Source organism: Bidens hawaiensis, unplaced genomic scaffold (genome assembly GCF_021521415.1).
Source record: "Bidens hawaiensis isolate Kalapana, Puna unplaced genomic scaffold, B.hawaiensis_p1.1 tig00001511_1, whole genome shotgun sequence".
NCBI lineage: Eukaryota > Viridiplantae > Streptophyta > Magnoliopsida > Asterales > Asteraceae > Bidens > Bidens hawaiensis.
The window spans coordinates 1,225,021-1,337,018 of record NW_027491085.1 but is presented as its reverse complement, the minus strand read 5'-3'; the positions used below and the strand labels follow the sequence as shown (position 1 = coordinate 1,337,018).

General features: G+C 36.0%; 2 protein-coding genes, 2 non-coding genes and 2 pseudogenes across 11 annotated transcripts; 4 read left to right on the top strand and 2 right to left on the bottom strand.

The window, feature by feature from the left end:
• Window positions 1-26,696: 26,696 nt before the first annotated feature.
• LOC143582633 (E3 ubiquitin-protein ligase WAV3-like) lies at window positions 26,697-43,809 on the top strand. Of its 2 annotated transcripts, XM_077065160.1 has the most exons (3): window positions 26,697-27,316; window positions 28,240-29,096; window positions 43,008-43,809. In XM_077065160.1, the coding sequence occupies exons 1-3, from the start codon at window positions 27,101-27,103 to the stop codon at window positions 43,663-43,665; spliced, it is 1,731 nt and encodes a 576-aa protein (XP_076921275.1). In that variant the 5' UTR covers window positions 26,697-27,100; the 3' UTR covers window positions 43,666-43,809. The 2 variants fall into 2 exon arrangements, with proteins under 2 accessions (XP_076921275.1, XP_076921268.1); XM_077065153.1 differs by lacking the exon at window positions 43,008-43,809 and having other exon boundaries at window positions 26,709-27,316; window positions 28,240-31,582.
• Window positions 37,291-42,944, top strand: LOC143580420 (E3 ubiquitin-protein ligase WAV3-like; annotated as a pseudogene). Its single transcript, XR_013143653.1, has 4 exons — window positions 37,291-37,538; window positions 37,588-39,185; window positions 42,199-42,719; window positions 42,767-42,944. The product of XR_013143653.1 is annotated as an E3 ubiquitin-protein ligase WAV3-like (transcript).
• A 27,586-nt stretch (window positions 43,810-71,395) lies between the features above and the next one.
• LOC143580714 (E3 ubiquitin-protein ligase WAV3-like) lies at window positions 71,396-74,596 on the top strand (annotated as a pseudogene). The gene is made up of 2 exons (XR_013143707.1): window positions 71,396-71,572; window positions 72,735-74,596. The product of XR_013143707.1 is annotated as an E3 ubiquitin-protein ligase WAV3-like (transcript).
• A 3,985-nt stretch (window positions 74,597-78,581) lies between these two features.
• On the top strand, window positions 78,582-85,251 carry LOC143582602 (protein ENHANCED DISEASE RESISTANCE 2-like). 5 transcript variants are annotated; one of them, XM_077065131.1, is made up of 19 exons: window positions 78,582-78,840; window positions 79,168-79,242; window positions 79,585-79,638; window positions 79,756-79,838; window positions 79,915-80,006; window positions 80,104-80,150; window positions 80,232-80,329; window positions 80,794-80,889; window positions 80,961-81,025; window positions 81,099-81,170; window positions 81,248-81,394; window positions 82,156-82,421; window positions 82,500-82,745; window positions 82,816-82,917; window positions 83,013-83,063; window positions 83,887-84,030; window positions 84,106-84,201; window positions 84,406-84,507; window positions 85,082-85,251. In XM_077065131.1, the coding sequence occupies exons 1-19, from the start codon at window positions 78,688-78,690 to the stop codon at window positions 85,181-85,183; spliced, it is 2,091 nt and encodes a 696-aa protein (XP_076921246.1). In that variant the 5' UTR covers window positions 78,582-78,687; the 3' UTR covers window positions 85,184-85,251. The 5 variants fall into 5 exon arrangements, with proteins under 5 accessions (XP_076921246.1, XP_076921238.1, XP_076921250.1 ...); XM_077065123.1 differs by having other exon boundaries at window positions 78,585-78,840; window positions 80,229-80,329; XM_077065135.1 differs by lacking the exon at window positions 78,582-78,840 and having other exon boundaries at window positions 79,756-79,834; window positions 80,229-80,329.
• Window positions 85,252-85,812: 561 nt separating this feature from the next.
• Window positions 85,813-85,965, bottom strand: LOC143583601 (U4 spliceosomal RNA). Its single transcript, XR_013144210.1, has one exon. It is a non-coding gene; the product is annotated as a U4 spliceosomal RNA (small nuclear RNA).
• A 650-nt stretch (window positions 85,966-86,615) lies between these two features.
• On the bottom strand, window positions 86,616-86,768 carry LOC143583606 (U4 spliceosomal RNA). Its single transcript, XR_013144213.1, has one exon. It is a non-coding gene; the product is annotated as a U4 spliceosomal RNA (small nuclear RNA).
• Window positions 86,769-111,998: the final 25,230 nt, after the last annotated feature.

Below are 111,998 nucleotides of genomic sequence, written 5' to 3'. Positions count from 1 at the left end.
TTTGTTAAAATTATATAGTAGAATCAAAACTTTTGTTCTTTTATTTCTACAGTACTTTTTTATATTGACAGTACAAAAAGGACTTTCATATACATTAATTTGTGGATATAATATTGCATCACTATATATACATATGGTGCGTAAATTATGTTTATTATATTGTAGAAGGATGAATACATGTTGACTATACTATTATTATTGTTGGGTAACCATATGAACACATATTACTTCCCCTAAAATATGTGTGACGTATACTCGTGCTTCACACACTTAACATGAAAAAAACAATGTGTGCGTGTGTAAAGACATGTCCATGCAAGAATCATGCGGGTGAATATAATAATTAAACGGAGAATCATAATCATAACCATACCTTCTTGTTAATTTAGTTGTTCTTAGTTTCGTGAAAAAACATTTTTAAAAGTTTCATTTGCATAAAATAATAAATGAAAAGAATCAAAGACCATCTATTTAAACATTCGTCTCCCATAAACACTCTTGAATCCTTGATTCATGTAGTAAACCAAAACCGAACGAAAAGAAAAACATGAAGGCGTAAAGTTCGTCGTGGGACAAGGAAAGGGAAAATGGATGTTGTGGTGGTTGGTGAGATAGAGAGTTGGCCTACGAAATCACATCACCTACTCTTCAAAGTGTTTCAATCTATATCTATAATAAACATTATTATCATGTCTTCCTCTCCTATCATTTTCCCACCAAACTTTAATTAGGTGACAATAGGGTTTTAGGAGTTGGTGAGACGCGGAAGAGACTCTTTATACAAGATAATATAATTCTTTGATTTTGTCATAGATCTTTTTTTTTATCAAATTAACATATCTTTACAAGATAATAATGTATTATCTTTGATTTGGTCGTAGATTCTTATAGCAAACATGCCTTTAGGCCTGAGCTTTAGTTATACAAATAATTTTCTTACAAGATAGTACTCTTACGGGAATCATTTCCATAAGAAAAATGTACTAACTTTAGGCTAGACGAACCATGGGTATTAAACATGCTCTCCTAGATCTTGTGGTAGACAAATTGGGCACCCTATTGGAGTTTAGGTTGTTTGATTGCCCTGTCGGCGACATGGGTGAATGCACAATGCTAACACCGGTCCGTGACAATGACATTCATGTGTGTTACCATATAAATATGTACAATAACACTATGGATTTTGTATAATGATACAGTAAACCAATAAGAAAGAGGATTTTGAAATTGTTTAGGATCTTCACATGAATTAACATGGGATTATGCTTATGTGATTATCTTGTGTATTTCTATATTCTAAAGTGTACATTATAAATTTAGTTATCTATGATAACTGATAACCTAAACTGAACAAATAAAAAAGTTCTCAAATTAACAGACAACTATAAAATCAAAGTAAGATGACATCAGTAAAAAAAATTTCTTGATTCGTTACGATTTTTAGGGTTCATGAAGTAAATTTTGCTTTTAATTATAATATTTTGTTTTGAGTGGATTTTTTCTCTAAGTTATATAAATTTATTGTATTAAATATTTTTTTTTCTCAACTTTGAATGTGTAACTTTGTAGGTGCTTCCTAAATTTAGAAATTTTTACCAAAGATTTTTAAAAGAAAAGGACAAGGTGATTGGTTCATTTTGCCATTTTGGGTGTTTTAAAGTCGTAGGGTTAAGCACCGAACATTTAGGTGGTGGTGCTTCCCAACTTATTATTGGCTCGGATCTTGTCCGTTCTCGAGTTTATAGTATCGGTTGGACAAAATGGCAAAACTCGTCCTTTACGTTTGCACGTTTTTTCAATTGTTGTCTTTTACAAAGATAAATGTCAGTAAACATCCTTTACGTTTAAAAACCTTATCACGTCATGTCCTTTGACCCTAACCCTGTTAAAATTCTCCGTTAAATTTGATCATGTGCAAGACACATGAGGGTATTTTTGTAACCTTACACGTTATTTAAAAATTAAAACAAAATGAACATTTAAATTTAATGAAAATAAAATATCTCTCTTCTCACTCCAAATCACCATCTTGAGCAAACCATCACCCCCACAGTCGCCAACCAAACAAACACCGACTGCCACCCACCATCTACCGCCGCCTCCACCAATAGCCACCATTACTAGTCACCGTCGACCGTCTCCACCCACAGCCACCATTACTAGTCATCGCCGGAACCCCGTTCCACCACCATCAATCCACCATATACCCTAAAAGCCACAAACCACCACCACCATTCCACCGCACCCTTCTGTTTCATCTCGTCGGAACCCCATACATGGTCGGAATCACCTAATCCAACAAGAACCCTAATTTTGATTCCCCAATTACTCAACGATTTTGCCTCTGTCAGTTTAAATTGACAGGGGCTTTTTGCTCTCTAGATGATTGCGACCTAAAACACACAGCCACCATTACTTGATTGTCTTGACGGGGTTTCGGAGTTGACGTGAGTTCCAGATTCGTTCGATTGAGTTCTGGTTTTATAAAACAAGGTAAATCCTAACCCTAACGGGTCGGAATTGTGTCCAACTAAAACCGAGGTGATTGTGATTGTGTTGTGGTGGGGTTTTGTTTTGGAAAAAGAGTGCGGCGAGTGAGGGAAGTTTGGGGCAAGGTTTTTTCGACGAGGTGGCCTGTAGTGGTGGATTTTAATGATGGTGGTGGTGGTGGCGGTGGTGGTGAGCTTGAACTGGACGGGATGATGATGGTGTTGTTGTGGGGGTGAGCCTGAACAAGAGAAAGAGTATACAGAGAGAGAGAGAGAGAGAGAGAGAGAGAAAGAACACAGATGAAACAAAGAGAATGATTTATTTTAATATCATTTAGTTTTCTTTAGTATAAGTAAAATGACTAGACTACCCTCATGTGCCTTGCACATGCCTAGATTTAACGAGAAAAGTTAACTGGGTTATGGTCGAAGGATATAATGTGATAGTTTTAAAGCATAAAGGATGTTTTTTGTCTTTAAGTTTGCTAAAGGACAACAATTGAAAAAACGTGCAAACATAAAGGACTAGTTTTGCCATTTTGTCTATCGATTGCAATCAAATTTAACTATGAGGTGTAAATTGGGCACTCTACATGAGCTTAGGTCGTTTGGTTACTCTTTTGATGACATTGACATTGAACAATTATAATAACGATGTCATGTGACAACGATAAAAAGTACATCCACCTTAATTTGTTCTATCATTCAATTGACACTTAATATTTCCATACAATAACACCTTAGATTTCGTATAATGACGGATTAATCTAAGTTCATATCATGACATAACAAACCGAAAAAAAGAGTCACATGAGGATTTTAACATTAACATGAATTGAATCGAGATTTTGCTTGTGTGAATATCATTGTGTGATTTCTTTGATTTTAAAGTGTACATTATCATAAATTTTGACTAACTACAATTACTCGCACCTAGACAGATAAAAATTGGTATATGCCACCATTGAGCGTTTCCTATTGACCGCTCTCACATCAAATATGAGGGATTGGTCAATAAAAAAGCTCTCAACTTAATAGATATACATAAATCAAAATAAGCTATATGTAATAATAAGGGCAAATACCTTAAAAAAACTAACGCACTCTGTGTTTTTTTTTCTCACAAAAGTCACTTAACGATTTTATACATAAAAAAATCCCAATACATGTTAAATTTTAACACAATAATGAAAAGAACCAACAAACATATTGAATATTGATTGATGGCAAATTCTAAAATCAGAATACCTGTTATAGAAACATATTCCTTCAACTCCAGTGTTTCACAAAGTTATAAAAAGAGATTAATTATGTATGATTAAACATCATTCTAAAATATAAAATGTAACTAAAATTAAAATGAATCAAATAAGTAACAAATAAAAAGAATATATGAAGCAAACATGTGTTCTTATCCAAGCACTATTTGTTAGTAGGAACAAAGTACGCTACAGAAATTGATTTTGAGATGTGTTAATATGAACACATATTAATCATACCACATAAGCTAATTTTGAAATTATACAGTATAATACACTATTAATTAAGAGATGTTATATGCCCGCTTTTATATTTATTTATAATTAGTGAAACATTAGAGTTAAAAATATGGTTCTATAGCAGGTTATTCGATTTCTAAATTTGCCGATCAATGAATATTCAATATGTCAGTTGGTTATTAAACTACTTCTCTAAAGTTTTGTTTAAGTTTATAATGTATATTTTTCATGATTGTGTTTAAAACTAGCATGTTCAGGGACTTTTATGTGAAAAATTGTTAATAGACTTTTATATGTAAAAATCTACTCTAACTATTCCAATAAAATAAAATAATCTGGACACATGTCACCTCTAGAATTCTTCTCCCGCTAAACACATATTATTACCACTCGGATCTAATACCCGCTTAATATAACCCGACTAAAATCTATAACCCTAATTGGAAATCTTCAGTCAAGATAGATTTGTACATCGCCGTTAGCTCTTCTTCATACACTAATTTGAATAGCAAACCAACTCTTCAAAATTGAACCCACAAAATTTCGAGCACTTTGTTGTCGATTGAATGTTAGGGTTCTTGCTGTCAATTTGATTATTAAGGAATTTCAGATGGAGTCAAAAGATAGAAACTTTACTAATTCGTCCATTCAATGAACGCCATCAGGTAATTAATTTAGATGGATAATTAGTGTAATTGTGAAGTGAAATTGGATGTGTAATTGCTTTAGAGAGTGAATTATTTTTGTTCACGAATGTTTGCTCGGAGCTAATGATCTTGCATTTTTGTGGGGTAATTGAGAATTGACGAATGAATCATGGTTCTTGCAAATGTTAATTCTATTCTCACCAATATAATCAAATTAGTGAGGATGATCATGGTTCTAATTAACATTGCTTGTGCTGCTTCTGCAAGTGAGAGAAATGCAGAAAAGCTTTGAACGTGCTTCAACTTTTATGTTAAGATTCTTTTATTTGATTTCTATTTCATATATACACATCTAATTTGTCTCACATCACAAGCATTGGCTCACTAGAGGTGGCAAAGTGGGCAGATTGATTGGGTTAGGTAGTGGGTCAAAACGGGCTCGGGTTAAGTAATTCTATGTGCGGATTAAACCGGGTTTGGTCTGACTGATCCACCAACACTTTTAATATCCTTTTAATATTTCTTAATGATTAATGTATCAAATATGATTATGAAAACCAGTAGTAAATAATAAATACAATTTCTTCCAACAATGAGATTATCCAAAATGTCATTGCAGTAATTAATTCCAATGCACTCATAAACTACTATTGAAATGCAAATAATTTATGCTCCTTTTCTAAAATGATGGTGAATATTAATAGAGTTGACGGGCCAGGCGAGTTGACCCACATATTCTGTGTTCCTTATTTTTTTCTTTTTTTAACTTCTTATTACTAAAAGATTCTTTATTAGATGACAGATTTCTATTCAATAAATATGTGTTTTTACAATTGGACAACGTTTCAAATTCAGCAGCCATGACAACGGATCCTTGTACTTGATTGTTTTTTGCCTTCTTGCATATTTCCAATGGTATAATTGTCATTTTACAAGTATTGAGATAATGAGTATCACTAGCAGGTATGGTTTTATAGATTAAAACTACTTACGTTATTAAAAAATTGTTTATGACATGTTTACATTATGCACTACATTTGATTTTATGCGGTTATTTAGAGGTGAAAATTATGACATGTTTACTTATGAATGAGTCTAATTAAATGATATTCACCCCTAATGTGTCATAAAAAATAGCTAGAGTTGGGTTGAAATGTTTATTTTTCATCCAAGTTGTTTGAAATTGCCCCCTGCACACACGCCCATTGCTCATCACTAGAGGTGGCAAAATGGAGAAGTTGGATAGCATGTCAAAAGGGGTTTCGTAAACAAAGGTTTTGCTGGGTTGACCCAATACTCTTTTTTGGTCGCAAATAATTTTAACTTGATTAAAAAAAACTTTTCAATAATGATTTTGTTCCGAATAAAGCTATTTTTAGTAGTATGCATGCCTTGACATTACAATTTAGATAACTCCCATCATGTTTAACCCGTTTGACATGTTTCCTTTTAGTTTCTTTTTTTTTTCTTTTTTCTTTTTTTTTTTTTTGCTTTACATGTTTAACCATTAGTGATCAAAATTAATCCAAATTAACCCATACATGTATAAACGGGCTGGAATTACCAGATCTAACTATGATCTTTTTCTTTATTTGATTAGCAATCACTTGCAGAAACAATTGAAACACATTATTACCATTTTTACTTTAGTTTGGATGACATTTTACAATCAAACCATGGGTAGACCAAAAAAAGGCAGAGGATGCTATTTTATAATCAAACCATGGGTAGACAAAAAAAAAGGGCTGATTCATGGATTAGGATACTATTCTGGTAATAAACAAGAAGATATCGAGCGCAACAGTCATACACTATGATGGAGTTATAAACCATGGTTAGGTATTGGTATTGAGAAATACAAAACAAACTAGAGGAAGACATTTTTTTCCATATTATTATGGTAAAATACCCGACACCAGGCTTACTTATTTTAAGTGTGGAATTTGAATTTGTAAGGCAAAAGCAGGACTGATTAGTTACTACGGAACTAAACTCTATTGCTCTTCATATTTTTGTATTAATGAAATTGTATGCTATTTTATGTTCTTGAAATGGCATATTAAAGTTGACATTAAACTGTATTGACATTATTTTGTTATTTGTAATCGATAATTTTTTTTACTCATAAGTTAAACGGGTTGTACTTTGCAAATAGATTTTTTTCAAATTTGTAAATTGTAAATCCAAATCATCTTTGTACACATAGTATAGAACTATACATAGAAGTAAAAAAAACACATCGTTTGCAATTTGTGAATTGTGATTTATTATTCCCAATTTTTAATACTTAGATTTTATGTGAATTGTTTGCTACCGATATTAGAATTTTTATGAATCTGTTTGCAAATTTTGTATTTTAAGGTAAAATAGAACTTGAAAATATGAATAAGGTTATTTTAAGAGATTAAACAAACAAAAACGAGAAGCTAAAATTGAATCACTAAAAGAATCTTTTTGAAAATATGTAATAAACTTAATAGATACGGTAACTTAATATGTTTATTTTAACTCCGCCAATTATAAAATTTTCAATTTACCATTGTCGGTCTCAAGCTGGGGTAAATGAGGAGGGTTTATATAAAGTAGTTTTTGAAAAAGGCTCCGGTGTTTTAGTTGGCTTTAGGCCGTTGAGTCAGACATGTTTCCACGCACATTATGTAATTATTGCTAAAATTCATTTGTGTTTTTATCGTTTTCATCATCCCGTGCATTACACTGGTTCTAAAGCTAGTTTGTTAATATTCAATGTTGTTTTTTTATGATATTTCCCACTCATTTTATTTTTGGGCTGCTTCTTGTTTTTTCTTAGGTTGGTCCAAGCCTATGTCACGTGGGAATGTTTATGGACCGAAAATAAAAGGAGAAGTAGGGATTGAGGTTTGGTTAATTGAAAGAGTGGTGGTGTGGGTGTGTCTGGACAAACCGGTAGGAAAATAAGGGCTTTCAGTTAGGGTGGGCAATATTTGTTAGGACTTGTAATAATAATAATAATAATAATAATAATAATAATAATAATAATAATAATAATAATAATATACTTATGGTGTTACGTAAATAATTTATGTTGAACTATCTTTATAATTTTTTCTACAGTTTTGGATCTTCTTCCTTTTTTAATTTTTCTTTTTACGTAACCAAATTCGTGTTTTTAGATTGATAATATTCAACAATTATTTGAGCATAAATTTACGATTAAACATCAGAGCGCTGTGAGCCTATGATTACGGATTACCTATGAATCAAGCTCAGGCCCATACAGATCTAGCCCACAAAATCTAAACCAGCCCACTGTCTCGACTATACAAAAAGCCATCTACAAAGTTAATGAACTCCTCTCTCAAGTCTCAACTACATTTCATTTTATTCTCATCTCCACATGACACGCATACGTGTGACACAGTAAGTTAATTTCTATATATTCTGAATATATAGCTTTCCCATTTAGATCATGTGCAGTGATTTTAACTTTTAACTAAATAATCTACATTTCATATATTAAATTAAAGTTTACTGATATGTGGGGATATACATTATTCAAGTGTGCTGGAGTTGGGTATATTTTTAGTTGCTACAACATGTTATTGGTTCAAATTGATTTCTCATAATTTCTTTTGCTTCCTGATTAACACGTGGCCTTTGCTTTCGACGTCATTAACCTACTTTACCGTTTGTTATCTAATTTTAACTACAAATATCAAGCCACGTCACCAAGTTTAGCGTTTGACTCTCCTTCACAAGGTCTAGTCTTATTAAGCTCGGCTCGGCCTCATTAATTAAATCAACTTGCATTTTGATTCAACAAGATTCAAGCTTTTAGTTAGCTGATTTTGAGTAGCTTATGAGCTACTCGACTTGTTAACATCCATTCATGGTAAGTTATTTGTTAGGGCAGTGGTGGATCTAGACTCGAAAACGAGCCGGAGCGCTCAAAAAAATTTTTTTATCCATATTTAATACAATGTTAACGAAACAAATATAAAGAACACGGCAACAAATAAATTTAAACTAACAGGGTTAACGAACCAACAATGGCGGATCTAGGTTGGGCTGTAAATATCTCCTCTCTGGTTTTTGATAGCTTGAAACCGGGCCATTACTGTAACATTTCGATTTTTCGCATTTTATTTTAATAAATTGTATTCACATTCGAATCCATATCCGTATTTATAAACCCGACTAAGCGATTTTAGCATTTCATTTGGTTAATAAATAGTTATATCGTATTGATCGATAAGCGTGAAGTTCGTTAGTTTGTCTTCTAGAGGATCGTTAATAAACCGTAAGGATTGGAATGGTCATTTTTGTTAAGAGTTCATATATTCCATTCAAATTTTAAACTATTAATAAAGGGGGTCCTTTAGGTAAATTCGCTAATATATATATAAACCTAAACCAACCCTAGCACCCATCTCTTTCTCTTATTTTCCGGTGCCGTTTTCCGGCGAACGGTCGCATCTCCGGCGAGTCCCAAAGCACCACCACCGACCTCTGATACCACCACTCTCCTTCTCTGGTAACCCCATCACCTCCGGCACCCTCTCATTTCCTTTCCCTCGTTTTTCCGGCAACAGTTTCGGTGGCTGCAGGCTACAGTGCTGGTTCAGGGCGGTAACTCTCAGCGACGCGGTCGTGTGGATATATTATTTGCTTGATTTCGAGTTCGTATGACCAAGTTATGAGCAAAACAAGAAAGGGTTCGTATTCCGGCTGTCGGGTCAGTTTTCCTGCTGACTGTTTGGTTTTCCGGCGACGGTGAAGGTGTTTTCCAGTGACGAAAACAGGTACAGATAGTGGAGTTCAATGAGACGGTCGCGTGGATATCTTATTTGCCTAAATCAGAGTTCGTTTGTTATGGTTTCGAGCTATTCGACTATTTCTTTTTGTAAGTATTTTAAAGGTTATAAAACTTATAAAAATTAATATTAAATATAAATAAACTTTTTCGTTTTAAAACCGAACACCGTTATAACCTGTTTTCTCGGCTCGACTCGTTAAACTAATTTAATCTATATATATATATATATGTATGTATGTATGTATATATCGTAAATATATAAATAACGAACATAACTTATTTAAACACCCGACACCATCTTTTGGGTAAAGTTGTTTACATAAAAGATGTACATTTTTCACATGATAAACGTAAGCCTTAAATCAAAATCTGTTAATTTGGAGCTTTCGGTGGTCAAATCGATCCCGGCCCGTAAGGGGCATTTTAGTCAATTTTGGAATAATTCGAATACTCTATCTTCTGGTTAGAACTAGCTTTCGGACCAGAATACTTTTATGTTCGTCATAATATCCTGAGTGTAGTGGTCAGAACCCGACTCCAGACTCGCAGTTCGGATTCTGAACAGTACCAGCTCGCTTAAATATTGTTTATTTCATAACTCAAGTTCTAGACATCCGTTAGACCTGTTTCCAGTGGCTACGTTCTCGTTTTTATTTGTATATTATTCCCTCAAAGTTTCAGGTTTATTTATTTTCTGACCAGTCAGCTCGCTTAACCACATCCTTAAATTTCTCGTTAACTTTATTATTTCAAGGTGAGTACTTTCATACCCCTTTTTTCATCTTCCGTTTTGGGGTGACATTTCATACTTATCAAACTAAATGCTTTATTACTTGAACCTTAAACCCACAAACATGATTGTATACTTTACTTGAATAAATGCTTGATTTGGTGTTCTATGCTTACATGATTATGTGCTTATGTGTTTATCGCTTTTGGATGGTGGAACTATAAATCCTATACCATTTGGCAACCCCTCATGGCAAGGTGTCCTTAACGTAATGCAATTAACGATAACTATAAAATCCTAAACTATTTGGCATCCCCTTATAGTTGGGTATCGCTAACTTGTTTAGCGATAACTATTTTATCCAAGTTTATAGCTTTTATTTATTGTTTTGTATACAAGTTTTGTGGCTTTTTATTACTATATATTTATATGCTCAAACTTATGAATTGCTCACCAACCTTTGTGTTGACAAACTTTATTTTATGAAATGTTACAGGTTTGACTTTTGTTGACTCGAGGACTTGACGAAAACGTTACCAAGACTATTAGGTTATTAGTAAAAAGGAACAGTATAGTTGCTACTTGTATTCAGTTTGTTTGTGTGAACGGGATGTGTTGTTTATTCATTTGTTGAAATAAAATGAGTTGAATAAATATTGTCACTTTAAATAGTGTCTTGTGTATTTGTTCAATCACGTTGCACCCCGGCATGTTCCGCCGCCTTTGGTCGGGGTGTGACAACTACATCTTCTTCATTTACTTTATCAAACGTTTCTCTTTCGACCGCACAAACTAAAGCATTGTTCAAATACTCATTACCCATTCGATTGCACAAATCCGTCTTGATAAGCTTCATTTTAGAGAACCATCTTTCAACGGTTGCAGTTGCAACCAGTAAAACCAATGCTAGCTTCAATATCCGATAAACCAAAGGAAAAGTTGTGTGTTTTCCGGTTTCCGCCATTACACGAGCAAGATCACCCATTCCACCAAGTTTTGCAAATTTATCATCTTCCTTTAAAGTGTAATAAAAGGTCGTAAGATCACTCGGAATACACCCTCTTTCTTTGTTAGTAAAATCATTCAGATACATCTCTGAAAAAGCCACTATCTTAAATATGTCAAACTTGGAAAACGCATCACAAGGATTTAAACCCAATATATTTTCTAACAAAGTAGTTGAGACATCACTAAATCTATTTCCAAGTTCTTGAATTTGCATATCCAAGACCGTGTTAAAAACTTCAACCTCAAAATGACGTCGATTGGTAATGACATACTTCCGGTTTTTTTGATTACCATAACTTTCCTCCATATCTAACATCTAAATCTTGTTTTTCTCACAAAAATATGTAACTTTTGCCAACATCTTGTCAAATCCGGTCTGTCTTAGATTATTCAATGCTCGATTTGTCCCGCTTATCAACTTAGACGCTTCCAACAAATCTTCACTCTTTTTTTGAAGATGTTTTGATAAAGCATCTGTGAGGCCTAAAATTTCGTCCAACAAGTGTATATAAAACACAAATTCAAGAGTCTTAAAATATGATAGAATACCTTTCGCATTGTATCTTTGTTGCACACCATCTCCATCTAATTTAATAAATTGAAGCACCTCAACAACTTCCGGGAATAATTTTAACAAACTTGTGATTGTTCTATGATGAAAACCCCATCGCGTGTCTCCGGCTCGTGCAACGGAAACCTCTTGATTTAATCATTTTCCTGTTTTAATCTCACCAAGAAGAATTTCGATTTTCACCTTCTCACTTTTTAACTCCAACATCATATATTTTCTTTTGCAAGAAGCACCAACCGTATTAACAACCATGCCAAGAGACTCATAAAATTCTTTAACAACGGTATGCCAAGAGATTTTTTTCTGTTGTGAAAGGTGGGTTAATGGGTTTTTTGTTTTGGCTTTATCTTTTGATTGAGTTTAAAACATATATTAGTTGGGCTTAAAATCTTAGCCGGAACATTATTTTTTTCCAGCCGTAACAAAACACGAAAATCGACCAAATTTTTTTTTTACACTACCCGTAAAATTTTGAGCCATAGCGGAGGCTACGGCTGGCTACGGCTCGGCATAAGGTACTGTATATCACCGGGGTTTTCAATACCGAAAAAGCCGAAACTATTTCAAAACTAGCTAGATGTGTAAACAAAGTTTATCAAATGAAAGCTAACAATTGTTATAGCCATAATTGGCCGCGCATATTAAGCGGCTTCATTTGTCATCAGATGACAAGAAAAAGACCTTACGGGAGGCGATCTCGACGAATTTGAATTTGTTTATTTTGGTTGGTGAGGCTTTAAAGGTCTCGCGTAGGTGGATGTGTGGAGCATGTATGGATTCACATCCTCTCCGTTGGGGGTTCCATCATGATGACGGGTCGGTCTGGTACAAGTGTGTCACTGGAGATGTGGAGGAGTTTATAGTGGGGATTGTGAAGCCACATGTTGGGAGAGAAGTTGTCACGGTGGGAAGGGTGGAGGTGGATGTAGCTCTCCTTGAGCGTGTCTTCACTCTTCCTACTACGACTGTTAAAAACATTCCTTATAGTTGTCTTATGGCTTTTTTCCAAGCCTTAGTGGGTGCTCTGGGTAAGGTGGTGGCTATGTCAGAGTCTGTTGAGGCGTGGGTGAAACTTTTGTTGTTACCACGTTGCACATTGCGAGTTTTCAGACCTTCTAATCGTCAGCAACGCAGGTCTGGCAATAGAAAGTCTGAGCAATGTCGAATTATTCAACGGTCGTTATCCGCTTTGGGTGACGGTGACAGTTTCTTTGAGCTCCTTATAGTGCTTTTTGACCAACCCCTAGGAGATGCCCCGGGTGGTGATGCGTTTGTCCCCGAGACTGATAACGCCGGGTTGGGCGCCAATGTTAAACAATGTCTGCGGAAAGTTACGGATGGGTATTTCACTGCTGCGGTCAAAGTATTATGCTCTTCAGGGGTTGCACCTTTCGGTAAGGATACTTTGAACGCTTTGTTGTCTAAGCATCCCATCTTGGCACCTCCGATTATGCCTGCTTCCTTGCTTTCTGAGTCTCCCCTTATCGTGGACGTTGATAGTGTGCTTGGGTGCATTAAATCTTTCCCTAAAGGGACTTCGTGTGGGCGGGACGTTTTGCGAGCCCAACACATTTTAGATGCGTTGTGCGGAGAGGGGTCTCCGATTGCGGATGGTTTGCTCAAGGCTATCTCTGCGGTGGTTAATTTATTTTTTTGGGGGGAAGGTGTCCTAAGGTGTTGGCAGAGTATGTTGCGTCTGCCCCACTTACGTCGTTGCTTAAACCGGACAATGGGATTAGACCTATTACCGTTGGGGCTGTTTGGAGACGGTTGGTCTCTAAGGTGGTTATGAGGGGTGTCGGGAAGGAGATGGCTAAATACCTCGGTGACTTTAAATTTGGGTTGGGAGTCCCTAGTGGGGCAGAGGCCGTGCTCCATAGCGCGAACAGGTTTCTAAATCAGTTTCATTCGGATGGGTCATTGGCTATGCTTACTGTTGATTTCTCCAATGCCTTCAACTTAGTCGATAGGACGACCCTTCTACATGAGGTCCGGAGTCGATGTACTTCCATTTCTCTTTGGGTGGATTTTTTATATGGACAGCCGGCTATGTTATATGTGGGTGATACTTACATTAAATCCACCACTGGGGTTCAAGGGGGGGGGGGGGCTCTTGGGCCTCTCCTTTTTGCCTTAGTTTTGCACCCACTTAATCAGAGATCGATGCAAGCTTCTCTTTCATGCTTGGTACTTGGATGATGGCACGATTATGGGGGATACTAGCGAGGTGGCCAAAGCATTAGATATTATCAGGTCTGAGGGGCCTCGTTCGAGTCTTGAATTAAACGTTATGAAAACAGAGTTATTTTGGCCAACATGCAATGGGGTGAAGGTACAGGAGGGGTTGTTCCCTTGCGGGATTGGAAGGCCGGTGCTTGGCGTGAAACTCCCTGGTGGTGCTGTAAGCCGGGATGCGGGGTTTATCAGCAATTTGGCTATGAAAAGGGCATCTAGCGCTGTGGAACTGATGAGCTGTCTCCCAAGACTTCTGGATCCTCAATGCGAGCTTCTTTTGCTTCGCTCATGTATGGGAGTCGCCAAGCTTTTGTTCGGTTTGAGAACGTGCCAACCTATGTATGTGGGGGAAGCTGTTTATATATTTGACAATGGCCTTCGAAGGGCGATTGAGGACATCGTGGTTTGTGGAGGTCCGTTCTTTGGGTATGGGATCTCCAATGGAGGTTGGCATCACTTCCGACACGTTATGGGGGGGGTCGCTGTTCGGGCGAGGATGTATCTACATATGCTTTTGTGGCTTCGAGAGCACAATCGTGGTGTTTGCAAAACCATATTCTTCGAGGTTGTGATATTTATGGGTTGGACTCTGATTATGGGTGTGCGATGGATCATTTACTTACTTCACTTCCAGATTTTGATCTTAGCGGGTTCTCTAATAAGGACACCGCCCCCTAAAGCCCAACATGTTGTGGCGAGTGCCTTATTTAGTGGAATCGTCAAGAGTTTAGAAGTGAAGTTTGATCTATCCCCTCGCCAAAAGGCGGTGTTTGAATGCCTCCGGGCTCCTCAGGCTCAGGATTTTCTAACGACCATCCCCATTGAAGGATTAGGCCAACGTATGTCGGGTTTGGAGTATCGGGCTATCCTTAAGTACCGGTTAATGATCCATATGTTCCCGACTTATGAGCCTTGCCCAATTTGTCGCAAGGTCTGTTTGGATTCTTTTGGTGACCATACAGTGCATTGCAAAGAATTGTCTGGCTTTAAATACATACATGATTTGGTTAGGGATGTTCTATGTGATGTTCTTAAAAGGGCAGGGATTTATGCTAAAAAGGAGGCCCCTGTTAACTTTCTCACGGATCCTCTTGAATGGAGGTCTACTTTACGACCAGCTGATATTCTTGTGTTCGGGTGGGCAGGAGGGAAACACGCTTGTGTGGATCTTACAGGAGTGTCTCCTCTTGTTGAGCTCAGGGACCATAGGTTTGTTGTGGGTCAGGCTGCGTTTAAGGCTGAATCGGGCAAAGTTGTTAAACATGAGAAAGCTTGTTTAGATAATCAACATGTCTTTCTACCATTTGCCTTTGATACATTTGGTTTTCTGACCCCAGAGGCTGTGAAATTTTTGAGTAGGGTTCAGCGTGTCGTACATGGAACCTCTTCAGCTTCTAGGTCCCAAAGTTTCGTTTTTAGCAGGATTGGTTTTGCTATTCAAAGGGGGTTGCGGCACAGCTTGTTGCCCGTTTGCCTGCCACTTTATTGTAATCGGTTTATAGTAAATTATATTATATAAAACATTAATATAAGAAGGAAAGGAATCATGTTTGGTAATATGGTAGATATACTTTGTTACCGATCCAACACATACGGATACACAACTGACTATGATAATTTGTTGTCAAAAAAAGTTGATAATTTGGTCCGTTTCATACATTATAAAAGGTATCTCACAAGCATGTTTGATGACGCCTCACAAAGAAAATATGTTGTGTGTGACATATGTTATGTGTGATAGAAATGATTACCACTATATGCTTTGTATCTAATTAAATATGCTTATCAAGAGGTCCCGAAGAGATTGATCAGTACATTAAAACAATCACGTTGAAAAATATGATGAGAGAACAAACAAAAAATAAAATACTTCTCCTATGTAATTGATATTCATAATTTCATAGACTAAACCTTGGCCTTGGGGAAATAATGAAGATGGTGACATCATGGCTAAAAGTCAATCTAGGTAACGGTTGTGGCAAATGAATATCGTAACTGAAGAAACACTAAATGACCCGGTACAGATTATAGATAATCTGGGGGTTAAGTAATGTTTCCCACGAGAATGAGGTCCAACAGAGACAGTTGTTCTTCAGGGGACTTGCAAAACAAACACCGTAAGCTCGTCACTGAGAAGGGGGGGGGTTCCTCCTTGTGACCACCCTCCGGCGTGAGAATCAGACTAGATTGCTCTGAATATAAGTGTATATTAAGAGATTGCTAGATAACAGGATAGCAGATGATCTTACCATTCCAAGATGTTGGAGTATTTATAGCCGAAGGTAGGTTTCCTAGAAGGTACAGCCGGCTGAATAGTATTCCTGTTCTACCAACAGTGGACTATGCACAGGCCATACTGGTTGGTGGGTAGGTTACGGCCAACAGTAACAAAGTCGGCTGCACTATTCCACCAACTGTAGATTATGCACGTCCCACCTACTGTGGATTGTACGCAGGCCATGCTGGTTGGTGAATAGGTTACGGCCAACAGTAACACTATTCCACCAACTGTAGGCTGCGCATGCCCCACAGTAAGGGTTGGTGAGTAGGCAGCGGCTAATAGTGACAAACAGTACTAGAGGGTGCTCCTCCTCGCACTGTTGTCGGTGAGCTGTCACCCTGTGATTGGCTCATGGGCTGTTCTGGTCAGATCTTCTGTCCTATCCATACCTTGGTAGGTATAGTACAAAAGATCTTTCAGAATCATACAGACTGGCTCATTTAGGCGGGATTGTTCCCGCCTTGCTCATTCCTTCATGTGACTACTGAAGTGTCTAGTGTCTTGTGCGTGTAGCCCTGCTGTCTGCGGGTAGCCTTCCCTGATGGCTTGTATCCGCAACTGCGGGAACAGGCGGGGTACTTCACCATTGGGAGGCTTTCCCTGCGTGTACAGCTTGCGTACTGCGCGTAAGGTTCTCTGAGCATGGTGGGTCCTGCGGGAGCAGATGGCCTTTGCGCAGACGTCCCTGTTCAAGGTGAGTCCTGCGGGACCAACTGGGCTCTGCTGGGACCTACCTCTTCATGGCGCCATCCGTGGGACCACCTTTAGAGAAAAATCTATATACAGTATATGACTAAAAGCTTTGAACGTTCTACTAAAGAGAACAAACGGCGAGTCCATATATTTGTAAATATTTAATTTATTTTAATGGTTTCTTGAAAGTGTTTTTTATTTTATTTTTTAAAATATTACTTATGACTTCTATACAACAGAATTTTGTTTATCATGTTAGAACAAAAGAAAAATCATTTTTTGTATTTAGCTATACGAAAGAACATAAACAAAAGTTTAGTTCGTTAATAAGTTGTTTTCAAACTTAATCACAAACATCAAACATGCCCGAATTCATTTGAATCTTTTTACATGTGTTTGTTTAATATTTTTGTTATTTGTTATGTGTATGTCAGTAAGTGTGTTTATCATGTGATATGTGTATGTGTGTTGTGGATGTGATATTTGTATATGTGTGTGGATATGATGTGTAGGCAGTGACAGATTAAAAAGAAACGTTGAGAAGTAATGAGGGCTATTTTTTTCTTTTGGAGTAGCCTATACATAAAACGAATAAAAAAACATGTAAAAAAATGTACTTCGCCAAAAAAATATTAGAGGTAAGGGTTACCCCTCAACCCATGCTATATTTGTTACCAATGTATGTTTATTATTGTTAGTTTATGTGTGTTAGTCTTAAGAGTGTGTATGTGTGTCTAAACTGTGTCTTAGTATGCATTGGCGGACATAGACATTGAATTGAGTAGGGGGTCGGCTGATCCTTGTTAAAAAATAGTAGTTTATATTATATATGTATTATAATCCTAATCGATCTCTGCAAAAATTTAACACCGATAATGTGGAATTTCGAGAATGACACATGTGGAATTTAAAAAAAATGTATATATTTTAAATCTTTGTTTTAAGTAAATCTTTACATATGGTCTATTCAAGCATGCATACTGTTATTAGTTTCCTGGCGGAGTGGCGGGTATTCTTGATTTCTAGAAGCCCACATCGTGGTTGATTTTATCAACAAAAATAGTGTTAATATTTATCTATAATATTAAATAATAAAATTTAAGAAAAGTCATATGTTTATGACCAAGGATCGTTGTCATGTCTAATGTCGGCCATGGACAAATTAGATATAATTAATTAATTATCGTAGTATATTAAGATCAATTTTTCGAGCCCAAGGATCCGTACTAGAGAATTAAGATGATCGGGCGGGCTAGTAGTTTATATGTGATTCAAACTGATGTTGAAAAACGGTAATCAAAGTTACTTAAAATTGAAGAGAAGTTAAAGGACACGTTTAAGTGAATACATGGTTTGTAATATATACATCACAACATTCTTTTTTTATATAATAATAAATATAAAAATAGATGAAACACATACTAGTTACAATAATCACATATGTATGGTTTTTCTTATGGTGTCATAAACAAATCGTGTAAATATAATATAAAAATGGTCTATAAATGTCAAATGAAAGATTCATGATCAACGCTACGACTTGATCATTGATTAATTTCCCTAAGGCGGACATCAAAATAAAAGATTCATACTACAAAAGAATCAGGGTAGATATACGTTCAACCGTGAGATCGTTTGTAAGAATTCTAAAGATTTTAATTATCGACAAACTGTTAAGAATCAAGAATGACAAAATATGAAGTTGTGAAATACAATATCAACGAATGAGATATGATATTTTTAAATATTGCATACAAGTTTATATAAAGTCAAAGGGAAATTTTTGAAGCAAGTATTCGCAAAGCACATTTTAAAGTGAGAATATATTTATTGATTTTTTTTAAGTAAAACTATGACTCCAAATACTTTTACAAAGTAAACAAAATATTGTAACCTTCTTGGTCAAAGATTGCTAGGAATGTTCGGCGACTTATAATCTGTTAACCACCCACATATGCACATCAAAAAATTTGAACCCATAAACTATTAGTTAGAGCACCCGCAACCCAGTGTGGGGTCGACATCCAATATGGCGTAGCTGACGAACAGACGAAGGGAAGGAGGCGAGTGGTGTTGTGGGGAGAAGTTCCATGTGCCAGGTTTGTAAAGCTATACGTAGTGGAGGGGCTACAAATTGGGGCGTTTTGCGCCGTGTGGCGCCCAGTCAGCAAGGGGTGAGAATTTGTTTTTGTGGTGTAATGGTGTAGGGGCTACAAATACAATATCTATAATATATATAAACGAAAACCCAAAAATCCTACGTGTCGCAATGTAGTCGCTCCCATTTTTTTTAAGTCACCAGATTTGCTTGATTTTCAAATGGAGGCTCCTCATGCATTTGACCTGAATTCACGGGTATGGATCTTATCAAACCCATATATTTCTTAAACGGGTTATAACATCTCATTAAATTAAAAACTAATTTCACCAAATATTTGATATAATAATCCTATAAAGTAGAGATATAACAAAAATTAATATCTGATTTATTTAAAAAAAGATATATATTATTTATAATTAAAAAACTAATTTGTAGTAAAAATATAAACGGGTCTTTAGTCTCATCAAGCCCATATAACTTTTAAACCGGATTATAACATCTCATTTATTTGTGAAACAATTTATTCAAAATATAAAAATTAAAAGATAAATAAATATTAGAAACATATAATACAAAACAACTCCGTAATACGGGGGATAAAAATTATTATTATTATATATATATATAGAGAGAGAGAGAGAAAATGTTCAAATAAAAAGAAAGAGTTTCCTAAATATGGTAAGAACCAATAGATTTTTGACAAATGGCATCACAACATATGGTGAAAGAACAATTATAAGAAACTATGTCGGTTATAATTGTGAAAGAGTAATTATAGGAAATATGTCGGTTTTTGGTAATTTTAAATATTAACCATTGATTAACATGATCCAATGACTATTATTTATTTATAATCTTCATAGGAAACTATTTCTTTTTAGTATAACATTCCCCAATATATATATATAATATAATATTAACTAAAACATACGTGTCATGATGTGGTCGCTCCCCATTTTTTTGGAGTCACCAGATTTGCTTGATTTTTAAATGGAAGTTTCTCATGTATTTGACCCGAATTTACGGGTATGGGTCTCATCAAACCCAGATATTTCTTAAACGGGTTATAACATCTCATTTATTTGTGAAATAATTTATCATCAAACCATAAATATATAATTAACTTTCATACAATAAAAAAATAAAAATTCAAAAAATAAATAAATAGTAAAAATAAATAATATAAAACAACCCCGTAACCCAAATTTTGAATTCCTTCATATGTTAACAATTCAATTTAGGGTTTCAAAATTTGAATCACCAGATGTAGGTGCTGTTTGTTTTTGCAGACATAAACTGTCTGCAAGCTGATTTCATCTGTTTTCATGTCTGCAACTGAAGATGTGGTCTGAAGATCTGCAAGCTGAAAATATAAGACTGTTTGTTTTTATAAGCTGATACTGTCTGCATAACTGTCAAACTTATCTCACAAGATAGAAGTCATTTATTCAAGTTACATAGAAAATATAATAATAAAATTGTGGCGGCGGACGGTGGGTAGTGGCGATGGATGGTGGTGGTGGACAGTGGGTGGTGGTAATGGACGGTTTTGGTGGGTGGTGGACGGTGGTAGTTGACGGTGATGGCGTCCGACAGTGGGTGGTGGTGGTGATGAACGGTTGTGGTGGGTGGTGGACGGTGGTGATTGGTGGTGGCTGTGATGGATGGTGGTGGTGGTGGTGGTGGCGGACGATGGGTAGTGGTGGTGGATGCTGGTAGTGGCGGCGGACGGTGGGTAGTGGCGGTGGATGGTGGTGGACGGTGGCAGTGGGGGATGGTGGTGGTGGCGTACGGTGGGTGGTGGTGGCGGACGGTGGTGGGAGGAGTGGATGAGAGGGTGACTTCAAAGGGATAAGAGTATGATTTTTTTGCGAAGATGTTTTAAGCAAGATTTCTTTGCTTTTCTTTTAAGATGAAAGAAGATAACTTAAGATCTGTTTTAAGAAAAAAAACAAACAGTCTTCAAGGGTAATGTCTGCGCGCGTGCAGACATTAGCTCACTTCAAGATGTTTAAAGAAAAAACAAACACTCCCGTAGCCTATTCAGTTGCTTTTCTTTTTCCTCTTATTCCCATCACCTTCAACCATGATTTTTGATATCTCCTACAGAAGAGAGAAGCGGAGGATGAGCGTCCGTCTCCGCTATGTGGGAAGGCCGCTGACTAATTTTATAGTTTTGTGTTCTACGGTTTTGAATAGGATAGTTTCGAATTTTTATGTTAGGGCTTCTGGGTTTCATGGTTTAATTGTTTGATAATATTTAGGTTTTTTGATTTCATACTTTGATTTGCAGGCTTTTTGTCTAGGTTCTATGCGTGTGGCTGATTTATTTTTTGTAAATTTGGCTTTTATTTGTGGGTTTGAGTAATCTAGGGAACATTATAACTTCACTAATTGTACTAAAAGATCTATACAATTCAGGTTTATGCCTTCACGAAGGAAAACGATACATCACACAGAGACCAAACTAGAAAAGTTATGGCATAAGGTAAAGTAAATAATATTGTATTTGCTATATGCATTTTTCTTAATATATAGAAACATAATATATTCATGCTCCTTTTTGGCATGAAAGATATTTTAACGTGCTGTTATCGTTAGATTTACAAGATTGTTGAGGGTTAGGCGTACTCAAAGAGGTTAAACGAATGCCAGATCACACTCATTAAGCGCGCTTGGATATTTTATAAACGCATTTTTGGTAAACAGGTCTCATGTTTCTCATTGTTACTCCACACTTACGAGGTTGCTTCCTGATTCATTTGGAGGTGAGATTCAACACCATTGACTTTGACTTTATTTGAAATATGTTTGTCTTTATTATCATGTTGAAAACATCATTTGCAGGTACTGCAAGAACTTCTGTTGTTATAATCATTGGTCCGTCTCCTTGTCTTAGAGGAGATGCGTCAAGTACTATAATGATTGGGCAAAGACTCAAAGAGTAAGATTAAACTTATTACTACATATTCAGTAATGAGTCTTACTTATTATTTTTCGTATAATATTTTTCATATGTTTTTCAGTTTCTATTACTTGTAAAACTGAAACTGAACTTAAAATTTCTCTTTTTATGGAAATATAAAACCAAATTATCCGTTTTTGTTTGGGTTCGGTTAATTTGCTTAAATGTTTTTTGGTTTTTCCGGTTTCATGCACGCCACTATAGTATGTTTCATAAAATTATATAAAGTAAGTGATGTATGCTATTAATTGACTAATACACAATAAACGAGCCGAGCTTGAGCTTCACTTTTTGAGTTTAAGTTGGCTCGCAAGCCTAAACGGGCGTTATTAAATATGTATATTAGGGGTAAAATAGATCTTGGGTTTTACAGCCACTTTATATAGAGCAGATAGATCAGGGGTAAAAATGAAAAGTTTTTTTAACAGACTGCATATCGGTTCAATTTTTTTTATTAACAGACTGCAAGCGGGCCGAAGTCTTCTGGAGGCTTAACCATGACAAAAGGTACGGCACGCCCAAGTATCTTAAAATAGTTGATGTCATACAGCCCCTGCATGCAAAAGAATTCTTAAAATAGTTAAAAGTCTGAAAAAGAGGCCTTCGTTTAAAAAAATACATTTAACAATGATTAATAAAGGGCTATCTCTTCAGGTAAGTTTAAGCTTTGGTTTAATGTAATGTGAATCGTGGTAAATTTGAATAACCAAAATGCCCTTGTTTTTGTTAAAATATCGGCATGTTTCAGATAATAAATTTTGATCGGTTGGATATGATTAAAAACCGGATAATTCCCATCCATATAAACAAAGCTGTTTAGATGGTTATTAAATGTCCACCCATATAAACAAAGTTATTGTTTTTCAACTTCATGGTAGGGGTGTTATTCAGGTATTTCGGGTTCGGGGCTCCTTTGATTGGGTTCTTAAGATGTTGGCTTGGTGAAAATATATTCGAAACCGACCCAATATAATATATATCAGGGTCGTCTCCGAGATTTCGGATGCCTCATTTTTTACGATGATTTGTCTATTACGTAACTTGTAGATACCTCAACTCGATTTTGAGATTCCTCAATGGTCACATCCTTGTCAGGTTGACTACTTTGACCTTTTTAGTTATGTTTCAAAAGTCAGTTTTCTTGACTTTGCTAACATGGCATATTTATTTTTCATGTCTGAGCTGCAGATGTACAAGCACTTCAAGAAGAAAGAAAGGTTTGTCGGTTAATCTTATATAGGCATGTAAACGAACTGAACAAACACAAACCGTGGCGTTTGTGTTTGTTCATGTCTGTTCAGATTTTGAAATGGAGCTCAAAACATCTGAAAATCTACGAACACAAATCGTATGTAGAGTTTCATGTATCTGAATTTTATTTTTTTCTTTGGTATATGTACTGTTAATAGAGCAACCCTTGGCTGTATCATCAATGTTATTGAAGAGCCTATTGAAGTATTGACCACAAATGTGAGATTAGTAAGTATTCTATTATTCATTACATAACATCCTTTTTTTCATTATCTTGGAATTTGCATCTTAACATTTTTGTTTCTTTTTAACAGAAACTGGCCACTATTTACCATTTTTGGAGCACCGTGTTGTAACGCGGATAACATCGATTCTTATTCGTTGCTGATTCAGTATGACATATTTTTTATAAGGTTTTTTAATTTATTAACGCCTGTTAAGTCCACCATTTACTGTAAGTGTCTCCATTTTTTTTGCTAATAATTTTACACATCAGTTTGTTATAACTAATATAAATCAATATTCTGATTCAGAAATCTAAACTTGAACTACTAATTTCAAACATTAAATTGAACAGTCAACGTTTGACTTCAATAAATAATTGAAGTCCACTGTTGCAAACGAGTCACACTGTTGATTATGGGCCAGTTTGCTGTCAAGTTCATAGATCAAAATGGTAGTTAAGAGATTTTCTTTAATTATAGGGATGAGCACGGTACCGAAAATACCGATCCCGAAAATCGAAAATTATTGGTACCGGTACCGAAATATTCGGTTCGGTACCGGGATAGTACCGGTACCGAAGGTAAAAATTCGGGAAATACCGGTACCGTACCGATCCCGAAACTCAAAACTTTGGTACCGATTCGGTACCGACGGTACCGATTTTGCTCATCCCTAGCGGGTCATATGGATCGGTATGAACACATTTAAGGTTCTAAATAGTCTGTTGGGTTCTTTCTGAATAGTCTAAATGAGACTTTTATATAATAATAATTACCACAATAGTAGTTTTGATTTTTGATAATTATATTTAAGGCCTATTAGCACTAGGCCTTAAACGTGTTTGTTTGTTGCTACCGCATCAAGTGTGTTAAGGGGAAGTTTGGGCATTTTATTTCTTTTTAATGCTTTTGGCATATTGGCATTTGTTGGGTGTTGCTGGTATGGAGAAGAACGGAGAAGATCATGCATTTTATAACCACGTTTGTGACATCAATCATATATCAAGTATGTCTCTATTTTTACCCAATGTGTATTTTAATGCTCAAAGCCTCCTAAACCACTTAGTTTTAAATATTCTAATTTATATAAATGGGTCAATTTGGCTCGTTACTGAGGTCAATTGACCGATCGAAGAAGATGACCAAATACTGATTCAAAAGCAAACTCTAAAAATCAGTTGTTTGAGTTTACCAAAGTCGAACCTCTAGACTTCAACATATTTTATGTCAAAGCCTTCAATGTTTGACATGTACTTTTTTTCAGCCCGTAACCAAATCCTTGCAAGCCGCAATACTTTTTTGTAAACAAAACTATTGACAACTTGAACATGTCACAAACTCGAAACAAATCTACATGCCTGCAACCACATTTACCAAACTGCATGTAAACTGAATGTACAAAGAAGTCAATGGTCAGATTTAGCTGAACTCACAGGCTGCCAGAGGCTGTAAAAGAATGTTCGGCGGGAAGTTCGTTTATGTGCGTTTGTGTTGGCAAGAATAGGTACGCATATCTTTTTAAATTGTTTTATTTAGTTGTCTAGATTGTAATTGTAATCATATTGTTTGCACATATATGGGAAGTAATTGTGAGAATAGGATAAATGGCATGAAATATGCGGTCAAAGTTGTTGGTATGAAAATGAGGCTGCTATAGTGCTACTTGCCGGATCATTGTTTTTGTTTTGAGTATTATGTTGTTTTTTACTATTGTATTAGCCATGTGATGTTGTAGTTTCATTTAATTCGAGTTGTGTACAACCAAAAAAATTGGTAAACGGTGTCTTTTTGGATTGTTGTATCAGCTTATCATGCACCGAGTGACCGTGTCTTTATCGGTACTATAATGAATCGAACAATACAGATGTACTAAACAATATATAACCAAAATATTTGGTAAACTAGAAGAAAACAAGTATTATGTTGCGAATTGCGGCCCCCGCCGCATCGCGCGGGTACCTACTAGTATATATATATAACACATTGAAAATAATAATAATATTCCTTCCCTCTTTTCGGCCATAATATCCCTCCGCACCCGCCTCTTTTCGCCCCAATATCGCAGACGGGGCGGTGTTCCTCCACTTTGTCGTCCCTATTCGCCCTTTTAATCGCCTCAGTATGCTCAGCCTAAGAGAGGACTAGTACTAACCGAGGCTTTCATCTTGTGAACGCCCCAAGTACCCTAAGGCTATCTCCAATTAGGGGTATTCAACGAATCGAATTTCGAATATTCGAATTTTTACAAATCGAATTATTCGAATTTTTACAAATCGAATTATTCGAATTTTGAAATTTTGAAGTTGAATTCGAATTCGATTCGAAATAGATTCGTCGAATTCGATTCGAATTCGAAATTCGATTCGATTCGAAAATGATGTGCGAATCGAATTCGAATCGATTCGAATTCAGTTAAAATATATATTTTAATTTCAATACCATTATAAATTTGAGTTTTTTAACAACAAAAAGTACAAGTCTATAAAATAAATAAATCATTTGAAGTTATAACATCCTAAATATTCAAAATGGTAATGTCTAGTTACTTTAATAATTAACCAAAATGTTGAACTTTCTATTTTCACTCTCTATAATTCAAGAGATCTATGTAGTTTATTTTTTCACAAGTACGTATATATATGATAAAAATAAAATGTATAATGTGAATTCGAATTTCGAATCGAATACGAATTTATGATTATAAATTCGTATTCGATTCGAAATTCGATTACTAAAATCGAGTTCGAACCGAATTGAATTCGAATGACTGAAAATCGAATTCGAATGCGAGTCGAATCGAATTTCGAGTTATTCGAGTCCGATTCGAATACTGAACACCCCTATCTCCAATACAAGAGAAGAATGGAGGCCCTTGATGATGTGGCTATATGATATGGAAGAGAGAGAGTAGAGAAAGGCTTAAGGTAAGAGCTAAGAAAAAGAAGAAAAAATGGTTTTTGTGAGGAGGAGAGTGGGGTCCATAGGCTTGCAGAGGAGAAGGGGAAGGGCTGGGCAGGTGACATGGCAATGGGCAGAAGGAGCAGTGTGGGTAGTCTAACATATTGAATGTAAACAAAGATAGTCAAAAATTAACACAATAGCAAGCTTTTAATTTCTCATACATTCACCAAATTCAATTATGTATCTATTCCAAATAAACTAACAGTCAAATATATCCACACCCAAAAATAACAATTTTCTCTTATAAAAACACTATAACAAAGTCAACAAAACCACCCCACACCCTTAAAAGGAAAAACTAGCTAGGAGATGTTTTCGTCTACGGCTTCTCTATAATATAATATATGATAAAACATATATATTTATTATTTGTTATTATATATTACATGGTATATATAAATATATATGTAACAAGTTTCAATAAATGCCCGCCAAGACGTACAAACTAGAAACAAACCCATCACCGTATAAATATAAACCACCATTTAATGCCAATGATTGATTTTCGTGCATATCACCTACTTTCACCATATTAATTGAACACCTTCAATTTCAGCTGAATTCATATTACTCACCACCCACTTCAATATATAACTTGTTTTATTTCTAACAATTAATTTCTTGTTTTTTTTATTTATTTTGTTGAAAAAATGGGGAGTAGTAAATGGAAGAAAGTTAAGATGGCTTTGGGCTCTAATTTCTGTATATATGTGCCTACCACCGCCTCACCGCCGCAATCAGCCGCCATGCTGTTGTCTTCTGCGGCGGAGCGGCGGACCGCCGGAGGCTCTCCGGCGACTGCTCGTCGGCCGTGGTCTCCGGTGTTACGGTTGTCCAGAAGTTTAAGCAGGTCTTCTAGTTCTAAGGTTTGTTTTGTCATCAATATTACAACAGTTATTTATAATCTTAATTGATATTGAATTTTTTTAGCCTGTTTTTAATCTCTTACAAAAGTTTATAAACAAGCTATTCTTTGTATGAGTTTGCCTCTAATGAAAACATAAGTTATAAAATTTGTTAATCATGAAAATATAACTTATTTTTTCTAAAAATGTTTCAATTTCTTTACGATGTAGATTTTAATAATTCAAACTGGATTTTAATAATTCCAATTAGATGACATGTTTATGTATTTAGTTTGTAATCATCGTTGTAAGTGAAATCTACGTAAATCAAACAGTATTCTACAGTATGTTAATAACTCACGTATGATTGAAAGTTATGAATATCATTCATCAGATTATTTCTTTTTTTTTATTTCAATCCTAATAATTATCGAGTAAAATCAAATGTTATTCTTTGTTTCGTTCTTAATCGTTGTTTACCAGTGAAATCGAGTAAAATCAATTGTAATTCTGTAATTGATGCAAGGACGATTGAAAGCTATAGAGTTTTTTTTAACTATTTGGATTATCGACCGACTACTTTAATTTAAATATATTTAACTCAATTTATTATAAATAAGCTATAATAACAAATAAAATATATCATATCAATGGCCCTACTATTCAAACTCACCTAACAATCAACTAGAAGATTTAGACAACAAAATTCTAAAACAGCTGCCAAACCAAACCCTATGTTTGATGTATGATTTTATTCTCCACTTTAATTGTTTTATAATTTTCTTCTACTTTTCATAATACCTTGTAGTAGCCAAATCTTTCTTGTGTACTTATTAAACTAATTCAACCAAACAAAAGTCTTTTTGTAAATTAAATTATATAACCTATACAAAGACTATTATTCCCTGTTTCCTATTAACTTAATTCTACTTTTGACCTTTCAGAAATGCACAATATGTTTAACATCAATGAAACAAGGTGATGGTGAAGCCATCTTCACATCAGAGTGTGCACATTCATTCCATTTCAAATGCATTGCTTCAAATGTCAAGCATGGGAACCGAATATGCCCGATTTGTCGCGCAAAATGGAAAGAAATCCCGGTACAAGCTTCAACCGGTCTTGATCCAGCGATGACACTAGTCCGCCGGCCTCCGCCAAGACAAAACTCAAACCGCCACATTTTCCCTGCGAACGAGCCCGCTGTGTTCAATGATGATGAAGCCTTGGATATACAAACTCCAAACAACAACAATAACAACAACAACAACAACAATAATAATAATAATAATAATATTAATGATGATAATACATCAGACGAGTCATCTTTGAAGAGGGTGTTAATGAGAACATACACTGAGGTTCCTGCTGTGCCTCGGTTTAGTATCGTTGATGATTTCGCGGTTTTGATCCACCTGAAAGCCCCGGTTTCAACTTCTTCACGGGCTGCAGTGGATCTTGTGACTGTTCTTGATATTAGTGGTAGCATGGCGGGTACAAAGATGGCATTACTTAAACGAGCAATGTGTTTTGTGATACAGAATCTTGGACCGGCTGGTCGGTTGTCGGTGATCGTGTTTTCTTCCACTGCACGCCGCTTGTTTCCGCTAAGGAAAATGTCGGATACTGGGAAGCAAAACGCGCTCCAAGCTGTTAATTCGTTGGTGGCAAACGGCGGGACGAATATAGCCGAAGGGTTGATAAAGGCCAAGAAAGTTATGAGTGACCGTAGGGAGAAAAACTCCGTGGCGAGTATGATTTTGTTATCGGACGGGCAGGATACTTATCAGGTAAGTGGTGGGTGGGATTCGGGTCAAAACTGGTCAAACCAAGGGTTACTTGTTCCGCAAGGTATTGATGTTCCGGTCCATGCTTTTGGGTTTGGGACGGATCATGATGCTTCGTTGATGCACTCGATTTCTGAAGTATCGGGTGGGACGTTTTCGTTTATTGAAAACGAAAGTGTAATCCAAGATGCGTTTGCTCAGTGTATCGGTGGACTCTTGAGTGTAGTGGTCAAAGGTATGCGAGTGATAATCGAGAGTGTGAGCCCGAGCATCGGGATTCAATCTCTAAAAACCGGTAGTTATACGAGTCATTCGACCGACGATAGGAAGTCGGGGCGCATAGAGGTCGGGGATTTGTATGCTGATGAAGAACGGGATTTTCTCGTCTCGGTCAACATCCCCAAGGAAATGGAGTTGACTTCTTGCAATGAAACCTTGTTATTAAAGGTACATTGTTCGTATACCGATCCGATGACTAATGAGACGGTGAGTTTAGTGACCGAGAGTGTTAGGGTCGAAAGACCGAAAAGTGTTGGTAACAAAAATGTTGTTTCGGTTGAAGTTGACAGACAAAGAAACCGGTTACAGTCAGCAGAAGCCATGGTGCAAGCAAGAACCGCAGCCGAAGCGGGTGATCTAGCACGCGCTGTTAATATACTTGAGAACTTTAGGAAGGTTCTGTTGAAAACCGTAGCAGCTAGATCAGGAGATCGTTTGTGTATAGCACTAGACGCCGAGCTCAAGGAAATGCAAGAGAGAATGGCGAGTAGGCATGTGTATGAGCATTCGGGAAGAGCTTATGTGTTATCGGGTCTGAGCTCACACACATGGCAAAGAGCCACGGCTCGTGGGGACTCGACTGACAGTTTTAGCACGGTTCAAGCTTATCGAACCCCTTCGATGACCGAGATGCTAACTCGGTCCCAAGCTAATATGCTTCAACCCACTCGGTCATCACGGTGAAGGTTATCGAGTTCGCAATCGGCTCCATGATTTTTTTATGTCAAAATAAAATTTTGGGAACTAGGGTTATTGATTTTAAATGATAGGTTCACATCTTTATTTGGGTGATCCACTTTATGTACATAACCAACTGGAATGGTATATTATATAATTGTTACTCATGATTATGAATACCTTTTGTTTTGTTAAATAACTAGATGGGTTTGGCCTACATAATTCAAGAAAATTTGACGGGAATGCATGCTTCGACATGTAATAAGGTGATTCCCACCAAAAGCATTACTAAAAGAAAAAGCCCAATGTTTAAGGCACTTATTAGAAGTAGCCCATAAATGCAAAGAAACCTATAATCAACCAACTAGAACACAACATAAGCAATTAAACCATAAAGAAAACTCACAAAATTGAATTTGCGCAACTTCTTTCACTCTAAGCTCGATATTTAGTTTCCATGTTTGAACCATAAGAACGAAGTAGTTTTGATGTCATTAACCAAATTGTCCAACGATACATGTGTTTACCCTCGAGTTAGCAGCTTGGCGGATAGGCCTCTGGGTTTGGATCAATGAACGTTAAGGAATAAAAACCAACAACTTATATGCTTCTCACTGGGCTAGCAACCACAACGTGAACATCCATGGGTGAGGTATATATAATTACATGCTAATGCTCAAATTATTTATCCATCTGTGATGTCAGGTTTTAACATTTACAAGTTTTTGGGTTATACTGGTAGAACAATCTTTTCGATCTCATCTTTACTTTGACATACCTGAAACAAACTAGGTGGATTTGCGATTTTAGGTGTGGGACCTTTATATTAGATGTTAACTTGAACTTAAAAGTTAAACATTATTAGGGGTCTGATTTGTTGGCGGTTGGGTTTAAGTGGATAACAATAATAGCAATCGCGGTTTTTGTGTTATCTATCATTAATTAAAATAACCTAAGTGTTTTGTAAAGACAGTTTCTGGTTCTGATTCCATTGTAAATCTTTTTTTGGACGAAAAGGATAGGTGTGGGGATGTGATTTGTGGGTAAAAGAACGTGTTTCAAGTGTGTAATATCGTGTGTTTTGGTTGTTTTTATCTATCGAACACGAATACTTTGAGTGATTTTATGCTTATAGTTGCTCAGAGCTTAAAGGAACTAATTTGAAGCACTTAGGATGACAAAGAAATTGAGTTATGAGCAAAAAGGAAGCAATCAGGGGAGTTCGAAAGTTATTCGTGCGCATTTAAAGGGAAACGATCATATTCGGGGTTAGAAAATGAGTTACGAAACCCATAATATATGAATTTTGGGATTCTCTACGAGATGAGTATGCAAATGGAATAAAAGTCACTGTAAGGCAAAAGCTTCCAACCATAGGCTACGGTCCCACCGTAAACTACGGTGACCATGCCATAGCTTACGGCCTAGTCTGACGAAAAATCGGATTTTTCTTGCTTTTCTTTCATATTTAAGCCGGGAAAAACCCTAAACCGATTATCCTTCATACCCTAGTCACCAAAGATGATTTTGGGGCAATTCTCCACCATCATAACACTTTCCAATCATTATAGCAATTTATGTATCATCATTGCAACAATCAATGAAGATAATCAAGATCAAGATGCAAGGCTAAACTGTTCGTAACCATCTTCCGGGAGTAGGGTTGTTTTTGTAACAAGACTTTTTGGTATTTTGAATCTTTACATTGGAACTAGAGTTGATTAGCATTCGGTTAATTGATATTCTATGTTTGTTTATGCATTCAACAATTTTTCGTAATTAAATGTTTTGTGCTTTTATCAGTTTATTGATTTGTGGTTATCAACGTTTAGAATTAAGTTCTTAGAGTCATTGATCTGTTTATCTTTAGCCATTAAATCACTTATATTTATCAAACCCTAAAACTGATAATCAATTAGGTTATTATTCATCCAAGCCAATTGTTTAGTTAAATTATGTCAATAAGTAATGTCAAATATCTTGTCATTTGATTACAGGTGTAATCAAACAAGTTTTCCAAAAATGTTACTCAATTGGTCTAGTTTCTTCACAACTTGAAACCTAGGGTTTGGTTACTTTTCTCAAACTGTTTTATAACCAAATCATTTTCAAACCGTTTGGCATCGTCTGTCCATCCTATATAATTAATCAATAAAACATGACCATGACTTGCACTTTTCACTGATTTCATGTGGATTCGACACCTTACTTGCTCTTGATAGTAAATGTAATTTTATAAATGTTTTTATTGACCTTTCGACATCGATCATTACACTCAAATTCAAAATTGATCAATTGAAGATCCATTTGATGATTAATTGGATCAATTTCAAATTTTAATTTATCAATTGCTAAAAGCAAACATGCGAACTACATATTGGCGTTTTTCCGGCGAGTTGCAAGACCTCGCAGTCAACGTCGGTAATGGTGAAGGAGGAGTGTTTGATGCCACCGATTGGTGCATCTGTGGTAGTTGATTTGGCTTGACGGAGTGGTGGATCGATGGCGGTGGAGATCGATGGAGCATATTTGTGATAAATCAAGGGGTGTGGAAGTCGCGTACGCTATCGTATGATAATGATTATTGTAAATAATCTTTCATTTGTATATGTAAAATAATAGTAGCAAAAATAACGACAATAATATTAAGAAAGAGAAAAATAGTAAAAAAAAGAAAGAATAATTATATCAATAGTACATATAACACGTTCTAAACTGAAGGGGTAGGCTATCTAAATTAGGGGTGTTCTTCGGGTTATTTATTCGGGTTTTGAGTTATTTGGGTCAGGTTTTTCGGGTTTAAGCTCAAAGCAAATTGACCCAAGAGCCGACCCAAATAAGTTCGGTTTGTTCGGGTTTCGGGTTGAATGGGTCGAGTTAATTCAGGTCGGGTTTCGGGTTTAACAAGTTAAAAAAAATTCACCTTTAACAAGATCATAAATAAAACCATAATTTAAACCTTCATAAAACCATAATCAAGTCAATTCAACATACAACCATAATTAACTATAACAAAATCCAAAAACTTCATAATTCCAAAACTTAATAGAAATATAATGTTTGAAACACAAAATTAACAATAAAAAAGATGATAAAATAAACTTCTAAACGGTCTTCACTCTTCACGGTTGTAAAAAGACTTTCAAGTTTGGATAAAATTCGGGTCAACCCGATTTTTGAGTTATTCAGGTTATTCACGGTTGATAAAATAAACATCAAAACTAACTATTTGAGTTATTCGGGTCAACCCGATTTTGGATATTTTAACCCGAATGTTTATTCTCGGGTTCAGGTTAGAAGTTTAATCGATTCGGGTACATTCGGGTCGGGTTATTTGGGTCTCAGTTTGCTTCGGGACGGGTTTCTTATTCGGGTATGGATAAAAAACATACCCCTAATCTAAATGACTTAAAAAAACATCCTAAACAATATATGAATATTAGAAATTCATATATTGGGTGTGTTTGGGATTGCTCATTTTCTCTTACTAAAACTTATTACTTATATAAGTCATAAAGAAGTAAAATAAGGAATCCCAAACATCCTCATTGTTTAGTGTGCTTTTTTAAGTCATTTAGATGGTCTAAACATTGAGTTTAGGATGTGTAATGCATATTATGAAACTCACATTAGGCGAGACAGAACGTTGTATCTCCCGTTGTACAATACACACGTTCAAATTTCATTAGTCAAGTTACTAATTTTGAGTTGCAAATGGTTATATATATATAATTTTTAAGTACAATTTAAATTCGAAGAAAATGTAGAAGTCTTCATAGTTTAATTATGTTTGATGTCAAAACTAGACAACCTAATAACAATTTTCATGCCACGAAATAATGTATCAAACCAATATAAGAACATATAGAAGTAAGTTTGAAAGTGAATGAGAATCAAACGACGATGTCAAAACCGGGTCTTACCTTTGTCATGACAACAATGTCTTCCGAGGAGAGAGGTACAAGTAGTTGTAAGAGTTGTTAGACCTCCATTGGTGTTCTGTTTCGGATTTGGAAGGAAATCTTCTCTAAACACCAGTCCCTTAAAACTCGAATCTCTAAATAGCAAGCCCCATAGGCAATTTGAAAGAGTGTAAGAGTGTCACAATTACCCAATAGATGTGCCTTGAAATCATTTTCATACAACATTTCATCTCCATCAACAACATGATCATCAATATTGGTTTGTTGGTAGCAAAAAGTCCTGATATCTCGATAATCACATCATTCACCGGCACATCGATTTCCGAAGGGACGTTTCGGTGATTAATCAGCGCCCGAACCCTTTGTGAGTGCTCTCCAATGACCTGAATTGCAAATTTTGTACATCCTCTGGTAATAGAAATCAACGACATTGTTACAAGAAACATAATAATTAGAATAATATAACACACATATGACATGATGATGATTATGATTATAATTATCAAACTAAGAAAAATACACATACATACACATACCTAGTTTCCTGAATTTCATCCTTGCTCGTTCAATGTCTTTCTTGAATTTTTTACGCTTCATTATTTTTAGATATTTAGGCTATCTTCTTGTCCTCTCAAATGTTTTTTTCTTTCCTGAAATTGATGTAGAAGGAGGAGGAGGAGGTTGAGGAGGAGGAGGAGTAGGGGCTTCTGCCCAAAACCCTATTGCTTAGGTCTCGTTAACAATGGTGATTATGATTACCATATTTCTTTTTTGACTAAAACCAAACAAGGTCTTCTCTATTGAAGATGATGATAATCGAAGGCTCTAATCAAGTTTTCCACCTATGAAACGACACCAAAACTCGATTTTCTTGTTGTCCCATTTCTTAAAATCAAAAGTTGGAACTATAGAAAACCTCGGAGAAGAATATACGAATGAGGTGGTTAATGACTAAACTTGTTTTTTTTAGGGTAAACTTTACATTTGGTTAAATACTACTTGTTCTCCTCCACTTCTTATTTGCATTATTACCCTGCATACTTTATATACATAAACAGTTGCACAAAACGATACTTTTTAATCTTTTTACAAAATTTCATAAAAATTGAGATATGGAGAAGCAAATCCCAAAAAAAAAAATTAGAGATGTGTAAATACTTCCTTGAAGATGAAGGAGAAATCAACATCATCTTGTCTTCTCTGTCTTGCATTAGATCTGCAAAACATGAACCATCCTAAGGAAGAACCACCCTCTGATTCTCAAGTGCATCGTCAAGTCGAACTATTTTAGACACGCATATGAGAGTAGTAGGATCTAGAATTAAGCATTGTGAAGAACAATAACATGCCTATATGTTGAGAAGGAGGATTATATTTATAGGAGTTTGATGGGTTTAACCCTAATGGGTTTATCTTCAACTTGGGCCTGCCAACATTCACTTTGATATATATATTTGAGAGGATATCTCTACAGTAGGGGTGTTTTTCGGGTTTGTTTTACGGGTATCGATCAATCGGGTTTTTTGTTATTCAAAGTTTTAATTTCAGACCCAAAACCCAACCTAAATCTCTCAAGGTTTTTTCGGGTCGGTTTTTTCAAGATGGATTAATTGGGTTTCAGATATCTAAGAAAACAAAATGAAGTAAAATATATTTAAAAAAAAACTAAAACACTAAAATAAAGTAATATAACACGGTAAAGCAACATGTTCTTCGACTACAGTTGTAATTAGGCATAAACAGAAAAGATATGTAATTATAAATAGTCGATCATACATAACAGGTAGGATGAGAACATATAAAATGTGTAGAGTGTTTCAGTGTACCTAATAGTTTATTCGGGTTATCCGAAACCTAGAAATCAAACTCAACTACCCAAGAATCAACCCGAATTACTTTGGCCTGGGTTCGGGTTGACTTTTTCTCGGGTTCTGATTTTTCGGGTTAGGTTAGTTTAGGTTCGGGTTCGAGTTTTCTCATACCAGGATTTAGGTCAAAAGTGGCAACTCTACTTTACATGTTACAATGATTATTATTATGATTACAATAGTATTGAAAATATATAAAATTAAAATATATAATGTTTTACCCACTATGGATTTTCTTATAAAAATTTCTATCGTTATCAAATATTATATTAGATTAAAAATTCAAACTTTGTAATCTCTAGCAAACAGAACTCCTAAAAATCATAATCTTAAAATCTTTTATAAGAAGTTGAAGATATCATTTACGAGTTTAAAAGGTTAAAAGATCTTTATCTTATATTCTACCTATGATGATTTCCTTTTTATATAAAACTTATTCCCCGTAACAAATTTAGAAAAGATTTCCACACGGTTTCTACCCTTTATTATTAAACCATGACCGACCTAATTTTACCATCATATATATCCTCTTTTTAACCGTCCAACCCACCATTTACTTAAACCCCATTATCGATCGGCTTTCTTGCAATCACATACGTTTTGCCGTCATGGACTCCGGTGCCTCTAGCGGATCTTCAAGTTCTCAGGTTTGTTTTTCTCAAAACTCTAGTTACTTTTAATTTTGTTTGATTTGTTTTTTATATTTTTATTCTTGTCAAAAATTTCTATCTAAACACACGAATTTAACATGAAAGTCGTACGTTTCGGCCTTTTCTAAACATGTACGTTCAGGCCAGTTTTGGTTGTGTCGAACCCGTTAGCGTAACCTTTACGCTTATTTTTTTGTTTTGAGTGTAATGTTTGATGAAACTGTTATGGACATCCATCATACATGATTTTTACCATCCATAGTCATGCATATGTACCTTATTCATGCTTTAGACGTGATGTTATGTACACAGCTTGCTTAAATCAAATATTAATAATTAAACTTATATATTTATTTTTCTTTTCGGTTATTTTATATTTTAGGATTGGTGGTACCTCGGTTATCGGTCCTCGTGTGAAATATTGGTCAAAATATCGATAATATCTGTGATATTGACCGGTGTTTCACCGATATTCTTGATATCAGTGTTTTAAGTCTTAATTTTCAACTTTTAATGTTTAATGTTAATCAGTTTTTACTTGCTACAATTGTTAGTTTTAAAGTGCTATATATATAAGTTTTACATGATATTAAAATTTCCGATATCTCATTGCAATAACTGATATCTCAAATATCGGTCTTTCCGCATCTTCTTATTCTCGTTGCGAAGCACGAGCTAGATTCGCTTGTTTTATATTAGCATGCAAAAAGGTTTGTAACCACGTGATACTGAAATACGCATATTCATGTAACACAAGTTCACAACCGGCAATTGTTTTTGTGTTTTGACTTTCTTAACTTATATTACAAAGACTTTTGTGCTGACTTAATTCTAATATTGACTATGCAGATATGTGCAATATGTTTAGCCTCAATGAAAGCTGGTGAAGCCATATTCACATCAGAATGTGCACATTCATTCCATTTTCAGTGCATTGCTTCAAATGTCAATCATGGAAACCGAATCTGTCCGACTTGTCGAGCAAATTGGCAACAAGTTCCACAACAAGCTGTTTTGCATCCGGTAAACAACCCGTTTTCGCAACAACAGAACTCCTTGTTATCCCGCCCCAAATCTAACGCTTCCGCAACCGCAGAACCCCTTCAGCCCTTTCCCCAACCGAAATTTACCGCTTCCGCAACAGCAGAACCTCTTCAGCCCCTTCCCCGTCCCATATTTTCCGTTTCCGCAACCACAAAACGTCTTCCGCAATTCACCAGTCAATGAGCCTGCTATGTTCAATGATGATGAGGCATTGGATATACAATCTTCAAACAATAACAATAACAATAATAATAATAATGCATCGGGCGGGTCATCTTTGCAAAGGCTGTTAATGAAAACATACACCGATGTGCCTGCTGTGCCTCGGTCTAGCACCGTGGATAATTTCGCGATTTTGATCAACTTAAAAGCTCCGGTTTTGGCTTCTGGACGGGCCTCGGTGGATCTTGTGACTGTTCTTGATATTAGTGGTAGTATGACGGGCAACAAGCTGTCATTGCTTAAACGGGCCATGGGTTTTGTGATACAAAATCTTGGACCGGGCGACAGGCTTTCGGTGGTTGTGTTCTCAACAACCGCTGAACGCCTGTTTTCGCTCAGGAAGATGTCGGATGCTGGGAAGCAACACGCGCTCCAAGCTGTCAATTCGTTGGTGGCAAATGGCGGGACGAATATAGCCGAAGGGTTGAGAACGGGCGCGAAAGTTTTGAATGACCGTCGGGACAAAAACCCCGTGGCGAGTATGATTTTGTTATCGGACGGACAGGATAGTTATTGTGGGACAGTGAGTGGGTGGGCTTCGTATTCGGGTGGAGGTCAAAATCGGTCAAACTTACAGTCACTTGTTCCACAAGGTATCGACGCCCCGGTGCATGCTTTTGGGTTTGGGACCGATCATGATGCTTTGTTAATGCACTCGATTTCTGAAACGACGGGTGGGACGTTTTCGTTTATTGAGACCGAAAGTGTAATCCAGGATGCGTTTGCTCAGTGTATCGGTCTTGAGTGTAGTTGTCAAAGGTTTGCAAGTGATGGTTGAAAGTGCAAACCCGAGCATTGGGATTCAATCTCTAAAAACCGGTAGTTATACAAGTCATTTGACAGCCGATATGAAATCGGGGCGTATAGAGGTTGGGGATTTGTATGCTGATGAAGAACGGGATTTTCTTGTCTCGGTCAACGTCCCGAGGGAGATGGAGATGACTTATACCTTGTTATTAAAGGTAGATTGTTGTTATACCGATCCGATGACTAATGAGACGGTGAATTTAGTGAGCGGAAATGTTACAATCGAAAGACCGGGAAGTGTTGGTAATGAAAATGTTGTTTCAATTGAAGTTGACCGACAAAGAAACCGGTTACGGTCAGCAGAAGCCATGGCACAAGCAAGAGCTGCAGCGGAAGAAGGTGATCTGACACGTGCGGCTAGCATACTCGAGAACTTAAGGAATGTTCTCGCTGGAACTGTATCGGGTAGATCCGGAGATAGTCTATGTGTGGCACTAGATGCCAAGCTCAAGGAAATGCAAGAGAGAATGGCGAGTAGGCACGCGTATGAAAGTAATGGAAGAGGTTTCATGTTGTCGGGTCTAAGCGCACACGCCTCGCAAAGAGCCACTGCTCGTGAGACCTTGGCTTTTGGTGGCGCGCGTGGTTGTGCCATGCCTCAAGTTTATCAAACCCCAGCGATGGCAGCGAAGGTAAATCGGTCTGCTGGGTCATCCAAGAAATAAAGTTACGGGAATCAGAGTCGTTGATTTTCTTGTTTTCATTTATTTTTCTTTTCTCCGTTTATGTTAAGACTATAGTTTTTGCACCTTATGTTATATGCTTTATTTATTTACTTACTTTTTTTTCTTTTTATTTATTTAGTTACCAGCTATGTAATAGATATGTTTGTTTGCTTGGTTGATTTTGATTGTTGGGTTCTTGTCTTTATTAAGTTGATGACTTGACGTTGATAAACAAATGGCTAATTTGGGGTAATATTACACACGTTTGATCATGTGCATTGAGAAATTAAAATTTTAATACCAAATCAACTGGAAATAAATTAGTTGAGAAATTGATTGTTTAGTTATAGTTTTACAATAACCAAAATTTGTATTTTTTATGATTATACATGTAAAATCACAAAAATAGTTTTTGAAACAAACCTTCTATAGTCCTATATATTTTTCATTTTTATAAAAAATAATATTTAAAAAAAGTTTTATCACACTTCTGGGAATAATGTTACTTGTGTCGTTATTCTTTAACATGCTTATTTTTTATTTTACTGATTTTCTCAAATCAAAGGTAGTTATTAAACGAGATAGGATAAAGTTGACCCAATATTGCATTTGGCTTTGCCTAAATCGAAAAAACTAATGTTTTCAACTTATGAACAAACTGTACGGATACATCATGTTTCTTCATGACCAAAAGTTAATCTTGATGACTAAAAGTTCCTTGATAAATCACAATGAAAAGTTGGTTGCTTATAGAATTAAAGATGAGAATGAGTGAGCCATCAATTTAGTCAACCCCATGGCACAAGGCACCCATCATCAACAACATGGTAATGGGTTCATGGCCTATTTTTTTCTATCTACTTGGTATGAAACGTTTTAGTCAAGCCCATATTTTCAAAGCGTATAATCAACCCAAAATAATATGTCTCTCCCATTGCCTATCAATGTTCTATCATGCCTTTCATAAGTTTCGGCAGATGGACATTTTGGTTGACATTATACACATTATATTTGAAAAAATTATATACTCACACCGATAAAATAAACTAGTAACAAGGGTTAAAAGAAAATTCAAGTGTCCAACAGAAGGTCAGGTAATCTCTAAAGACCATTAGTTTTGTTTTGGGATTTTATATTTTTTTTTTATAATTTATTATCATATGCACTTTGGTATTTTGTTATATTTAACAAAAGTTCGCGTTAATACTCAAACTTATGCGCAACAAGGGATGAATATCAAACCAAATTAACTGAACCGATTCATATTAAAATTAGAAATCGGAACTATAGAAAACCTTGGAGAAGAATATATGAATGTGGTAGATGGGACTATACTTACTTTTTCAGGGTAAAACTTTAGAGTTTGGTTTAATTGCTACTTATTCTACTCCACTTCTTATTTAGATTATTACCCTGGATACTTTATGATTACACAAATAGTCGCACAAATCAACTCTTTTAATCTTTTTACAAAAATTTCATACAATTTAGGATATGAAGGAGCAAATCCAAAAAAAAAATTAAAAAATTGGAGACTTGTGTTAAGTTTCCTTAAAGATGAAGGAGAAATCAAGTATAATATAGGATAAGGGTATAAAAGTAATTGCACATTTGTTGACTCATTATCTTCACATGGAAAGCACGTATCAATTCTCACATGAATTTAAAACGTCAATAATTTTTTATACGATACTTAAAAAATTTCACCATAATACGAGTGTTTTTTTATCTTTAATATGAATATCATATTGTTATATAAAAATTAAAAAAAATGTGAGTTTTTTATACATTGTGTTATAGGGTATGATCATTGTGTTTTACAAACCGAGTTTCACTAAATTATGCATTACCATATTGTGTTCTACGAATATGTTTTGAGTTCACTTTATTTACCAATACAACACATTGAAGAGTTATTTTATTGATCATAACTTTTAAAAACCAAATTGTGCCATTGTGGCTTTATACTAGATTGTGCTTTTTCCACAAACACAAATTGTTCTATGTGTAAACAAAAACAAAATAATGAATTAAATAGTTTCAACTTGCAATTATTGTTTAAGAAAAAAAAAACAATGAGTTCACGTGAAACCCCCACCTAAAAGGCTAAAACACAATTGTGTATGAGGTTAACAAATGTACAATCCATAAGGTGTGTTTTGATGAATGACGACCCCCAATTCAGTTTGTGTTCTTATATACCATTTGAAGTTGTGGCTATAGTGGTTGTGGTGGCGGCGAGCAGATCTTAAAAGATTCCGGCAACCACGGGTTATGAAAGTAGGTTTTTAAGATTTAGGTAATGGAACAAAACACCCCTTCCTATAAACAAAAAAGTGATATTCCTTATTTCAACAATCTCAACTCTATTAAACAAACTCCTAAGAATCTTATAATCTCTTATAAAATATTATAATCTTTTTTTATTAAATCTTATTCTACCTAATATATGCCTATGGTAATTTCCTTTTTTTATAAAACTTTTTACAAATATAGAAGAGGTTTCTTTTTTATAAAACTTTTAACCTAGATCGACCTTCTACCATTATATATATTGTCTTCATCATCGTCCAAAATCCATAACCCATTATCAGCTTTCTTTCTTGCAATCACATACCTTTTGCTGTCATGAGTTTCCGCCGACCTTTTACCTCTAGCAAATCTTCAAGTTCTAAGGTTTTTTTTTTCTCAAAACTCAAGTTATTTTAATTTGGTTGACTTTTTTTTATATTTTTGAGTCTAATGCTTGATGAGTTGTCATGGACATTCATGATATATACATCTTCACCATCCATAGTCATGCATATATAACCTATTCATACTTTAGGCATAGCTTGGTTAAATTGAAATTTTAATATCTTAAAACCACAAATACACTTCACAACCGGCCAAAGGCTTTGTGTTTTGACTTTTTTAACTTATGTTACAAAACTGTATACACAGACTATGTGTTGACTTAATTCTAATTTTGACTACGCAGATATGTGCAATATGTTTAGCCTCAATGAAAGCTGGTGAAGCCGTATTCAAATCAGAGTGTGCGCATTCCTTCCATTTTGAATGCATTGTTTCAAATGTAAATCATGGAAACCGAACATGTCCGATTTGTCGAGCAAATTGGAAACAAGTTCCACAACAAGCTGGTTTTCATCCTGCAAACAACCCGCTTCCGCTTCCACAACAGCGGAACTTCTCCCGCCTCTTTCCCGCACCAAATTTACCGGTCAGCCATCCTGATGTGTTCAATGATGATGAGGCCTTGGATCTACAAGCTTCAAACACTAACCATAATAATATTAATAATGCATCGGGCTGGTCATCTTTGCAAAGGGTGTTAATGAAAACATACACCGAGGTGCCTGCTGTGCCTCGGTCCAGTACCGTGGATGATTTCACGGTCTTGATCAACTTAAAAGCTCCGGTTTTGGCCTCTGCAAGGGCCCCATTGGATCTTGTGACTGTTCTAGATATTAGTGGTAGTATGGCGGGTACAAAGATGGCGTTGCTTAAACGAGCAATGGGTTTTGTGATACAAAATCTTGAACCAGGCGACAGGTTGTCGGTGGTTGTGTTCTCAAACACCGCGCGCTGCCTGTTCTCACTGAAGAAAATGTCGGATTCTGGGAAGCAACGCACGCTCCAAGTTGTCAATTCGTTGGTGGCAAATGGCGGGACGAATATAGCCGAAGGGTTGATAAAGGCCAAGAAAGTTATGAGTGCCCGTAGAAAGAAAAACCCCGTGGCGAGTATGATTTTGTTATCGGACAGGCAGGATACCTATCGTATGAGTGGTGGTTATGATTCGGGTTTGGGTGGTGGTCAGAATCGGTCAAACCAAGGGTTACTTGCTCAACAAGGTATTGATGTTCCGGTGCACGCTTTTGGACTTGGGACGAATCATGTTGCTTTTTTAATGCACTTGATTTCTGAGTTGTCGGGTGGAACGCTTTCGTTTATTGAGGCCGAAAGTGAAACCCAAGATGCGTTTGCTCAGTGTATTGGTGGACTCATGAGTGTAGTGGTCAAAGGCTTGCAAGTGATGGTTGAAAGTGCGAACCCGAGCATCGGGATTCAATCTCTAAAAACCGGTAGTTATACGAGTCATTTTACCGACGATAGGAAGTCGAGGCGCATAGAGGTCGGGGATTTATATGCTGACGAAGAACGAGATCTTCTTGTCTCGGTCAACATTCCTAAGGGGACGGAGTTGACATTTTGCGACAAGACATTGTTATTAAAGGTAAATTGTTGTTATACCGATCCGATGACTAATGAGATGGTGAATTTAGTGAACGAAAATGTTACAATCGAAAGACCGGAAAGTGTTGGTAACAAAAATGTTGTTTCGGTTGAAGTTGACAGACAAAGAAACCAGTTACAGTCAGCGGAAGCCATGGCACAAGCAAGAGCCGCAGCGGAAGAAGGTGATCTGACACGTGTGCAGTGACAGCCCAAGGTTTTAGGAAGCCTCAAGCTAACTAGCAAGTTTGGGGCATTTTCAAAAAAATGTTTTAATGTATAAACTCTCATCCTTTACTTGGTTTAGCGAATGACAACTATAAGCTAACACAGTTGACGGATGTGGACTTTTTTTTTTTTTACAAAACTTGGACCTTTTTGAGGCTTTTGATCACATGAAGGGTTTAGCTTTCTTATATCACAAGAGGGTTTGTCGACATTAGTAGTGGCGATTAAGTGAGCAAATATGTGTGTAAGAACGATGGCAACCCCTCTTGGGGCTATTACCGACTACTAATGTCGACAACCTCTCTTGTGATTAAAAAGAAAACTAAAGCCCCATATGATCAAACGTCCAGAAGGCCCTAGTTTTAAAAAATTATATTCTTTGTGTGTGAACGATGTTTACACAAAAAATATTTTTTTAGCTTTCGATTTGGCATTTAAATGTTTGTAATAATATTTAAGTATTCAACTAAGATGTGTATGACTAAGATTTTAAGAAACAAATAACAGGCTAAAATATTATAATTTGGGTAGTAATTACTAATTAGGGTAAGTTTTGATGTTAAAATTGCCAACTCAAAAGTCAAATACAATTGAATCTGAGACCATCTCTAACGCGTCTGTACTTCTTTCGCCCGAGCTGATGTGGAAAACGTCCATACTTTCAGGCGCATTAAATCTCATCCGAAGGAAAGAGATTAACAAGTGTCATCCGTCTGCAAGGGCGCCATTATTAGGGTTCTTGTGCCAACTTTTGAGCTATTTTCTATTTTTTTAGCGAGAATTTAAAAGCTTCAGTGTTGGATTTTTTGAATACCTTCATGAAGCTTTAATGGAATTAGGAATGTCTTGTGGAGAAGATGAAACGATGGAGGTAGATAGATCTTTTGTTTTATTCATAAAAGTTTAATATTTGCCCCTTTATTTATAAAGTAAACTACATACATAGGTTTGATCTGAATTTAAAAATCCAATTTGAAAAACAAAACAGTTTTAGTATGTTCCTTTGAAAAAGAAAATCCAATTTAAAAAAAATCCAATTTATGTTGTATAATAAAATTGATAAGTTGAAAAACGTAAAAATTTTTATATTGTTGGATGTGAAATTAGGAGTTTTTAATGATTTATTAATAATGATGTGGCAACTGACTAGGCAGTTAAGGGCATTTAAGGGCGCCTTTAGCATTGGAGATAGTTTGATGGTTTTAAGGATTTGTAAAGGATATGATGTGGCGATGATATGGCACCTAAAGACACCCATAGCATTGTGGATAGTCTGAGTAATTGAGTCCACTTCCCGCCCTTCGTGGCTGATTGAAAAACCTATATTAAACTTTGATTTATATAAAAACGGGAGGCCTCTATATTTATGGGGCCTCAAGCCCTTGCTTGGCCCATCAATACACTTGGGCTGGCCCTACGTGCGGCTAGCATACTCGAGAACTTCCGGAATGAATTCGCTGGAACCATATCGGCTAGATCCGGAGATAGTCTTTGTATGGCATTAGATGCCGAGCTCAAGGAAATGCAAGAAAGAATGTCGACTGGGCAAGAGTATGGGAATAATGGAAGAGCTTATATGTTATCGGGTCTAAGCTCACTCGCCTCACAAAGAGCCTCGACTCGTAGGCGTAGGGCGTCTACTCTCGGTTCTAGCATGGGTCAAGTTTATCAAACCCCCTCGATGGTGGTGATGCTAAATCGGTCCGCTCATCGGTCATCAAGGTGAAGCTTATGGAGCTGCTAAGCTAACACTATAGTTTTCGCACCATCTTTATGTTACTATTCTTACCGGTACTTTTTATATTATGGTTGCTATTTTCCTATACACAATATGTACGTGTTTGTTTGCTTGCTTGATTTTGAATGTTGGGCATATGTTTGATGGTGATGAACAAAAATGGCTTATTCAATGTTATTTACACAAGTTTGATCTATAAATCCTACTATACTATTAAAACAAATTAGTTTGTCTCCACATGCCTCTTTTCTATTGGATGATTTTCTCTCTTTCCAAATATATCTTGCACTTCTCTATTTTTCTTACCAATTAAATAAATCAAAAATAAAATCAATCTATTCAATTGACTTTCTTACCAACTCATCCTCTAACCTATATTTAAACAATAACATTTCTTAATTTTTTACCCTAATCATGTTTTTCTTTCTTTCTCTAATAGCCGGATCTTCTTTCATCCTCTCCCATATCCCAGCCAATCCAAATCTATATCTTTATTAATTATTTTCCGGTAAGTTTCTATTATATATTAAATTCCGATTGTTGATATATGTATTTCCGGCAATATTATATTTCTTTCGGTTATTGTTTCCTCTAATCTTTTTATGTTTCTTTTAATTGTTAACTAATTTTATTAAAATCAGTTTAGGTTTTTAATAAAGAAAGGCGATGTCTACAATTTTTGGACGTGTTTACGTTTTTCCGGTAAGTATTGACGGTAATTTTTCCGGTTATGTGTTATACTTATAACAATGATGATTGTTTTATATTTATTAGTATTTTTTTTTTAATTTTTCGTGTTCTTTTGTTTGACATGCTGTTAATCTATGTTCTAGATCAAAATTATGTTCATCCATCGACGGTATCAAAATCGGAGATTCCATAGTTAAAAACAATAGTTCTTATTTTCCGGTAAGACATTCAATTTTTCCGGTTACAAATTAAAAATCAAATATTCCATAATATCAACATTAATATTCTACTTTCTAATTTCAGGTTAATGCCAAGACTAATAAATGTTCATTTCTCTGGAAATTCTACAAAAAAAAATCCGACATACCATGGTCATTGTCACAATATCGTTTTTCCGCTTACGTTTTTTAAATTTTCCGGTTATTAACTATAATTCAAAAAACCATAATATCAATATTAATTTTCGATTTTATTATTTCAGGTTATTTTCCGACTCATATAATATGATTTGACGATTGATCAAGACTTTATAAGATGTATTTTTATTATATTATCATGTATAGATTTTCTTTTTTGAATATTCATGTATTTCAATATTTCAATTTCATAAATTTTAGTTAAAGCTAAATATTAATTTATACCTTGATGTATATTTTGTTTTCTGACGCCTTAATAAATGACACAATTAACTATTCCATTAATTCGAATTATTTAGGGTGACTTTCCTAATTTATGGTCATAACAGGATTCCCATTTTATATGCATTGACTTTCTCAATTAACTATTTCCTAATTTTTTTGCTTAATACAATTTATTTCATTCACATTTTATACACAATTTATTTCCTTAATTTTTAAAGAAAACCGATTTTACAAATTAACTTCATTTTTTTTTCTCATTTACTATTTGGTCATATCAATGATAATTATAAAATAACATTTACACATACATAGAACTTTGTTACTACCTTTTATAATATAATTATTGTATTCCCTTTTATATAAAAATTTAAATCTTAACGAAATACAAATTAATTTGCAATCATTTCACGCAACTCAAAGTTAATATGAGTTTACCGTAATTGTATATAGTTTTGGTGTATCATAAAAACTTAATTTTAAATTTATTATCCATAATTTACATAATAATAATTTATCTAACATTAACTGTCCATAATCTACAAATAATAATACATAATAACAGGTTTACTAATTTACATAAATAAATAAATCAAGATATCGAATTTATTTATGGTATCTCTCTACATTTTTGGTATATTATTTAAATTTGAATTTGAATTTCTAATTAATGTCCATACTAATTATTTGACTAACATTTACACGAAATATTAACATGTTTCCTATTTAACAGGTTTCCTTTAATTGTTTGACTAACATTTGAATTTCTAATTAATGTTTATTCGTTCCTTCATTTTGTATATATAACCAAATTAACATCAATATTGTAATATATATACTTTAATACTTTAATTATACATAATTTAAATAATAATAAGTTCCCATAAATTTGAATTTATAATCAATGTTCATAATAATGGTTTGACCAACATTTACATGGAATATATACCAACATTCAGATTATTTTTAAGGTAACATATTAAATTATACTTTACAAGTATTTTATTATTTTTATTTTTGTTAAAAGATTACAAGTTACCATTCATACCATTACAAATTCAAAATTCGTTCTAAATGTTAAAACAACTCATAACGTCAATTCTTTATTTTTGTTTACCGTAATTATTTATAGTTTTGGTATATCATAAAAAATTAATTTGAAATTAATTATCCATAATTTACATAATAATAAGTTCTCTAAAATTAATGGTCCATAATCGGTAGATAATAATAAGTTTACTATTTTACATAAATAATTAAATGAAAGGTCTCGATTTTCTCTGTAGTATTTCTCTAAATTTTTGGTATATGATTTAAATTTAAATTCCTATTTAATGTCCATAATAATTGTTTGTCAAACATAATTGTTTCTATATATGTTTCCATTATTATATTGACTATAACCGTATCTTAATAATTACCAAAAATTATAATTCAGATTATGTTAAATTATTAAAGTTATACTTTACAAGTATGTTATTAGTTTTACTATTTTTTGTTCTAGATATTTCAAAAAGTACTACCTTAGAAAGTTACCATTCAGACTGTTATTTTTATTTTTGTTATAAAACTAAAAGTTACCGTTCTTACTATTACAAATTCAAATTTGTAATCAATGTTAAAACAACTCAGAACTTCAATTCTTTATTTTTGTTTACCCTAATTGTATATAGTTTTTATTTTTTTTCATTTTTATAAACTCATTCCTTAATATGGTTTGACCGAAATAATACCATAATCATCTCATTATTACAATTTATATGGTTTGACTTTATTTATTTGTTAAAAACCCAAATGAAGAAGTTATAAACTAAATAAATTTCCGACCGATTTAAGTATTTGACCATTCACATTAAATCATTTTTGACCATTCATATTAAATCGTTTTAAATTTTAAATAACATTTACATAGTAAATATAACTTTCTTGAAATATATCAACATGATTTAAGTACTTTTAAATTTAAGATTTGCACTCACAAATTATGTCCATATAAAAATTAACGTACATTTATTTTTACTATTGTAACATTTTTAATTAAATATTCTCTTAAAATCCATTATTATGTTATTAAGAGTTACTATTAATTGTATTAAGTTTGCTTTAAGTAAAAGAAAATACAGTGGACACATTTTGGATTTAAAAAAATGCATATATATTATGTTGACATTTTGAAGTCAAAATATGACATTTTAAAATTAAAAGTTAGACCTTTTAATTCAAACATGGTGTGTTAATTTTTTTTTCAAGATAGTACGTTACTAACTATAATTTTTTCAAGATGGTAATATTTAATTCAAACATGGTGTACAATAAATGTTTTAAATTGATGTGAAAATAAACACGGGTACTATCTTAGAGTAATAAATATTACAGTTATTGATGTGTAATAGATGTCCTAGACATAGTTAATCTTTTAAATCAACATTGAGATAAAAGTTTTGTTGAATCGACATTGTAGAATTGTTTTATCAATTTGGAGACTAATTTCATTTGTTTGCTTATTATTGTACTAATGATATAAGTTATAAAATATATTAACTTTTCATTTATCTTTGTTAGTCTTTATATATTTTTGTATTTGATTCAAATAAGTTATGATGTCTTATAATTCATGTAAAAGTATCATTTATTTATAAGTAAAACATTTGCATTTCATTAAATTTATATGATGTTACATATATATCATGTTTTTAAATATGTTGCACCGTGTGTAACACGAGTACTATCCTAAATCAATATTGGAATCCAATGATCCTGTTTCTTTTAAGAGATTATCGATCACTTAAAGCTTGCTAATGTTAAAAAGAAAAGACACATTTGGAAAATGAAGTTAGTGATAAATGTTTTTCAATATGGTAATATCTAATTCAAACATGGTTTGTAATAAATGATTTAAATCTCTGGCCTGAAGTCAACCGAAAAGGTAAGACATTAATAATGGATATGTAACAGTTTGTCTAAATATAATATTTCATAAAATCTAAATGTGTAGACTAAAAACATTTTTTTAAACTTCTTCGTAGGATATGTGTACGCCTTCGTCCAACCAGTTCACTCTGATTTCAATTTCTGAAGATGTTATTCCTGACCGTCTTTCATCGCTTGACGAAAAGGTTATTTCTTTACCTATCGTTGATGCAAAACTCAAGCGCAAGTTGGATGTCACTTATGATGTTCATGATGACACTTGTATGTCTGCAAACAAGATGAAGGTTGACGAAGAACCAATTGTTGATGCTAATGTTGGTGAGGGAGATACCGTTAGAATGCAAAAGATATAAGATGGACGGATTTGGAATTTTCGTAATAAATGCAACGTTTTGCATGCATGTTTACTTTATTTTTTTGGTTTGAGATTGGACGTTTTTGTGTTTATTGTCCTTTATTTGACATTATCAATTTGGTTTCATTTGTCGTGTTTGAATTTCATATGGATAGCAATGAATTTGTGTTTTCCAAATGTTATGTGTTGTTTTATATTTGTATTCTCTATTCTCCTTGGTTTATAGTTCACACCAACTACTATGTTTATTCTTTCTAATGTTAATTTAAAAATAATATATTTTTTATAAAACTTTAAATTAGGGAATCTTCATCATCGTGATCTTACTAACATTACTACTTACATTGGTACTACTAACATGCAATTTGAATAATGATACACCCATATTGGACATCTACATGTACAATATTTATCATGACATATATTTTCAATATAACTTATGTTGTATTCTTTTCCTAAACTTATTTTTTATTACACTTTCACTCTTCAACATACAATTGTAACTTTTTAAATTTAATGTATATATTATAAGTTAACATTAATTATAATGTTATTAGCATAAATAATTGACTTTATTTAGCTTCATACAATTAAATACTACATTACACTTTATGGTGAAAGCCACTAATAATTATCTAACAACCACACATAACAAAACACATCATTTTACAAAATTTGATGAAAGCCATTAATGATATATAGTTTAATGTTACAAAAATTTTAAAAAGAAATGATGTATTTCCTATAACTCTATGTATTAGTTACCAAATAAGTTGAAAGAAAATAAAAGTAAGTCAAAGAATATTTATTACAATACTTATACGCAACACCAACATTTTTGTACGAGATACAACTATTTGTTTATTTATTTATTTTCAAACTTATTAACATTAATATAACTATAAGTTTATTAATCCTTTAATATTATAAAAAATAAAGTTTTAACTTATCAACATTTAAACATCTTTACTTTACTAAAACTATTTTGATTGTAAAAATGTAACATTTAGATTTGTAAAACCAACAAAAACGCGTGTTTTTCACAACTGACTTCCTGTTTTTAGAAACCTAACATTATCAACTACAAATTTACAAACGAGTTATAAATTTGAGATGTCTTTTTGAACCGTTTTTACTTTAACGATAAACAAGCATATAACAATACCGACAATTATAAATGTTTCATAAAAACAAACTACTTAATTTTAAAAACGTCATATCATAAAAAAAAATCTCATTGTATACGAAAATATACAATCTATATTTGTAATTCATATTAAATAATTTCTTACAAATTAAAGTCTGGAAAGTTAACATAATAATATTATAATATTACTATAATAAATTTATAACCATACTATCTAATATCAACTCTTCAATTTTCAAAATCCCTTTCATCTTCTTCGACAGCCGGTGTTTACACATGGTCAGCTATATGTGGCTTTATCACGAGTGAAGAGTAGAGCCGGTGTTAAAATGCTTGTATTAGATAAGGAGGGTAATGCTACAAATAAAACTACAAATGCGGTTTATAAGGAACTATTTAGTTATTTATGAAATTTTAATTTTCAAGTTTTTTTTATCTATCAAATAATTGTAAAACGAAAGTTTCTTTGTTGTTTATGAAAACTATTATGTATATAGTAATTGTAGAACCAATGTTATTTTGGTTGTACTTATGTTGAAGCAACTTTTTTTTATAATACGTTATAATAACTTATTGTCTCCTCGAGTGTTGTTGTTAAACGTTTTATATATTTCCACCCGTGTTGTACACGGGTCAATAATCTAGTATACATTAAAAATCAAAATTTAATACAAAATCAACTGAAATATTTGAATGAGTTGGGAAATTGATTGTTTAATCATAGTTTTTCTATATCAGTATTTTGTGTATGACTATACATTTTTCTATAAAAAAAACTTTTATTACACTTATATGTTACTTATGTTCTTATACCTAACACACTTATTATTCTTTTTCCTCATATCAGAGGTAGTTATTAAAGGAGTAAACAACTCAATTTGGCTTCGCCTAGAATAAAATATGACTGAACTCAGTTTGCCTTCGCCTAGAATAAAAAATGTGAGTGTTTTCGACTTGTAAGTTGTAACCAAACTATACGGGTATTAGGGGTAAGCAGAAAACCAAATTAAACGAAAATACCAAACCGAAACATTAACCGACGGTCAATTTTTTGTTTTTGTTGAAAAAACCAAATTTTCGGTTCGGTTCGCTTTTCTATTTTAAAAAACCAAAAACACCGAACCAAAACATTAACCGACGGTCAATTTTTTGTTTTTTTGAAAAACCGAATTTTCGGTTTCAATTCGGTTTTCTATTTTAAAAAAACCGAAAAAAACCGAACCGAACCGATTAATGGTGATGAAGATTATGAAGACTATGATTAAACTTTGAAGATGAACAAGATGATGAATGAAGATTAGAACTAAACATTTTAGTGTTTTTTGGTTAAGAACTTTGTTAATTTTAAAATCTATTACTCTAACAACTTTGTATACGTATGGTTCCACGTAACATTCGTCTAATTTTGTTTTTTGTGTTCAATATATTTGTGGTACTCTAATACGCTTTTACAAACCTAAAATTATCATCTTCATTTTTTAATTTTTTTTTCAATGTCTACACATAATTGAAATAAACCGACTATAACCGAACCGAAAACCAAAAAAACCGAAACCGAACGGTTTGTATATTCAAAAACCGATAACTTCGGTTTCGGTTTTACCTAAAAACCGAACCCAACCGTGCACAGCCCTAACGGATACATCATGTTTCTTAATTAACAAAAGTTAACCGTGATGATTAAAAGTTCCATGATAAAGCACAATGGAAAGTTGGCTGTTTAGATCATACGTATACGTAGTCACAACTCTTCACTCTTGGACGTTTTGCGCCACGTGGCGTCTAATTAGTATTTAAAAGTTTTTTAAAAAAAATGTTATAGTCAAAGCTCTCCTCGAAACTCTGCGACAATCATTACTCAATCATTATTTTCTTTTAATATTTCATTAAATAAATAAAAGTTATATTAAAATAAAAAAACTACGTTTAAAAAAATAAAAGAAAAGTACTTAAGGAAAAACGGCACCTAACATGTGCATGTATGCCATCAAGTTCGTATCGAAATTAGCACCGACTAGGTACGGTTACGGAGGAGTCGGTTGTGAGAATCAAGTAGTGTATATATAATTACAGTATAGTGTAATTACAAAACATCGGTAACTTTGATTTGATTACAAAACTATGTTTCCGTTGATTTGATTTTGATTACAAAGCATTGTTTATACTTTCATTAAAACTTATCACAAGGATTAAATAATCTGAACCATTAGAGTTGTGTATCACATAAGGAGTCATCAATCTCTTCTGTAATCTATCATTGTTATATCATATTAGTTCTGATTACTTGAACATACTTTTTGAAAATACATCAGCACATAGCTAGTTAATAACGCTGACGACTCAAAATATTTTTTATAAATAGTTAAGACACGAACATCGGTAACTTTGTTACGCCTAATGGGTCTGTTTCTTAAGTTTTAGCAACTAAAATACACACAAACTCTGCCGAGGCAACTCCTGTTACTATTAGAATTAACTATGTTCCATAACCACCTATGACTTCTTGATTGAATAAATAATTAAACTTAGAAAATGTAAACTAATCAATTGTTGGAATTAAAAAAAAGTTGCACAAGCACACCGTTAAAACTAATCAATTTTTGGTGTAAAAAAGAGTTGTACAATGCACACTATTAGATTTTGGATTATATCGCGCGCCCTATTTAAAAAAAAGCGCTGCTTTTTCAGTACGACAAAACGGCATATGTTCTTGTTATACGGCTATACGCTCCATTTTTGATAGGTTCAATTTAAAAAATATATGGGTTCATTTGACACCAATCTCTTTCAAGTGGCCCTGCTCCCGACTAGAACTTACGTTGTGTTTCTTTTAAACTCATATCCAAATATCCACGACTGTAGAGGTAGGGTACCAAAAAGACCCAAACACCTTTAAGTACCACCCGCGGTTCAAAGAAAGGCCTTTCGTAAGTCACCCGCGGGACACATGGATCACCCGCATATCACGATTGAGGAACAACGTCTTCATAACACACGCGGAAGCATCCTGGCATCCTCAAAAGTCATCCGCAGGACTGGACATCTGTCCGCTTGGATAACCGGAGGATAATGCCAACGGGACAGCTGTCACCACTCAACTACTCTTAGAAGAAGGTTCACGATTCTTACTTGAGGAATACGTGACATACTAACCAATGAATAAAGGACACCTGGCCAAGTTGTTATAACCGTGCACATGGCCTAGGCGTGATCTGTCCTATCATTGGGTGACAGGTGTCCAGGTTGTTATACCCATGCACATTGGACGTATAGCTCAACCTATCATAGAAGGACACGCGTACAGGCGGTTATGGAAGATCTTCTAGAAGAGGATAGCTGTCCTAATCACCTTCCTTCATCCTTCGGCTATAAATACCTTGTCAAATGATATGAGGTACACATATATTATTACTCACCTACATTCTGATTATACTTAGTCTGCTTATTTCAGTACTTTCTCCATTTACGAACGTTACTGATTCTCACGCCGGAGGGTGGTTACAGGAAGACCCCCCTCTTGTCCTTCCTGTAACGAGACTCACGGTGTCTGTTTTGCAGGTTCCGGTCACTGGACTTGGGGAAGTCATACTCATATCGTGTTAGTAATTATCATACTCTACCCTGTGGACTCATCGGATCCAGGACCCATACCCGGGGAGTGGATCTGTGTTTCTTCATTGGCGCCATCCGTGTTGTGTTAGAACTGTGATATTTTCTGTTGGTTTTTTGGTTCCTTTGATATGAGTAAACTTCTCGAAGGAGCCGACGGGAACCCCTGCACATGATTCACTTGTAACTAACACAGAAGCACCTCCGGGTCTTAGTGTTTTTGCACGCATCACGACTCCAAGTGGCCGTGCTCTTGAACGAGTCACTGCTCCGGGGTCACGAGTCACGGAAGTAACACCTGGGGGTTTTACCATAGAAAATGTTACAGCACCAACCGGTCCCACTCCCACAAACATGGGACGTGCCTTGGCACCGGAAAGTTCCAATTTGGGCAATCAAAAACGAATTACGGAAGAGACTCGCCGGAAACAGCCAGAATTAGATCTGGAAAATGATTCAGATGACTCTGGTATGGCGAAATCTCATCAGCGTAATTCTATATCCAGATGAGCATTAACTCCTGAAGAGTGGCTCCATGTGCAACAACAAAGTTTGGTGGCTGAATACGAACGAAGAAAGCGTGACGAACGACTTCACGCTCGCACCTTGGATTATGAGGAATCTCCTAAGGGATCTCCTTCCCCTCCGCCAAGAGTGAGAGGAAGTCAGATTCGTCACAGCCAACAGGCGGAGTCAGAGTTTGGCGAGCTACCGAGGCTACGTCCTCGTCCTCACATAGACATGCGGATACCATCTTACTTGGACGAGTTTGATAGTTACGATTCATCTTACCACCCGGGACATTACAACATGTATACCGGAGATAGTAGGATGAGCTCACAAGCAAGAAGTAGTCGTCCGCATGACACAGTCCGCCACACTGAATACCATAGCAATGCTGAACGAGACTTTACCAAACCGTATCGTCCCGCGGCATTCGCCGAGAAATCAAAGTTCATAGCAAGTATTGCCACAGCACCCTTTCCTATCAATGCTAAAATACCTACATCGGTGGGTAAGTATAATGGAATGACTGATCCAAGTGATAATCTCCAGAACTTTATTGCGGTAGGCGGGGTCAGTGGTTGGACGCCCCCTATTGGTGTCACATGTTCGCATTGACACTAACAGGGGCAGCAAGAGAGTGGTTTGAAAAGTTACATGACGGTGAAATTTCTAGTTGGGACGACCTGGTGAAAAAGTTTTCACAACACTTCAGCCAGCAAAAGAAACATACGCGAGACCAGTCGGAAATTTTAGATGTTGTCCGCCACGACAACGAGTCGATAGAAGACTTTATCACCAGATTCAATGATGAGAGCCTGAACATTGGCGGAATCAATAAAGACATGCTTCGTGGTGCCTTCCGCAAAAACGTCAAATGTGATGATATAGTCCGCACACTCACTGGCAGGGATGGGATGCCAAAAGAATGGGACGATCTCATGACGGCGGCAAAGGTGTATGCTAACACTGAGAAAACATTAAGAAATGGTAACCCGAAGCAAAAAATTTAAAGTCGAGTTTCAAACTCCAAGACCTAATAGACAGGCGAAAGGCCCTATCTGGTCAAGGCTTCAGCCAAGTGCGGAAGTGTTGAAACCATTCGATGCAAGATCTCTCATAGGCAATAAGAACAAGACGGGACCCTCGAACCGAGGTCCCAATAATTGGACTCCTCTTACAAAAACCCCCACCGAAATTCTCACTACAGAGAATGTGAATTTTAGAAAACCACAGCCACTGACGAGAAAGTCATTCCTCGACCCGAAAAAGCATTGTTCGTATCACGATGATATTGGTCATAATACGAACGAATGCAGAACGTTAAGAAATGAAATTGAAGCGGCTGTCAAATCCGGAAAACTTGGACACCTAGTAAAAGGTGAAAAACCTGACAATGGTAAAGCTCCCGCACGAGATATCCAGGGTCCAAGTAAAAAGCAAGTTAGAGATTTAAACGTTCATATGATACAAGGCGGGTATAACAAAGAGAAAAAGAGGAAAGAGTCCGATGATGAGGAGTGGAAGAATGAGTCAGTATTCTTCTCGTGAATAAAGGGGGGTCCGAACAATAAGAATCCCCTGATCATTACTGCCCTCTTCGGACATTATCGTTCCCGATATGTCTTCTTCGATACTGGTAGTACGTCGGACATTATGTACGAACAATGCTTTGAACAGCTTGACGAAGAAGACAAAGAAAGATTGAAGCCTATCCATGCTCCAGTATCGGGGTTTGGAGGGGAAGTAAAGCTTCCACGGGGGGTAATTTCATTTCCAGTCACTCTCAGTGATGGAGTCCATTCGAGGACAGAAGAGGTCGAATTTTTGGTTCTACCTGCAACGTCAAAACATGATATTATCTTAGTGTAAGGCCCCGTTACCGGTAGCCCTACTTTCGTGTTGGATTTACTCATAAACGCAGTTCTAAATATCAGAGTTAATTAAAACATTCGCGGAACATTAAAAACATTCAAACCATTACATTCCATAACCATAATTCTTGTCTTATCGAGCATTCATAGTCATTTAAAAACAAAACATAGTCTTTTAAAATAAATCATCATAGCAAAATCTTCAGATGCCAGCTTCGTCCAACTTTGCCATGTGTCCTCCTCAAGCTACCTGCCTCATTCTACTCACCTGCGTGCATACTAAAAGTCAGCGTAGGTTAATCACATAATCATACAATACCTTCTTACATTTCATACTTAACCTCTTAACTTTCTTTCATACACACATAAGTGCATATACTTTCATTCTTACCTTCATACTTTCTTTACATACATAATCATACGTTTTAAAGAGCCTTTCGCCCTATAACCTCACAGATATTATAAGGGTCTGGTCCCTAACATCACAGATATTATAAGGGTCTGGTCCCTAACATCACAGATATTATTAGGGCCTGGTCCCTCTCGTTACCATACAACCATTCCTTTCCTTCGTTTATTAACTTTATCGCATTCATACATGTAAGTAAATACATTATACTTACCTTATATGTAACACTACAACCTGACAGTACGTGCAATATCCGAAGATCGTTCACGTACTAACAGGCAATCACTCATACATTTCACATCATTCATATAAGGCATACACGTATCACTTAGGATAAGTGTATTAACAAACATATCGAGTATGCACACAGCCCCGAAAACATAACACAGAAGTGGGGCTAGAAACTCACCTCAATGCGGTTGCGTTCACTGTTTACGGTTATTCCCTTCTTGAGCTGTGCACGACTAACTGTATAATAATTACAGTATTAAGTACCGCTCTAGTCATCTCATTGCTACTTAATTAGTCTTACACGTCAAAGCTGCTTTACTTCATTAAATCATTACCTGGTTAGTTAACCGTTACTCATTTACCTTTAAAGGTATATTTCATAAACTGCCAAACTCCAAGGGCTGTTATGTAATTATATAATTCTTTTCTAAGTCCAGGGACCATTCTGTCTTTATATTAAACTCCTGGTTCGTTACTTTGCCCTTAACGAATTGGGTAAAGAATCACCCTCTGATTCGCTAAGCTCCCATAACGAACTAGCTAACGAATCACCCTCTGATTCGCTAAGCTCCCATAACGAACTAGCTAACGAATCACTCTCTGATTCGCTAAGCTCCCATAACGAACTAGCTAACGAATCACCCTCTGATTCGCTAAGCTCCCATAACGAACTAGCTAACGAATCACCCTCTGATTCGCTAAGCTCCCATAACGAACTAGCTAAAGAACCATCCATAACGAATCACCAATAGTTCTTATCCAGACTTTGACTCAAGGGTCAAAGTCAAAATCGTCAAGAACAACAAATAGTCAACAGATCTTAAATCTGCAATTAAACCTTCGTTTCTTAATCAAATATCACGATTTTGGTATCAACGGAATCGTCTGAACAGCGCCTACAAACCCCAACCATCAAATCGGCCTAACATAGATGTTTAAGGGGTGCAATTTAGGCATATAGGTTACGGGTTTACTTAGGTTTACAATTAACCCATCAAATGTTAGTCAATTTCCATAAGATTTGTTGTTTTGGATTCGTTTATAACAAACTAACACAGATCTATGATTTCCTTAATCAAACCGAACCTATATGAACGATTTCTAAATATAAACGTACCTTTGACGAGTCGGTATTCCAACACGAGCTGGTCTTTGATTTTGTTTTGGTTCGTCACAACGATCTAGCACCAACAATATTGGGTTTCGACTTCGGATCTTGGTTCGGGTTATAGGATGGTGTATGTGTTTTCCAAGGTGTAGGCTATGGTGTAGAGAATGGATAAAAATGGAAAGGTTTAGGGTTTAAGGGGTATTTATACTCCCTTAAGCCCATGGACCTAAGGCCCATTCCATTCCTTATTTTCCATCTTCTAAAGTCCAAGCCCATCTTCTATTAGTTTATTTATTTAAACTGACACACGACACTTTATAAAATGAACGAAATTTATTTTATTAATTCTTATCAAAAGCAGGATGTTACACTTAGGACGAGAAGCAATTGGGGATTTCAATGCTCATCCGTCCACAGCTCACGGTTCAGTAGGAATCCCAACTCGCACTGGCGTAGCAATAATTCATGTTAACCGACACTGCTTTGCAACCGAGAGCTCAAAACCTAGCAAGATTCCAAAGCAAACTGTAAGGATTGAACCGGAGAAATGGGTTTTGAACAAAAAATTTCCTGATCAAACTGTAACAATAGGACCTGCTATTTCCGAGATAGTACGAACCTTCTTAAAACAGTTATTATCAAAGAATATTGATGTTTTCGCGTGGCAACCCGCGGACATGACAGGTGTCCCGCGGAACATTGCGGAACACAAATTAAGGGTAAACTCGTTGTTTACACCAATTGTTCAAAAATAACAAAAGATGGGTCCAGAACAAACAAAAGAAATGAAAGAGCAAGTCCGGGATCTATTACAAGCTGGAATCATCCGCCCAATTCGTTACCAGACCTGGGTTGCTAAACCAGTTATTGTCCCCAAAAGCAATGGGTCATGGCGGATGTGTATCGATTTCAAAGATCTAAATAAAGCATGTCCCAAAGATTGTTATCCTTTACCAGAAATAGACCTCAAGGTTGATGCCGTGGCACCATTCAAATTCAAATGCTTCCTAGATACCTACAAGGGCTACCATCAGATCCGCATGGCAGCGGGCGATGAGAACAAAACAGCATTTCGTACTGATCAAGGTAACTTTTGCTACAAAATGATGCCTTTCGGACTAAAGAATGCGAGAGCCACATATCAACGGCTAATGGACATAACCTTCAAAGATCAATTTGGTCGGAAATTTAGAGGTGTATATGGATGATCTCGTAATCAAAAGTGTTGAGGAGGACCAGATGTTGAGAGATATTGAAGCAACTTTCGAAACCTCAAAAGGCATTAACATGAAACTGAATCCGGCTAAGTGCTCATTTGGAATGGAAGAGGGAAAGTTTCTTGGAGTGATTGTCACGGATGTGGGCTTCAAGGCCAATCCGGATAAAGTTCAAGCTATAGCTCGTATGCCCTCTTCGTCTTCCCTCAAGGAAGTTCAAACACTCAATGGTCGATTGGTCGCTTTGAATCGTTTTTTAGCAAACCATGCAGCCAAATCTCATCCTTTTATCTCAACACTAAGAAACCGCCTCAAGAAAGCACATTTCAAATGGACTGCGGAAGCAGAACAAGCTTTTGTGGAGGTTAAAAAATGTTTGATGGAACTGCCCACGTTAACAGCACCCCAAGCGGGAGAACCTTTAACGTTATACCTATCAGCTTCAGACATTGCCATTGGGGCTGTCCTTCTAACAGATCGAAAGAACGTTCAAACACCGATCTACTATGTCAGCAGAACGCTATCGGACCTGGAGACAAGATACTCCATGCTTGAAAAACTTGTTTTAGCACTGGTTTATGCTGCCCGACGCCTCCGCGTGTATTTTCAAGGGCACCCCATCAATGTCTTAACTGGATACAAGCTCAAAAACGTTCTTAGTAAACTAGAATTGTCTGGGCGATTGGCCAAGTGGGCCATCGAGCTAGGTGAACACGCAATAGAATTCAAACCTAGGCCAGCAATCAAAGGGCAAGTGTTGGCGGACTTCGTGACAGAGGTCCCGCATCACAAAGAAAAATAATGTCTGATCGAGCAACAACCCCAAGCACCTCCGGAATCAGGACAGATTTGGTCCTTATTTACGGACGGAGCTTCAAGCAGTGAGGGATGTGGCGCAGGCCTCAGGCTAGTCAATCCCGAATGCCATGAGTTTACGTATGCCATAAAATTGGACTTCAAAAGTACCAACAACGAGGCGGAATATGAAGCTTTCTTGGCAGGCTTACGAATAGCTAAAAAGCTTGGGGTTAAGCATTTGGAAGCCCGAGTGGACTCCATGTTGATAGCGGGACAGATTAATGGCACATACGAAGCAAAAAATGATATCATGGCTTCATATGTGTCACAGGCGAAGGATCTGATGCTCCAATTCTCTTATTGTAAAGTCATTCATATAAAGAGAAGCGAGAACAAATAGGCGGATGCTCTCAGTAAATTGGCTTCAACAAATTTTGAACATTTTGCTAAAGACATCCGCATCGAAACATTAGACCGCCCGTCTGTCCCGCAACATCAAGTTTTAGTGATCCAAACGGGAGTAGAATCTTAGATGACACCCATTAAAGCATACTTGTCATCCGGAACACTTCCGGAAGGGAAGACAGAGGCCCGGAAGATAAGCACAAAGCCTTGAACTATCAGATACTTGACGGTGTTCTGTACCGACGTTCCTTCCTCGGACCATTATTACGATGTGTGGACGCAGAGGACGCGAACTATCTAATCAGAGAAGTTCACGAAGGCATTTGTGGTCTTCACGCCGTCCCGCGCATGGTCGTGGCAAAATTAATGAATGCCGGATATTATTGGCCAGGGATGCATTTAGATGCTGTGAATGAAATCAGAAAGTGCGATTCTTGTCAAAGGCATGCCCCTAACACGCTACGACCAAAGAACGAGTTAGTTCCAGTCACTTCAGCTTGGCCGTTCCATAAATGGGCAGTTGACATAATGGGACCTTTCCCTGAAACCCCTGGACGGGTCAAATTCTTAATAGTAGCCATTGACTACTTTACAAAATGGGTAGAGGCAAAACCAGTTGCTTCTATAACGGCAGCAAGTGTTAAAAAATTCCTGTGGGAATTCATCATATGTCGTTTTGGCCTCCCCCTAGAGCTCGTTAGTGACAACGGGACATAATTCGCGGACAGTGGGTTACAAGATTGGTTAAATGAGTTACACATTTATCAAATCTTTACCTCTGTAGCCCACCCGCAAGCAAATGGTCAAGTCAAAAGAACCAATCGGACAATCAAAGAAGGAATTAAAGCCAGACTAGGAACTAAAAGGACGGGTTGGTTCGACGAATTGCCTCATATGTTATGGGCTTTCCGCACCCAAAGGAATTCCAGTAATTCCGAAACCCCCTTTAGTTTAACTTATGGCACAGAGGCCATGATTCCAGCCGAAATCGGAATCCCATTCGCCAGAGTCCTCATGATCGAGGATAATGATCATGAACTCCGGATGAACCTTAACCTCCTTGAGGAAAGAAGGGAATTGGCATCGATCTGCGAGCACAATTATAAACGCCAGTTGCAAAAATATTACAACTCGCGGATCCAAAAATGTGAATTCGACGCGGGAGACTTTGTCTACCGCAGTAATGAAGCCTTCGGACAAGAGCCTCCAGGCAAGTTGGCCCCTACTTGGGAAGGACCTTATAAAATTAAGAAAGTTCTACCCAAAGGAGCTTACAAATTAGAAAGGTTGGACGGGGCAGAGATCCCTAGAACCTGGAATGGGGCCCAACTGAGAAAATGCTATATCTAGTTGGTTTTTCTTTCGGCCTGCGCGCCTAACTAGATGTTGAAAACTTGTTCCTTGTAAATTTGGCTTATGCCTCAGTTATGAAAATTTTCATTTCAGTCATTTGAAACTTGTACTATTATATAATCCTTTATTCGTACACAAAGAAGATCCGCGGAAAACACTTATATTATAAAATACAAACAAAGTGTGCCGGATTCAATAATGAGCCTTCTTTATTTATACAAAAAGGGATTACAAGAGATGGAGAAGCCTAAGTAAAAAGAAAGAAAAAAAAGATCTATCTATGGCGCGGCATCTTCATACTCCGCATCATTGCCGCCCGCATCTTCCTCTTCTTCATCTTCTCCAGCAAGCTCAAGAAGAGCCTTCAACTGCTGAATGTTGTCCTCCTTATCAGCAAGCGCGGATATTTGACCCGTCCAAGAAAACTTCAACGAATCAAAGTCCTTTGATTTCTGTTTTAGAATGGCAACAGTATCCTGGCCATCTAAGATATACTCTTCAGGAAGCCTAGACGTTGAGCCAAATTGGTATCCTTCCTTAAAGCCCAGTTGGCGGCCAACTTGCTTAGAGGCTTTTAGAAGGACAACAACGCAGTTCTCAAGCTCATCACTAGCCCGAACATCGGCGATGACCTATTGAAATAATCATACATGAGTAACTCTAAAACACTTAGGTTATTTGTGGAAAAAATAAAATATATACCTTGGGGATGGCTTCCGACAGTAGCCATTTTTAATCCTCTTTGGCTTGGACAAGTTCTAACTTATGACCAGCGCATTCCAAGGCCTGTGCACGGTTCTTGGCATTAGGGTCAAGTAGACGCTTGTCCTTAGCAGCTGATTCAGCTTGAAGGGTTTCCATTAACTTGGCTTGTTCATTCATCAATTTGACTTGTTCGTCCAATTGTTTCTGGAGAACACCCCTTGCCTCCTCAGCAGCGGATCGGTAAATCCTCTCCGCCTCCAGGGCCTGATTGGCTTCTCTGGCTTCGTTAATAGCCCGAAGGGCTTCTTCTTTGGCATCGGAAGCAGAGGCCACCAAGTCGTCCCATTCCTCATTCATCGCCAGCCAGTCCCTGGTTATCTCCTAAGTAGTGGAAATATAATTTGCCACATAATACGAGTGGGGGTGTAACAATTCCTGGCGGATACTGAGGCGACGTCTCTCCTTTTCACCATGCGGAAGACTCTCCCGCAGAAATTCGTAGCATACGTCCACGTCACGGAATGTCGAATCCCGACGTAAGGACCAGTTCGGCTGATGCGGGGTAGGGTCTTCCTCTTCAGGAGTAGGAGAGGTTTGAGGAACATAATGGAACGTGCTCACCCCCTTGATCTCTAAAACGGTAAACGTTATGAGGGGGCGACACCTTGGCATGATCAGTTGTGTCGATCCCCTTGTGCTTCAAAGGAGAATCATCCGCCACAATGACCGGGTCCTTGACAGTATTAGGAGGCGGTGGTGGCGGACGAAGAGGTGAACCTTTCAAACCAGAAATATCTTCAGAAAGGTTATCCAGGTTCACTGAAAATCATTAGTGGAGGGTTAGGAATACTTCATTCCAAATAAGATAGCAAAAAAAAAGGAAGACTTTGCCTACCCAATGACGGATCATCAGCATCAAGTTGATCCAAACGAGCTTCCAAGGCAGCAGGATTTGTCTTCCTCGATTTTTTCTTCTTTACAATCTTGACTGGATTAACCTTGCATTTTCCAGCCATCTTGGAAATACCCGCATCACTTGGGGGACGATCACCCTCAGCAGTGACGTCCTCCGAGACGGGTTTCTTACCCGCCGCTACAGTGGTAACATCATCTTGGTCCGCCGTTTGGCCGGACGCAGCTCTTTGGCGGGTGAGACCTGCAATTGAGTTCACAATTTTGTTAGCATCAGCTAAAAAATTCCTTGCGCAAAGTGATGACTCTTCCCTGAACGAGAAAGAGCACGATCACCCCGCTAGAAGTAATAGCAATCACAGGTCAGGGTTTTAAAATGCCCTCACCTTTTTGGATGCAATCTTTAACGTATGCCTCACCTTTGGCATACATGGCTTCAGAAACTTTGGGTTCCGGACGAAGCGTCGTGGGAAACACAAAGTTAGAACTGTTACGCTCAAGAAAGGGGGCATCTCTTTTATCAATCGGACGTTTACATAAAGAAAGATATAACGTGAAACTTACTCTTGTTGGTCATTTCGTAGTACAGTTCCAGCTTGGGGAATGGCCATAGACGGCTCATCTTGGCGCTTACCATCGCCCCCTCATGAATTGGGCGTAAAGGAGTTGGCGTGGAAATCATTGTTTTGTACCACGCCTGGCCCTCATGAGCACTGGCAAGAACCACGGGCATGGGGGCATCCGACTTACGTTTCGTCATCTTAAAAGGAATGACGTCTTCACGGATCCAGAAAAATTTTGGCTTCCAGCCATGGAGACTGCGGAGCCATTCCGTCTCGATGGTCCTTTTTTCGATGGATGCGAAACTGTACCATCCACACGAAAGGTCATCTTATAAAACACGGCAAACATGCCAACAGTCGGATCGAGGTTGCGGGATTGGCAACAGAACTCGAAATGCTGAATCCTCAACATCCCGAAAGGATGGATCTGGGAAAGATGAATCCCATAAGTCATCAAGATTGACTCGACAAACTTGGTCACTGGGATCCGGAAGTTCCCTGTTGTAAAGTGGTCTATGTATACAACCATTTTCTTTGAAGGCAGATCACTGGCAACAGCACCACTAGCAGGACGCTCCAGTTCCCACTCCGTCGTCAACCCATATACGTTCACAACGTCATTATAATCTTCTTCTTTAAGACAGACTTCAACCTCGTCGATAATGGGGGTGCTTTTCTTTTCTTTAGCCATTTGAATAAAGTCTAGAGATGAAGATGAAGAAATTTCAGAATAGAAGAAGAAATCACAGAGAAGATTAAAACGTCTAGAGCGTTTGAGAGAAATCTGAAAGTGATAAAGATTAAATGGAAATCACAAGGGTTATATTTATACCCATCGCAACTAATGCGATCCATAAAGTGACAGATGAGAGAGAAACCGCGGACCGCCAGAAGGCTGACACGTCAGGCGGGAAAATTCAAGATAATGCAAACAGACTATTAGTGGCGTCATACACGTCTTGTCAGTTTCCCTCAAGAAATTTCTCTCTCCGCCACGTCGGCATAGTCATCTAAAAAATTCAAACAATTCAAAAAGTTGAAGATTTCAAAGATATCTTCTAAAAAGATATTTTCTTTGAACAAAAGAATATTCACAAAAGACAAAAGTTTTTCTCATTAATTATTTAAAAGATAATTACAAAAAGCGAGAAAAAAATTACAAGTTACAAATATCTAAGTCTATCCTAAGGATTCGAGGACGTTGGGTCTTCCAGATCCTTTAAGGAAACATCTTCGGAAGAATCGTCCTCAGACTCTTCACCGAGATAGACCTTCAAAAGTTGCAAACCGTCATTTGCGGAAGCAAATTCCTGAAGCATTTCTTGTAAAGGAAAGACCAAAGCATCATGCTCTTTAACCCGATTAATACGATCTTGTTTGACATTTACACCATGAAGCGGATGATCTTTAAATGTACGACTGCTTTGTGCATAATTCACCCCTTCATGAAAGCCTGCCACACGCCCAAGTGAAGAGGAAGCAGTCATCAGATTGGCAAAACTGTCATTAAGCTCTTTACTTCCCTTGACATGGCGGATGACCTGCGGAGGTAGAAATATAAGTTTCCAATACCAAAAATAAGAAATAGACAACAAGTGTTGAAGTATGACTTACAGCATCAACTCCACGAGTAAGAAACCACTGCCGGTCCTGCTCCGCACGTTCTACTCGCATCAGGAGTTCTTTGGACTCCGTGGTCGCTTTCTCATGAGCCTGAAAGAGCGAGTTATAGGCAGTTTGAATCTCAGCCGCACTTTGGTCCTTAAGATCGGCCCGCTCCTTCTGCAATTTTAGCTCGGCTTCAAGATCATGGATCCAGGCACCTTGAAAAGCAACTTGATTTTCCAATACTGAGTTCGCTTCTTGGGCCCGGACTAAATCGTCTCGATCTTTTTGAGCCTTTGCCCGATCAGCTTCACGAATAGAGTTTTTCCTTTCACAGGCTTCTTTCCAGCGGCGGGCAACGTCAACATTACGGTCCTGCTCGCTCTTAAGGGCATTCTCCGCTTCAGCTTGCTTCCACTTAGCAGTTTGGGCAGCAATACGGTGCTCCTCAGTTTCTTTTTTAGCAGCTTCAGTGACCCGCCGAGCTTCCCCCACTTTCCCACTAAGTGTACGCCACTCACTTAAGACCTCCTGGCTACCGGCCAAGGCATTAGCTAGATGGTAAGCTACATTCATGTGAAGGTCATGGCGGGAAAGGTCACGTTGATATGCCATCTCAGCGGGTGGCGTACAATGTTCAACAAAATCCATACAGGTTCTAGTATGGGAGAACCGTGACCCGTTAGTAATACCCCCATGGAGGGACAAACAATTCATGTCTGTCACCCAGACCCGTGTCCCCATAGTAACGGGAACCCGAAGGTTTAAAGCGAGCTGGGGTTGAGAAAGGCTGTTGGGGAGGAGACTTCTCAGTCCTGTAACCCTCCTCGTTAACAGCAGGATTGTCCTGCTGATCGCCAGCACCACCCCCAGCCTGGAAAAGATAGTCAAAGCGAGTATCGGTTTCAGACTGGACGTTAGCCCCCTCCACAGTGGCAGTATCAATCGGAGGGGTTGGCACTCTTCCTTCTGCGACATCCTCAACTAAAGGTGAGGATGGTTAAACCCCCGCGTTAATGTTGTCAGGAGGAGCCAGAGGCTTGTCCTCCACATTCTTTCCCGGAGAGGGGGATAATTGTTGTTCAGCTTGAGGAGTTGGTGTGGGCAACTTCTCAGAAACATCTTCCCCAAAGATTAGTGGATCTACAAAAACAATAGCTATTTTTTAGCTACACAACTTATGAAAGTATAACATTTAAAAAGATTAATACATACCTTCTACCGTGTCAAGACGATCGGCGAGACTATACTGTGGCTTCTTTGGACGATGGGTTTTTCGTTTCTTCTTTGAATGTCCCGCCTCAGCATCCGCGGTCTTCACACTTGCATGTCCCGCTTGAAACGCCATAAACGCTCTCTTCTTCTCTAACTCTGCCAACAAATGGGAGACAGAAGAGGGTTCAGTTGTATCATCATCAGATTTCCTCTCCCTTTGGGAGACCGAGAAATCAGAAGCATCACCATCATCATCATCGCTTGATGATAGAAGGGCGATCGTCCCGTCAGAAGTAATAGCAAAAAGCGGAGAGGGGTTTAGAACATACGCACATGTCTCAAAGGTGGCATTCGAGACAATAGGCTCAGCCCGCACCTTCTTTGAAAAAAGGAAGCGGGACTTAGTCTTCTCAAGAATAGGCATGTCACCGGCATCCCGGATGCCATGTCGGACACAACCTCTATCCTCAAAAAGGGCATTAACCATAGAACCTCGACCTGAGAAGATAAAGAATTTAATCATAAATACATCGCAAAGAGAGGAAAAAGAGCAAGAATAACTTACGTTCGAATAAATCAACAAAAATGGGCTCCGTAAATTCGGAGGCCCATAAGCGACTCATGCCCGCCCACACCAAAGCTTCTTCCGGTAGCGCCCGCATTGGCGTTGGTTCCATCGTAAGGATACGAAACCACTCACGTCCTTCGTGAGCAACCGTAACAACATCCGAAAGATGAGAGTTCACCGAACGGCGGACCATGGCAACGGATACCACGTCCTCAGAAATCTAAAAAAATTTACAGCGCAAGTCAGAAGGCACCTTCTCGACCTCGTATCCAATACTTCGGTCAGAAAATCCCTGGCAGGTATAACAACCATCGCGGAAGGCAAGACGGTAGAACACCGGGAACCGATCAACATGGGGCACCAGATCTCGTGCTATGCAGACACATTCATAGTGTCGAATTCGCATCATAGCACGCTGATGTAGTTGGGATAAATGAATACCATAAGCGGTTAACAGGTTCATAAGGAATTTCATCAAAGGAAGACGAAAGTTCCCACAAGTGAAGTAATCGGCATAGACAGCCATCTTCCCAGGAGGAGATAGACTGGCTATTGAACCCGGTGAAGGAAACTCTGGTTCCCATTCCGATGGAATGCCATATGTCTCCAGCAGTTTCTCATATGCTGAATGGTCCCAAGAGACCTCTATCTCATCAACTCCTGACTGAACGTTCGACATCGTAGATGATGTTAGCAAAAATATTATAAGAAAGTTCAATGTTTTATCAAAGGAAAAGCAAAGAGATAATCAGAGAATAAAAGCGATAAAACTTCAATTAGAAGATGTCTCTCACTATTTATACCCATCGCAATTAATGTGATGGGATATGAACAGTAGAGAGAGAAAGTCATCACCCAATTAATAGCTAACACGTCACGCGGGAAATTCGAAAAAGCGAAAAAGTTGCACAGTCGGGTACAGTGACAGCCGTCGAAAACGTTCCATCATCTGTCCACGCTCCTGCGAGTGGTCAACTTGTCCTTTTTTCATGATTATCCATTCCAACAAAAGATATTTTCTACCTAACTTCAAAATTCAAAAATCCCCAAAACTCATTGAAGTCCAAAATTTCACCCGCATAAAGACTTCACGCTGAAGAAACACTGGACTGGGGGGACTTGTAGAGGTAGGGTACCAAAAAGACCCAAACACCTTTAAGTACCACCCGCGGGTCAAAGAAAGGCCTTTCGTAAGTCACCCGCGGGAAACACGGATCACCCGCATATCACGATTGAGGAACAACGTCCTCATAACACACGCGGAAGCATCCTGGCATCCTCAAAAGTCATCCGCAGGACTGGACATCTGTCCGTTTGGATAACCGGAGGATAATTCCAACGGGACAGCTGTCACCACTCAAATACTCTCTAGAAGAAGGTTCACGATTCTTACTTGAGGAATACGTGACATACTAACCAATTAATAAAGGACACATGGCCAGGTTGTTATAACCGTGCACATGGCCTAGGCGTGATCTGTCCTATCATTGGGTGACAGGTGTCCAGGTTGTTATACCCATGCACATGGGACGTATAGCTCAACCTATCATAGAAGGACACGCGTACAGGCGATTATGGAAGATCTTCTAGAAGAGGATAGCTGTCCTAATCACCTTCCTTCATCATTCGGCTATAAATACCTTGTCAAATGATATGAGGTACACATATATTATTACTCACCTACATTCTGATTATACTTAGTCTGCTTATTTCAGTACTTTCTCCATTTACGAACGTTACTGATTCTCACGCCAGAGGGTGGTTACAGGAAGACCCCCCTCTTGTCCTTCCTGTAACGAGACTCACGGTGTCTGTTTTGCAGGTTCCGGTCACTGGACTTGGGGAAGTTATCCTCATATCGTGTTAGTAATTATCGTACTCTACCTTGTGGACTCATCGGATCCAAGACCCATACCCGGAGAGTGGATCTGTGTTTCTTCAACGACCAAGAATGACCAAGTACAATGATCGTTGTCATGTGTGACGTCGGTCATTGACATCACATTCATGGCAACCTCAAGGGTTAAGTTAGTTGGTTTAATATATACTTTTTTAAAAGATTGATTTACATGGAAACTTACACTATAAATCCATCGGTAGACTTAGAAAGTTACCTATGTAAAAAAATAGTGATAACAATCCAGCAAGATACCTAATTATTTTTACACACACATACACTATTAACAAATACTAGATTTATGTCGGATTTCCAAACACTCTTGTAAAAAAATAGTGATAACATAAAAAAAAGAAAAAAAAGAAAAAAAAGAAATTTGCTTTAAACATAATTATTTTACAAATAAATGTGTAATTTCATAATTTTAAAGTGATAACATACATTGGAGGTGTAACCATAAACACACTAATCGTGTTCATGTTAGTATGTCTAATATAGTTTTTGTATCCACGCCATGCATAAGTTGATGTGAACTTATTAGTTTTTTTTTTTATTTTTCTTTTTTTTTTTGAGTTCTAACTATCATGAAAACCCATCAATTCATCAACATATATACACATGTATAACACCCAGGCCAGGAGAGGCTTGGAGGGCCTGCGAGTCACACCAATCGGTCGGGGCACATAAGTTTCAGGGGCACAAATTTTATTTCTACATATTACATATATGTTTTTTTGTGTTAAAAATAAGGCTATTTGCAATGGTTTATGAGATAATTACATGCTTAGAATGGTTTTTACTTATAATAAAGTTTTATCCATGTATGCTAGCGAATAAAAAATTTCCATGTATAATAAAGTTTTATCCATGTATGCTTAGAATGGTTTTTACTTTTTATTTTGACTTAGCCAGGATATTTAAATTCTCAGAGACGGCCCGAACCTAAACCTACTAGGCTACGGGCTACCACCTTTTTATGATATATGATATATAATATAGATTTATGACATTTTCTAAAACGACGACTAGAAAAATTGCATATTCCTGCCTAAACATATATACGTATCATAATGTGAGGTGCAACAAAAGTAAACAAACTCAAACCGACCCTTACCCCATCCCCACTGGCCATGCCACCGCCCCCCCCCCCCCCCCCCAACTCTCACTATTTATGTCGAATTTCAGCACGTAAATATATACAATCAACACCACACCTTTCATTGTTTACTTTTGGTGAAATGGATAGTGAATGGATCAAAGTGGAGATGGCTCTGGGGTCTAGCTCCTTTGCTTATGCGCCTACGGCTGATACAGATCATGTCTCACCACCGCAACCGAGCCCCGGAGCCTCTGTGACATCGTCTTCAACCTCACACTTGTCTAAAAGTTTAAGTGCATCTTCAAGTTCTAAGGTTTCTTCTCAAATTCAAACTATTTTCAAAATCTTGATTGATTTATTAATACTTTATTTTTGGGATTTCATAATCCATGCACATTGAATATTAAGTTTGTTTGTTTGATTTATTTTTTACTTTTATTTGTGTGGACTAAGGTGTTTGGCAAACCATAAGGCGTTATGAATTTTAACTTATGGAGAAGACAAAATAAAGGGGTTTTGAAAAATTAGAAATCTCTAATTTATTAAACCCTTACTTACATCCTCACTTCACAACTAAGCAATCCAAAACACTTTATAAAAAAACAATTTATTGATTTATAAAAACATGTTCTTTTTGATTAATTTACATGAATAAGTTAAATCAAACACTTTTTGAAAAACAATTTTTTAATATAAGTTGTTCCAAATACTTTTTTACAAATTTCTTTTTAAAAGGTTATAAGTTAATAATTTCTTTTTTGTGTTTTGACTTTTTTTTTTCCTATTAACACGAGTAAGGAAAAACAATACTTTTTGTCGAATGTCAAACTATTTTGTCCAATTATAATTTACTTAAATACCAACTTTTTTTAATCAATTTATTTTATTAGTTATTACTGTATAATTTATCAAAGAATATAGACTGAAACTAGTTAGGAGATGTGAGTACACACTCGTTCATGATATGATTACATTTATTTCATTACGCAATGAAAGCTTGGTAGTTGCATCATAACTGCACGATTGGAAAACAATTGCGTTAAGAAATGGTGATCAGTGGGAACTGATGATCACATCAGCCGTAATTAAGATTAGTGAAAACCGACCGTCAGTTACAACTGCTACATGGTTGCACTATGAACTATGAAGTAGTGTAGTGGCAACCGTGAGCATTGCAACTTGGCCGGGGCAACGGCATATAGAGTTTCTGCTAACGGTTTTACCAATGGTCCAACTGTCAACTGCTAAAAGTTATAACCACCAAACAGTTATACTCTTTTTTGTAGTACACACGTTTAAGTTCATTCGTCTAATAATGCGCAATACAACCATACAGACATGTTAAAAAATTTGAAGCAAAATATGATATCAAACCAGTTTGGATTCAATATATAAATATCAATTCATATAAACTTTGTCCTTGTAAATTATATAACCTTTTTATAATGACTTGAAATTGAATTATGATTTTTCAGATATGTGCAATATGTTTAGCATCAATGAAACTTGGTGAAGCCATATTCACATCAGAGTGTGCACATTCATTCCATTTTCATTGCATTGCTTCAAATGCCAAACAAGGAAACCAAATATGTCCGATTTGTCGAGCAAATTGGAAACAAGTTCCACTGCAAGCTTCAACCAGTCCCCAAAATTCGTCACAAGATAATCCAGTAACCCGACGGCCTTTGACACGGCTTAACTCCAACCGCCACACTCCCGCTACAAATTTACCAACCAACGAGCCTGCTATGTTCAACGATGACGAACCCTTGGATCTGCATACTTCAACCACGAATGATAATACATCAGACGGGTCATTTTTGAAAAAGGTGCTGCTCAAAACATACACCGAGCTTCCGGCTGTGCCTCGGTTCAGTACCATTGAAGATTTTATGGTTTTAATCCATTTAAAAGCTCCTGTTTCGACTTCTTCACGGGCTGCAGTGGATCTTGTGACTGTTTTAGATATTAGTGGTAGTATGGCGGGTACAAAGTTGGCGTTGCTTAAACGAGCAATGGGTTTTGTGATACAGAATCTTGGACCGGCTGATCGGTTGTCAGTGATCGTGTTTTCTTCCACTGCCCGACGCCTGTTTCCGCTAAGGAAAATGTCGGATACAGGGAAGGAAAGCGCGCTCCAAGCTGTTAATTCATTGGTGGCAAATGGCAGGACGAATATAGCCGAAGGGCTGAGAAAAGGCGATAAAGTGATGAAAGACCGCCGGGAGAAAAACCCCGTGGCGAGTATAATTTTATTATCCGACGGGCGGGATAATTATGCTGGTGACCAGACAAACCACCAGTTTCGTTTCCAGAAGGTATTGATGTTTCGGTACACGCTTTCGGGTTTGGGAAAGACCATGATGCTTCGTTAATGCACTCGGTTTCTGAGATGACGGGTGGGACGTTTTCGTTTATTGAGACCGAAAGTGTAATCCAAGATGCGTTCGCTCAGTGTATCGGTGGACTCTTGAGTGTAGTGGTCAAAGGTTTGCAAGTAATAGTTGAAAGTGCGAACCCGAGCATTGGGATTCGATCTCTAAAAACCGGTAGTTATACGAGTCATTTGACAGCCGATAGGAAATCGGGGCGCATTGAGGTTGGGGATTTGTATGCTGATGAAGAACGGGATTTTATCGTCTCGGTCAACGTCCCAAAGGAGACGAATTTGACTTTTTTCAATGAGACCTTGTTATTGAAGATACATTGTTGTTATACCAATCCAATGACTAATGAGACGGTGAATTTAGTGAGTGAAAATGTTACGATTCGAAGACCGGAAAGTGTTGGTAATGAAAATGTTGTTTCGGTTGAAGTTGATAGACAGAGAAACCGGTTACAGTCAGCAGAAGCCATGGTGCAAGCAAGAACCGCAGCCGAAGAGGGTGATATGACACGCACAGTTAGTATAATCGAGAACTTTAGGAATGTTCTCTCTGAAACGGTGTTGGCTAAATCCGGAGACAGTCTTTGTATGGCACTAGATGCCGAACTTAAGGAAATGCAAGATAGATTGGCAAGTAGGGATGTCTATGAGCGTTCGGGAAGAGCTTATGTGTTATCTGGCCTAAGCTCACACGCCTCGCAAAGAGCCACAACTCGTGGGAACCCGAACAATGGTTCTAGCCAAGTTCAAGCTTATCAAACTCCATTGATGACCGAGATGCTAACTCGGTCCCAGGCTGATCCGTTTCAACCCGCTCTATCATCACAAAAGCAACCTGCTAGACCAAGTTAACGTTTATCGACTATTGTGTTCGAATTCATGATTGTTAGATCATATTACTAAGCCTATTGTGATTATATAGCATATGATATAGTATAGAAACTCTAGTGTAAATATTTGCTTTTCCCTTGCATTGTATTATTATTTATATAGACGTGAGCAATACATAAAACCTAATTAACACATCAATCAAAAGGCCTAAAAACGAATATCGGTATTGGTTTCGATAATATTGATACAAGGACCGATGTTGCTAGGTCGAAAGATAACGAAACTGATTTCAGTAATAATGTTACTAGTATCAATGTTATAACTATATGGTTCGGTTTTTCATGACACCAATACGCAAACTTAGCCTCCCACTGGGTTGGTTTTTAGCGATACAATATATCCAAGCATATTTATTTGATAACTAAGGGGGTGTTATTGTAACACCTTTGGCTTGCCTCGACCGTGAACATGAGAGAATTAGGCTTAATGCTAGTGAATGAAAGAAAAACTCCATTTTAAGCGTGCTCATGTTGGAGTAGTTCCATGATGGGTGACCTCCTCGGAAGTCTTCATCTGGACAACCAAAAACAAACATGTGAGCTTTTCGTGAACAAACTGGACAATATTGGTGGTGCGAGAAGCCGAATGTTACAATTATCAACATTCTTAATTGTCGTTACTTTTCCATAACTTTGTAGTTGTATTGACCACTAACCACCTTATACACCTTATAGAGTCTTTTGTACGAACACAAGACATCTCACATGAAATTATAACTTTGTCGGCAAGGTCGGACAATTAGTTAAATTAACTTAATTGTCTTTCTCTATAACTAAAAAAATGAATTGTTTTTTTAAGGCTAATATGTTAATTTTTTGAGACTCGATTAGACCTTTAAGTGTTTATGAAACGTTGTCTCAGCCACTGAGCAAATAATCCAAAGACAAAAAACACTTTAGTGTTTATTATTGAAACCGAACAATTATAAAAATTGAGAATCTAAAGCGATGATTTTATGTTTGATTTTGACTTATAACCGAATCAAACAGATTCATCATGTCTGTAAATGAAGAAAAGTTATTGATGATGATTAAAAGTTACATGAGAAAAGTTAGTATAATGGAAAGTTGGCTCATGGTTGATTGTATAATTTGTATGTTTGATTTAATGTGGTGTTCACCTTTTGTCACAAACTGGCCCATGCCACAATGGCCCCATATCAACAACATGATTATTATGGCCCATGTTCATTATGCTCATTTGACTTCTAACAAAAAATTCTTACTTCTTAAAAAACCAAAAATAAAAGTTAACTGTTATGTTATATACTTATATGTTTACACCATACCTCAATGCAAGAGAAAGATCAAAAATTCAAAAGTGGGTCATACTGTCACATGTGTAACACTGCAAGACGTTCATACCAAAACATTTTCCCCTTTGCCCGTATATATTCTCAATCTTGTAACTTGTGATTTTGTTTTCACTCAAAGAGTTGCTCGCCTAGGCAAAACATATCCTAATAGGGAAGGTGAGAAGGTTTCGTTCTACCCCCCCCCCCCCTCATCGATGTCTGATATTATGACACGACTGTAGAACAACTGCAAACTCTAGTCAAATTCAGCTAAGATGTGGGAGATTCAAAATAACAACATTACCAAACCACAATCGACACCATGGTTCGACAATGGAACGATCAACACCATAAAAAATTGGTGTGGCAATTAATTTTGACCTTTAAAAACTTTTATTCTAAAAAGTTTCTTCTAGATTTATAAAACAACTCTCAACAGTTTTATAATCCTAGTATGGTTGTAATAATATTGATTTAGTATTCTACTTTATCTATTATTCATTATTGTTTTGTTTCAATAGTTATGCCCTGGCCCCCATTGTCTGGGGTGTGACAAAATAGTTAATCTTCACGTATATCAAGGCCATAATCTTGGACTACACGCACAATCATACGTTACTAGTCGTATAACCCTATACGACTCATATAGGTCCGGAGAGACAAACACGAAATTGAGAATTATTCGAATCGTATTGTTGACGGTCAAATTGAATGTGTGACACCTCTATACTATTATCGTGTACAGACCATCTATACAGATCAAATCGTGTATACCTATACAACCCATATTATTTTTGAGAGCTAGTGTCTGAATATCACGTCCTTTTCTAAAATTGCAATTTGATATATATCCTAAAGTTTGAAAAGTGCAAGTAACCCTTGAGTATTAACAAGTCTTCACGTTTGGTATTTTAATCACTATTAAGCAAACCTCCACTTTTACTTATTTTTATATATATTACATATTAAAAATATCTAATCTAACTATTACTAAACGGGTGCCCGCGCGCTGCAGCGAGTGTTTGAACCTGTTAATCACGTACAAATATAAGTGTTTATGGTTCGGTTAAAACCTTGAAATTGTTTAAATCGGTCATTTGTTTGACTTCTTTTTTCTTTTTCTTTTTTTACTTTCGGTTTGTTGGTCGGATTCAAATTTTTCAAAACGTAGTGAATGGTTGGTTCGCGGTTTATATCGGCAACCGGCTATATGAAACCAGAAAAGACTGTAAATGTGGAATGCAATTTAATCTTTTTTTTATTATTAATTATTAGATATGTTTTGTAATATATATTAGATATAGTTAAAATTTAATTGAACATAATCTTTTTATTACAAATAACTTGGCTATACAACTTCAAATTAACCTAATTGCAATATGATTCATTTTGTAATCTTTGTTGTTATTATTTCACTTCCTAGATCTTCCATTAATATTTACCATTTATGTGGCTAAAATTATCATTTTTTTTAAATATGATCATCTCAAGTATCATATTATGTTGGTTTTTAGATAAAATTAATGGTACATTGAAATTATTAATTATTTTAAACTAAATTTATTATTAAAGTTTAAACTGTGAAACCAAACTGGAACCAGGCCGTTAGTAACGTTCGGTTTAAACTTTCAATGGTTGAGTTTGGTTTTGGACGACAAAAAATCAGTATGAACGGTTGGACTCACAAGTTTAACTTAAAAACCATCAAAACCGACACTGAACACCCCTACGTAACATGTTAATTTATTTAAAATGAAAAAAAAATTACAACAATATCATATCCAAATTAAAGAGAATAAAATGCTCGTTTTTATGGTGCAATTTGTTTATAAAAATATTAACGTATGAAAAGGCTATAGTCGTTTAAAAATCATGGGTGTGAAGTTAGTTTACAAGTTAAATTAAAAACATAATATGGTTAAAGATGAGGGACCAAACTTGTAAGTTGAATGGATTGTGTTTAAAAGACATGTTTACCCTTAATAACACATGTACCTAATGCTTTAAGTGTTGTAAATTACTTAAAAATTGGTGTCTTAATTTGCCCTTATTTTGTGTATAATATATAGTATATATATTAGATAAATACATAGTTTCCACATGTCATTTAATCAAACTATCCACATAAGATTACACTTCAACAATTTCCAAAATTATAATTACACCTAATAATTTACTTAATTTTAATACTATTACCATTTATATAATTACTAACAAAATTATAAATATAACTTTAAATGTTGTATTAAATGAGACTTCTAGATATTTATGAATTATAAATTTTATTTATCATTATTTATATTCTATTAATCCAATATGTGTGCTATTGTGTCTATTATTAAATTTAATTTTTTTTATATTTTTTTAACCACCCGTGTAATCATAATAAATAAATATTTAATGTCCCGTGAATTTGGTTTAACGGTTAGTTAGCCCGCCCTCCTCAATAAAGACGCGTATTCTATTCTCACTAAGGCCATTTCCAAAGACATCTGGGTGATGCGATAAATAAGGGTCCTAATTCCAGATTTAATATCGACAGGAGGCGGTGTTTACGGATTCTAATTGGTTTCCACGTATTGTGAGGTACGAGCTCATAGCGGTCAGGAGTCTTCTTTAGACATTGTCCCGAAAAATATAGGTTTACTCGTAAGATCCTCATTTAAAAAGTTAAATAAATATTTAAAATGAAAGCGGTTTTTGTTTATTTGAGAAGTCAGATAACCCCTATTTGGCAACGTCTCTGCACCAGTAATAACCATCATTTTCAAATTCAATTCTTATTCAGAGCAGTGAGTATTCAACTTCAATTGTGTTTATTAAACACTAATAATTTCTTCTTCAACAACATCAAATGGATGTACAAACTTCAGATGAAATAATGCAAGGCTGGTTATACTTAATTCGATTCAATCGATTCGGATTGCAATACGCTAGAAGAAGATACTTCGTTCTACAAAACCACTGCCTCAAAAGCTTCAAATCAATACCCACATCTCACACTCAGGTGCACTTAGGGTTTGTTCTTGAATAATGTTAATGTTAAGTTCATGTTTTTTGGTTTTCTATTATTTTATTATTTTAACTTGTTATCTGTTGGATCTGTTGCGTGTGATCGTGAGAACCACATATGAATTATGAACCACTTAATGTTATACAACAAGATATATATATATATATATATATATATATATATATATATATATATATGTATGAATATTTAAATTATTTATATTAATATAAGTATGGGTATATGTATGTCTTGAAAATAATATTTGTAATAGTATCTTTACATTTGATATGTTTTTGTCAAGATTTTGAATTTTTTTTTCAGGAGCCGCTAAGAAGTGCGATTGTAGACTCTTGCATACGAGTCACCGACAAAGGAAGAGAGAGTGTTAATAAGAAAGTACGTTTGTTTTTACTGTTATCTCATGATACTTGTTAATAGTTATGTGTTAGGATAACTGGATAAGATATAAACAGTTGTTAATGTGAAAAGCGTACAAATAACTGGAGTAATTATGCTAACACTAGCGTGATTATTGTTATTCTATAGTTTTTAAACTAGAGTAATTATTACTACTCTACTTCATTTTTTGTAGTGTAATTACTCTAGTTTGAAAGTGTAGAGTAATAATAATTAGTTTACTTATTTGTATGTTTAGTTAGTTAATTTCATTTGTATCGGATCTCACCCCTACTTGTTATTTATTCATATAATTTTTGTGCTATATATTTTCAAATGCAGGTTTTTTTCATTTTCACCATTTACAATACTTCTAATCACAAAGATCACCTTAAGGTATTCTTTAAAATCAAGTTTCTGCTTATTATTATTATTATTACTATTACTATTATATTATATTATATTATTATTATTTTTGTTCAATTTGGTTATTTGAAAACTTTGATTATGAAGTTAGGAGCAAGCAGTCCAGAAGAAGCTGCTAGATGGATACATTCATTACAAGATGTTGCAATAAGCAGATTGCAGCCTTGTAGGTAACACATAACGCGTATTAATTTGTTTAAAAATATATAATAATTTGTAGATTATATTATGAATTTGTATTCACAGATTAAATGATTCTGCTGACTGGACCTTATCTGCAACAATCATGCCAGATGTGATAGCACCATCCCAATGGAAAATTTTTGGTTGTCAAAATGGTATGAACTGAAATTAATATCTCATAATCTCAATTTAGAGATAATATTATGAAGTTATGAACTGGAACTGATAATCTTTTTATTTCTATATTTGCAGGGCTTCGGTTGTTTAAAGAAACAAAAGATAATAAATCGAGCGAGGGGGTGAGTTTGATAAATGTTAACGAATATTGAAAGTGACATGACAATTTATTTTTTGGATTGTATTTGTATTGGTTTCAGCAGCGGGCTGGCCAACCGGCTATAATGGCAGTTGGTGTGGTTGAGGGAACTTCAGAGGCCATTTTCAAAATCCTCATGTCGATAGGTCCCTCCAGATATGAGTATATATATACAAAAACTTCACATTTTCTGTTGCTTTTAGACTTATATGTATGTATGCATGTGTGTATATACATACAGGGGAGGGTTCTAGACAGAAGACATTTTTTTTTGCGAGAACATGTAGAACTCAATAAATCATTCATTTTCTCGATTCGATTTTTTTTAAAATATACATAAATGGTTGAAATGCAATGTTTTTTCATCTCTTCTGAAATTTAAAATAAAATATGAACAAAATTTCGTTTGTATATAAATTTACATGTGTGGGTAAATGGTTAAAAATTTTAAAAATATGAATGGTCAATGCATTGGTTTGATGGTTTTTTATGATGACATACATATACTTTTTTTTAAAATTATATATACACACATTTAAATTCCATGTATTAACAATTTAAAAAATATGAACCTCATTTTATATATATGCATACATTTAAATTCCATGTATTCACAATTTCTGCAGATGGGATTTTTGTTTCCACAGTGGCACTGTGGTGGAGCATCTTGATGGTCATACTGATATAATACACATGCAACTATGTAGAGATTGGCTACCATGGTTCGAACACTTAAAAACCCTATATTAAAGGTCAACTATAAATAAAATATTAACCCATCCTGCGATTTCAGGGGTATTAAACGAAGAGATTTACTCTTGAGACGATATTGGAGAAGAGAAGATGATGGAACTTATGGTATATCTAATATTTCTTTTTCTTTTGTTTTATTACCTTTAATTAAGCATATTAAATCTTATGCTTTTGTTAGTTATACTCTATCACTCGGTGATCCATAGTAAGTGTCCACCACAAGATAGTTACACCCGGGCTTACATTCACAGTAAGTATATATCATTAATAATCCAATTCATAAGTAAATGGTTTGCAAATTTTGTGATTATTTTTATTATTATTTAGGTGGTGGATTTGTGGTTACCCCTGTTAATCAAGGAAAAGAATCGGTTGTTAAGCACATGCTTTCTGTTGATTGGAAGTTATGGAAATCTTATTTTCCAAAAAAATCTACAAGATCCTTAACAATTCGTATGCTCGGTAGAGTTTCAGGTATTCTTGAGAAATATAAATATATTAGTTATACCAAGTTATCATTCTAAACACAAAATCAATATATTTATCAATGTATTCAACTCGTGTGTGAACCCGCACGCTGCTGCGTAGGCGTTGAAATTTGTAAGTTTCGGTTTAGTTTTCACCCCATGGTTTTAAATAAAATTTACATCAACAACTAGGTTTTGAAAAGTCCACAACAAAATGTTGATAAAAATAAGCACGCCATAGCGGAAAATTCAGATTTTATAAGTCATCATATTTTAAAAGTTAAGAGGAAAAAAACAATTGTCAAAAAACCAATACCATAAAACAGCTTTGGCAGCTCGTACATTTGTGCTTTGGTACACATAACTCTGCTTTGAATGAAATTTACACCAAAATGTTGATAAAAATAAACACGTCACAACGGTATATTCGGAATTTTATAAAACATTATATCCTAAAAGTTAAAAATGAAAAGGAGAAAAAGAATGTAAAAATTGTGAGTGGTGTCATAAGATGGTTGGGCAAAACAAAAGCAAAAGAATAGCGTATAAATGGTAAGTGTAGTTAAACTTGAGCGGGGGCGATATTGTAACTGATTTCATGGTCCGTCTGATCAATTATACATTAGTGCTTAAAGCACTTGTACAAATTGATTTGATGTTATGGATAGTAATTTGTATGAGAGCACCAACATTCTCACAATTATATAAATCATTCACAAAAACTGGAAATTTGATTTAAATGGTTAAATCCTTTTTGGTGTTGATTAGCATTGAGAGAACTGTTTAGAGCCCGAGGAGGTGAGCTATGTAGTGATGAATTTTTGTCTAGAGAATTCGGGTCAATTTGTATAAATGAACAGCAGCAGGTCAAGCCAGAAGCTGACCACCAAATACAGTCAACGGTTGACCACATGGAAGAAGTCAAAGAAGCAGGTTCATCAAATGCCTCTGATGAGTTTTTTGACTTCCCTGAACCTTCAGAATCAGATGATGAACATGATTGGGCTTCTGAAACCTCGCAACATTGCCATCTGGTACTAGTTACTAAACTTTTGAAAAACATAATATTTATATTCTATTTTCATGATTTTATTCAGTTTCCATCTATGCAGGAAAATTGTCAGCCTAAACTGTCATCAACTGCTGGCTTCGTAAAAAAACTACATGATCGTGCAGTACAAAAAAAGGGTTATAAAGATCTACAAGACATGTTATGGGAGTCAAACCCGTCATCATCATATTATTATGGATCAACATTTGCAAAAGATTCAAATTGTAATCTGCCTTGCAGTTGGGCATCTACTGATCCCTCCACATTTCTTATCCGTGGTGATAATTATCTCAACGATCAACGAAAGGTTTCATTTCATTATTATTTTTTTTTAAACACGAAATGAGCGTATCGTCAGTTTAACGAGTTACTTGCAGTACAAGGCAAAGGGCACCTTGATGCAGTTGGTTGCCGCAGATTGGATTAAATCTAATAAGCGTGAAGATGATCTTGCGGGCCGGTTTGGTGGAATTGTCCAGGTTTGGTTCATGTTTCATGATATGTTAATTAGTTTAATATCCGAGTGATTTGAATTTTTGATAATATATTATTTAATCTACATGGGTTTTTGCAGAAATATGCAGCACAAGGTGGCCCTGAGTTCTTCTTCATTGTAAACATACAGGTACGCCTGTAAACAAACAGGACATTTAGTGAATCGTTTGGCTGGAAGTTCATTTATGCTCGTTTGTTTAATAAAATAACGAACATGAACAAAAGTTTGTTCATTAGGTAAATGAACAAACATGAACGCATGTTTCATTCGTTCATTTATTCATGAACGTCTGTTTACATTTATTCATTTAAATATGTTTATGTTCGTTTGTTTGTATTCACTTATGTTTGTTACTTTACGTTTGCTTAAGTTCGCCTGTTTTACATTCGTTAATACATTCATTTAAATTTTTCTGGCCCACTAAAATTAGTCTAGTTTTAATAACTTTTTGTCCAACACATTGTTGTTCACATTCATTTTTAATTGGTTTTAACTCAGTTGTGTTAGTTCGTCTATATTTAATTATGTTTGTTCGTGTACGGCGTTACGCTACCTGTTCATTTATAATGTTAACGAATGAGCATGAACGAACACGATATGTTCGTTTTCTTAACAAACACAAACAAGAAACCCTGTTTAGAGGTTACAAAATGGGTGGGTTGGAATATTGAATAACATGACCCGTAAACATCTTTTCCTGCATTTCTATAACGAAGTTGTGCGTCAATTACTGTTTGACTCTTTCTCCCTTTTGACTTTCAACATTATTTGGCCCATTTGACTCTTTCTACCTTTTGACTTTCAACTCATTTGACCCAGTTGACCTTTTCCTCTTTTGACGTTTAACTTGTTTGACTTTTTACTCTTATAAATTTTAACTTGTTTGATTCGTTCCCCCTTTCGCTAACTTTTTTATCTGACCTATTTGAGATAATTCGCTACCCTAATACAGGTTCCGGGTACGACCACTTACAGTCTTGCTCTATATTACATGATGAGAACGCCTTTGGGGTCGTGTTCGTTGCTAGAACGTTTTGTCAAGGGTGATGATTCGTTCAGAAATTCAAGATTTAAGCTCATACCGTATATATCCAAGGTTAATACTTTATACATAGTACCCAACATTATAGCATCATGGGATTTCCCTTAAAATGTTGACTTTGACTTGTAGGGATCATGGTTGGTCAAGCAAAGTGTGGGGAAGAAAGCTTGTTTGGTTGGTCAAGCACTCGAAATAAATTATTTTCATGGGAAGAATTACATAGAGGTATGGTGAAGTTTGACTTTTGAAAGTCAAAAACCTACTTTTCGGTTTGACAGTTCAAATCAATTTGATTCCATTTTTTAAAGTATATTGGCATCAAGATATATAAAACAATTACCATTTACAGAGAAAAACATATGCTAACTTTTTTATAGAACCAACATAAAATTTGCATATATACCATGTTTGACTTTGGCTTTTTTGCAGCTTGGCATTGATATAGGCTCATCAACAGTGGCAAGAGGAGTAGTTGGTCTAGTTCTTGGTTACCTGGATAATTTGGTTATAGAAATGGCTTTCTTGATACAGGTGTGTGCTAGTGGATTAGTACTCTTGAACTGCCTTCATATGGGTTGGCCGGTTATGGGCCCAACTGGTTGAACTATCGAACTAGATCTGTGGTTGGACTGGATTTTCAAAATTTATTTGCTTTTTTTTTTCAAAATATTGTTTACTGATTCATTTACTACTGCAGGCTCTTTAGTTTAGACTCCAAAACACAATTTTTTGTGAGGACATGTAGAACAAACAAAATCATTCATTTTTCTAATTTTAAAAATATTTAAAAATGTTTGAAACAAAAGAAAATATGAACAAATTTTGTTTATATATATATACCAGTAAACGTGTAAGATATTGATAGTTTTTCTTTTGTTGTGTACATAACATACACATTTGTATTTGAATAAAATTTAAAGATTTTTTTATCATTATCAAGAAATTAAACGATTTAGATTTGTTCTTTTTGTTCCTGCAATTAGAAAGTATTCTGTAATGAAGCTCACCCTATATAATATTAAAATTTTAATTATTTATGATGTAACCGAAACTGGTATGACCGGTGGATCGTTAGTGATAACGTTCTATCATTTGCATTTTGCAGGCTAGCACGCAAGAGGAGCTGCCCGAAACTTTATTGGGAACTTGCCGATTGAATCACATGGACGCATCCAAATCGATACCCATTGACTGCATGAACATCTAGGCTAAAGATTTTTAATTCAAGGTATAGGCTATTCTTTAATTCAAGCCAATGATGCATTATATTACACAATGAAAGCATATTATTGAGTATGTAACTCTTTATTGTTTCATTCAACACCTGATTATTGAAATTTGTATAGTATATAATTGTTCACTTCAATTCTGTTCTTTGCATACCCAACAATCATCCAAGAAACTGAATTCTTTTCCGGCATGTTATCAAAAACTTAAATTGTGTCATCAACTCTCTGCCTAATGCTCGAGCTTGGCTTGTTGATAACATTTCAAGATGGTGTTGGGTCAATTATATTTATTAAAAATTAAAATATATAATTAGTATACACACAAATGTTCTTATATGCATTTATAATTATAAGGGCCTCGTTTCAAGATTTTTGCGAGCCGAATACAATTATACAAACGCTCGCTTCCCTCTTGTGGATGGATACTTTTATTAAAAAAAATTAACATAATATATGAAAGCGTAATACATGTAATCTTAGAGAAAAAAAAATATGTAAATCTTTAATTTTTATTTACTTCTATTAATTTTAGTTCACAATAAAAAAAATAAAAAATTAGATCACCATAAATAAGATAAATATAAATGTTTAAAACTAAATAGTGTAGGACTTTACCCTCTAGAGGGAGTCTTTCCAAAAATTCTCAATGGCTAAGAGAGACCTAAAGCCAAGGAGGGGGTTTGGAAATAGTTTTCAACCAGCAATTGACGCGCCTCGGTTATTACCTCATTTGCTGCGTAATTGCCCCAAGCGCAAAGATACCTTACACGTTACCCAAAACCCATTTTTTATACAACACTATCCTGCTTCCTCTTTTATCCTCCACCGATGTGGGATCAATCACGGTCTTAACTTTCTAAACTAAACACCTTTTATGTCACCAATTCCACAATTCCTCTTGCATATTGGGCTCGTTTATTTCTTCACCCACATGAAGCCCATTAAGCAATATCGCTCCTTTAAATCTTTAAAAAGGTACTTACGTCATCACGTTGCGACGGAACGGGTTAAATGCATTACATGTTCAAAAACTACTATGCGTTGTAGCGTTACGCGTTGGAAGTCGATCGGAATCAGTTCAATTTGTTATACTAAAACTATTGTAATAAAAGTTTTAGTATCAAAGTCGATGAACCAAAAAGTGCACCTTTAAGTTGTAATGGTAAAAGTTATATTACCCAAGTTAGAGAGAGAAAAAAGAATTGGAGACTTGTAGTTTAAAATTTAAATGCTTATGCAGATGAGATCGAGCATTGTTTTTTATTTATAAAATATATTACTAAGCAATCAATGTTAGGATTCCTTATACCAGATTAAACTATAAGTAATATAAATATAAGAGTTTACAACTAAATAATGTAGGACTTATTAAACTAAATAAATATAAAAGTTTAAAACTAAATATTGTAGGACTTTACCTTTGAGAGGGAGTCCTTCTAAAAATTCTCAATGGCTAAGAGAGACCCAAAGCTTAAGAGGGGGTTTGGAAATAGTTTTTAACCAGCAATTGACGCGCCTCGGTTATTACCTCATTAGCTGCGTCATTGCCCCAAGCGCAAAGATGCTGTACACATTACCCAAGACCCATTTTTTATATACCATCATCCTGCTTTCTCTTTTATTCTCTACCGATGTGGGATCAATCACAATATTAACTTACGCTGTGTTTCCAAGTTTTGTTATCCTTTCCATTCTTTTCCATTTACTCTTCTTTTCATCTTTCCTTTCTTTTCTTTTCAATTCTTTCCAAAATGGAAAGAAAGATTTTTCCTTACTTTTCTTCTTTATTTCTCCCACTTTCCTTTCCTTTCCATCCTTAAATGAATCTTGGGAACACAACTTGATTTTTCTTTCCTTTCAAAAAAAACTTGAGAACACACCAATTCCATATTTTCCTTTCATTTCTTTTCCTTTCTTTCCATTAATGAGACTCGGGAACACAACATTAAACTAAACACTCTTATCTTGCATATTGGGCTTTGTTATTTCCTCACCCACATAAGGCCCAATAAGCAATATCACTCAGTAATGCTCGAGGTGGCCCGTTTAATAAGCGGGCATGTTTAGTTTATCCTGTTTTATAAAAAAAAGTTGGATCTTTTTGCCTATTTAAAGTTCTTTTTTTTTTAATTAAGATGACATCGGCTGAAGAGTACATGCATCAATCTGTTGGTGATCTAATGGTTGAATGTTATGTGTCTTTTGTTCAAGACTTGATGCAATACTATTATTGAGTCGGGGTCTCACCTGAAGTAGCATTTCTATTCCTGCGGGGTTGAGGTAAAACTGTCTATATGTTACCCTCCTCAGACCTTACCATAGCTTCGCTATTGGTGGGATTTCGATAATGATGAAGAATAATGATTTGGTAGAGCTAACTAAAAGTGATAATATTTAAAGTTACATGTTTTGATTTTTATGTTTTCCTATTAATGTTTGAACTATTATCAGTTCTTTGTTCTACAATCCTTTTCACCATACTTGTGTGATCTCGAGCTAAACATATAAACATAAGCTTGTTAACTAGAAATATGAGGTAAAGAACAGTAACAATTACAAATTCACTAATAAAAAAAGGTTTATTAAGTTGTCGGTTGTTTAAGTTGAAATTAAGTCATCGTGTTTACTCATTTTCATAAATGAACATAAATATCAGTACACAAATCGTTAAGTATATGCGCTTACTGTCGTTATAATATCATAAGCTATCCAAATTTAGCCATTAGCCAACTCTTAAGATCCTATAAAAGTCTAAAAATAGTATCTAAATTAATAGCATATGTAGCAATTTGCATATAACTGATATGTATAAGAACACCACAATGAATCTTAGACTTGTTTTTGACTGTATACACATGGGTGGAATAATAGTACATGCTTCCATGTCGTCTAAATCATTGTATAAATAACAGGATATTAGATTTAAATAGTTCAAACTTTGACCGATATTAATCTTAACTTAAGAAATTCTCTAAAATAATCCTAATTTTCACTATATTGGCCTTCATTGAGCATTACTTAATGGGAACTACCTATGTTAATTTTAGAGTAAAATATGTCATTTTCCTAAGTTGAGGAAAACAAATGAAAAATGTAAATGAACTTAAAAAACACAACACTGCCGCAACCGATCGCCACCACCACCGCTGCCACTACCACCACCAATAACCTCACTTAAGAAAAAGTAAATTTTATATAATTAATATTGCCGGCCAAAAGACTAAAGTTTGTATCATTAAGATCCAATATCTCATTTTCAAACCCTCACTTCATAAACAAGTGGTAGTGGCAGCGAAGGAGGTGGTAGCGGTGATGGTGGCGGCGGCGGCTATGTCGGTAGCGACGATCGAGGTGGTGGCGATGTCAGTAGCGACGGTCGAGGTGGTGGCGGTGACTGTCGTGGTGGAGGCGGTGCTGGCGGCAGTAATAGAGGCGGCACCGGTGGCGGCGGTAGCGGCACATGTGGTTGTGAGTTTTTATGTTAAATTATATTTTTCATTTGTCTCCTTAAACTTTAAGAAATTACATATTTTACTCTAAAACTAGCCGGATTAGTTCTCGTTAAGAAAAAACTCAGTGAAAACCGATATAGTGAAAGTTAATATTAACGTAAAAGATTTCTTAAGTTAAAATTAATATCGACCAATACTTCTAAGTTTGAATTATTAAAAGCATATATCTCAAATTAAAATACGAGTAGCGGACTCATTTTCTTAAAATAGAAACAGACTAAAATATTTATATTTAAAACTGACCGTCGATCTCATGTACAATATTATAATAGTATAGTATTTAAATATGTAAATTTCAATTTACAGTTTTTATCTTCAATATTTCTTAACGGAGAAATCTGAAATTATTTATTAACCGGAAGAAGTGTGTCGTGTCGGTGCCGACAGTATACACACCGACAGGTTGACCGGTGGCAAACGGTAACATGTTTCGGACATATCTAATCTTAACCGGAAAGTAAAGGTCATATATTATTAAACTTTAAGGTATCCATCTATTATTTAATTTTATGAGTCGCCAAAGCACTGTCCCGTTTCACCGACGGTGGCCTTTTCACCACCTCACTCGTCTCGTGATTCTGACATCGACCATTCATCCGACTCAAGCACCCTCAAAGTTTATAATTATATGCATAGATATTATTATTATACGAAGTTTATTCATGTATATAGATTTCATCCTTTACTAGTTTTGTGAATGTTTATTGATTAAAAGTTTTTTGGCATTTGTTATTTTCGTTATTATCTATATCACATGAAGAGATGCATGCATGCACAATTATAATTAAGAAAAAAAACAGCTAAACATCGTTATTGTATATTCTGTTTTCTTCTTAAATGTCTTTTTAAGTATAATTCGAATGAACTCTCTTGCAATGTCCATTAAATTTATTTCTGAAATACTTATATAAAGAGTAAATGAAGAAAGGCTTTGCCATGTCTCTAACTAGCTTTTACTATGGGTATTGGAGTCTTCGTTTATGATTTTAGATGGTTAAAGTAATTATTTTATTTGTTTTTTCGCGTGATATTGTTTTACAGACGGTAAGATCGACTCAACCACGTGCTTAATTCCATAGAATTTGGTAAATTAGGCGTTAATAATTCAATTTCACTCTTTGTATGAAAATAATTCATATTGACCATGTAACCAATAACACTTAAAAATTTCGTTGTTCTTGCTAGCAACAATCTTACTCTTTGTCTGAAAATAATTCATATTGACGATGTAACCAATGGCACTTCTAAAGTTGACTTTTCTTTCCTAGAAAGGTCACATTCTAACGAAAAAAGTAACTCTATTTGCCCATAAGTTATCCGAATCAACATATTCCATGTTGTTTTAAAACAACAAAATGAAAGTTGTGAGTTGACAGATTTACTTTTCCAATGTACTGAGATTTTCTTTGCCTAGTAAGATGTAAGTTAGAAGTAACACCAATCACATTGCCAATATAAGTTATTACTATTATTGACAACTAGGTAATAGTTTGGCTTATCAAATTCAATTCATCTTTAAGCTTCATACCCAATCTCGTATATGATGCTGTAGAATTTGTTTTAGAATGAATAACTCAAGAAACTATTAATTCTATATCTAAATCTATACATTATAAAGCCTAGAACCTCTAATTACTTTTTTATATTTAAAGAACACCACTTTGGACTGTGTTAATATCACTATACAAGCCTTTTGGTATATGGTCCTAAGATATCTTGGGTTTTAGTCTTTTAGTTTCCTGAGCTTGAGAATGTTTGGTTGATCGATAAAGTGTAACGCGGGTCAGAAAGCTACTGTGGGGTACGAGGTTTCAATGGCTTTGATTGGTTGGTAAATTAACACTAAATAAATAATTAATATTTTAATAAATCCGAGTGGTGGTGGAGCGTAAGTGGGAAGGTACAGGATCACACACATGCACGTGATATCCAGCGAACACAAATTATAAATAAATAAATAAATAAATAAATAAATAAATAAAATATGATCTTGACCGTTCAACGTGAACTAAGTGAGTAGTCACCCACTTCACCCCCACTATTTTCTAATTTATGGGATATGTTTGTCAAAACTCCAAAAGATAAACCACTTTTGCACATTACAATTTAAAAAGTAAATAAAAAGAACTTCTATAATGTATAAGGAACAATGTTGATGCTTTAAGATTGATATGTCATTATTATTTTTCCAAAGGTAATGAAAAGATTTGCTTGTAAAGAAAGTCGTCCTAAACACATTTTTAAGAATTATTTTCTAATAATTAAGCTACATCACTTTGAGAGTCAAATATGTATTTTAAACACACTTTCTTAGTTTTTCCTTACCGGGTATGTATGTTTATACTAAGAATTTAATCATGAATTTAGATGCAAGGGAACTTAATGTGTTGTTTCTAATCATCAAAGACAGGATTGTGTGAAGTATGAATATACTTAGCGGTAACATCTCGCGCATCAATTTCTTTATATTAACATGTCAGAAGACTTTTGAACACTTTTTTTTGTCTCATTTTGTATAAAAATGTAAAACATTTATCTAAATTTGATAAAACCTTTCTAAATACATTAACGGCACTAGGATGACCCTTTCATTGTCAAAGAGCTCGGGATGTCACATCACCAATTACCTTATACACCTTAAATCAAGTATTAAAATGAGTTGGATTATGCTAATGGTTCCAATTCATGTCCTCAACGCCAATTCATACATTACAAATGTTACTCCATTGGACTCCATTTGATCCTTACCATTTCATTTACCAAAACCGTTCTATTAAAAGGAAATTTTATCCGTTTACAACATTCATAAGACCATCCTTTAATTTCCCTTTCTTGTTATTTTATTAAAACCTTTTCCCATCACAAGAAACTTTATTAACTTACAACAAATATACCTAGTACATCCCAAAAATAGCAAAATTTATTAATAGTGTCTTGAAATGTGGGATGTAGGCAACTTTTACCTCCGGCTAGACTCTATATGTAAGAATAGAGAAGCTACGTTTAGAGAGAACCCTAACTCCAACCCCAACCCCAACCATCCACATCCTAGGCTACCTAACAGGTCACTTAGCTACACAAGCGCATGGTCATTGTCACGGTAATTCTCAATTTATCATTAACTTTCACACTAGACTCGCCCAAAGCAATCTTTTCCATGAGAACGATGCCCCATTGCATGTTAGTCGATGATCACCTTATGATGGTCACCATACATACTTTAGGTTTAGATGTAACTACATTTACAACCCCTTTCGATACCTCAAAGTTTCCCAAATGCACGAAGCTTTCTGTACCTAAGTTGGGTCGGCTCAACATCCTCAGAGGCCTAAAACTAACTAAAATGTTGAGGCCTTTTATTTTATTTTCTCTATGCGTATATTGCTAGAGAGTATAAAATAATTATAGAATATGGATGGTATGTCCTGGTAATGAATATGAAACAATCATCCTTAGCTTGTGACTCCTCATTGAGTTACTAATTATAAAAGAACTCTACTTTTAAAATCTCATAATACGTAACTCTTGTTTAAGATGAGACCCTATAAATCTGAAGGACTAAAGTTATCGCCTCATTTAGCTTACCCACGCGACGGCCTTGTACCTAACACCAATCACACACTAAGACTCCCATCTACACGAAATGTGTCACCTAAACATTATTATTTCTTTTGTCTAACTTATTCACATACAGTTGAAACAGTCAATAACTTAGATAACTCATCCATATAACCCTGTTAAGATGAACATACTTGTATAACCAAACACACATACATTTACCCCCCCCCCCCCCAAACAAAAAAAGGCCCATGAAAATGTATATATCCAAACACACATATAACATGTGGCACATAAACACATATAAGTCACACATTAATGTAGTTACATTATCCCTGCCATGTCCTGCCATCAATTTCCATATTTGCACTCATGTCATTGAACCTCTAGATAATGAACAATCCCCACTCCCCATGATTATGCCGACTTGACACCAGCATGTCCATCACGCGTAAAAGGATGAAGACAATGGTCACACACATAAACTAGGGTAAGTAACTACTCATATGAATCATAATGAATATTTGAATAACCATACCGTTGTGACGTGTTCACATGGTTTGATTTTATAAGCGTATCGTTAGAGTCAAAAAGAGTATTCCTCACTTCTTTTTCTAACTCTAAACCATGCATGAGACATTCATCTCACACGGCCGCTATATGATAAAATAAAGAGTACCCGCATAAATTTTGTTTGAACCACAAACATACAAGTCTTCAAAACTACTTTACAACTTCGTGATGTATATATACAATGTAACGTCGTATATCCCATATCATTTTATAAATTTCAAAAACTTTTTATTGTATGTTTACGCAAACTTATTCTAAACCAGACGGCTATAATTCGTCCATCACAAAGCCTGGAGAACAAAATTTGACTTATATTAATTCGGTGTGTCAATTTACAAAATAAACATTTTGTCTTGTTTGTTTAAATCTAATCGGGGCTATATTTTAATATTCTTTTTAAATAATAAGTCTCCAATCCCGAAACTTAACCACGTGACCGTGTGTGTCCTTGCTGGCACCTCGAAGATTTTTTTGTCATTCTCCCGGTCTGCGGACCCCACCAGTAGCTCAAAATGTCGGCACATTTTGTTTTAATAATGTAAATCTATTTAATTAATTTCCTAATCACTAATATACAATAGATTAGTAGCTTAAAAAAATTAAAATGCTAGCTTAGGTCATCTTACATCGTAAGACTATCCGTGTTCTTAAGCGCTAGAGCCTGTCACGTCATTTGTCACATAATATTCTTATTTACTTTTAAAAACTACGATTTTATCTCCAATCCTACAATATCATTAACTTCTTTAATTTCCACATCATAACCTATTTATTACACACAATATTTAATTAAAACTTTTTTTTTACTTTGGCTCACCTTTTCATAGGAAACGAGACAAACACATGTCCTTGTGTAAGAGCACTTTACCTAACATTACATTCTCAGTTTTAAAATACATGAAAAATAAATGATAAGATTGGATAGGAGAATAGATGAAAAGAAATTATATACTTAAAAGGAATTCTCGAGTTAAAAGAAAAAAAAAGTGTTAATTACATTCTTGAGTTAGATCGTTAGGAAAAGATAGGGAAAAAATTGTAATTTTACAATTATGTCCTCATAGCAACATGGAAAAGAGAATTGAGATAGAATAAATTAGTAACATTGTAATGAGCTAAAATTTCCTTCACAATCATGTCATATTTGACAGTAAAGTTTTGAAGGAAAAAATGCTTAAGTTTTCTTTCCATTCTCTTTTTTTTTCTTTTAATGAAAAAACTCAATAATAAAAAAAGAAAAAAATTTTCTTATCTTTTATTTTCCAATCTTTTAAATAAAAAAACTCTAGAATGTAATGTAAGGGCTTCTATGAATGAACACCCTCCAATGGTAAGGGCCTCCAACCTAAAGTCCCATTGGATATAATCTAAGAGAAGTAAATATCTTAAATGGAGACAGCGGAATTTCAGTCAGGTTTTACTGTCATAGACATTTAGACAAGTTTTCTTAGAAACAAGATATTATGGATCTAAGTTACCCATCACTATTTGCGACTGAGGGCGCATAGGATCCCTTCTGACAGTAAATTTATCTTTAAAAGTCAGACTTTATTTGTTGTTCATTAAAAAAAATAATTTTGTAATACACTAATTCATATTGATATTTTGACAATTAATGTTCACAAAAAGTCCCATCTGATTATTGCCACGTCACATGAATGGCAGTCAGTAACATGGGGAGAGTGAAGACAGTTTCTACCACGCCGCAATGAAGCTGACATGGTGGGTCCCACTATAACAAGGCGCGTACGTTATTGCACGTTAAGACTGAGGGGTGTGGGGGCTTCAACGGGGGCGCTAGAGCCCCTCCGCTCGCGCCCCCAGGCGCTAACACCACACCACCAGGGGCGCTAGAGGGCAAATAGATGCAGGCGTGAGCTTGGTAGCGGGAGAAGAGAGAGAGAAAGTCATCTTGGTTTTAGCAAAAAGAGCCGTTGGCTCGTATAAATTAAAAAAAAATAAATATTTTCTTAAACTTTTAATATATACCTTTATAAAATATACTCCATTTCACAATTATACACCTTTCTTCCTAAAATCCTCTCAAAAGTAACACAAAAAAAATGTCGTGGTACTCGTCTGATTCCGACTCCTCCGAAGAGGATGATTTGCTTCTTCATATAGGGGGAGTTTTGACCGCAACCGTGGTGGATCTTTTGCAAAATCAAGCCCAGCAACCTCGAGTCCCGAGAGTTAGAGCACCACCTCGTGATCGTGATCGACGGGTGCTAACGATACTTTGATTAGGCATTATTTTAGCCCTCAACCGGTATACGAGGAGTCGGATTTTCGAACTCGTTTCCGAATGAGCAGACAATTGTTCATGCGTATAGCAAGTGATTTAGAGGCACGGTATCCCTTTTTTCAACAAAGGGAGGATGCTAGAGGTCTCCCCGGTTTTACCTCTCTTCAAAAATGCACGGCTGCTATCCGTCAATTAGCGTACGGCATTTCGTCGGACACTTTGGATGAGTATTTACAGATGTCGAAAAGGGTTGCACGTGAATCCCTTCATTTTTTCTGCCAAGGTAAAAAACATTAATTTTAGTTTTTATTAAATATTTATTACATTTTTTAATATATATTATATGTTTATAGATTATTTTAATGCCTATAACTATAGATATATATACTGATATCGTATTTATATACGTAGGAGTCATATCGATTTACTCTCGGAGATATCTGCGTAAACCTACAATGTATGACATCCAACGCATATATGAGGTGCACGCAGAAAAACATGGTTTTCCTGGGATGCTAGGTAGCCTCGATTGTACGCATGTTGGATGGGCTATGTGTCCAACGGCCTGGCGAGGTCAGTTCCACCGTGGTGATCATGAAGCGCCGACCCTTATACTTGAGGCGGCGGTGTCACAGGATCTTTGGTTTTGGCATGCTTTTTTTGGTGTTGCTGGGTCAAATAACGACTTTAATGTTATCGATCAGTCACATTTGATCAACGACTTTATCGACGGGGTTGAACCACCTCAAGTTTTTGTTGCAAATGGAGAACTCTTCAAATACGGGTACTATCTGGTCGATGGTATTTACAACGAATGGGCTTTGTTAGTTCAAGCTTTTACAGATCCAATCGCCGATAAACGAAAGTATTTTACGAAAAAGCAAGAGTCTGCTAGAAAAGATATTGAAAGAGCTTTTGGAGTTCTGAAAAAACAATATTTTGTGCTGGCGAACCCGATACGTTATTGGACTCGGGAGAGGATAATGGACGTCGTCTACACGTGTCTGATCATACACAACATGACGTTAGAAGACGAGGGCAAAGCTATCTGCCAAAACTACCAAGGTGACATTCCGCCACAACCGTCCACAATCAGTGATCAACAAAGATTTCATAACATAGCAAATATCAAGAGCCGTGAGACACACGGGAATCTTCGACATTAGTTGGTTGAACATTTGTGGGCGAGGCGACCCGATGATCTTGTATTAGATTAGTGTTATTATTAAGTATTATTGTTTGTTTAATTTTTAGTATGTTTTTTTTTTTGTAATTTGAATTTTAGATATTAATGTGTTTTTTATTAATGTGTGTTTTTTTAATATTTTATCTGTTTTTTTAATAATATGTTATTTGAATATATTTATAAAAATATAAAAAAAAAATTTCTCTAGAGCCCCTCCACACCAGGGGCTCCAACACCCCCCTTATCTAGTTTCTCTCTCTGCCACATGTCATAATATTATTGGTTCTTGGCTCTGCTGGAGCCCCCACTAATGCCCCCACACCCCTCAGTCTAATTGTATCTCTTTCCCCGCCCTTCATGCCGGATATGTGTTGCTGCTACCTCCAAATTACACTTTTACCCTTCCATGATATTTTTGTTTAAAGCCGTTTAAATTTTAATATTATATTGCTAATTCAAAGGACTAAGGTTAAAGGGTATTCTTACCAGGTCAATGAGCTAAGTGGTTGGAGAGAGATTTGATGTTTTATATGACCCATGTTCAATTTTGCATCTCATTTTCTTAATTTTGGTAGCATCGGGTGATGATGAGAGACTAGACTAGTATGTGGCGTTCATCAGTTGGATCCTTGAAACGAACGAGTATTATCTCACCCCACTGTCGTGCATTCGGCCGATTGTTCACGGACATTGGCCTTAGGTGAGAGTTTTTCCCGGATCGAAAGACGAATATATCCTGATGTAAAGAATTTAGTCGGTAGCTCATTTAAAGTATTTGTTGGCCCTAAAAAAATAAAAGGGGGGGGGGGGGGGGGATCTCATCATCCATCAAGCTACCAAAGTACCTAAATTACAAAGTATCATCTTATTTAAAAAAAATCTATCCAAACAGTAAGCCTTCAAACGATAGATTTTCCTTGGAATAGAAGATGGTGGGGTTAAGCTACTTGCCGTTTTTCGCAGTCGCGTGCGTATGAGGTCGTCTTTTGACATTGAGTTACCCTGGGTAACCAAACTTTATCCGTTGAACGTTAAAGAAAAATCGCTATGTAATCTTGTGTACTGGTTTTGTTCGATTTTAAATACACAAGTTTAATAACCTTGTGTGTGTATATATATATTTTGAAAATTAGTTCTAAGATAGGTGAAGTACTTTTGAAGGAAATCATCATTCATTGAGTACATTCCAAGTTTGTTAAAATAAAAGTTGCATAAAGGTCGATTCTTTTTAACAAACAGAAAACATATGATTTTGTTTCAAACGATAAAACTTTAACTTTATTTTTATAAAGTAATTTCCAATTAGTCGTGTAACCATATGTGTTCTTTAGGTGTGTGTTTATAGCTTTATGTACACTTATTAGTTGCAATATAACTAACCTTGCCAAAGCTTCAGTTAACAACAATTGTAGCTATAATTACTTTAATTTGACTACAGATGTCATATTGAATGTTTTCAAATTCATGAGATATTCGTTGTTTAATTTCACATGTACACTGTATTTGATTCTACTTAAATTTATACATACAGTTTTAAAATATCATTATCAATTATTTTAACAACGAATTTATGTCATCTTGGGGACTTGGACCCATGACCTCCCAACTCCTTGGTGTTTTAAATGTCTTGTCTTTGCCAATACGTCGCCAACCCCATTGGTCGCATTTGTTTGCTATTATATATTAGTATTCAAAGAGGACGTCAATACCTCAAATATGACTTCCATATGTTCATGTATCCTTTAGCATGATATCTCTTTAACCTGACTTTACCTAAAGCGTGCACTTGTTTGTTTGATATTACAATTAGTCATGAAAATGTTGAAATAGATTTTAGCATTCACGTTTTGGCATACTCTAAATTTAGCTACATCTAGGGGAATCTTTGTCCACAAGAATGATAGTACAACTAGTTGATTAGGTAATTGATAGTGTATCCCAAAAGGAATCGAGGACAAGTACTAGCATTATGAGCTTTTTTGTGTGTGTGTAAGAAATCAATAATTTCTCGCCACATATTAGTTTCTATGTCTATATAAAAGAAACTGATCTCAACTATTCAAGATTGTATCGACTAAACCCAAATCTTTTTGAGCTGAAATAAGCTGTAGCTTGCTAATCCAACTTAAAAATAAGTTTGATTAATAAACGAGCTTGAGTCCTATATTCACTTATTTACCTCTAGCTTCGAGTCTAAACGAGGCTATTATTTACATAATTCTTTTGAAGGTATTAAATATATAATTATAAACCAATAGTTATTATACTCAAAGTTAACTAAATTTATTATATATATATAACTTTTAATTTAAATATGTGAAAAATAACTTAAAGTATACCTACTTAATTAATATATGAAACCGAACTGAGTTCAAGGTTGACAAATTATTCACGAACCATGCTCAAATTTAGAAATCGAGCCTGACACAAGCTCCAACCCTCATAAGCTCGACGAGTCACGCTTGTGTCCAGTTGAGTCTATATACGACTCGACTTGACTCGTTTTTATTAAAATATGTAAGAGGAGGCGTCGTGCTGAGGGATAGTGGAAATGGCATGCGAATAGAGGCAATTTTTATTTGGGAGGTTGACACCCATTAGTCAAACCTAATTGTTGTTGCTTAGTCAATTATATTGGTATTTTTCCATATTATAACTTATTTTCCACTTTTAATTATTATTAACTCCAACTGCCAGTATTTCAACACTTGAAAGCTCACTGACCCATTATAAATATATTCATATCTTATGTTTATATCAGTGTGTAAAAAATCACAACTATTTTACCTTAATTAAACATGTCTAGAGAGGCTCTACATGAGACAACTAAGTAAAGAGGTTCTACATACAACTAAGTTATTACAAGCCAAAAAAAAAAAAGGAATAAGAAAACTTGAAATGGTTTAATTTTTTTAAAATTAACTTTAATACTGAATTAAATGATCAAATTATAACATAGAAGCAAGTAAGCAGATAACAAGTTACGTCGTCACCATTTTTGAATAACAAAACCAATTTTATTGAAAACAATTTTATATAACTTCAGCGAAGTTATAGTTCACGACCCACTTAACTTTTTTCATAAATGTAGCAGCTTCGGGGCAAGAGACCCAAATATATCAAAGGCAAAACGGAATAAAAATGTGTTGATTCTTAGTGCATGTTTTCTCGTGTTTAGCATTTTTTTTTTTATTCTTTAAAATGTCCATATTTTCAAAACCAAATTCTTGTCACTGCGCCATTGCAATGCGATGAGTTTTGTTACCTACTTATCATTATGAGAGATTTGTCATTCTCCCATTGTTTCCAAATCTTACGACTAACTTTTTTTATAACTGAATATCCGGATATGTTTGTTTATTTTTACAAGTGAAGAAAATAAAACAAACTTTTACTTTAGAGGGGACGGGATGGAGCGTGATGGCCTCATAAACACGCCCGCCGGTGCCCCATCACGCGTGATGGCTATCACGCGGTGATATATCACAAAACCCAACACACACACACACAAACATATATATATATATATATATATATATATATATATATATACCAAAAGGGTCCTACTAGAGACATCACCTAAAATTAAAAACACCCACCCACTAAGCCGCGGATCGGCCAATCCGCCACACATTGGTGAGGTCTTTTAGAAAAATGTGTTTTTTTTGTCTTTTTGTTGTTTTTTTCATTATTTTAATTTTTTTTGTCTTTTTGTTGTCTTTTCTTTTCTTTTATTTCTTTTCTTTTGTTTGTTTATGATTTTGTATTAGTAATCTTAAAAAAAATACTTTTAAATATTTTTCATTTTAAACCAAGTTTCGAGTAAAAAACGAGTAAACGTCAAACTTCTCGTTTTAATGAGCTAGTCACTGTTCAAATCAACAAAAATATTTCCTAACATTTTTAATTTATGTTTCATTTTATATTATTTAAATTTTAATTTTGTGATGTGTTGGAACCAAACTTGGTTTAATACCAAGATCGAGTGGATATACATCCTCTTAAACCCGAGTTTGGGACTTTCATTAAAAAAAAATTTTCAAACTTGTTTAAGCTACTGGTTTTATTGAAGTAATTCATATATTTAAATAGTATTGTTTGACGAGTTTAAATAATACGAGGATATAAAATGAATTAAACAAAATTAAATACTCATACATACAAGTTTTTATTAATAAGAAAGTTCCGAATTACAGTCTTGAGTCGGGTAAACATAAACGAATACAAATACAAAAATCCGAGATGTCATGACGGTAGAACAACGATGACGATGATGCTGGGAATAAGCCCACCACATGCAGATAAGACGACGGCGCGGGTGGTGCTGCAGTTTAAATTTGTTTTTGTGTTTTGTTTCTTTTTTTCGAACTCGTTGTTATGTATTTAATATTATTATATACTTTTTGTTTTGTTTATGTTGTTTCGTTTCAATTTAAAATTGTTGTTTCGCTGTAATTTTAAAACCGATAGATTGAAAACAAAAAAATATTGAAAATAAAAATTGTTACACCGCACTAAGGAGGGGCTACAAATTAGGCGAATTGCAACACGTGTCACAGTTAGTATAAATTTTTAATAAACACTATATAAAATTATATAAATAGTTAATATTAAAAAACTTACCAACGTCGGGATCCTCTGAAATGACGATCCAAGCCCTTGAGAGGGCTACTTCCTCCTCTTCGGTCCATCGCTTGTATGGATCATGTTGAGCCATCGGCTCCCCCAGTTGGGTAGACCCGAATGCCGACATGAGGTTTTGGGGCATGAGGTAGTTGGCATACATGTTTAGGTTCGGATCGGGAAAAGGAAACTGATAGTTTTGGTTCGGTTGGTTTTGGGTGTTCGGGTTCCATTACATGTTTACGTTCAGTTGGTTTTGCGAACCATGGAATTGACCGAATAGGAGGGAATGGGTGGTTCAGGTGGTTTCTAGGATTCATTTTTGTTGTATTTATGAAGAATTTGGTTATGTGTAGTGTATGAAATGGATATGAGTTTGGAGAAAAAGAGGTATAGTATATGCATATATGTATATATTGTTTTAATTAATTTTGTTTTTTTATAAATGATCGTTTGGGGCCCAACGGTCATATTTTAATATAATAATATTTAACAGCGACAAAAACCCCGCCCCCTATCGCCCCTAAAATCGCCAGGGGGTGTTTGCGCTCCCAATCGCTTCTTTTCGCCCTATTTCACCGCCCACTACATACGGCCTAACACAAAAACAAAACTAACAAAATCAATAAATAAAAATACAAAAAAGAGAACAAAAACAAAAAAAAAAAACAATAAAATAATAAACGAAAGACAAAAAACACATTTTTCTAACGAGAAGTTCAACTTTTACTCGGTTTTACCTTAAACTTAGTTTAGAATGAAAAATATTAAAAAATTATTTTTTTAAGATTAATAATATAAAAAGAAAAGAAATAAAAGAAAAGAAAAGACAACAAAAAACAACAAACAATAAAATAATGAAAAAAGACAGCAAAATAACAAAAAAAACACAAGTTTCCAAAACACCCAACCAATATGCGACGGTTGACCGATCCGTGACTTAGTGGGTGGGTGTTTAGGAAACACCCCATGGTGTATCTAAAAAACCCCATACCAAAATCCATCACACTAACACCACCCCTACTAAATTCCATCACTAGTGATGAAATGTGATGGGGTGAGGTGTTACCATACCATTGGATGTGGTGGGTGATGGATTTGGAACCACCCCCTCCCCCCTATGAATTAAGATTAGTGTAAAAAATGAGAGTATCCGTTTAAAAATAACTTAAACGTGTATCAGAAATATAAATTTTTCACTTTAAATAATAATAATACGGAGTAATAGTTAACTTGGTTTCTTAACGTCAAATTAATTCTATCATTCGACATGGTTTAAACTACATACTTTTGTCCAAAAAAACCTATGCTAACCCACTTGCGAGTTTTAGTTCCATCCAATCACATTCTAAGGATGACGTAATACCTACAAACCACCAAATACTATTGGCTCGTAGAATACACGCGCTATATAAGTAATGAGGGCAGAAGCTTCCGTACTTGCCAGAACACAGAAATTATGTAAAATACGGCGGTTAAATCTTAGGTTTTTCACGCGCCTTGTACTATGCTTAAAAGTTAAAACCATCCAACATCATCATACATATGATACATCCATCCATCTTTATCCTCTACTTGTGAAACCAATAATGCATTTTTTTTTATTTCCTTCTTTGAACAGAAAACATAATAAAGTTAGTAAAAAAAACCTTTTTATGTTAGAATATTACCGTAATTTTGAGAATATTGGATATGAAGAAAGAAAGAAGTAAATATATGAGAATGTTTTCTGGGGATAATCTTTCGTTTACATCATAGTATTATTTATACTACACAAAAGTAAAAATTACCGACAAACTCAAATTATTGGATTTACTTTGAGTGTTCATGTGTCTATGTATTTGACAAATGTGTAAAAGGTGGCATGCAACTTGCAAGATCGTCGGTGGTTGGTGTTCATGTGTCTATATATTTGACAAATGTGTAAAAGGTGGCATGCAACTTGCAAGATCGTCGGTGGTTGGTTTCACAACACTCCCCCTTGGATGACACCTTTTCAAAACTTCGGGATATTGAATTACTGCCTCATTAAAAACCTTGCTAAAGGAAAACCCAATGGGAAAAAACTTTAGCTAAGGGAAAAAGAGTGCAGTATATAGCTCCCCCTCAAATTGCAGGTCGTTACATTGTTCGTACATGGCGCATGCCAATATCATGAACATGTTTCCTGAATGTTGCTGTGGGAAGTGCTTTTGTGAAAAGATCAGCTGAGTTGTTGCTGGACTGGACATATCTCATTTCAACCTGATTGTCTTTAATAAGGTCTCGAGTATACTCAAAGTATCTTGGTGGTATATGCTTTGTTCTGTCACTTTTGATATATCCTTCCTTCATTTGCGAGACACAAGCTGCATTATCTTCATAGATAGGAGTTGGAATTCGATCTTTTTCTAGTCCACAAGAAATCAATATGTGTCGTGACATAGATCTTAACCATACACATTCTCTTGAAGCTTCATGCAATGCAATGACTTCAGCATGATTTGAAGATGTTGCAATGAGTGTTTGTTTCTGAGAACGCCATGAAATCGCAGTTCCTCCATTCTTAAATACATATCCAGTTTGAGATTTTGCTTTATGGGGATCAGATAAATAACCTGCATCTGCATAACCACCTAACCCTTCTTTTGAATCGTTAGGATAAAATAAACCTAAATCAACAGTTCCTTTTAAATACCGAAAAATATGTTTAATGCCATTCCAATGTCTTTTAGTAGGGGATGAACTGAATCTTGCCAATAAATTAACTGCAAAAGAAATGTCAGGTCTTGTACAGTTAGTAAGATACATAAGTGCTCCAATTGCACTGAGGTATGGTACTTCGGGACCAAGAATCTCTTCATTATTTTCGCAAGGACGAAATGGATCATTGTCAACATTGAGTGATCTAATAACCATCGGTGTGCTTAAAGGATTTGCTTTGTCCATATTGAAACGTTTTAAGAGTTTCTCAGTATAAGTTGACTGATGCACAAGTATCCCATTATGCATATGCTCAATTTGTAAACCAAGACAATATTTGGTTTTTCCAAGATCTTTCATTTCGAATTCTTTCTTTAAAAGAGCAATTGCTTCATTAATTTCTTTTTGTGTCCCAATTAAATTTAGATCGTCAACATACACAGCTATGATCACATATCCTGATGTTGTCTTCTTGATGAAGACACATGGACAAATAAGATTATTTGTGTATCCTTTGCTTATCAAATAATCACTCAAACGATTGTACCACATCCTTCCAGATTGTTTCAGTCCATACAAGGATCTTTGTAATTTGATGGAATACATTTCCTTAGGCTTTGAGCTTATTGCATCGGGGAGTTTAAATCCTTCGGGAATTTTCATATAGATGTCACTATCTAGTGATCCATACAAGTAAGCTGTGACAACATCCATAAGACGCATCTCTAACTTTTAAGAGACTGCTAAGCTGATTAAATATCTAAACGTAATAGCATCCATGACAGGAGAATACGTTTCTTCATAGTCAATTCCTGGCCTCTGAGAAAAACCTTGAGCTACAAGTCTTGCTTTATATCTTGTAACTTCATTTTTCTCATTTCGTTTTCTCACAAAAACCCATTTATATCCTACAGGTTTCATTGACTTTGGTGTAATGACAATAGGTCCAAAAACCTTTCGATTGTTTAGTGAGTTTAATTCAGCTTGCATAGCATCTTTCCATTTGTTCCAATCTTGTCGATTTTTACAATCATCTACAGATTTTGGTTCAGGGTCATCATTTTCTTCCATGATATCGCTTGCCACAGAATAAGAAAATATATCATCAATATTTTCCATTTCATCTCGATCCCACACTATATGTGATTTACCATAGTTTATTGACAATTCTTTATTGGAATCATTTATTTCTTCCTGAGGAAATGTTATATCATTTATTCTTTCCTGAGGGAAGGTTTTGTCAATCATTCCTTCCTTAGGGTCAGTATTCTTCTCAGAACCCTTTCTTTTTCCAGGATTTTTATCCTTTGAACCGATTGGCCTTCCACGTTTTAAACGTTTTTGAGATTCATGAGGCGCATTATTATGGTTTTGCTTGCTTGGAATCTCAACTCGAGCTGGAGCATTAGCAGCTGGTATATGAGATTTAGTGACCCTGTTTATATCAGTAAATGCATCAGGTAACTGATTTGCAATTTCTTGTAGATGTATTATTTTTTGAACCTCTGTCTCACTTTGTTTTAATCTTGGGTCTAGGTGTAACAATGATGGCACACACCATGATATATCTCTTTCTTGCTTTTTCATTTCTCCCCCTAATGCTGGGAACATTGTCTCGTTAAAATGACAATCAGCAAAACGTGCTGTAAATACATCACCTGTTAAAGGTTCAAGGTATCTTATGATGGAAGATGTTTCATATCCAACATATATTCCCAACCTTCTTTGGGGATCCATTTTTGTGCGTTGTGGTGGTGCAATAGGAACATACACAGCACAACCAAAAATTCTAAGATGAGAGATATTTGGCTCATTTCCAGAAACAAGTTGTGTGGGAGAGTATTTATGATTTGCACTTGGTCTCATGCGGATTAATGATCCAGCATGCATAATTGCATGACCCCAAATAGAAACAGGGAGTTTTGTCCTCATTATTAATGGTCTAGCTATTAGCTGAAGGCGTTTGATCAACGACTCGGCTAAGCCATTTTGTGTGTGTACATGAGCAACAGGGTGTTCTACAACAATTCCCACAGACATGCAATAATCATCAAAAGCATGTGATGTAAATTCTCCCGCATTATCAAGCCTTACTCTTTTAATGGTATAATCCGGAAAATGTGCACGTAATTTGATAATTTGAGCAAGAAATTTTGCAAAAGCAACATTACGAGTCGATAATAAAGAGATATTAGACCATCTGCTGGATGCGTCTATTAAGACCATGAAGTATCTAAATGGTCCACATGGTGGATGAATTGGTCCACATATGTCACCTTGAATTCTTTCAAGAAACATTGGTGTTTCTTTATCGACTTTTAATGGCGAAGGCCTTGTAATTAATTTTCCAAGAGAACAATATGTACATTGAGGCATTTTATCTATTTTATGGAACTTTTGACCTTTCAGTGGATGCCCATGTGTATTTTCAATGATCCTTTTCATCATTGTGGATCCTGGATGGCCTAATCTGTCATGCCATAAGTTTATGATACCAGAATTGCAACAATTTTCTTTGACTGCCATATGTGCTTGAGGCACATTTATATATGTATAATGCAAACCAGAATGGAGCATTGGCAATTTTTCCAATATTTGATCTTTGCTTATTGTAGGCTCCTGGACGGATCGTACACGGGACGTCGCTAACAACGCAGGTGCGGAATCCCTGCGTGGGTAGATACGAGTGTAGAGTATGTAGAGATCGAACACGAAAGCAATAAACCAACCACGTTATATTAATAACAACCACGTGACCCGAGGTCACTGTTACAGACTATGACACGAACAAGTTCACTAAACAACTGAAACAAACCCTAAAATTGACCAACTCCGTAAACTGTTCGCTGAACAGTATATAAACACGACAACTTCGCCACAGGCGAAGTTGTCAATAACTTCGCTGATTCAACAAGTTCGCCATAGCGAACTTGTTGACAACTTCGCGCTTTACATAAATAATCAAATTCAAAACATAATTACATTACAGACTAGATTACAAATGCTAGACTATGAACTACTGACACACATGTACCAACAGACTCCCCCTTGGCAGTAGCTTCATATCTTGATCTTCAAATCTTGAGTCTTGTAATCTTTCATCTCTACGCGTGCGCCCCTTCTCTAACACATACCGACACCACCCGTTGATATTTCCTAGCTTGATCCTTCCAAGCAGGAATGTAGAAGATCTTCTTCTCGTTGAGCACTTTCAGATCAGCCTTCGATAGATTAACAAGATGCATCGGGTCGTAAACCCGAAGTACTTCTTGTTCATCCTCATCTTCCATTACCGCCTCAGCTGTCTCACAATCCACGTACCACCATTTTAGATCTTTGAGCACGTCCTTGGGCATGAACTTCATCGGTACTTCTTTAAGGCACCGAATCGGTTTGTATTTCATAACCATCCAAGGTTTTCCATCAACTCTCAGACCTCTATCCTTGTCTTCGACAAGTTTTCCCTTTTGTGGTTTCAGTAGCTCAAACTTTTTCTCTTTAACGCACTCTTTCCACACAATCTTCGCAATGATTCTAGCCATGTTGTCTTCGCTTCTGTTTATCAATCCCAATCTGGCTAAATCTTTTACTTCACATTCTGGCAGTGTGTTTAGAGATCTCAACTTTCTCTGGAAGTACTGAATGCCATCGTACCTCTTGATCACAAAGAGCCGCAGCTGCTCGTCGTATAACCAGCAGATAATACCTTTCTTGGCTTCCGTGTATCCCTTAATATTGTAACTTTTTCTGAACATCTTAGGGACCGCCGGCTTCTTCGTCTTTACGAACCAGTGGGCACAACCCTCCTTCCATTTCGGTTGTTCCTCCCACTCAGCATCTTCCTCCACATTCTCGTCACACAAACCTGTTCTGTCAACCTCCGGAATCTCATGTTCCACGGAGTCATCCACAATCTCACCTTCTTCTAACATGTTTTCAACCGTAATCTGTTCTCCAATCCTCTCAATCTCATCCACTGGCAGCATATCATCTTCCATCATAAACTCATCATCCTCCTCATCCAACTCTTTCAATGCATCTATCACGTCTTCAACATCAGCATCATCATCAACTGCTACAACATCGTCACCAGCTGCATTTGTAGACTCCCCCTCAGTTGTGGAAGCCCCAAGAGCCTGAGAGGTTCTTGGCAGCTCACCACCTGCACCTTCTGGTGCATTGGGATCATCGTCATGATCTTCTCTTCGTTTCGTCCTCAACTCATCACCCCTACACGTCTTCTCCCCCTGAGATGCCAAGAATGCCTTGAAGGCATCTATTATTTTACCGTGTTCAACCAGGAGGGCTGCTTGTAGTCGATTGGATTCCACTAGGCTCTGAATGGTCTTTGTCTGATCAGCAACAATCCGCTCTAGTGATGTAATCCTCTCGGAATCTGAAGTAGGCGTAGGAGTTGGCGGAACATCAGCAGAAGTGACCGCAGGTGGTACTCTTGGTAACCCTGCAGTAGAAGTGATGGTCGACTCCACAAACCGTGAAACTACCACCGGTGGATTAAGCGGTTGTGGTGGTAGAGACACAACTGTTGGGGCCGACGTCTCGACCGCTGTAACCTGTGCTGTAGTAGGAATAAGAGACATACCAGATAAGGCAGGTGGAGCAAAACGTACCAGCCTTGAAGATTCTCCAGCTCCCGAACCCATACCTCTCTGTTCTCTTCTTGAACGTCTAAGCACAATCTGCACTGCCTCCTCTTCATCAACTTCTTCCTCATCCTCGTTTTCCGTTCTCGGTCTCTTTCCCGTAGTCCGTTCCCGAGACACCATAAGTCTTCTTGCCTCAGCAAACGTCTCGTCTAGATCAGAGTCAGCTACCGAAGTAACTGCTCTAGTAACATCTACGAATTGAGGACCCGAGACATCCATATCAAACACACCATGTACGCCAAAGGCAGCATTAAGGTCAACGTCTTCAGCAGTAGACACAGCGTGAGATACAGTAGCTGGCACAGCAGCAGAGGCAACATTAGAAACCACAGGCGCAGCTGATACAGCATGAGGTGCTGCCGCCTGATGTGGTTGGGGGTCTCTGAACTCGTCCCCTCATGCAGGAACATACTCCGGGTTGATGAGATACCCGAATAAAGGAGTATGCCTGGGACGCAGCTCAGGCTTGCTACGAGTGCTCGAGGTGCGGCACTGAGCAAAGATACGTTTCGTCACGCATTCTACGTATCTTATTGGGCGTCTCTGTGGCAGCGACGGAGCGACATGATTTAAAATCATTTGTAAGAAACGAGGATACATAGTGAATCGCTCGCGCGCCACAGCCCTTCGCTGACGATCAATCTCGTAAAAGATTAGCTGACTGAATGAATATCTGCGGTTGTAAGTCAGCGCTATCATGGCCGACTGCATCGTCGCGCCCATCCCGTCTGTTCCTGCCTTCCTGCCGGACATGCATACAATTAACACATGCATCAGGAAGCGCCACTGATCTAGCAGAAATCCTTTCCTCCTCTGCGAGTCCCCCAGCGGACCCGAATAACCCATCCTCAAATAAGCTCCATCCCGGAAAGGAGCTACGAACTCCGTTGGGTCATCTCTAGTTTCTTCACCGAACTGCAGAGCCAACCGTATATCTTCCGAGGAAAACTGTATGTCGTGACCATTTACGGTTGCTCGCATCACCGGAGGCTCAGGCCTGCAATCGTAGTACACTGTCTGCCAAAAGTCTTCAATGTTAGGCAGAGAAATAGGCAGTGTATTTGTCAGCGCGTGAAAGACTCTTGATCGTAGGAGAAACGTAATAATCTCCCTGTAGTCTTCGACGCCTCGTGCTTCTGGATCTAACGTGATGTACTGGTTATGGGCTGGAAAGAATTGTCGTTGCTCATCACCATCATCACCACCAGCACCTCCAATAGCAGCCATATCTGCACCAAACAAAACAAGTTAGACAGTGTGTAAGCAGCTCACAAGTTCGCTAAGTACCACGAGCGAAGTTGTGATTAAATCTATACAGGCGAGCTTATAGGTGAGGCGAAGTTGGGAGCAACTTCGCTTCAACTATAATTTCGTCTAAAAATTGTTAAGTAAAATGGTATAGGCGAAGTTGATGTTAACTTCGCTGAATCACAACATCGCCAAAGGCGAACTTGAGTTCAAGGCGAAGTTACGGATAACTTCGCCACAGGCGAACTTAAGCTTCAAGGCGAAGTTACGGATAACTTCGCCACAGGCGAAATTAATCTCCTGGCGAAGTTGTGGATAACTTCGCCTAAACCTTAACTTCGCCTGAATCTGAAACGGCGACTGTTCAGATTCAAGGCTTAGATCCGATGTTTTCGGACCGATTCGACGATCCATCAGTGATTAACAACATAGAGTAATGATATTGAGACGTAAAGGACGTCCATGAACACGTAATACTTGGTTGAAAAACTAGGTTTTGAAGGTTCGACGACCCGAGGTCTCGAACCGGGTAAAACTATAACGAACGAGTATGTTTGTGAATGATATTGACCACACATACCGTTAAAGAGCACAAGAAATTGAAATCAAGGATCGAAAACGGAATGAAAACAAGATCTCGGATAATAAGGTTTAGATATTATGTTCGCCGGAAAATAAGAATTATATGTTACTGTTACTGTTTCAAAAGCCTTATATAGGGCAGAGTTGGTTCAGGCGAAGTTACGCTTAACTTCGCCTAGGCGAAGTTAAGCACAACTTCGCCGAATTCAACAACTTCGCCCGTATTTTCAAAATCAGCCCTTTAAGTTTGAATAATCTTGCAGTTAACACTAGAAGTTTCCAAAAAGAGTTAAACAAAAATGATCATGTCCAAGTAACCAGTTTTTCAATAACACAACTACAAAAATAGAAAAACTTATAAAAATTTTACGAAATAAGGGATCAAATTTCAGTCTAGTCAGGGACCACTATGTTTTGAGAAAAGATCCCAACAGGAATCATACCAACTATGTGACTGTCACTTGGATCCGTGTTTAGCTGTATTATGACATAGAGAAACAGGTTGTAAGCATGTAAATAACTTAAATGGTTTTCATTGTTTCTGTGATACGGATTAAGGTTCAGTTAAGCTCAAAAATTTTAAGTTGGCAACAACTCAGAGATAATGATGTCTTCTATCTATTCTCAAAGCGTATTTGGCTATACCCAAGTCACCTCGAGTTGACTTCGACCCATAGTGTCTGATTAACTTGTATATACAAGTTGACTGCTTCCCGTTCTCTTCTTACTCCAGACATGAGAAGTCTTGATTGTTACTATGTCTCATAAGTACTAAAGATATACACATTTTTTTTTTTAACCAAACATTCTTATTGACTTCGGAGTATTAAACTACTGCAAGTCCCGAATCTGGATCACTGCAGTGTCTTGAAATGCTTTCTTCACGGGAATCAGATCACTCACGGGCTCGTGTATGACTGGGTAGTTGCTTTTCTGCCTATCATTCGGAAAGATATGTGTGAAGACATTCAAAACTCTTAAGAAGTTTCCACGTAAATTCGAGTAGTTTAAGTTAGTATCACATACACTTTTACGCACCATAAAAATTACCATGACATACAATGACTGTTCTAAAGCCTTTTAAGCCTAATAACTTCACTAGTTAAGCACACACAATCAGTATATATATCATTTTCCAAGGTTGGATCAATTTTCTGTTAAACACAGCACAGAACTTCTTACGAAGTATTAGACTTGAAAAGTAATTTCATTTCCCTAAAAAATTTTGATTTCAATCGCCCCGATCACGTCAAAGTCGTCAGGTAAACGGCTATCCTGAAGATCCAATGGATCAACTGGACCGACCACATACAAGTATGTGTCCTTCTTACTAAGAATGACCGACTAATTTTCAGCAACTGAAAGAACACACGTCATAACTGCCCCGGTCACTTTCAGTCTTCCGGTTAATGGCTATCCTCATTCTCTAAGTTGAAACGAGGACCAAAACATATCCTAGGATATGTCCATCAAACTGAGGTAACCGACTAATTTTAAGCAATAATGACACATTTTTTTTTTTTTTTTTTTTTTTTTTTTTAAATAAACACAAAGGCATGGTTACTCGGGATTGATCATCCCGTTCAGCTCAATTAGGTTTTGAAATCTAGATTTATCAAACGCTTTTGTAAACAAGTCAGCAAAATTTTCAAGTGTATCAACCTTTTCGATCTTGATCAGTTTCTTCTCAGCACAATCCCGTATGAAGTGATGACGAATGTCAATATGCTTAGTTTTACTGTGCTTCACGGGATTGTTAATTACTGAGATAGCGGCAGTGTTATCAATTAAAATAGGAGTGAGTAAGAAATTCAGACCATAGTCGCGTAATTGTTGCTGAATCCACAAAACCTGAGAGCAGCAGTTGGATGCTGCCATGTATTCAGCTTCGCATGTTGAAATAGCAACTGATGTCTG

Bases quoted from the DNA above. Each gene is read 5' to 3' on its own strand.
- LOC143582633 (XM_077065153.1), top strand. From the start codon at position 27,101: ATGGGGAGTAGTAAATGGAAGAAAGTTAAGATGGCTTTGGGCTCTAAT. The intron at 27,317-28,239 runs GTTTGTTTTGTC...TTGACCTTTCAG, and splicing joins GCAGGTCTTCTAGTTCTAAG to AAATGCACAATATGTTTAAC.
- LOC143582602 (XM_077065123.1), top strand. From the start codon at position 78,688: ATGGATGTACAAACTTCAGATGAAATAATGCAAGGCTGGTTATACTTA. The intron at 81,171-81,247 runs GTAAGTATATAT...ATTATTATTTAG, and splicing joins CACCCGGGCTTACATTCACA to GTGGTGGATTTGTGGTTACC. The intron at 84,202-84,405 runs GTATGGTGAAGT...GCTTTTTTGCAG, and splicing joins ATGGGAAGAATTACATAGAG to CTTGGCATTGATATAGGCTC.